Source organism: Ostrea edulis, chromosome 9, assembly GCF_947568905.1.
Source record: "Ostrea edulis chromosome 9, xbOstEdul1.1, whole genome shotgun sequence".
Taxonomy (NCBI): domain Eukaryota; kingdom Metazoa; phylum Mollusca; class Bivalvia; order Ostreida; family Ostreidae; genus Ostrea; species Ostrea edulis.
The window spans coordinates 6,087,092-6,204,632 of record NC_079172.1 but is presented as its reverse complement, the minus strand read 5'-3'; the positions used below and the strand labels follow the sequence as shown (position 1 = coordinate 6,204,632).

The 117,541-nt window shown below is 38.5% G+C and overlaps 1 protein-coding gene and 4 long non-coding RNA genes across 7 annotated transcripts; all 5 read right to left on the bottom strand.

Annotated features, from left to right (window-relative positions):
- Window positions 1-17,613: 17,613 nt before the first annotated feature.
- On the bottom strand, window positions 17,614-26,767 carry LOC125659667 (coiled-coil domain-containing protein 1-like). The gene is made up of 6 exons (XM_048891409.2): window positions 26,314-26,767; window positions 25,911-25,998; window positions 20,522-21,282; window positions 19,087-19,563; window positions 18,674-18,766; window positions 17,614-17,896 (listed from the first exon to the last, which is right to left on the bottom strand). The coding sequence occupies exons 1-6, from the start codon at window positions 26,363-26,365 to the stop codon at window positions 17,814-17,816; spliced, it is 1,554 nt and encodes a 517-aa protein (XP_048747366.2). The 5' UTR covers window positions 26,366-26,767; the 3' UTR covers window positions 17,614-17,813.
- Window positions 26,768-37,491: 10,724 nt separating this feature from the next.
- On the bottom strand, window positions 37,492-57,125 carry LOC125658376 (uncharacterized). Its single transcript, XR_008798382.1, has 6 exons — window positions 57,028-57,125; window positions 55,279-55,384; window positions 54,024-54,128; window positions 42,974-43,121; window positions 40,818-40,918; window positions 37,492-39,917 (listed from the first exon to the last, which is right to left on the bottom strand). It is a non-coding gene; the product is annotated as an uncharacterized LOC125658376 (long non-coding RNA).
- A 6,886-nt stretch (window positions 57,126-64,011) lies between these two features.
- On the bottom strand, window positions 64,012-77,975 carry LOC130050012 (uncharacterized). 2 transcript variants are annotated; one of them, XR_008798386.1, is made up of 6 exons: window positions 77,720-77,975; window positions 72,897-73,002; window positions 70,871-70,954; window positions 70,710-70,761; window positions 70,302-70,407; window positions 64,012-64,111 (listed from the first exon to the last, which is right to left on the bottom strand). It is a non-coding gene; the product is annotated as an uncharacterized LOC130050012 (long non-coding RNA). The 2 variants fall into 2 exon arrangements; XR_008798385.1 differs by lacking the exons at window positions 70,710-70,761; window positions 70,871-70,954.
- An 8,408-nt stretch (window positions 77,976-86,383) lies between these two features.
- LOC125648665 (uncharacterized) lies at window positions 86,384-96,047 on the bottom strand. Of its 2 annotated transcripts, none has more exons than XR_008798383.1 (5): window positions 95,476-96,047; window positions 94,638-94,743; window positions 91,328-91,457; window positions 90,063-90,168; window positions 86,384-86,483 (listed from the first exon to the last, which is right to left on the bottom strand). It is a non-coding gene; the product is annotated as an uncharacterized LOC125648665 (long non-coding RNA). The 2 variants fall into 2 exon arrangements; XR_008798384.1 differs by having other exon boundaries at window positions 91,352-91,457.
- A 1,140-nt stretch (window positions 96,048-97,187) lies between these two features.
- Window positions 97,188-115,237, bottom strand: LOC125658379 (uncharacterized). The gene is made up of 5 exons (XR_008798381.1): window positions 114,909-115,237; window positions 106,257-106,362; window positions 104,985-105,090; window positions 99,269-99,374; window positions 97,188-97,484 (listed from the first exon to the last, which is right to left on the bottom strand). It is a non-coding gene; the product is annotated as an uncharacterized LOC125658379 (long non-coding RNA).
- Window positions 115,238-117,541: the final 2,304 nt, after the last annotated feature.

Here is a 117,541-nt window from a genome sequence, read left to right as displayed (position 1 = left end):
TATAAGGCCATGACCAACTTCTCAAGCAGCAAGCGTCAGCTGGAGCACGTGGATCTCGTGTGTAAAGTAGGAAAATTTTAGTTGTCCTTTTCTGAATAGATAGATTAAACTATTTTAATCAAAATTGCTCAACACAAAAATAAAGATATTAATTTCTGGAATACAGAAAATATATTTTGTTCACCAAGATCAATGCTATGAAAAAGCTTTGTAGATGCGTACATCGATCACTTAAAGACAGTTTGGTTTTACTATAAAGTCACTAATTAATCACATTTAACATACAATTCTTTCTACGAATTAAATAGATAAAAGTATACAATCAGAATTAGCAATAATTGTTTGATTTTTTAGGGACCTGATCTTCAATTTTTCCACAAGTACCTAGAGGACTATCGATGATGTTACAATGGAATAAATGCTTGCTTAAATTGTACCGAAGTCATGTATGATCATTTACAACGGTTGGTACACTAGAATCTTTTAAATAGATGTACATTTAGGTAAATGCAATTTAGAGGGTTTTTGTGTTGTATTTTCACCAGGAAATAAATCTTTATGATAGTTTAGAGTCAAATTCTGGTCCACTTTATGCATTGTTTTCATTCATGCCTCTTTTGAAACTGGCCCCATTCTATTTCCAAATAAAGAGATTCTCTCGATGCTTTTAAAGTTCACCTCTTACGACAAGTAAGTGGTATTGAGGGCCTATTCTAATGCAGATTTCCACAAGACTGAGAAGTGGACATTACATTTATATATGAGATAATTAGATGAAATATATACAGGAACAAACACGACCAACACACTCTGACTGAGTCAAGATATCTTCTGAAAACTTGAGATTGCCATTAATGATTTTTCAAGGTGTAGGATTTTATGCTATGAAAGGTTTTTATGCTTACTCCTCCTAGGCACCTGATCCCACCTCTGGTGTGTCCAGGGGTCCGTGTTTGCCCAACTATCTATTTTGTATTGCTTGTAGGAGTTATGAGATTGATCACTGTTCGTTATCTTCACCTTGCATGATTGAGAATTCTAATACTTCAGCAGTATTAGAATATACGAGATTTTTTGTATTGTATGACATTAATCAAAATTTGAGAACTTTTTTCAATCATATAATGTATATTTGAGTACTTCATGAATCCATAACAATTCATTTTGAAATAACACATGACAGAGGGCGGGAACAACCTGGAGATTAAAAAAATCCTGTAACAGTATTTTGAACACATGATAAATGACTCATTTGAAATATCTTTTGAGAAACCTTATAAAATTTTGATATTATTTTGCCCATTCCATACATACCGGTACACGGTAAAATCCTACTTATCAAAAACAAAAACGTTTATCATCTTGACCTGTGATAAGAAAAACAACATGTTTCTTCTGAGTTTAACGCATCCGTGTGAACGAGGCATAAGTTTTGAGTGTTACAGCATGCTAAAATGAAATGCCATTCTCCATTTTACAATGTGATCATTCTCAAAGTTCTGAAATATTCCCTATAAGCTCAAAAGGAAATCAGTGCATGGATATGAGTTTCATGTTCCTCTATTCTCTTGAGAAAAAGAAATTTGCTCATTTACAAGGCATGATTAATGAATTCAAATTTTGGAAACTGCATTTTTAAACTTTATGCGCATGTTTCTGCTTTTGGATTGAATACACTATTATATGAATACTTTTCTCCTGCTTTACCATTATTGAATTATTATTACGAAACGAATAACCATTAATGATTCCTCATTTAGGTAATTACTATCTCTTTACTGTTTTAAGTTCACCTGAGCTATGCTTTTCGCAACCCACGCCACCGTCTTTCAGTACTACCAGTACTTTGATTATTATATTAGTAAGTACACATATATATGACACTGGAGGGTCTAACGGGTCAGTACATTGAATGTATCCCGTCCAACTTAAAATCAGAGCGAAAACACGGGACGGTGTTAGACAATGGCTGTTTCTTGGCTTCGTGTTTGACCCTCAATGTATAAATATTCAACGAAACGGAATACTTTCGATGGTACATATTTTATTGAGTATACGGGGGGGGGGGGGGGGGGGGGGGGGGGGGGGGGGGGGGTTAAATATTTTTGTAAACTAAAAAGTAAAAATCTAGGTCGAGTGTCTATGATTTGCGTAACACGTGTGAAAGTTTGCTCATGAACTGCCACTGTTGCTTGTAGTTTTATTCTGCTAATATCACATTCTATGCATCAAATCGATATTTTTTTTCATGTTCTATAAATGAAAGTAACACGCAACTATTGTGTCAATTGGGCTGTTGCAAAGGAAGGTGAGCACTTAGCACCATAAAAACGTAATAAAGCAAATCATTAAAGGAATGTCACTGTGTGCCCTTATTTCAAAACAAAGTTCTTTCCCCGCGACATCTACTCTCAATATGTCATACTTTTTATAATCTACAAAATTATCAAATGTGACAAGAAAGATAATCTACATACGACCTGCACCAGAGACTGATCTAAGACCAATCGGTGGAATTGGTCAAGTTAAATCTAGCAAAATCATATAGCTACAAACTGCCAATCCAGATTTACTATGCAAACGTCACACAAATGAAACTCGTGGCTGAACGAGAATGGTATTTGCATGAATCGATCAGCACAACCTGATAGTAATTTACGGCAGTTTCGACATGAATTACAGAGTAACAATCACACAAACCTGAAAAAAATACTGAAGATGAATACCACCCTTCAGCAACTGTGTCAGAGGATGACTGTATTAGAGAAAACCCAAGCATCACAAATAAAATAGCTACATATGTAAAAAGGGGGACTTCATACACTCCAGCCGAGAATACCAATGATGTCCGCTCAGAAAAGGCCAACACTGAGAAAAAGGTAATTGATAAATTTACCCAGCTCTCTATTTTGTATTGCTTATAGGAGTTACGAGATTGGTCACAGTTCGTTATCTTCACCTTTATAGGAGTTACGAGATTGGTCACAGTTCGTTATCTTCACCTTTATAGGAGTTACGAGATTGGTCACAGTTCGTTATCTTCACCTTTATAGGAGTTACGAGATTGGTCACAGTTCGTTATCTTCACCTTTATAGGAGTTACGAGATTGGTCTCAGTTCGTTATCTTCACCTTTATAGGAGTTACGAGATTGGTCACAGTTCGTTATCTTCACCTTTATAGGAGTTACGAGATTGGTCACAGTTCGTTATCTTCACCTTTATAGGAGTTACGAGATTGGTCACAGTTCGTTATCTTCACCTTTATAGGAGTTACGAGATTGATCACAGTTCGTTATCTTCACCTTTCATGCATGTCTCGGACTCCTTTGAGGAATAGAGGGGGAAGTAAACATCACTGTTCGTTATCTTCACCTTTATAAGAGTTATGTGTTTGATCACTGTTCGTTATCTTCACCTTTATAAGAGTTATGAGTTTGATCACTGTTCGTTATCTTCACCTTTATAGGAGTTATGAGATTGATCACTGTTCGTTATCTTCACCTTTCATGCAGGTTGTCTTAGACTCCTATAGAGGGAGAAGGAAAGTCACACTAAGATACGTCAGCCTTCATCTTCACTCATTTCAGATGAGGACCCAGAAGATACTCAGTGGAGCAGACAGTCTAGGAGTAGGTCCGACAAGAGGCCCATAAACCTACAGGGTGACAGAAGTTAAATTGATATGTAATATATGATATAATGAATTGATTCACATAAAAATTAGGTTTGGACACTTTTACCTACCAGTTTGGAAGATTTGTTGCCAGGAGAGCTTGATAATATTCTAAAAGAACATTTCTCTTGCTTGACTGCCTTGGTGATGTTACCCTCGAATTCGCGTTAACAAGTCTGGGGATTCCAGGGATCTCAAGAAAACAATTCATATAGCGTTTTAGTAAGAAAGAAATTCCAGTATCAGCCAGATGCCTTTTCACCAAGCAATGAGAGGAATTGTGGAAGAGGAAATAGTGACAATGAAGCAGCTACAAGAGTAATGGAAGAGAACCTGATAAACAGAAAGCCCTCACATATGTAAAGCAGAAAAAGACAATCACAAAGCATTGCATACCAAGACGAATTTGGCTCCAGTTTTTGGCACTCTAGTTTTCCTTTGAGCTCCTACAAGTTTATTGTTATTTCGATTTTCCAAAGTTTCGGCTTGAGCATCACTGAAGAGACATTATTTGTCGAAATGCGCATCTGGAGCATCAAAATTGGTACCGTGTAAGTTTTACATGGGAAGAGGCGTAATACTTGTGCACATCGCTAGGTTGCAGCGTCCAGACGAGAACAGTCGCCGGCTAAACCTCGAGTGCAAAGTGCTCCTAGCAGCCCAGAAGAGCAGATGAAATGCATGACTGTATTAAATGAGAAACTAGCATCACGTGACCTGCAGTCTGACAGGCAAGCCTGTCCAAACAAATACTCGAGGAGTCAATGGGATGTAAATACTATCTCCATATCCCAGGGCAAACTATAGCTCGCGTAACCAGAATGCAATAGGCAAGAGTGGGACTCTAGAAGTGAAAATGAATGAGCATGCAGTTCAAGCAACCATTGTCAAAGCAGCAATGATTAGGCGAACTCTAGTTACATAAATGCAGATGTTGTTCGAATGGAGTGAAAGCCCGCAAACTTGTCAAACTGTCCAAAGGAACCCGCCTTGGACAGTTCACTTTGCCAGATACAAAATGTAATGAAAACTTTGCGGACTTTCACTCCATTCGAACAAGAAAATGTCCTCACTGGTGACAAAAACCACCAGAACATCTAAAAGATTTGTATCAGAGATCAACAGGAGAACTGAAGCAAGCTATACTAAAGACCTCATTACTCAAGAAATCAAGATATCGCTATGAAGATAATTTGGATTTAGGTTGCTTTACGACAGTAACTAACAAGATAAACACACAGGGTCATGCACCAGTGAAACACAAAATGTGAATGACTTAAGTACTTAAAGCTGGCGGTGAATTAAAACATTCGGAGTTCCAACTGCAAAACCCAGGCACGCTATGGATGAAAAAAAAGAGTCACCGATAATGGTGGACAATGCTTTGCATTACAAATGGGATAATGAACAAGTGAAGATAACGAACAATGATCAATCTCATAAATCCTACAAAATTAAGAGAAGGAAAAACACGGACCCCTAGGCATAACAGAGGTGGGATCAGGTGCCTATGACATCCGCCGTCAGCCCAACGGTTTATCTTAATCTGGTAAACAGAGTAATCCCTAGTCAAAATAAGTATGTAAAGAATGGCTTAACAATTGGTATGGAACACGTCAGACAGCATTCGACCCAGTGCTTCTATTTGAAAATCAGAATTTGCAAAATGCTGACTTCAAACGATTCTTGAAACCCTGTAATGTTCACTTGTTTTGTCAGTAGCTTGTCTCGATTTTAAAATATTATCATATGCAGAACATGTCCTCGCTTATCGAATAAGTTGAGAGACACAAACACCATAGCAGGTGATAATGAATACACAGATATGTGGGAAGTTGACTATGGAGAAGCTGAAGTCATTTCGTTTGTCATAAAGTTGTGTTGTTAGTTTACCATCGACATCTAAATTCAATAAAATATCCAAATATAAAGCCGATATGGAAGGTGAAGATAACGAACAGTGATCAATCTCATACCTCCTATAAGTAATACAAACTATAGAGTTGAACAAACACGGACCCCTTGATATACCAGAGGTGGGATCAGGTGCCTAGGAGGAGTAAGTATCCCCTGTCGACTGGTCACACCCGCCGTGAGCCCTACTGTTTTTTTTAAAATTAAAATTATGAAGATCATTGATGTTAATATAATCAATCGCAGTCTTTGCTTAGCCTTACAACGAGTTGTATTAAAGACTTGTCATGATATCTAATCCTCTGGACCCAGTTGCACAACGGTTAGGTAACTTTAATTAACTGACAGTTAACTTCCCATCAATTCTTACATTCATATAGCATTTTAATTAACTTTTGTACAACTGGACGCTAAGGTCTACCGAAGACATGGAACTTAACACACTGTTTGTAATAAAGTAATTTCATGCAGTTCAAATGAGAAATTCTCCGTAAGAGTAAAAGTGGCAGAGATGTTGCACATATAAAGAAACAAAAAAGATTATCTTGATCAATATCAGAAATTGTCTTGATTCAAGACAGCATGATTTCGGCAACTGATCTTCATGCCCTTTCTTTCATTCAATCTGCGAATGCCCGGGTTGATGTTTTCATCTTTTATCAAACTTACAAAAATAACAAGAGGTACTGTGAGCAATGCTCACTAAGAATACCCCCCGCTTACCCTAATCTCCCAAAGGGCGTTGTTAATGGGCATAAATTACCTCTTTCCTGAGTTTAAAAATATAGTATGCCCTTGTAGAAGAAAATGGAAGATATAGTCCGAACACAAATCCATGGTATAAACCTATAATTTTGACCTTGAGGTCAAAGGTCAAGGTCATAAAGAGGTTATGAATGTACATGACACATAGTCTCATGGTGAAACACCCATGTCTTATGGTATGACTATATCAAAACCCTATAACCAATTTTGACCTTGAGGTCAAAGTTTAAGGTCATATAGAGGTAATGAAGGTACCTGACACATCGTCTCATGGTGATACACGATGTGTCAAATATGGTATGCCTATGTCAAAAAACAAAGAAATCATGGCCCTGACACGAATCCATTGTAAAAACGTTTAATTTTGACCTTGAGGTCAAGGTCAAATAGAGGTCATGAAGGTACCCGACACATTGTCTCATGGTGATCTACCTGTGTGCCAAATATGGTATGCATATGTCAAAGAACAAAGAAGTTATGGCCCTGACACGAATCTGGAAACAGACAGACGGACGGACAGACATACAGAGTGATTCCTATATACCCCCCCCCCCCAGAACTTCGTTCGGGGGGTATAAAAACATCCAGTTTTGGGCGGGAGAAAAAAATCTACGTCATGAGCTTTGTGTGGATTAACCGTGTTAGATTAACATTATTTTATGTTGCAATATAATTAATGACTACTTGTTGACAGCATTAGATTATGTCTGATTTTCATTTAAACGCGGAAAAATTAAATTAAAAGATTTGAGCATTGAGGAATGAAATGTATGTATCGAACTTAATAAATTTAGAGGTATTTTAGTGTTCAGGAAGTGTAAATTATGAATATTGAAACCTATAAACACTTGTGTTCGAATTAATTATGAAGAATCACTTTGAAAAAATTCAAATACATATTGATAAATATGGCATGTCAAACGTTGCAATATTTGATCTTTTCCATTTGTGTTGTATAATTTTCCATTTGTATTCTATATTTTCCATTTGCATTGTATAATTTTTCATTTGCATTGTATAATTTCCATTTGTATTGTATAATTTTCCATTTGTATTCTATATTTTCCATTTGTATTGTATAATTTTCCATTTGTATTCCATATTTTCCATTTGTATTATATATTTTTTTCGTTTTGCATTGTATAATTTCCATTTGCATTGCAAAATCTTTCATTTGTATTGCATCCGAGGGATTGTTTATTTTGATTTGTTACGAAGGATTTCATTAGTTTAGGTCCCACTTATATTTAGCCGTGACGTACCACAAATAGACTTACTATGCTACATGTACGCGCACAGTGGCGTAGCAGTGGGTTTTTTTTAACGTGTCAACGCCTGTCGCAACACGGGATGTCTGCTTTTAAGGTCACATTATCCGAAAGATCTGTGATTCTCACATTTAGATAGCAATGCGTATGGGAAAGTATTAACTGGTTTGATGCAGCCATGACACGAGTAGAACTCGAACATGCGACCTCACGGTTACGAACCAAAGGATATATCACTGAACTACCGCGATCGGTTCCATATAAGGACTTGTTGAACATACATGTAGCTAGCAATGTGGAATCTTGCGCCGGGAGACCCCCCCCCCCCCTTTTCCTTCACAAATATGATATTTTATATATAGATGTCAAAAAAGCATGCATGTGCGTTTTATTTTGTCAAAACGCACTTGTTCCAGGGAACCTACAGGGGCGGATCCAGGAATTGCAGTTACGGGGGCGCCACTTTATGAGGCAGGGGTCTGGGGGCGCCTTGAGGCGGCCCCCAGTGGGTCCAGGTGGCGAAGCCCCCGAAAGCTGGATTTTACAGATTTTATAGGGCTTGAAATATGTCATTTTTAATAAAGTAAAATTAGTAAAATGACGAAAATTTTAAGGGTTTCTGGAAAAATTAAGTTCTCTCAATAAAGTAATTCAAGAAATCAAAAGATTTTGTTTTTTATTTCTCCGGGAATGGAAGAAATTATTGCTTCTTTTATCTTTTAATACATTTTTCTAAACAAGATACCAAGATTTACCTTAAATTAAAAAATTGGGGGTGGGGGGCAGTCCCCAGACATCCAGCAGTTTACTGCATCCTTTCGTTCAGAATTATCTAGATCAGCCAGTGGTTAAATAGGAGACTAGTTTGAATATGCTGATCACATTAGACGCATAAAAGCGTTCAATTAATTGGGGAGGTGGGTGTACGCCGTTACACTTAGCAAATACGGTACATTCCTGCGAAACGTGGCTCCTGAACTTTACCTCTTCAACATCTCGCGCATTACCAAATTCGATAAACGATAACTCCATTGAATCCATTGAATAGTTGTAACAAGCCAAACTCGATGTTAACAATTGGCTGATTGGTGGGGACCCAAGGGCCGAATTAAGTCCCCCGAATCTACTGAATTCTGACTAAATAAAAATGTGCATGCTTTTCTGGAGAGTTCTATTTAAAAAAAAAAAAGATCAGGGGGTGGGGGATTCTCCATTACTAGAGCTAGCTACGTATTTTCAAAAATAACTAGTCCTACATGGACCTGATCGCGGTAGCTCAGTAATATATCGCTTGGTTTGTGGGCGAGAGGTCGTGAGTTCGAGAACCGTTACTGTCATTGCCGCATCAAACCTAAGACATAAACAAAGACAGTGATTGCTCCTTTGCCAAACACTCGGCATTTAAAAGTGAGAATCACGGGTCTTTCCGTAATGACCTTAAAAACAGATATTCCGTATCGCTGCACAGGCGTTGGCACGATAAAGAACCGTCATTGCTACGGCCCTGTGTGCTAAGCACGTCTACAGATGTGGTACATCAGTGACGTTAACTAATGAAATCCTTCGTAACAAATCAAAATAAACATTCCCTGGATACAATCCAAATGAAAAATTATACAATGCAAATGGAAAATATCGAATACAAATGGAAAATTATATAATACAAATGGAAAATATAGAATACAAATGAAATTATACAATGCAAATGAAAAATTATACAATGCAAATGAAAAATTATACAATGCAAATGGAAAATATAGAATACAAATGGAAAATTATACAATACAAATGGAAAAGATAAAATATTGCAACGTTTGACATGCCATAGATAAATAGGTGTAAAGTTTCCCATTTCAATGACGTATTTCAAATTAGTATAAGTCTGGTGTTTAGTGCACGTACTAGAAGACTGACATTTATTCTTTTTCTTAAAAGCAAAACACAAATACGAAAGTTTCCAATTTACCTCTACATAAATGTCGGTGATGAAACAACCAAAAAGGAAATGAATAATAATCAAAAGTATACCATTATAACGAGAAATAAACAGAACTAATATTATATATGTATACACACATATATTACCACAATTAGATGACAGATGAACAATTTTACGCTGTTTCTTTGGACTAATGAATATTTTAATCATAATTTGTGGGTATCAACTTTGAAATAAAATCTGAGGATAGTTACCAAAAATGACATTAAACCTTTACTAAATTTTCAGTAGATGATTAAAAAAGATGATGAATATGGCCTCAAATTAACATAAACTCAAGTAATTGAAAACATCTTTAATTATTTGAAGATATCATCAATTCATTTGATGCACGCAATAATTCAGTTAACGATCTATTCAAATAATTAACCAGATATCTTCAATTCTGATTTATTGGTGATAACAGTAATTATTCTGCTAAATTGATGCGCGCTATAGTTGAATTGTTGCTCTCTTCAAATGAATTGATGTTAACAACAATTGAATTGAAAAAAAAAGAAGACACCTTTGATTGAATTGTTGCCCTCTTTAAAAGATGAATTCCTCATCAAAAAAAAAAAAAAAAAAAAAAAAAAAAAAAAAAAAAAGAAAGAAAGAAAGAAAAAAAAGCATTGTCAATGATTAAAAAGATCTTCAATTGAGTTAAAGATATCATCAAATCTTTCATACCGAGTGCCAAATTAAATCTTGCGAGCAATGATTCCACCAAATTGATGCTCACATCAAATGAATTGATGAGAGCAATCACCGAATTATTGATATCTTCAAATAATCAAAGACATCCTCCATTATTTGAGATAATGCTAATTTGGCGCTCCATAGATACATACACCCCTGGTTATGATTTGAGACCGGTATTGTATCATAGAATCCCCCCCCCCCCCCCCCCCCCCGCATAGACTTTCCCTCCGGAAAAACGGGCCCTGGATAGACATTCCCTCCGGAAAGATGGGCCTGGCATAGAATTTCCTCCTAGGAAGAATTAACCCGGGCCCAATTTCCCCCTAGGAAAAACCGTCCCAGTATAGAATTTCCCCCGAAATGACAGTACCCCACCCCCCCCCCTCTTACATTTTAGCTATGTATCCGTTTCCAGTTCTATTACTTCATCGATGAAGGCTATGTCTCTGGACTTCTCTAAAGAGAACTACAACACCGGCAGCAGCAGCTACAGAGCCGCGTGTTGTTCATCACGCGAATCCATGTTGAGAACAAAACAGGTTGGGTATCATTTCAGCAATAAAATGATGTTTTTCCAAGATACGCTAAGTAAGTTAGCGGGTGATAATTTAGTGTAAATTATCCCTACGCAGACATTTCCACATTTATAGCATCATATTTTGCCTTCGATATATTTACCGATAGTAATGACAGCCATTTTCTCAAGTATGCGATGCAGCTGTGAACAATGTGCTTATGAATCTTGATAAATATAACAAGTCCATTTTTACAGACCATGTGGGAATTCTGACATCAATTAAAGTCGAATAACTTTCATCAGGTGACGCAGTGAACCTTGTTTTGTCAGCGTTCAACTCAAGATGGGTGTCCGCCGATTCACTATGAATTTTATTTTACTATTACGAATCTTTACCTCTCATCTCTCAACGGCTAATGAAAGACAACTTTATTTTAACTGGGATCTGATTTGAAATTTACAATTCTGAATTCTGGTGAAGAGCTACCTGCTCCTTCTAAATATCTACTTAGTATCAATATAGCATTAAAGAAGATGTTATTAATTAATAAACACTATATACCAAGTTTGGTCGCACTCTGGAGTGAGAACCTCTACCCCTGGGATCATGAAATGTACAATTTTGTTAGAGCCCCCCCCCCCCCCCCGCCCCCACTGCTCTACATGGCTATGCACTTTATTTTTCTTACAGATTTGCAGTTGTAGGGAAGAAGGGTTTTGAAAATTAGTCAATTTTTTGCAGGTTTCGCCAAACCCTGAGGCACCGGGGGTGCAGAAGTCCTGAAATTTACAATTCATGTCCCCCCTTGTCAAAACATGCTTCTTACGAAGTTTGAAAAGAATTGAAATGGAAGTTATCATGCAAGAAGTTAAGAATGTTCAATTGTTAACACACGACGGACGCCCTAGAAGAGTAACGGTGTAAGATCGGTAAAGTTGGCTACTAGTAACCAGCTACTAGTAACTGGCTACTTAAAAAGAGAAAAGTTGGCTACTAGTAGCCAGCTACTTGAACCAGGAAAAGTTAGCTACTAGTAGCCAGCTACTAAAAGTAAGAAAAGTTAGCTACTCGTAGCCAGCTACTACAAAATATAAAAGTTATAATTACTGATAACTCGCTACCAGATAAAGGTTAATGAGTTTGAAAATTATTATCTATCAGATTTATTTCTAAAGAGGACGAGGAGTCGTATGAAATTTCATACTCAATTATCCCCAATTACATAACGTTGCAATACAAAATACGAATACACTTTTTCAACTGAGTGTTTACTTTAAAAGTGATACGGATTGAATTCAGACCTTCAATCATTTGATATACCATCCATTTTGAGATATCTGCTACTTTTACAATTTGATTCGAGTTACCCTGAAATTTCAACATAAGTGTGAATACCGTAAGAAACTTTATGTTTGACTTTATGTTTGTATTAGATATCTGACGAATTTACGACTATACATATGGCAAGAAGTGATACATGCTGTTTTGGTACGCCACGAATTTTCAGATATCGCTCTTTAGGAAATCAGTTACTTATACATTTTGATTACCGGTAAAATGAAATTTCAAGATCCGTGTGAATACCATAAGGAACTCCGTATTTATATCATATATTTAACTAACTTACAACGATACGTATGGCGAGTAGTGATATTTGGGGTATCGTGATATGTCATCAATTTTCAGATATCACCCTTAAGGAAGTCAGCTACATATATCTTTTGATGGCAGGTAAACTGAAATTTCAAGTTTTTCGCAAATATCTTAAGGAACTCTGAGTTTATATTAGATAGCTGACTAATATACAACTATCCATGTGAAGTGGAATGGTATTAGGTATCTTGATATGCCATCAATTTTCAGATATCACCCTTAAGCAAGTCAGCTACTTATACCTTTTGATTCCAGGTAACCTGAAATTTCAAATTTTTCATAAATATCTTAAAAAGAACTCCTTGTTTGTATTAGATATCTGACTAATTTACAACTATCCATGTGAAGTGGAATGGTATTAGGTATCTTGATATGCCATCAATTTTCAGATATCTTGCTTAAGGAAGTCAGCTACTTATACCTTTTGATTCCAGGCAACCTGAAATTTCAAGTTTTTCATAAATATCTTAAAGAACTCTATGTTTGTATTAGATATCTGACTAATTTACAACTATCTACGTGAAGAAGTATGATATTAGGTATCTTGATATTCCAACAATTTTCAGATATCACCCTTTAGGAAGTCAGCTACTTATACCTTTTGATTGCACGTAACCTGAAATTTCAAGTTTTTCATAAAAATCTTAAAGAACTCTGTATTTGTATTAGATATCTGACTAATTTACAACTATCTACGTGGAGAAGTATGATATTGGGTATCTTGATATGCCAACAATTTTTGGATATCATACTTAACGAAGTCAGCTACTTATACCTTTTGATTCCAGGTAACCTGAAATATCAAGTTTTTCATAAATATCTTAAGGAACTCTGTGTTTGTATTAGATATCTGACTAATTTACAAATATCCACGTGAATAGGAATAGTAGGTATATTAATATGCCATCAATTTTCAGATATCAACCAAAAGGAAGTCAGCTACTTATACCTTTTGATTACGTGTAGCCTAAAATTTCAAGCTTTTCGCAAATATCTTAAGGAACTCTGTCTTTGTTTTATAAATCTCATTAATTTACCACCTTACATACGACAAGGAGTGAGATTAAGTATCTTAATATACCACCAATTTTCAGAGATCACGCTTAAGAAAGTCAGCTACTTATACCTTTTGATTCCAAGAAGCATAAAATTTAAAGGTTTTAGCAAATATTCTAAGGAAGTCTGTGTTTGTATTAGATATCGTATTAATATACCAGTAAACATATGACAAGGAGTTACATTAGGTATCTTGATATGCCATCAATTTTGAGATATCACGCTTAAGGAAGTCAGCTACTTATACCTTTTGATTGCAAGTAACCTAAATTTTCGTTTTTCGTTAATATCTTAAGAAACTCTGCGTTTGTATTCGATATCTGACTAAGTTCCAACTATCCACGTGAAGAGGAGTGATATTAGGGATCCTGATATGCCATGAATTTTCAGATATCACAATTTAGGAAGTCAGCTACTTATACCTTTTAATTCCTCGACACCTGAAATTTTAACTTTTTCATAAATATCTTAAGTAATTCTGCTTTTGTATTAGATATCTGACTAACTTACAACTATCCACATAAGGAAGAGTGATATTACGTATCTTGATATACAATTTATTTTCAGATATCACCCTTAAGGAAGTCAGCTACTTATACTTTTTGATTCTAAGTAACTTGAAATTTGAAGTTTTCCGTAAATATCTTGAGGAACTCTGCATTTGTATGAGATATCTGACTAACTTACAACCATCTACGTGAAGAGGAGTGATATTAAGTATCTTGATACCTATTATCATACCTCTTCACGTGGATAGTAGTTTAATAGTCAGATGTCTAACAGAAATACAGAGTTCCTTAAGCTATATACAAAACACATTAAATTTCAGGATGTCTGGAATAAAAAGCTATCAGTAGCTGACTTCGTCCAACATGATATCTGAAAATTGATTGCATATCAAGACACTTCATATAAAGCCCTGTAATATCGACAAAGATAAATTAGTCAGATATCTAACATATCTATCTGAAAATTGATGGCATATCAATATACCCAGTACCACTCCACTTCACATGGATAGTTGTAAACTAGTCAGATATCTAATACAAACACAGAGTTCTTTAAGATATTTATGAAAAACTTGAAATTTCAGCTTTCCAGGAACAAAAGGTATAAGTAGCTGACTTCCTTAAGCGTGATATCTGGAAACTTATGGCATGTCAAGATACCTAATATCACTCTTCTTCACTTTGGTAATTGTAAATTAGTCAGATATATAATACAAACAAGGAGCTCCTTAAAATATTGGTAGAAAACTTGAAATTTCCTGTTACTTGCAATCAAAAGGTATAAGTAGCTGACTTCCTTAAGGGTGATATCTGAAAATTGATGGCATATCAAGATACCTAATACCACTCCACGTCACATGGATAGTTGTAAATTAGTCAGATATCTAATACAAACAAGGGGATCTTTAAAATATTTATGAAAAACTTGAAATTTCAGGTTACCTGAAATCAAAAGGTATAACTAGCTGACTTCCTTAAGCGTGATATCTGGAAATTTATGGCATGTCAAGATACCTAATATCACTCTTCTTCACTTTGATAGTTGTAAATTAGTCAGATATCTAATACAAACAAGGAACTCCTTAAAATATTGGTAGAAAACTTGAAATTTCATGTTACCTGCAATCAAAAGGTATAACTAGCTGACTTCCTTAAGCGTGATATCTGGAAATTGATGTCATATCAAGATACCTTGTACCACTCCACTTCACATGTATAATTGTAAACTAGTCAGATATCTAATATAAACTCAGAGTTCTTTAAAATATTTATGAAAAACTTGAAATTTCAGGTTACCTGGAATCAAAAGGTATAAGTAGCTGACTTCCTTAAGGGTGACATCTGAAAATTGTTGGAATATCAAGATACATAATACCATTCCAGTTCACATGGATAGTTGTAAATTAGTCAGATATCTAATACAAATAAGGAGTTCTTTAAGATATTTGCAAAAAACTTGAAATTTCAGTTTACCTGCCATCAAAATGTACATGTAGCTGATTTCCTTAAGGGTGATATCTGAAAATTGATGGCATATCAAGATAGCTAATATCAGTCTTCTTCATGTGGATAGTTGTAAATTAGTCAGATATCTAGTACAAACTCAGAGTTCTTTAAGATATTTATGAAAAACTTGAAATTTCAGGTTAGCTGGAATCAAAAGGTATAAGTAGCTGACTTCCTTAAGGGTGATATCTGGAAATTTATGGCATGTCAAGATACCTAATATCACTCTTCATCACTTTGATAATTGTAAATTAGTCAGATATCTAATACAAACAAGGAGTTCTTTAAGATATTTATGAAAAACTTAAAATTTCAGGATACCAGAAACCAAAAGGTATAAGTAGCTGACTTCCTTAAGGGTGATATCTGGAAACTTATGGCATGTCAAGATACCTAATATCACTCTTCTTCACTTTGATAATTGTAAATTGGTCAGATATCTAATACAAACAAGGAGTTCTTGAAGATATTTCCAAAAAACTTGAAATTTCAGTTTACCTGCCATCAAAAGGTATATGTAGCTGACTTCCTTAAGGGTGATATCTGAAAATTGATGACATGTCACAATACCCAATATCACTACTCGCCATACGTATCGTTGTAAGTTAGTTAAATATATGATATAAATACGGAGTTCCTTATGGTATTCACACGGATCTTGAAATTTCATTTTACCGGTAATCAAAATGTATAAGTAACTGATTTCCTAAAGAGCGATATCTGAAAATTCGTGGCGTACCAAAACAGCATGTATCACTTCTTGCCATATGTATAGTCGTAAATTCGTCAGATATCTAATACAAACATAAAGTCAAACATAAAGTTTCTTACGGTATTCACACTTATGTTGAAATTTCAGGGTAACTCCAGGGCCGTAAATTAACCTTCAATTTGGAGGAGGCAGGAAATTAGGCGGGGGTCTGGGGGCCGCCCAGGCCCCCAGACGCTGAGCACATTTTGTGCACACTGAACACGTTTCGTGCAAAATCCTTGATTCTAGGGCCTTCTAAGATGTTACTTGATTAACTCATTCTAAAAGAAAGATTTGGAATGCTTTTTAAGGGAGGTATCATGTTCTTAGTTATTGGAAACAACATAAATTCTAATGAACTTTAAATTTTAATTTTTTTTGGCTCAAAAGTTGGAGGAGGCAGCTGCCTCCTCCGCCTCCATGTAATTTACGGTCCTGAACTCGAATCAAATTGTAAAAGTAGCAGATATCTCAAAATGGATGTATATCAAATGATCAATCCGTATCACTTTTAAAGTAAACACACAGTTGAAAAAGTTTATTCATATTTTGCATTGCAACGTTATGTAACTGGGGACAATTGAGCATGAAATATCATACGACTCCTCGTCCTCTTTAGAAATAAATCTGATAGATAATAATTTTCAAACTCATTAACCTTTATCTGGTATCGAGCTATCAGTAATTATAACTTTTATATTTTGTAGTAGCTGGCTACGAGTAGCTAACTTTTCTTACTTTTAGTAGCTGGCTACTAGTAGCTAACTTTTCCTGGTTCAAGTAGCTGGCTACTAGTAGCCAACTTTTCTCTTTTTAAGTAGCCAGTTACTAGTAGCTGGTTACTAGTAGCCAACTTTACCGATCTAACGGTGTAATATTGTATTGTTAATATCCAAAGAGTGCTTGCACCATGCAGGAATAAATTATGTATGCCGAGAGCAAAATTGCAGGACGATGTCTCAGTATATATGCATTTTGCATTCCTGAATTACTAAAAATATTTCATACCGAATTGTTATAATATTCAACAAACAAAACCTTACTTTATCTTTTATACATAAATTTTCTCCAGAATTCCTAAAACGCCATGTATGCATTGTATTTCTAGAATTACATGCAAAATGGATGATTTGTTGACTTTTTTTTGTGATCTGCAGAACATGGTTGAGACAATGAAGAACTATATCATATCTATTACCTGTATCTACCCGAGTGTAGCTTCACAAACAAAATCTGCGTGACATTTGTGTTTTTTCAAACATTCTAACTTTAAAGAAGGCTTCAGATTCTTCTCTTTTAGATTCAATATACACAGAAAAGGATGTATACAAACTTTTAATCAAATGTTTCATAACAAAATTATTAAAAAAATGCATTTGTCCAAATAGCACCAACCACATCAATAGACACTGTTAAACATAACTACACGAAACAACACTGAACGAATCCATCATACAAGAGTCACTCAATTTCTGCTACAATATGGCACAAGGAATGGAATGTCTACAGAAGAGAAGTTTTAAGAAAGAGTTGACATCACCAGAGCGACGCATGCAACCAGAAGGGTCGTCCAAGGTGTGATCAATGATCCGGAGTTGTCGTCTGCAAGAGAAAATTCACAGAATGGTAGAGTATCACACGGATTGATTTCCTAACAATCTAATAATACATGTAACGTGTGAATAAAAGTTAACTTCATTTCCTTCAAATCTTGAACACGTGTAATTGCCGAGCAGGCCTTTTTTTGTAAAGTCTATCAGCCTAATGTCACCTTCCCCTCTTTCAGTACTGCCATAACACCTTCAACACTTGTGCACCTATACTTGTGAACGGATGATGCAATGACTATTTTTACCTCATATCATCATATCAGATTTCAAATGTATGCAAAATTTCACCAATGACGAAAAAAGAGCAGGATGTTTACATATAGATTAATCATTACTGTTGTTTAAAAGATATGCACATGCATTTATGACCCTATGAAAACCATAATGCTACGTAAAAATGTGAATAATGAAGTATGTATGTGATGGAAACATTCACGCCATTAAAGAAACCAAAACTGATCATTCTCGAACCAAACATCTCACCGTCTCGTTAAGCTTCTTGTCTTATTTACTACGTATCCTGTCTTTAAAATAATGTACAATGCTTCAATATGTAAATCGGGAACATTTGATACAATAAAACTTCACGACTGACATGATTTAATAGGCATAAAATTAAATTATTACTAGCATTCTCATTAATCGTGCATCTGGAATTTGGTTTATTTGACCGAGAGATTAACATATTATGCCTTGTGCAAATTTTATCCATGAGACTGGCATTGTAACACCAATATATCTAATTGATAGTTTGGAGTAACATACTTACCACCCATTGAACTGTACTGATGTACGCCGTCCACTCCCATTCCGGGCCTCAGTCGGGCATTGCCTCCAACATTTGCGGTACCCGTTGAGGGATCTTTAAATGAAATTTATTTTAGAATTCTATGATATCTAACATCACATGGCAAAGTTTTTCTTTCAAAATCTTTGTATTATCAAGAAGTAGGAACGATTATGTATGGTATTTTGACCTGAAGAACAGGGATCTGTGGGTTACACTGCTTTACATATTTAAAATATTCATACTTGCATGTTTGAGGTAATGAACATATTCTTACGTAATTTTATGGTTTGCTGGTGCTATTTTTACCGTGTCACAACTCATAGACACTCCTCGTGTCGTATTCTCCTAAAACACCTTACACGTTTTGTTGTAAAATAACCAACATGCCTCACCCGAAAGAACTGTTAAATCCCCGAGTTCTTGTAAGTGTTCATGGCTATCCTCATGATGATGGTTGTCGTTATCTTCATCGCTACTCACATTGTCATTTTCATTGCTGTTTTCATTTTCTTGGCTATCATCATTCTCACCATGTCGATAGCTGTTATTTTCATCACTATCATCAATACCAATTTTAACCTGATGGTCATCATGCGAATCATTTTCATCACTGTCATTTTGGGACTGATTTTCTTCTGTTTCATCATGCGAGTCATCGTCAATTTCGTCACTATCGTTTTCGTTTGACTCGTCGTTTAGGGGATTGATCTCATTTTCATCTGAATTATCAAGATCAGTGTTATCACTGTTGTCATCGACAATTTCTTTTGAATCATCGGTTTCATTGTCTTCGTCATCCTTGGAATTATCGATACTCTCGTTGCTATCACCAGCACCTTCTAACTCAGTGTCCTTAGAATCATCATTCTCTGAAGAAGAAAAACATAACAAAAACATATCAACCCAACAATATTGATATAGCTTTTGTGATTGAAATAGTTTGAGATAAATCAATAGAAAATCTGTGATTCTATATGCGAGTTCGGTTTTTCCCCCTTGATTATGTAATTATGGTTGAATATCGGCTAGGGTGTTGGTCACTATTCTGTTATACTACACACTGCCCACCACGAATAGGTATACACTCTGACTCACCAAAAATAAGTTACTTGCGCATAAAAAATGGGTTACATCATAGATACAGATTTTTCAATTCGAAATACATAACTCTTAAATATAAAAAGATGACGTTAGGCTTTTAACTTTTTATATCCTTAGTTTTTAAAATCAAAATACTTGATTTTCTGAAATTTTGAATACGCTAAAGAGATATTATGCAAACTTTAACTTGAAACCATTTCAAATTATGTACTAATACATATTATGGTGTATTTGACTGTAGTTTTACAAGACCCTTTGATTTTTCACCTGAAATAAATCAATATCACAATTTAACAGATTATGCCAAAAATATTGAATGCCGATTATTGTTTCACATATATTGAAGTTGTACCCATTAATGATTATTTTACTGAGATAAATTGAAAGTTATACACAGTGAATTCATCTTTATTTCATTATATTGAATATACCGGTAGTTCATGCAAAAATGTGTAAAAAGTTTATATGTATACTTATTTATGGTGGGTAGTGTATATCTGCAGAATTGTATAATAACACCTTTTCTAACGTATTCTGAATACATGTCAAAAACTAATACCACATCACATTTTGCTACGAAATATTTCTTCCAAGAGCAATTCTTTCATATCAAGAACACTTCTAAAACTGACCTCTCTATACGTTATTATAGGTAGTTTGATATGAAAACATACTAGTATACCACTTATAAAAAACATAGGGGTTTCCATTCAGACTTCCACTGACCTTCGCGACTATCGTCATCCGCCCTACTGTCCTCTACATCTAACTCCGTCTCAATATTTCCATCATCTGCCGAAAGATGGTCGTTCAGGAAGTCTACAATATCATCTAAAACCTCCACACTGACACTTTCCAAGGTCGGAATAATGTCTGTCTCGGTACTGTGTCTGTCATCTCCTTCTTTCCTTTGTGTGTCGTCTGCTTCCTCACTCTGCGCGTCGTCAACATCTTCTACATTTGAATTATTCTCATCGTCTCTTTTCGTTTCCAATTTGTCGGCATACTGTTGAAGAATGGGTTGGGCGCTGTTTATTTTTGAAACGATAATATCACGCACGTTTTCCACGATATCGTCCATTCCGTCTGGGCCATCCATTGAACTATCAATGACTTCATCAACAGTATCTTTCACGTTTTCAACGATGTCCTCTGCTACATCGACCATTTTCTCGATAACAGTATTTTCAGGCGCGATGATGAGTCGGTTGACATTAGGTTGTGACAATGAGATAATGCCGTTCAGTTGGTTTCGGACCTCGTCGGCACCTCTCTGGACTTGTTCTGTAAGAGTGTCTTCGGCACTTCTCTGGACTTGTTCTGTAAGAGTGTCTTCACGACTGTCCTCCTCCTGGAATGGCAGTGTCAGTGCACACGAGCTGATGTACTGTGTCCATCTGGATTTGGCACCCAGTACTGCTGTTTTGTGTTGGGTTGGACACTCTCCAAGTTGTTCTGCGAGACATTCTATGTATTCTGTTAATGGCCTGAAAGTGAATATTGGAAAATAAAGTTTGTATTTCTAAATGCATTTTCCTCGTCTTTAGAAAAAAATATATTCCAAAAAAACGCGACGTTTTCTTGTTTCCTTTCCTATAGTGGGTGTAAAATAGTTACAAAAAGAAAGCTTATGTGTGTTTCACATGTATATTCTTAGAATGAATTAGAAAACAAATGGATGTGTACTTATATCAATTCATCTCTAATAATGCACTCTCTGTACATCTCTAATACTGCACTCTCTGTATATCTCTAATACTGCACTCTCTGTACATCTCTAATACTGCACTCTCTGTACATCTCTAATACTGCACTCTCTGTACATCTCTAATAATGCACTCTCTGTACATCTCTAATACTGCACTCTCTGTACATCTCTAATACTGCACTCTCTGTACATCTCTAATACTGTATATCTCTAATACTGCACTCTCTGTACATCTCTAATACTGCACTCTCTGTACATCTCTAATACTGCACTCTCTGTACATCTCTAATACTGCACTCTCTGTACATCTCTAATACTGTATATCTCTAATACTGTATATCTCTAATACTGCACTCTCTGTATATCTCTAATAATGCACTCTCTGTACATCTCTAATACTGCACTCTCTGTACATCTCTAATACTGCACTCTCTGTACATCTCTAATACTGCACTCTCTGTACATCTCTAATACTGCACTCTCTGTATATCTCTAATACTGCACTCTCTGTACATCTCTAATACTGCACTCTCTGTACATCTCTAATACTGCACTCTCTGTACATCTCTAATACTGCACTCTCTGTACATCTCTAATACTGCACTCTCTGTATATCTCTAATACTGCACTCTCTGTACATCTTTAATACTGTATATCTCTAATACTGTATATCTCTAATACTGCACTCTCTGTACATCTCTAATACTGCACTCTCTGTACATCTCTAATACTGCACTCTCTGTACATCTCTAATACTGCACTCTCTGTACATCTCTAATACTGCACTCTCTGTACATCTCTAATACTGCACTCTCTGTACATCTCTAATACTGCACTCTCTGTATATCTCTAATACTGCACTCTCTGTACATCTCTAATACTGCACTCTCTGTACATCTCTAATACTGCACTCTCTGTACATCTCTAATACTGTATATCTCTAATACTGTATATCTCTAATACTGCACTCTCTGTACATCTCTAATACTGCACTCTCTGTACATCTCTAATACTGCACTCTCTGTATATCTCTAATACTGCACTCTCTGTACATCTCTAATACTGCACTCTCTGTACATCTCTAATAATGCACTCTCTGTACATCTCTAATACTGCACTCTCTGTATATCTCTAATACTGCACTCTCTGTACATCTCTAATACTGCACTCTCTGTACATCTCTAATACTGCACTCTCTGTATATCTCTAATACTGCACTCTCTGTACATCTCTAATAATGCACTCTCTGTACATCTCTAATAATGCACTCTCTGTATATCTCTAATACTGCACTCTCTGTACATCTCTAATAATGCACTCTCTGTACATCTCTAATACTGCACTCTCTGTATATCTCTAATACTGCACTCTCTGTACATCTCTAATACTGCACTCTCTGTATATCTCTAATACTGCACTCTCTGTATATCTCTAATACTGCACTCTCTGTACATCTCTAATACTGCACTCTCTGTATATCTCTAATAATGCACTCTCTGTATATCTCTAATACTGCACTCTCTGTACATCTCTAATACTGCACTCTCTGTACATCTCTAATACTACACTCTCTGTATATCTTTGTCACTGTGTTAATACTTATGCTATACTGTTTTGTGTGTGTGTGACTGTTTTAATATTTATGCTGCACTGTTTTGTGTGTGGGTGACTGTTTTAATACTTATGCTGCACTGTTCTGTGTGTGTTTGTGTGTGAGTAACTGTTTTAATACTTATGCTGTACTGTTTTGTGTTTGGGTGACTGTTTTAATATTTATGCTGTACTGTTTTTTGTGTGTGTGTCTGTTTTAATATTTATGCTGTACTTTTTTTTTTGTGTGTGACTGTTTTAATACTTATGCTACACTTTTTTGTGTGTGTGTGTGACTGTTTTAATACTTATCCTGCACTGTTGTGTGTGTGTGTGTGTGTGACTGTTTTAATACTTATCCTGCACTGTTGTGTGTGTGTGTGTGTGTGACTGTTTTAATACTTATGCTGCACTGTTGTGTGTGTGTGTGACTGTTTTTAATACTTATGCTGCACTGTTGTGTGTGTGTGTGAGTGACTGTTTTAATACTTATGCTGTACTGTTTTGTGTGTGTGTGCGTGACTGTTTTAATACTTATGCTGCACTGTTTTGTGTGTGTGACTGTTTTAATACTTATGCTGCACTGTTTTGTGTGTGTGAGACTGTTTTAATACTTATGCTGCACTGTTTTGTGTGTGTGTGTGTGTGTGAGACTGTTTTAATACTTATGCTGTACTGTTCTTGTATCTGAGTGACTATACTTCAATGTTTCTGCTGCAATCTCTGTATGTGTGTGGCTGTTTTAATACCGATGTACTATTTCTGTGTTTATTTAAGTCATACAGGACACCTGAGGCTCTATACATCCGGATTACAGGTGAACTAGTCATTTCTATTATTTAATTAACTTTGTTAGTGGAGAGTTCATTGACTCTAAAAGCTATACCTATCGTTTACGGTAAATACTACTGTCATTGTTTTATCCACAGGGTGTTATTTACTGAAAAGGGTTGTATCAACTGTTTCTTACAACATTAAGATAACAACAATCCCGTGTGATAAATTATCGTTTTACTTCAGTGTCACTGACTCAACTTCACGAACTACCACTAGTTATGAAAAATGATGAATTTAATCTGTCAAATGTCATATAATTCACTGTATACCACTCCAATTTAAAGAATTTTAAAGGCAAATTACCGTAAAAATGAGACAACAGAACAGAACAATTGTAGACATGTGGAAGGTCATTACATGTATCGTGTAGCTGTAATTCGTTTGATACCGCTTATGGCCGTTACGCCGCAAAATGTCAATCTTTATTTTTTATCCTTACAAAGAGGACAGACACGATTATACAACAAGCAAGAATGGTCACGATTATTTGAAGGGGTAAACGCATTCCGTTTGACATCCAATCATCCAATGTAAATAATTATCCAGATAAATTAACGCATGACTGCACGGACAAGGAAGAAAGTCGCAATGACCTTCAAATCCAACCACTACTGCGAACAAGTTGAACTTGAAATTTATGTAAGCTGTCTCTTTAATGAACTCTTTTGAGGTATTTTTCAAATATTGCAAATATTGACAGCCAGTGGTTACGTGGGCATTCTACTCTTAAAGCCAAATGAGAGCTTGGTTTCAATCAAAATTCCAAATGAAAAAATTATAAATAATGCGATTTTTATTAATTTGTATCAAGGTTTTTTGTTTATTCCGGTAAGTCTAGCTATACAATGTAAATGAAGCATGAATTAATTGCAGAATATACAATTTGAGAATCTAAGGAAAGTAAAACCGCGCGGTTCTAAAAACACTTACAAAGAGTGTAACTCAATTTATTACAAGATTTAAAAATATAAACATGTTTATCAAGTAGCAATTGTCACCTTATTGTCGAGTTTGCATAAAATATATCGCGACATTTACATACGTTTTCATATCTACATTAAAATAACAGCCTGTTCAAAATTTACACCTGTGGACTGAATCGTCCAAGTAGATCCGTGAATTCTGTCTTACTAATCAATGATAATGCAAATTTATTTCTGATTCATTTCTAAAAACGACGATTTCTTTTCAGTTAATTAGCAGTCCAGCTAGGAATCACGCAGATGGTGATTCACTATTGAAAGGGCTACAAAAATGTTCAAAATGTATCATTAGTGTGGTGTTTGCGCATGCAAGATAACATTCTATAAACGTCCTAAGATATATGCACGTGTTTTCTTCTTTAATTATCATCATAATCACTACATCACCTTGTTGACTGTTTGACAATACCTTTAAAATGGCCACGGCACCGTCTTTTGGATTTATATGTTTGGAGTCGAAAGTTAATTATGTTTTGATGACATAAACCAAGCTCTTCAACATTTTGCGATAAGGAAACGCGTCGAATTAATTCAATATGCTGTGCATTTTTTGTCCCTGATGAGAATGGTATGGTGATACATTTACGTTATATAATCTTGATATTTTAATCTTATACAATAATTATATATAACCCCTCCCCCCAATTTAACCAAATTCACAGATTCTGTTTCATCCTAAACATTCCAATGCCACTGTGTTAGTGCTAATGAAATCTTTAACGCAATTCAAAAAATGCATTTTAATTATCTTTCATATTTCAGATTTTCATTAACCAATAAAAATGCAGTAATTTCGCATTCGCTTGTTTGTTTTTACTTCAAAATGATTTTTCTCACGACATATAATGTATGTTTTGCCGCAACACGATTTATACATTACATTCATTACATTTCATCACGATTCGCCTGTCCCTCTGGTAGATGTTGAATCGCGCCCACGGTAGTTCTTTTATGATGACTAGCAATGTAAAAGGTAGTTAACTGGTGTACCCCTCACCTGCAAGCGAATCTTGGCCCTCCTCGAGCGATGACGTCATCGACTTCATTGAAATCGTCCAGACAATCATTATCATCACACACAATTTCTGAAAAATGAAAAATTCAATAGTTTTTGAAATTTCATAAAATTACATGAACTAAAGTACAATAAAAAGTTTTTATCGCGAAGAAAATTGGTGTTAAATTACAGTTCAGTTCCGAAAACCACTAAAACTTCTTTTAAAAGACTGCACATATTCAACATTTTTTAGGTTTTTGCCCAGAAGACACTTTTACTGAGATTATCATACCGCTGTTGAATGTATATGTATCTGTTTCTTAATAATAAAACTTCCATAAACGCGGATATCTTAGAAAAGACTCCAACACGGACTAGAGGTTAAAACAGACGGATAACTCACCAGAGCTTGCTGCAGGTAAGCAGAGTAAACATAAGGCGATCACAATCCTCATTTTTTCTATGCGTTATTGTTTCAAATATTCCTATCTGCACTAAAAATGTATATAGTAATCCGATTTACACAACAGATCAGCACATTTGTAAACCGACACGCACCACCGGCTATGATGTTCTCGAGTGTGTGACGACCGAAGACAAAGTTCCATTCATATACCTCCCGTGTCCAGGTGTCGAATAATTATAGAATATGACAACATACAATTGCCACTGCGTTTAACAACTCGGTCCCATAATTTACCAAACACGCAAAGAAGAAAAGCAGGGCCGTAGGGTATGTTTCACGACACGTCTTTGTGCATTCGGACATTAATTTTACAAATTATTTAACCATTACTTCGTCATACTGAAGAGTTGAGAGCGTGATGCTGAGGACGTAGACCTCATTAAGAAAACATGTTTCTGTATGACGTCATTAACGTTAGTGACTTTGATATGACCAAAACAGATCACAAATTACACCTAAAATTACACGGAAATGCCAGAGGTTTGAAATGAATAAAAATAGAAATCTGTGTTCAGTATTTCTTAGCAAAAAAAAAAAAAATTGTTCATGATAAGGTGACATCCTTTTATTCGGTTAAGATGACCGTAACTGTGCGCGATATATTTTGTAACTATAGAAAAAAGGTGAGTCATTGATACATATACAATGCTATATTTAACTTCACAAATATATATTAATGTGCAGAATTACCACAGTACACTATATTGTGGTCTGTGATCGTGCAAAACGTTCACAAATCTGAAAGGGCATAAAACAGGGAGACTTACTTTTCCATTTTCCCTTTATTAGAGGGATATACTTTGATAAGGAAAGTGGATACAATTGGCACACATAGTTGTTTTGTAGCATCATAAGAAAACCCTCGTTATGTTTCCATAGGAAATTACATAGTAAAGTTCTTGTTCTTTTTTGGATGGAAACAATCCGCAGTCTATTTATTTAAAGAGTCAAATGAATTGGAATACATATTTGTATGACACTTTTTGCATATAATTTTCTGTCTCATTCGAGTATTTTTAAACTCATGTAGCGACATTAGCAGCTTTAGGTGAAGCGCCACAAATTTTGACCTATGCATAGTGCTTACGGCAGCAACAGTTGGAGTTCTTTTAATTTTAATGCAAGCAGTTCTCTCTTTAAAACCGATTATTCAAAGAACATACCCACCACTGCTTCATTTTCACAAGGATAATTACTAATTGACACAAGACATTTCAGGCAGAAAGATATTTGATTTTGATAATAAGTTTTATTTTTACGGGGACACTATCTATCATGGTTTGTACATGGCTCACATTCGTCCTAGTGACTCCCGTGGGGATTCGGGTTAGAATAGGTACTCAATACCCCCCTGCTTGTCGTAAGAGGCGACTAAATAGGGCGGTCCTTCGGATGAGACAGCAAAAACCAAGGTCCCGTGTCACAGCAGGTGTGGCGCGATAAAAGGATGATTTTTGCTTTTGCAGCCCTTCACCGACAATGGTGACGTTTCTACGAGTGAATTATTCCCGAGAGGGACATTAAACAACATTCAATCAATCAGTCTTCCTCGTGATATTGTCTATTCTAAATTTCAGGTCTGATACGGAATTAAAGTGCATACATCAGATATAGTTACATTGGTGCAAAAATATTCGAATCAAATGTGACGTACCAAAGAAAAACTTTGGACAGGTGACATGTGCATGTGTCTTTACGAAATCACCCAGTTCCATTTCTCTAGAAATAATGGTGATCTTACAGGTCCCCACCCTTCCCATCTGATCACGATATAATCGACACCACTGGATGACGAAAATGTCACGAGAAACAAGAGGTCCATGGGCCTTAATGGTCACCTGAGTATCACAAACAGAAACCTTACAGGTGTATAAGTGTTGAATGTTGATGGCGCATTCAGTGCAGATTTCATATCCGCAGAACGGAATAGCTTCAGATTGCGAACTACCATTACATATCATCTGGACATCAGCCACCATTGTGCCAGGTATGAGATGCTATTGTCTCTTTATCACGATGCTACCTTGATGCAAAGTAGGATTGGTTGGTAGGTTGTTTTATGTCCCGTCGAGAATTTTTCACTTATATTGAGACGTCACCAGCTGTAGCTGAAGTACCACAAACTTAGACCTATGCTTTGCGCTTACGGCTGTAACAGTGAGGGTTCTAAATTTAACGCGCCAACACCTGCCGTGATATGGGACCTCCATTTTTAAGGTAATGTCCGAAAAACCCGTGATTATGACTTCTAAACTTCCGAGCGTTTGGTGAAGGAGCAACCACTACCTGTGTTAACGTTCTAGGTTTGACGCGGTCATGATACAAGCTGGACTCGAACTCACAACCCCCCGGTTACGAAGCTGAGCTACCGTGACCAGTTACAAAATAATAGGATGGACAGAAGATACACGTGTCCGCAGACATGGCGATTTCTTTAAAAACATCTAAACTTGCTTTACTTAAGTCTACTGCTGTGAACTTGATGTGCTTTCTAAATGTAATGAATTTATAAGTATGAAGAAAGTCTCTTTGTTAGATGTTCGGTATCCAGGACTTTAGAAGAGAATTTCAAAAATGAAATATATTGCATATACTCACCGTGTGAACAGTTGAGCCCCATTATAGCATCAAAGTTTCTGGTCCTGGGGACACGAATGGTGGTGGCTTCTGTCCTCGTTATTACTGTGTGCCAAGTCGGATATCCAAGAGTCCAGGAGACGACTTAAACAGAAATTAAACATTTGAACCATTGAATAACGACATCGTTAAGGACTCCTGGTACACAGCAGTTAGATTGATGTGTACGCTTTAGCAGTCAAGAGGTATTATCAACCAGAGACTGACAGTGGTAGAGAATATGAGCTTGTTAGAATCTTTAACACCTATTTGATCAGTCTAAATTTTCAAAGATTTTCCCTTTCAAAAGCTAGCATGTATATCTTTATTTTGGCTGTATCAATTCATTATTACTTGAGTGACGTCATGCAGGGGTTTATCACAATAAAAAAAAAAAATCATTTTTGGTTAGTGCATCAGACTTGACACCCAGACACAATATCGGCGACACTACGATATCGACTATTTCAACTATACTGGGTTTTAGTTGGTTGTTTTACGTCCCGTCGAGAATTTTTCACTCATATTGTGACGTCACCAAATGTAAGTGAAGTACCACAAATTTAGACCTATACTTACCGCTCAGGGTTGTAACATTGAGGGTTCTTTAATGTGTCAACGCCTGTCGCAGCATGGGGCATGTTTTTTAAATTATACCCGAAAGACACTTGATTAGTTTGGCGAAAGAAAGATCACTTCCCTTTGTTTACGTCAGTCTTATCTTTAACGCGGCCATGACACGAGCAGGACTCGAACTTACGAAGCGAACAAATACTGTTAAAGAAAGACTTAAGGATTCAAACATGGTCGAGCGATATGCTCAATTCATCTATAGGTAAAATATACAGAACTGTTAAGATAGTAGACTTTGGATTTGAAAATACATGTATTTAGAAAAATTGTCATTTTTTTAAAATTAGAACTATTCTTGTTAGATTTCGCACCACAAATCACCGCCTTCCAGTAGAGACTAGCAAATGGATTAGTATTCCATTTAATAAAAGATTTTCTGTTTTGTGTAATGAATAAAAAATTGTAGACAAATTCCAGTATATATCAGAATGCAATGCTTTGTCAAATATTAGAAAAGAATACCTACACAGTAGGTACTACACAACACCTAATGTTATTAAATTTCATGAAATTATGTCAACCAGTAAGGCTAAAACACTTTAAAAAAACAACACCCAAAAATCTATGAGTTAGTTTGTCCTCCTTAAACATATTTTGTAAATACTTTTTCACTCCATGTATATTGTATTTTTGTACATACTCTGACCTTATTCTTATTCAAATGTATGTCTATCTAATGTACCTCTTGTAACATATATGTGGTTTGACCGAATAAATGAACTTGACCGCTCTAACACTGAGCTACCGCGACCGCATCGTGATGACACTCACATTTATATGATCTTCAAAGCAAGACAATTGCTGCGTGTAGCACGTCTTGAGATGTGTTTGTGGGATATTGGAGCCCAGAGAACCTTTTCACCAAAAAAAAAAAAAAAAAAAAAAACCCCATCACGATTAAGATAAAATGAAATAATCTAAAATACTGTAATTCTTCACTCGTATATTGAGTAAAATTAAGTATGTAAAACTTGCATTTTTACTCCGGGCATAGTTGCATTCAATTGAGTGGAAGGCACAGACGAAATTTTTATCTAAAGATTTTTGAGAAATTGGCCACAGGAGCCAGGATAAAAAAATTTAGCTCACTATTTTATTTTAGCGAACATGCAATGGAGGTTTCAAAATAATTTAATCACCAATGTCTCCTCGGTAAAATATCACGGTAATATTTTCAATCAACAGCTGACCATGGAAAAACAAGTCCTATCTGTTGTTTACCAGCCAATTGTCTCCGTTCAAACTACGCACGTTGAGGTGGGTATTTCCAGATTCAGTAAGTGTGGCTAGGGTGATGTATATATTTTATCATAACAGCGCCATCACCCTTGTACCATAATCCAAAACCAAGGGACCATGGATTTCACAATTTGCATAGAGGCTTCTCTTCTCCTTATTTAGACTCACAAAGAATTTCAAAGAATCTTTTTTATCCCCGTGCCACCAAAGAATGGAATATCTTGCCCAACTCAACTGATTCCTTCAAAACTCGGCTACAAAACCATTAGGCAAATCTCAGACTGTTCTTTTTAACTGTAGCTACTATTTCTTAATGTTAAACAAAAATTTAACTTGCGCACACCCTAACGTGGCAGAATAGTCAACCAGATGACGGAGGCCACTGACTGGTAGAAGTGGAAATAACACATGTTCACTATATCATCTCAGACTCTGCTTCTTCTCATTACTATGTGTTCAGAGTTTGATGTCCAAAAGTAAAGAGAATATTGTAAAAGAAACAACATAGTTTCAGTATATGAGCTATAAAACGTCTCACCAGCCTCAGAACCCCTGACCCAGGGATCAGGAATTTCACAATATCGGTATACTGGCTTCCGTCCTTATCACTACTGTGTAATCGATTTAGTTGTTTGATATCCTGGAAACAAGAATGCCATTTTAAAAGAAATGATATATTTCACTATATGAGTCATACAGCCCCACCCAGCAACAGAAACAATGACCCAAGGATGATGAATTACAATTTTGTAAAGACTTATCTTCTTAATACTACATGTATGTACTCAAATTTGTTGTTTTAGGTCCTGGATTTAAAGAGAAGATTTTCCAAGACTTAAAATGTACAAAACCCCTCAACAATTATAACATCTCTCTATTCAATTACAGGACAAACCATTACATCTCTATCCAATCACAGAACAAACCTTTACAACATCTCTATCCAATCACAGAACAAACCTTTACAACATCTCTATCCAATCACAGAACAAGTCATTACATCTCTATCCAATCACAAAACAAACCTTTACAACATTTCTATCCAATCACAGAACAAACCTTTACAACAACTCTATCCAATCACAGAACAAACCTTTACATCTCTATCCAATCACAGAACAAACCTTTACAACATCTCTATCCAATCACAGAACAAACCTTTACAACATTTCTATCCAATCACAGAACCTGTACAACATCTCTATCCAATCACAGAACAAACCTTTACAACATCTCTATCCAATCACAGAACAAACCTTTACAATATCTCTATCCAATCACAAAACAAGTCATTACATCTCTATCCAATCACAGAACAAACCTTTACAACATCTCTATCCAATCACAGAACAAACCTTTACAACATCTCTATCCAATCACAGAACAAGTCATTACATCTCTATCCAATCACAGAACAAACCTTTACAACATTTCTATCCAATCACAGAACAAACCTTTACAACAACTCTATCCAATCACAGAACAAACCTTTACATCTCTATCCAATCACAGAACAAACCTTTACAACATCTCTATCCAATCACAGAACAAACCTTTACAACATCTCTATAACAAACCTTTACAACATTTCTATCCAATCACAGAACCTGTACAACATCTCTATCCAATCACAGAACAAACCTTTACAACATCTCTATCCAATCACAGAACAAACCTTTACAATATCTCTATCCAATCACAAAACAAGTCATTACATCTCTATCAAATCACAGAACAAACCTTTACAACATCTCTATCCAATCACAGAACAAACCTTTACAACATCTCTATCCAATCACAGAACAAACCTTTACAACATCTCTATCCAATCACAGAACAAACCTTTACAACATCTCTATCCAATCACAGAACAAGTCATTACATCTCTATCCAATCACAGAACAAACCTTTACAACGTCTCTATCCAATCACAGAACAATTCAAATACATCTCTACCCAATCACAGAACAAACCTTTACAACATCTCTACCCAATCACAGAACAAACCTTTACAACATCTCTATCCAATCACAGAACAAACCTTTACAACATCTCTATCCAATCACAGAACCTGTACAACATCTCTATCCAATCACAGAACAAACCTTTACAACATCTCTATCCAATCACAGAACAAACCTTTACAATATCTCTATCCAATCACAAAACAAGTCATTACATCTCTATCCAATCACAGAACAAACCTTTACAACATCTCTATCCAATCACAGAACAAAGCTTTACAACATCTCTATCCAATCACAGAACAAGTCATTACATCTCTATCCAATCACAAAACAAACCTTTACAACATTTCTATCCAATCACAGAACAAACCTTTACAACAACTCTATCCAATCACAGAACAAACCTTTACATCTCTATCCAATCACAGAACAAACCTTTACAACATCTCTATCCAATCACAGAACAAACCTTTACAACATCTCTATAACAAACCTTTACAACATTTCTATCCAATCACAGAACCTTTACAACATCTCTATCCAATCACAGAACAAACCTTTACAACATCTCTATCCAATCACAGAACAAACCTTTACAATATCTCTATCCAATCACAAAACAAGTCATTACATCTCTATCCAATCACAGAACAAACCTTTACAACATCTCTATCCAATCACAGAACAAACCTTTACAACATCTCTATCCAATCACAGAACAAACCTTTACAACATCTCTATCCAATCACAGAACAAGTCATTACATCTCTATCCAATCACAGAACAAACCTTTACAACATCTCTATCCAATCACAGAACAATTCAAATACATCTCTACCCAATCACAGAACAAACCTTTACAACATCTCTACCCAATCACAGAACAAACCTTTACAACATCTCTATCCAATCACAGAACAAACCTTTACAACATCTCTACCCAATCACAGAACAAACCTTTACAACATCTCTATCCAATCACAGAACAAACCTTTACAACATCTCTATCCAATCACAGAACCTGTACAACATCTCTATCCAATCACAGAACAAACCTTTACAACATCTCTATCCAATCACAGAACAAGCATTTCTCATTATATACTGGTAGTGTGTGAATTACCTGTAGGAAATGTACAAACATTTCTCATTATATACTGGTAGTGTGTGAATTACCTGTAGGAAATGTACAAACATTTCTCATTATATACTGGTAGTGTGTGAATTACCTGTAGGAAATGTACAAACAGTTCTCATTATATACTGATAGTGTGTGAATTACCTGTAGGAAATGTACAAACAGTTTTCATTATATACTGGTAGTGTGTGAATTACCTGTAGGAAATGAAATCCAGAAGTTGTACATTCCTGCTTCGTTTTTGTTGTTTTCGGGAATCGGTCCGACATGCAACATGAAACCTTAATTTCGAAGTCATATCTGAATTAAAGGCATTGAAGAAGAATCAATGACATTTACTCAGCCTTAGGTGACAATCTAGAACGATTATGGGTAAGCTTTTTGTAAAGACTAAACTCAGATCCGGACTAATGGAGATTTTTTCTTTTGCTACCCTGAATTTGTGTCTTTGATCTTTTTGAGAGGAATAGTTTAATCCCCTCTTTGGGCCCCATCCCAGTACTTCTGGTCATCATGTGAACAAACATAAGTATACACTTCACAAGGATGCATGGATATTAATTTTACAGATTGTACCCTTGTGGTCCTTAAGACTGATCTAAAGAATGTTTCTACATATCCCCATGTAAAACTTTGAACCCTTATCATGGCTTCATCATAGACTATGGGGTCACGATTTGAACTCTCATGAATCTAGAATTTATGAGAAAGTTTTCACGCAAGTGTCAACTTTTCTGGTCGAGTGGTTCATGATCATTTTTTCTCTCAAAATAGCATTAATGTCATCATTTTCAAATTATTTCCACTTTGGAGGAAGTAAGACCCTTCATATAAATAGAATTGAATTCCCTTTCATCCAGGAATACTTTGTACCAAGTTCGTCTCTTCATTTTCTAGAATTTGTATTGTATCCATGTATTTCTTCTCTCAATGTTCAATACCAAAACTGAATGTGTCAGTAAGATAGGAATGTCCCTGCTGACATTCAAGTTTGAAATAGGATGTAGAAATAACGTATCATATTGGTGCTTTCGTTTTCTTAATTAGTTGTGAAGATAATTAAATAACATTAGTGTTTAAGGATATGGAAGTGGAACTTATAATGAAATATCCAGACACTAATTACTAGGACACACTAATGATGTTTGTTTGTTCATTAATTAATGCCTTTGGGGAAAAAAACGAGTATTGACAGCAGTATTTTTTGAAGTCCAAGGGCAATACCTCTGATGAAAGTAGGTCAATAAACAGGAATGTAAATTATCATTATAAAGGTACACACTAAAGATTTGCTCAATTTAAGTTAATATATGAAAGTACACTCTAAAAATCTGCTTATCATAAAAAAGAACATCAGATAAAAGAGGTCCATGGGCCACAATGTTCACCCAAGTCAGCTTGGCCCTGGTGTTCAACATAAAAGTTTTCCCCTCTTTAATCCCATGAAAATTTTGACCACCTATCAAGACCTCAATCTAGATCAAAACTTTACCAAACTTGCACCCACACAACGTGGGGATGTTTCAATATCAATATCACTCACATGGCCTTGCTCTTCTTGATAAGAAATTTTATAAACGATTTTTTCTTATATTCATGTATTATCTCCAATTTGATTCCCAATTTTAGCCCCATCTTAACTCGCACAATTTTGGAATGTTTGCACATTTTAAAATATGATTGTATATTCTCCAGTAAAACTCCTATTGTAGTCCCATCTACTACTGGGGGCCATAATTTGGACAAGCTTGAATCTTCACTATGTCAGGAATCTTTCAAATAAGCTTCATCTTTTCTGGCCTAGTGGTTCTTGAGATCTTAAATGACCCCACCCTACATTTGCCTCTTCTTGGCCATATCAAAATAAAGTACACCAAAGTACATTTTAATGATACTTTCATACCTAGCTGCAATAATGGAGCCCTATCCATGTTTTTAATATTCTGATAGGCAAAAAAAAATTTATTTTTTTTTAAAAATTGGAGGGCTACATTATTACAGCTATTTTATACCATATAAAATTGTACTCTTTGGAAAAAGGTCAGAAAAAGTGGGTGTTTTTTTGGGGGGTACTGGACCAGATTGCCCCCCCCCCCCCCAATCTGGTTGCCCTTTTTTGACTTTGTTTTTATCCAGTGTACTTTTCTGTACTTTTTAGTTTTTTTCAATTATGCTATCTCTGGGCTAAATTTTAATGTAGAATTTTTCCAGTGTACTAAAAATTAACTTTATTGGAACATGTATATTTTTGGACAAAATAAGTCAAATAAAGAGTATACTTTTTTGGTACTCAACTTGGACTTCGTTGTTTTACACTGTACTAAAAATAACTTTTTGTGGGACTTAAGATTTTTGTATCCAATTTGGACTCAGTCTTTTTTTTACTGTACTAAAACTGGCCTGTTATGACATTATTTTTGGTGAGGAATTTTTGCACTGCTAGTATTCAACCCACATTTTCTCCCATGAAACAGAAAAGTAAAGATTTTAACAGACATAATTTGACCAAAAGCAATTTTTGATGATATTTACAAAACTGAATAGCTTCCAGTCATTTTATCATATAACAAGAGCAACGCCAACGTGGCATAATACGCCCGTAGATTTTGCCCAAGGAAAACATATTTTAGTGGGATTCATATTTTAGTGAAGTTAGCACTGTCCTCTGTGAGCTAATTCATTATTGTGCTTGTAGAAATGGATATGAAGATAGCCTTAGAATGCGCTACTTCATAAATATGTTAATATACCACACACCTTTGCTTGAAACAGTTAGTGCTAAAGTATAAGTACAGTATACAGACCTTGACCTTTGACCTTGAAAAACATTAGGCATCTTGCTCTCATCATGATGATCAAATATACCAAGTTATAATATCCTGGAGCTTACGGTTCGGTTTGTATCCTGCCATCATGGTGATCAAATATACCAAGTTATAATATCCTGGAGCTTACGGTTCGGTTTGTATCCTGCCATCAGGGTGATCAAATATACCAAGTTACAATATCCAGGAGCTTACGGTTCAGTTTGTATCCTGCCCACAAGGTTTTCCTAATAAGTGATACTACGACCTTGACCTTGAAAAACAACAGGCACCTTCCTCTCATCATGATGATCAAATATACCAAGTTATAATATCCTGGAGCTTACAGTTTGGTTTGTATCCTGCCCACAACGTTTTCCTAAAAAGTGATACTACGACCTTGACCTTGAAAAACAATAAGCATCTTCCTCTCATCATGGTGATCAAATATACCAAGTTATAATATCCTGGAGCTTACGGTTCGGTTTTTATCATGCCCATAAGGTTTTCCTAATAAGTGATACTACGACCTTGACCTTTGACCTTGAAAAACATTAGGCATCTTCCTCTCATCATGGTGATCAAATGTACCGAGTTGTAAAGTCCTAGGGCTTATGGTTCAGTCTGTATCCTGCCCACAAGGTCCGGACGGACGACGCCATACCATAATACGTCCCGTCTTCGATGGGCGTATAAAAAGGAAAGGAAATTAGCTTCATTATTTGTAAACTTGTGTATTTTGAAGAATGCAACATTTTAACAAAGTGACAAATTCACATCAAAGATATCATCAGCAATTGATCTATAATTCTAAGTTAAGCTAAACTGAAAATTTACCAGCTCACTATCATATCTACTATACATGTACAGCATGATTAAACATGTTTTAAGGTGGCTCACTACACCCAGAAATAGTTTCTCAAATTAGTACAATTGATTTAACTATAAAAGATAAGATGATATACAATAAGTATATACGTATACCAAAAAGGCAAAAAAATATACAAATTAGGATAAAAACAAGATTTTCCACAAAATTATTTCAACACATATGCTTAAAAGACTCTGGGGGATTTGAACTCGAGATCTGCGGTTCACCAGCCCAATGCTTTAATGACCGAGCTACAATGATAGACAAACAAATCGACTGATACAAATAATTTCAGAAAACATTTAAATGGCCATCTTATGTCGTGGTGTCATACAGAGTATAAGCTTAAGTGTAGTGAGCTACCTTAAAGGGACTGGTTCATGTGTTTTAATAATTTTGTTCTTCATTTTTGATGTTAAAAATTAAAAATACGACTCATTTAATGTTGACAGCCAAAATATATACCTTCTGAATGCAAGAATAAAAGCAATCTTTTAGACTTAATTATGTGTTATGTAAACAAATATAATAAAACTTTCATTTCTTTTCAAAACTTCTTAAAAACAATAACATATAGCAATCTTTGTTTACAAAACAATAAACTCTCTAAAATGAGCTCCTGTGATAATGTGTAAACTTTAATTTTTTATGAAACCTTTAAACACATTAGACAGTAGAGTTCAATAAAAGCGAAAAAACATAATTTGTGTGTGAGCGTGCGTGTAAACGTGAATCAGTCCCTTTAATAGTCTCTAATATCTACATATATGTACTGTTATTGTAATCTATTCCTTCTCCTTGTTTCGAATGATAAAAAAAAACACACCAAAAAACCCAAAATTTGTCATTAGCTTGTGCGCAAACACAAATGTTGGTGATGTCCTTCACTTTTATAGCTCTTAACTGACCACAACTTGGTCTCCAAGCAACCATATGTCTGTCAGATGTGCTTCAAAGTATATTGTCACATTTCTCCATAACATTCAATAAGGCATAAAATGAGAACTTGTTCCACCGTGTTTTAATCGTAATGAAACACTGTATGGGTCCAAATCCGTTTCCATTAAAGTCAACAAGACTATTGTCCCGTCTGACAGTTGATTTGTATTCCACAGAATGAATAATTTGTTGGTGAGCAGAGTCTGTTAAAAAACATTGCCGAACACACATCTCCGCCCACCAAGAATATGGCATGTTGTTCCTCAGTGGATATAGGCCGGCTATGGTATGCACCAACCACAAATACCTTTTCAGTCGCCCTTTCTCGCATTGACTGTGGTTTCCTGTCCATCACTTTCTTCAAGAATTTGTGTTCTGCACTCCCATAATTTAAAGTTTGTGCCATCTTTGACAAGAATTGATGCACACACACTGCAAACGTAATTTGTTTATCTATGCTTTGAGTTCCATGAAACAGTTGTCGTAATTGATCGTTAAAGGCCTCAAAATAGAAACATGATGTGGACCAGAGGGGACCGAAATTGACAATTCTGTCGTCAGATGAAGAAGATAGACATTAGAGATTGAGTATCTTTCTCCATACAGGGCTAATATATTCAATACAAATTCTAAAAGCATCCACTCACTGCAGAATGTCCTGAAGAGTAATATTTTCCTGCAACAGAATGTACATGGCATACACCAGAAGTGAAATTTTTTGAAACTGGTCCTGCGGTAGAATTCCGATGAGGCATGGCAAGCTGTAGAACAGTAGAAAGTTCTCCAGCTCTGCAGCCTTACAGTGAGAAATCTCACTCAATGATCGTGGCAACCTTGGAATAAAACTGGGTGGTTTGATTGCTAGCAAGTACTGGTCCACATCTGTAACTCTTGACGCAATGCTAAACATTTCCTGTTTGTACAATTTATCAAACCACAACGTCCCTAACATCTTCACAACTCCTAGAAGAATGCAATGCATATAACCTATCGCAATCCTTCGTAATTTGTCAAAGAATGGCAAGTAGGAGAACCACGCAAGTCCCTTCACAACTTGAATTGCTTAACCTTTATTTTTCTCCCCTTCTTCACTATTCATCAAGTGGGAACTGTTGGTTCTTAGCTCATGGTGTCCATTCTCACGGTCCACGATGAAGGGGTACGAAAGAGTGTGACCTCTCACTCGTTTAGACAGATTTTCCTGGAGCATAACAATATGGGCATCCAGAGAAACCATTAAATTGCCCCATGTTCAGAAAAAAGGCATCTGGCTGGTGAGTCAAACACTCCCTTCAGATGAATCCCTCAGATCAGCTGACCATTTACACCGACTCCTAAAATGATAAGGAGTCACTTAAATATTGATGCTGCATACAGGGAAATATTCGCCCCTGTTTTGTTTTCGCCCCCTTTCACCCTTGTTGTCAATGGGCGAACTTAAGACTGGGAAAAATGGTTTCTTCTCTTATCTCTCTTTTAACACAACTGGGTCTGGGCGAATTTAAAACGGAATGAAATTGTCTTCAAGTGTAGAACGGCGAAAATAACATGGGGTGAAAATAATCCTGTATAAAGTATCATTTGCTAATTCCTGGGTACAACTAAACTTCATCAAAAGCCATCCTGTCGTAATTAGTATCCTATAACTGAAAATTATCTTCAATTCCATATCTTGTTGTGAAAAGCTTGTTAACATAGTCAAACCCAATTATTGGTTGATTATTACCAAATGAACTGAAATACATTTTAAAAGATAGACTTGTTAGACCACTTGTCATATGCACACAAGACAACTATAAATGTAAGCACTAGTGATGAAACGATTGTCGCCGACAATCGATTGTCGATCGTTTTTGGATTTTCGATTCCGATTATATTTTTCATAATTGATTGTCGCTTGTACACTAATTAATATCTAATCCAAGATTCATCTGACTGTTACTCCCGCTTTTATATCAAGACATGTGCGGGGGAAGAGTCAGAGTGGACTCCACATTGAAAAGTGGGAATTCAGTGACACCAGCTAGTGTGTATGCTGCACATATCCATAAAACTAAATAGAAATAACTCCAAAAATAATAAACATTATTAACTACATGTAAATACCGATTACATCGATCATTGATCGAAACAGTTCTTTCGATTATGACCGATTATCGATTATGAAATTTCCCCCATTTTTCAACACTAGTAAGCACACTGGTATGAAATAAACTAGAGATTAGCATGTATACCTGATCTGTAAATTTCAAGAAGACTTTCCGTGAAACAGTTTAAGGAATGTGCAGAAATCAGGTTTAGAATAGCTGAGCCACAACCTTTGCTTCTGGAAAACCTGGAAGAATAAAATGAAAATATAAAGTTAATATAAAATGATGAATAAAGTGGTAAAAATGATATAACAGCAAGTTTTACATTAAAAATAGGCCACCGCTAAACCGGTACATGATACACCCACATTATTGACCCAGAAATTTGAACAAGTAAGAAAGGATTATCCACAAAAACATTTCATTGAAGTTGCAATAACAATGTACTTTGCATTAAATAAATCTAAGTCCAAGGGCTGTAACTCCTTCAAAAGTAGTGGGACAGCATTCCCTTTGTAATATGCACATCTACACATTGCGATCTTCCTTTGCACTAAGTCTCATTGAAATCCCCAAAAGGGTTTAAGAAAAGTTGCTAAGACAAGGTACTTGCATAAAATAAATGCAAGTCCAAGGGCCCTAACTCCTTCAAATATAGTGGTGCACAATTTCCCTTGTAATATGCATATCTCCACATAGCAGATTTTTTTTGGTACCAAGTTTCATCAAAATCTCCCCAAAGGGTTTAGGAGGAGTTGTGAAGACAAAGTATTTTGCATAGAAAACATTAAGTCTAAGGGTCGCAACCCCCTTAACAAGAGGCCCACAGGCCTTATCGGTCACCTGAATACTAGTGAAAAAGTATCATTACTTAAATGGGCTATGAAATCTAGAAAAAATTTCCTGTTCTGGATATCTAAGCTAAATTCTAATGTTCAGCAACAGTGTAAAACAAGATGTGTTCTTAAAACTTCACTGCCTTCAAAAGTGCATACACTGATGAAAGGCTTTCAATAATAGGTGTATTAACATTAAAATATCAAAATATATGACTAATTTGGACTCGTCCTAAAGTCATAACCCTGGGTTGTGAAATTCACCATATTTTGTACATCCTATTCTGCTATTCCGAAGTATGCATTTAGATTTTATACAGTATCATCAAACTTACACATAAATACTATATACTAAGTTTGGCCCCACCCTGGGGTCAAAACCCTTACTCTGGGGAAAATCAAAGTTACAATTTTGATAAAAGACTACCTGCTCTATCCATTTAGTTTCAATTTAGTATCAAAAGCATTAAAGTACATCTGTAAATGTTGTTTAAGTGTTTTACATATAAACACTATATAACAAGTTTGGTCCCGCCCTGGGGTCAGAACCCCTACCCCGGGGATCATGAAATTTACACTTTTGGTAGAGGTCTTCCTGCTCTACATCACTATGCATTCAGTTTTTCTTATATGTGTGGTTCTTGAGAAGAAGATTTTTGAAAAGTGGTCATTTTTGGCCCTGCCCCAAGGGCTCCAGGAATCCTTAAATTTACAATTTATGTTCCCCTTGTTCCAAATGAATGTTTCATACCAAATTTGAAAAGAATTGGAATGATAGTTATCAAGAAGAAGTCAAAAATGTCTATTGCTCACACATTTAATAACTGACCATTATGGCCCCACCCTGATACCAAAACCCCTACCCCTGGAATAATCAAATTTACAATTTTGGTAAAGGACTACCTGTTCTTTCTAAATATCTATTTACTTTCAATTTAGTATCAATGGCATTAAAGAAGATGTTATTTAAGTATTTTACACATAAACACTATATAACAAGTTTGGCCCCATCCTGGGATCAGAACCCCATATTGTTAACGCACGACGGATGAAAACCAATGGACAATGGACAGCATTCCCCTAGCAATATGCACAGTTCTACATTGTGATCTTTCTTTGTACCAAGTTTCATCAAAATTCCCCCCAAGGGTTTATGAGTAGTTGCGAAGACAGTTAAAGGGACAGACGAACGACAGCAATATAGCATAATACGCCCACATTTTTATGCGGCCATATAAAATTTTTAATTTTCTAGCACACACACACACACACACACACATGGGCTGACAGACAAATAGATAATCAAAGCACTTTGTGCAAGTGCATGGCCAAAAATCACTTATCTAACATTTAATTTTACTTGCTCTATTTACCACAAAATTATGAAATAAAACAATAAAACATAGAGCATGTCATCCTTTTATGAATAAAAATTCACATTTTGAATGTTTCCGCCTTCAGTACCTTAACCAACCACAATTGCTGCCATGAAAAAAGTCATCATCGTCAAACTTCTCTTTCTAGAGTTGACCATCCATGATGTCTGTGATATCTCCATCTGGACTCTGATGTGCTTTTTCTTGTTCTGAAATTGCCTGAGCTAATGTTCCATCTTAAAAACAAGAAAAAAGTTCCATTACAACCTGTGAATTTATACATAAGCATGTTTCCAATTTAATGGCAGCACTATTGTTAGTATCAAACCAGTAATTATTGTCACTATCACTATAAATTACTGTACAGGAAAAGAAATCATTACAAATCACATGCTAAATTGATTCCAAATAATGGAGTCGGAAATGTTCTAAGTAACCTGTTTCTTTTACTGACACCAAAAAAAAACCCAACACCCTACATGACATTTTCAATTTCTTCCTTTCTCTCCAAACAAGATTACCCTCAAATCTACATGTTTTTCACATGTGTGTAAACAGCCTGAGTGCACCTCTACATGTTTTTCACATGTGTGTAAACAGCCTGTGTGCACTTCAGGGAGTTGCTAATTCAATTCATTCTCATTTTGCACAAAACAACATAGAGAAGATATACATACACACAATGTTAAACAAAGAATTCATGAAAGAGTGTACAGTTTATAATTTTTAACCTGAAAGAGTAACTCTCATGTGAATTATATTTATGAATTTGGAAAGATTACTCAAAACAGATAACTTTTTACATGAAAACAAGTTAAAGAATTTTATGATGTTTGGTCCGTCTGTGTATTTAGAAGGTAAATAAAATTGTCTACTATCCCTAAGAGCTGAACAAGTTATGATATAGTGAAACTCATCCCCAACCTCATTTTCACATAAAGTACAACTTCTCTGGTTTCTGGGCACACCACTCCACCTGCCTGTCTCAATAGGTAATCTGTGATTACTTGTTCTAAATTTTTTTAATGTAAGAATAATATTTCTTGGTACATTGGCTTCTATGCAACTTCTTGATGTCAATATACTATTTGTAATTAAAAAATCAGTATATGCACCCAGGGGTGCATGAGCCGAGTTGCATGGGATACATTGTAAAGCCAGGAATGACGTGGTATATTTATAATTGTGAAGAACTAATTTCAGTTTTAAACTTTTCGAGTTACTGTCCAGAAACCATATTTGTCTGAAGTTTTCAATCTATATTCGGTCACTGTGACCTTGACCTTTGTTCTCCAAAATCAATAGGGGCCTTGCTTTGCTGGTATCCAACAATATATCCAAGTTTCATTTGATTCAAATTAATTTTTTTTCGAGTTATCCTCCGGAAACCAAAATCCTTTTGGAATTTTAAATCTATTTTCGGTCACTGTTACCTTGACCTTTAACCTATTTTCTCCAAAGTCAATAGGGGTCTTCCTTACCTGGTACATAACAATATCTTCAAGTATCATTTGATTCGGATTTAAACTTTCTGAGTTATCATCTGGAAACCAAATATTTCTGAAATTTTCATTTTATATTCGGTCACTGTGACCTTAACCTTTGACCTTTTTTCTCCAAAATCAATAGGGGTCTTCCTTACCTGGTACCCAACAATATATCAAAGTTTCATTTGATTTGGATTTAAACTTTCAGAGTTATCATCCGGAAACCAAATTTTCCTGAAATTTTCATCCTATTTTCGGTCGCTGTGACCTTGACCTTTGACCATTTTTCTCCAAAATCAATAGAGGTCTTCCTTATCTGGTACCCAACAATATATCAAAGTTTCATTTGATTCAGATTTAAATTTTCTGAGTTATCATCCGGAAACCAAATTTTTCTGAAATTTTCATTCTATTTTCGGTCACTGTGACCTTGACCTTTGACCATTTTTCTCCAAAATCAATAGGGGTTTTCCTTACCTGGTACCCAACAATATATCAAAGTTTCATTTGATTAGATTGTAAACTTTTCGAGTTATCATCTGGAAACCAATTGTTGACGCCCAACCGCCCGCCAAACCAAACCAATAGCAGAGTTCAACTTCGTTGCAACTCGGCTAATTATAAAGTACACCTTTTTCCAATGTATTACATTCAGAAACCCATTTCTGTTGAAATTGATCATCCAGAGTATGTTTAATTACACTAATCAGCCATTTTTCATTTTCTACAGATTGTAAAACCCAGATATAATTTAAACCACATTCTTGTAAAATTTTCTGTATATAGCCTACTCCGTGCATTTACTTTCAATATTACAAGTCATTCTACTTCCGATCATGACAGACGTTAAACAAGAATACCGTAAACAGTACAATATACGTCTGTCGGACAGTGAAATTCAACCTGGAAGCATATTGTGCACTCCGAATTGATACAACACACATTCTGAATAGAAAAGCTATAAAGTGGGTCATGGTGTATTAAATTTTCACTGAGATTGAGGTTGTGACAAAATGTTGGTGCAATATCTATTTATGAAGATAAAAAGTCCAGGAAACCATTTGATCTACTTTTAACCCTAAAGTAGGTCATGGTGCACCAATTAAGTTGAAATGTTTGAAATGTGAACTGATTATGTATTTCTCTGAAAGGGTTGTGACTAAATTTCAGAGCAATACCTGTGACCATACCAAAAAAATCTGGAAAACTGTTTGACCAACTTCCACCCCTAAAGTACTGTAGGTTGTAGTGCGCCAATCCAGCTGAAAAGTTAACTGCACTTGTCTTCCTCCGAGAGGAAGCCTTTGACTAAATATCAGGACAATATCTGTACATGTATATCCGTAATGAAAAAAAGGCCGGAAAACTGTCTGACCTATTTTTAGTCCAAAAGTAGGTCAAGAATGGACCAATCCTGCTGAAATGCACACTGAACTCGTATTCCTCTGAGAGGAAGCCTTTGATTAAATATCAGGGCAATATCTGTATCCGTAATGAAAAAAAAAAAGCTCGGAAAACTGACTTATTTTTCCAAAAAGTAGGTCAAGGATGGACCAATCCTGGTGAAATGCACACTGAACTCGTATTCCTCTGAGAGGAAGCCTTTGACAAAATACCAGGGCAATATCTGTATCTGTAATGACGGGCGTATAAAATAAGAAAGTTAAGAGTGTAAATATAGGTGCTTGATCAAGTTCAACAACCTGTAAATGTTCAAAATGTCAAAAAAAATTAAAATTTGTTAAGAATCAAAATCCTTACACTATGCATCTCCAAGTTATTCACAAATACCCTAGACTCTAAACTGTGAGAGGACAGGGATTTATCTAGGTTGTTTTTACTACCGGTAAAGGGTACCTTTCCCCCTTGGCAACAAATGGATATTTCCCCTTCCACAGATAAAAAAATCCCCTTCATTTGTAAAACTTCACAAAATTGTATAAGAATTTTCAACAAAAATCATTTTTTTTATATTCTAAGTCATTTTATACAATTGTCAGACTTACAATATAAATAAAATGAGTAATCAATCACTTTATATGGCTGTTATAATCTGTGGATATTATATTCCATGGATGTCCATCCCCATGAAGCTCATGACTACATTCTCAAAAATTCCCCTTAAATATAAAATGGGTAGAACAACTAAATGCTGGATAAAACCCTGGAGGAGTTATAAGGACAAACCATGTCCTTCATTTAATATAAATAATATTTCCTCAAAATGGACTAAGTTTAACAACCTGTAAGTTTCTAAAAGAAAAATGAAGAAAATCAAAATCCTTGCCACATGCACATCTATAGCTCCCATACCCAAACAAATACTCTGTAAAATAAGAAGGTCCTCACTTGAAAACTGTCGAAGGAAAAATAAAAGACAAATCATGTACTCTCTATGTAATAATTCCTCAAAACTGACTAAGTTCAATAACCTGTAATTTTCTCAAAAATGAGAGAAAAACAAAATCCTTGCTACATGCACACCTTCAATACCCATATAAACACTCTGTAAAATAAAAAGGTTCTCATTTGAAAAGTGTGGGAGGAGTTCACTGAACAATTTATGTACTCTCTTTGTAATATTTTCTCAAAAAAGTTCACCAACTTGCAATTTTCTCAAAAATTGAAGAAAATAAAAATCTTGCCACATGCACATCTTTAATATCCTTACAAACACTCTTTAAAAACAAGATGTTCCTCACTTGAAAATTGTGGGAGGAGTTTGCCAGACAAATTAAGTACCCTCCATATAGCAATAATTTTCAAATAAAGGGGCAAAACTCCTGAAAGAGAGGTTGAAATGGATCAAAATTGCAAAATGATCTAGAGTGACCCATGAAGAAGCTACATAGCAAGTTTCAGATTAATATAGTGCCCTATCAACATTAGTTCTCTAAAGCGCTTTACAAATGTGAGAGAAAAGATAATATAAAATCAATGTGCACATACATGTGAATAAAATATTCATAGTCTCAGAATTAAAATGCATAATTATTATCATTAATATATAGCACCTAATGTATTGATATAATTACCCTAATAACATAAAAATAAATAAATTAAAACTACCGTTAGGGATAATTAAATACATAGAAAGGACACAGGTATAATAACAAACTACAGGGTTTTTTTTGGTTTCCGTTTTTTGTGAGAAAAAATGTAACAGCACTGTAAGAGCTGTAATGTAAGAGCACTAAGTATGTAAAAAAAAAAATCACAAAATAAAAGCTAATCTAAAAAGATGTGTTTTGAGGTCCGCTTTAAAACTAGACAGTGAAGTATATTGTCTAAGTTTAAAAGCCAGAGAGTTCCAGAGACTCCATGCGGCCTTATCCATATGTCGATACCCATATGTTTTCGTACGTGTCTGGGGTACCAGGAGAAGATGCAGAGATTCCGATCTTAGTTATCATGTGGGATTGCAATCTAATTAACACAAGAGGTACTGTGAGCAATGCTCACTAAGAATACCCCACGCTTACCCCAATCTCCCAAAGGGTGTTGTTAATAGGTATAAATTACCTCTTTCCTGAGTGTAAAAATATGGTATGCCTTTGTAGAAGAAAATGGGAGATATAGTCCGAACACAAATCCATGGTATAAACCTATAATTTTGACCTTGAGATCAAAGGTCAAGGTCATAAAGAGGTCATGAATGTACATGACACATATTCTCATGGTGAAACACCCATGTCTTATGGTATGACTATGTCAAAACCCTATAATCAGTTTCGACCTTGAGGTCAAAGTTCAAGGTCATTTAGAGGACATGAAGGTACTCGACACATCGTCTCATGGTGATACACTCATGTGTCAAATATGGTATGCCTATGTCAAAGAACAAAAAAGTTATGGCCCTGACACGAATCCATTGTAAAAACCTTTAATTTTGACCTTGAGGTCAAAGTCATATGGAGGTCATGAAGGTACATGACACATCGTCTCATGGTGATACACAAATGTACACATAAACACTATATACTAAGTTTGGCCACCACCCTGGGGTTAGAACTCCTACCTTGGGGATCAGGAAATTTACAATTTTGGTAGAAGCCTTTCTGCTGCAGAGCTACATCATTGTCCATTTAATTTTTTCTTAAACACATGCACTTCTAGAGAAGATTTTTGAAAATTTGTCAATTTTGGGCAGTTTTTTTCCTGCCCCTAAAGCCTCAGGGGTGCAGGAATCCTGAAATTTACAATTTATGTCCCCCTTGTTCCAAAGATGCTTCATACCAAATTTGAAAAAAAATTAGAATGGTAGTTATCAGGAAGTTAAAAATTTCTAATGTTCACACATTTAATAACTGACCATTTTGGCCGCACCCCGATACCATAACCCCCTACCCCTGGGATCATCAAATTTACAATTTTGGTAATGGACTAGTAACTGTTCTTTCTAAAATTTTATATCCATTTGGTATCAATACTAAAAAAGATGTTATTTAAGTGCTTTACAAATAAACACTATATAGTAAGACCCTGGGGTCAGAACCCCACCCTGTGAGTCATGAAATTTACAATTATGGCAAATGCTTCCTTGCTCATTATAACTATACTCACTTTGTCTGCTAGATGCCTAGGAGTAGAGAAGAAGGTTTTTATAGGAATAATTTATTTTCACTATATACACAACAATACATGACCACAACATTACACAAGAACCCTGCCCCATGGGTCAAGAAATTTACAATTTTGGTAGAAGCTTCCTTGCTCATCATTACTATATACATGTACTCACTTTATCTGTTAGATGCCCAAGAGTAAAGAATATTTTTAAATAAATAAATAAATTTTACAGTTTTTACCCTAAAATTAAGGCTCCTTAGTAGGGTGGGTGTCATGAAATTTACAATTTCTGGTCTCCTTCACCTACAGATGCTACATACCAAATTTGGTAGAGATTGGCCCAGTAGTTTCTGGGAAGAAGTTGTTAACGGACGACGATGGACACAGACCAATAGCAATACATGCAAGTAAGCTGAGTGACTGAGGTGACCTAAAAATCATACTACAGATATATAGTATCTTCACTTTCTACAAGGGTAAAAAAACCCAGGAAACTATCTAAAATACATTAAGGGCTTGGCACATAATATTTCGTATAGAAACAGTTAATAAAAAACATGAACAAAATTATCATTCCTGTATTTTTTGACTCGTTTCAATGAGTGTTGATAAATCGTCGTATCTATGACATGTCGTATCTATGACATGTCGTATCTATGTCATGTCGTATCTATGTCATGTCGTATCTATGTCATGTCGTATCTATGTCATGTCGTATCTATGTCATGTCGTATCTATGTCATGTCGTATCTATGTCATGTCGTATCTATGTCATGTCGTATCTATGTCATGTCGTATCTATGTCATGTCGTATCTATGTCATGTCGTATCTATGTCATGTCGTATCTATGACATGTCGTATCTATGACATGTCGTATCTATGACATGTCGTATCTATGACATGTCGTATCTATGTCATGTCGTATCTATGACATGTCGTATCTATGACATGTCGTATCTATGACATGTCGTATCTATGACATGTCGTATCTATGACATGTCGTATCTATGACATGTCGTATCTATGTCATGTCGTATCTATGTCATGTCGTATCTATGTCATGTCGTATCTATGTCATGTCGTATCTATGACATGTCGTATCGATGAATTTTTTGATGAGTTGTCATAAACCCTAGAGAGGTATAGCGCTTTTGCTGACGAAATGGCCGACTCAGAAATCTAAAAGGAAAACACCGGTTTCCAATAATGGACCAGTGTGTAATTCTTTAATATAATGTCAACATTTTTAATGGTTTGTTAGCCAAGATAAGTAACTGCTTCAGTTTAGCATTACTGACATCTATATGAGTCGTTCTTTATTCAATAAACAAAGTTTCTATGTGGAATGATGAACAGTACAATATTTTCATAGGTGCATTCATATCAAAACAACCAGTTCATTTGCCTCTGGTTGATAATTTGACTGTTTAGCTTTGCCTAAAATATCATATGACAGTTGCTACAGGAGTTTTTATATTTACTTTTGAGAAATCAAACTGTATAACAATTACTTTCCTCCCGTGACCTATTTTTACTTATTACATGCTGTGCGTTTGTGCCCCTTTTCTTGTAGTATTTGTTTAGCTTTTAATCAGCCACATTACGCTTTGAAAATCCACAATATAAATTTGTTTTCAAATTGATAACACTAATGGTACACACAGTCACACCTTGGTGAATTCACCTCTGTGTCATCCCACTAATTAACTCATCCTTGCATTGTCTTGCACTTATTAAGTCATTAACTAACTCTATTTCATTCTCCCTGTCATCACCCCTAATCGCTCTCTTGTCACTCTTCAAAAGATGACAGTACTCATAGATATATAAAGTACCCCTTCTTCAACCTTCAGCACACTTCATCCTTACCTACTGCAGTTCACGGAAGAACACTGCCACATCTCGCTACAAGTATTGTGCGGAGGTGGAAGTCAACTATTTCCAAAGACTACTTACCACAAGCCGTACATGCCCAGTTTCCTTCCCATCCTAACCCATTACTTACAATGTGCTGGTGTGCTTCACATCACTACCACTTGCCTGTAATGCTTTAGGAGATTCCTGATCAGCATACCAACAGATACATGGCTGTATATGTCTCCAAACCAAGTACTGTGCTAGAATCGTGGTTTCCCGGTACCTGCTAAGTACTCATCGGTCATAATCATAAGTATTCGCCGGTACTGACAAACCATGTCCTCCTTTGATGCTCCCTGTGCATCATTGACCACGGTAAGTACAACTCCTTTCCCTGCACATGTTATTTCAACAACCTTCACTTGCACTTTGTCACAAACTTCAAGTTGCGAGAGGACTCTCACTTTTATCGAACTATTTTCTTCAGGTCTGAACGCTCTACAACTCTTCTGTGGAGGTGGCACAATTTCTACAAAGACTACTACATGGTCACACCTCGGTGATTTCGCCTCTGTGTCATCACACTAATTAACTTACACAGGGATGGGCTTGCACTCATTAAGTCATTACCTAACTCTAGTTCCTTCTCCCTGTCATCGCCCCCTATCACTCTTCAAAAGATGACAGGACTCACAGATATATAATGTACCCCTTCTTCAACCTTCAGCACACTTCCTCCTTACCTACTGCAGTGCACGGGAGCACATTACCGCTTTCTTTATGCATCATTTCGCTACAAGTCATGTGAAAAGGTACATGAGCACTATTTCAACAAGGACTACCTATGACAAGCTGTACAGGCCAAAACTCTTCCCCATCCTCACCCGCTACTTGCTACGTGCTGGTGTGTTTCACGTAACTAGCACAGGCCTGTAACGGTTGAGGAGATTCCTGTTCAGCACACCTACAGATCCTATGCAGAAGAAGTCTCAAAATCTTGTATCCTACAGGACTGATGGTTTTGTGGTACCTAGTAAGAGCTCATGGGTCATAATCATAAGCACTTGCCCGTTCTACCCAATCATGTTCTACCTTGCCGCTCACAGTGCATCACCGACCCCGGTAAGTACCGACACATTTACTGTATTTTAACAACCTTCAGTTGCACTTTGTCACTAGTTTGGATTTGGGAGAGGAGTCTCCCTTCTATCAGACACAATTTTTCCTAGCTCTCATCTCTCTACAAATTTGGTGAGGACCTGGCACAATTTCCACGAAGACTACTTACCACAAGACGTACATGCCCAGTTTCCTTCCCATTCTAACCCATTACTTGCTATGTGCTGGTGTGCTTCACATCACTAGAGCTTGCCTGTAATGGTTTAGGAGATTCCTGATCAACACACCTACAGATACAAGGCAGAAGAAGTCTCCAAAACAAGTACTGTGCTAGAATCGTGGTTTCCTGGTACCTGCTAAGTACTCATGGGTCATAATCATCAGTATCAGCCGGAACTAGAAAACCATGTCCTCCTTTGACGCTCCCTGTGCATCACTGACCTTGGAAAGTACCACCCCTTTCCCTGTACATGTAGCAAGATTGGGCAGATTTGTGAAAAAATGCAACTGAAGGTTGATGAAATAACAAGTCTTGTGTGCGGTGGTGGAAGTGAACTATTTCCAAAGACTACTTACCACAAGCTGTACAGGCCAAGTTTCCTCCCCATCCTAACCCATTACTTACAATGTGCTGGTGTGCTTCACATCACTAGAGCTTGCCTGTAATGGTTTAGGAGATTCCTGCTCAGCACACCAACAGATACAAGACAGAAGAAGTCTCCAAAACAAGTACTGTGAGACACTTGTGGTTTCCTGGTACCTGCTACGTACTCCAGGGTTATAATCATAAGTATTAGCCGGAACTGGTAAACCATGTCCTCCTTTGACACTCCCTGTGCATCATTGACCTCGGTAAGTACCACCCCCTTCCCTGCACATGTCATTTCAACAACCTTCACCTGCATTTTATCATAGATTTAAAGTTGCGAGAGGACTCTCACTTCTATCGGACTATTTTCTTTAGGTCCTAACACTCTACAACTCTTCTGTGGAGGTGTCAAAATTTCTACAAAGACTACTTATCACAAGCCGTACATGCCAAACTTCTTCCCCATCCTAATCTGCTACTTCCTATGTTCTGGTGTGCGTCACATGACTAGAACGAGCCTGTAACAGTTTAGGAGATTCCTGTTCAGCACACCTACAGATACAAAGCTGTAGAAGTCTCCAAACCTAGTACTGTGTTAGACTCGTGGTTTCCTGGTACCTGCTAAGTACTCATGGGTCATAATCATCAGTATTAGCCGGAACTGGTAAACCATGTCCTCCTTTGACGCTCCCTGTGCATCATTGACCTCGGTAAGTACCACCCCTTTTTCTGCACATGTCATTTCAACAACGTTCCCCTGCACTTTGTCACAAACTTCAAGGACTCTCACTTCTATCGCATTATTTTCTTTAGGTCTCAACGCTCTACAGGTCTTGTGCTGAGGTGGCACAATGTCTACAAAGACTACTTATCACAAGCCATACATGCCAAAATTCTTCCCCATCCCGACTCGCTTCTTCCTATGTGATGGTGTGCACACATGACTTTATCGAGCCTGTAACAGTTGAGGAGATTCCTGTTCAGCACACCTACAGATCCATGACAGAAGTCTCATAACCTCATACCTTGTGGTTACCTTGACGGTAGGTTGCACAGTGATATCCAAGTTGGTCTGGAAAAGTTGGAGGTTATAGGCTCCTTCTGCTACCTCTGAGACATGCTGGTGGCTGTGACATTGCAACCACAATGCATGTGAAGACCACTTGGAAGAAGTTCACGGAGTTGCTGCCAGACCTGACATCATGCCACCTGTCATATACCGGGCATCACTGACCCCGATAAGTACCACCACTTTCATTGAACATGTCATTTCAAACAACCTTCATTTGCACTTTGTCACTAGTTTGGATTGGGGAGAGAAGTATCGCTTATATCAGTTTATCAACTGGGCATTGAAAAACAAGCACATATGCCTGCACTGAACAGCAAAGAATTGAAAAATGTACTTTCCTTTTTCAAATTAACAACACTTAATAACACACACCATCACATCCTGGTGAATTCACCTCTGGGTCACTACCCCTAATTAAGTCACACCGATCAGGAGTAATCTCACCTCCTTTCCAGAGGAGAATTCTTGGCTTCCTGGTGCTGCTCATTCCCCATGGAACAAAATCACAACCACTAGGCCCTGCTGCAAAACTCTATCCTCCTTGTAACACTGTAATACATAAGGAATCAGTTGAAAACATATGAACTCACAAAACACATCACAAATGTACACTTCCTCCTTACATACTACAGTACACAGGAGGAGCACATTGTCGCTTTCTTTATGCATCAACTCACGTGAAAAGGTACATGAGCACTATTTCAACAAGGACTACCTATGACAAGCTGTACAGGGCAAAACTCTTCCCCATCCTCACCCGCTACTTGGTGGTGTGCTTCACATAACTAGCACAGGCCTGTAATGGATGAGGAGATTCCTGTTCAGCACACCTACAGATCCTAGGCAGAAGAAGTTTCAAAATCTTGTAGCCTACAGGACTGGTGGTTTTGTGGTACCTGTTAAGAACTCATGGGTCATAATGACAAGCACTTGCCCGTTCTACCCAACCATGTTCTACCTTGCCACTCACAGTGCAGCACTGACCCCGGTAAGTACCGACACATTTACTGTATATGTCATTTTAACAACCTTCAGTTGCACTTTGTCACTAGTTTGGATTAGGGATAGGAGTTTCACTTCTTTCAGACACAATTTTTCCTAGCTCTCATCTCTCTACAAGTTTGTTGAGGAGCTGGCACAATTTCTACCAAGACTACTTACCATAAGAACTACATGCCCAAATTCTTCCCCATCCTAAGCCGCTACTTGCTATGTGCTGGTGTGCTTCACATTACTAGCACTAGCCTGTAACGGTTTAGGAGATTCCTGTTCAGGACACCTACAGATCCAAGGCAAATGAAGTTTCAAAACCTTGTACCTTACAGGACTCGTGGTTTCCAGCTACCTGCTTAGTGCTCATGGGTCATAATCATAAACACTGGCAGGTAGTTTACAACCATGTCCCACCTTCTCGCTCACCGTGCATCACTGACCCCGGTAAGTACCACCACGTTCAATGAACACGTCATTTCAAACAACCTTCATTTGCACTTTCTCAACAGTTTGGATTGGGGAGAGAAGTATCACTTATATCAGTTTTTCAATTCTGCATTCAAAAACAAGCACAAACCCCTGCAGTGAACAGCAAAGAATTGAACAATGTACAATTTAAATTAACAACACACACCATCACATCCTGGTGAATTCACCTCTGGGTCACTACCCCTAATTAATTCACACCCATCAGGAGTAATCTTACCTCCTTTCCAGAGGACAATTCTTGGCTTCCTGGTGCCGGTTCCTTCCTCATGGAACAAAATCATAACCACTAAGCCCTGCTGCAAAACTCTATCCTCCTGGTAACACTGTAATACATATGGAATCAGTTGAAAAGATATTAAGGTAGTTCACTACACTAAATCTTATACTCTTTATGACACTACATCACAAGATGGCCATTTAAATGTTTTGTGAAATTATTTATATCGATCCATTTGTTTGCCTATCATTGTAGCTCAGTGGTGAAAGCATTGGGCTGGTGAATCTTAGATCTCGTGTTCAAATCCGCCACAGTCTTTTGTTCATGTGTGTTGAAATAATTTTTAAAAAATCATGTTTTTATCCAAAATTTTCTGAAATGTTATTTCAGCCATTTGGCATCACCAATTATTATAATTATATCACCATATGTTTTATGATTAAATCAATAGGGACTCATCTTAGAAACTACTTCAGAGTGTAGTGAGCCACCTTAACTCACGAAACACATTACAAATGTGTGCACAAACAACAGCAATGTGCAAAGAATTTCTCAATATATTTTCTTTTTCAAATTAACAACACCTAATGGTACACATGGTCACACCTTGGTGATTTCACCTTTGTGTCATCCCCCTAATTAACTTACACAGGGATGGGCTCGCACTCATTAAGTCATTACAAAACTCCAGTTCCTTCTCCCTGTCATGGCCCCTAATCACTCTCTGGTCATCACTCTTCAAAAAGTGACAGTACTCACAGATATATAATGTACCGACCTTCTTCAACCTTCAGCACACTTCCTCCTTACCTACTGCAGTGCACGGGAGGAGTACATTGCCGCTTCCTTTATGCATCATTTTGCTACAAGTCATGTGCAGAGGCGCATGAGCACTATTTCAACAAGGACTACCTATGACAAGGTGTACAGGGCAAAACTCTTCCCCATCCTCACCCGCTACTTGCTACGTGCTGGTGTGCTTCACATAACTAGCACAGGCCTGTAACGGTTGAGGAGATTCCTGTTCAGCACACCTACAGATCCTAGGCAGAAGAAGTCTCCAAATCTTGTAGCCTACAGGACTGGTGATTTTGTGGTACCTGTTAAGAGTTCATGGGTCATAATGATAAGCACTTGCCCGCTCTACCCAACCATGTTCTACCTTGCCGCTCACAGTGCATCACTGACCCCGGTAAGTACCGACACATTTACTGTCATTTTAACAACCTTCAGTTGCACTTTGTCACTAGTTTGGATTTGGGAGAGGAGTCTCACTTCTTTCAGACACAATTTTTCCTAGCTCTCATCTCTCTACAAATTTGGTGAGGACCTGGCACAATTTCTACCACGACTACTTACCATAAGCCCTACATGCCCAAATTCTTCCCCATCCTAACCCGCTACTTGCTATGTGCTGGTGTGCTTCACATCACTAGCACTAGCCTGTAACGGTTTAGGAGATTCCTGTTCAGGACACCTACAGATCCAAGGCAGATGAAGTTTCAAAACCTTGTACCTTACAGGATTGGTGGTTTCCAGGTACCTGCTTAGTGCTCATGGGTCATAATCATAAAGACTGGCAGGTAGTTGAAAACCATGTCCTACCTTCTCGCTCACCGTGCATCACTGACCCCGATAAGAACCATCACTTTCATTGAACAAATTAACAACACACACCATCACATCCTGGTGAATTCACCTCTGGGTCACTACCCCTAATTCATTCACACTCATCAGGAGTAATCTCACCTCCTTTCCAGAGGACAATTCTTGGCTTCCTGGTGCCGGTTCCTTCCTCATGGCACAAAATCACAACCACTAAGTCCTGCTGCAAAACTCTATCCTCCTGGTAACACTGTAATACATATGGAATCAGTTCAAAACATATTAAAGTAGTTTACTACACTAAATCTTATACTCTTGATGACGCTACGTCACAAGATGGCAATTTAAAAGTTTTGTGAAATTACTTGTATCGATCGATTTGTTTGGCTATCATTGTAGCTCAGTGGTGAAAGCATTGGGCTGGTGAATCTTAGATCTCGTGTTCAAATCCGCCACAGTCTTTTGTTCATGCGTGTTGAAATAATTTTAAAAAAAAAATGTTTTTATTCAAGATTTGCTGAAATGTTATTTCAGCCATTTGGCATCACCAATTATTATAATTATATCACCATATGTTTTATGATTAAATCAATAGGGACTCATCTTAGAAACTACTTCAGAGTGTAGTGAGCCACCTTAACTCACGAAACACATTACAAATGTGTGCACAAACAACAGCAATGTGCAAAGAATTTCTCAATATATTTTCTTTTTCAAATTAACAACACCTAATGGTACACATGGTCACACCTTGGTGATTTCACCTCTGTGTCATCCCCCTAATTAACTTACACAGGGATGGGCTTGCACTCATTAAGTCATTACAAAACTCCAGTTCCTTCTCCCTGTCATGGCCCCTAATCACTCTCCGGTCATCACTCTTCAAAAAGTGACAGTACTCACAGATATATAATGTACCGACCTTCTTCAACCTTCAGCACACTTCCTCCTTACCTACTGCAGTGCACGGGAGGAGTACATTGCCGCTTCCTTTATGCATCATTTTGCTACAAGTCATGTGCAGAGGCGCATGAGCACTATTTCAACAAGGACTACCTATGACAAGGTGTACAGGGCAAAACTCTTCCCCATCCTCACCCGCTACTTGCTACGTGCTGGTGTGCTTCACATAACTAGCACAGGCCTGTAACGGTTGAGGAGATTCCTGTTCAGCACACCTACAGATCCTAGGCAGAAGAAGTCTCCAAATCTTGTAGCCTACAGGACTGGTGATTTTGTGGTACCTGTTAAGAGTTCATGGGTCATAATGATAAGCACTTGCCCGCTCTACCCAACCATGTTCTACCTTGCCGCTCACAGTGCATCACTGACCCCGGTAAGTACCGACACATTTACTGTCATTTTAACAACCTTCAGTTGCACTTTGTCACTAGTTTGGATTTGGGAGAGGAGTCTCACTTCTTTCAGACACAATTTTTCCTAGCTCTCATCTCTCTACAAATTTGGTGAGGACCTGGCACAATTTCTACCAAGACTACTTACCATAAGCCCTACATGCCCAAATTCTTCCCCATCCTAACCCGCTACTTGCTATGTGCTGGTGTGCTTCACATCACTAGCACTAGCCTGTAACGGTTTAGGAGATTCCTGTTCAGGACACCTACAGATCCAAGGCAGATGAAGTTTCAAAACCTTGTACCTTACAGGATTGGTGGTTTCCAGCTACCTGCTTAGTGCTCATGGGTCATAATCATAAAGACTGGCAGGTAGTTGAAAACCATGTCCTACCTTCTCGCTCACCGTGCATCACTGACCCCGATAAGAACCATCACTTTCATTGAACAAATTAACAACACACACCATCACATCCTGGTGAATTCACCTCTGGGTCACTACCCCTAATTCATTCACACTCATCAGGAGTAATCTCACCTCCTTTCCAGAGGACAATTCTTGGCTTCCTGGTGCCGGTTCCTTCCTCATGGCACAAAATCACAACCACTAAGTCCTGCTGCAAAACTCTATCCTCCTGGTAACACTGTAATACATATGGAATCAGTTCAAAACATATTAAAGTAGTTTACTACACTAAATCTTATACTCTTGATGACGCTACGTCACAAGATGGCAATTTAAAAGTTTTGTGAAATTACTTGTATCGATCCATTTGTTTGGCTATCATTGTAGCTCAGTGGTTAAAGCATTGGGCTGGTGAATCTTAGATCTCGTGTTCAAATCCGCCACAGTCTTTTGTTCATGCGTGTTGAAATAATTTTTAAAAAAAAATGTTTTTATTCAAAATTTGCTGAAATAGTATTTCAGCCATTTAGCATCAACAATTCTTATATATCATCATATCTTTTATGATTAAATCAATTGGGACTCATCTGAGAAACTATTTCAGGGTGTAGTCAGCCACCTTAATTCACAAAACACATTACAAATGTGTGCACAAACAACAGCAATGTGCAAAGAATTTCTCAATATATTTTCTTTTTCAAATTAACAACACCTAATGGTACACATGGTCACACCTTGGTGATTTCACCTCTGTGTCATCCCCCTAATTAACTTACACAGGGATGGGCTTGCACTCATTAAGTCATTACAAAACTCCAGTTCCTTCTCCCTGTCATCGCCCCTAATCACTCTCTGGTCATCACTCTTCAAAAAGTGACAGTACTCACAGATATATAATGTACCCCTTCTTCCACCTTCAGCACACTTCCTCCTTACCTACTGCAGTGCACGGGAGGAGTACATTGCCGCTTCCTTTATGCATCATTTTGCTACAAGTCATGTGCAGAGGCGCATGAGCACTATTTCAACAAGGACTACCTATGACAAGGTGTACAGGGCAAAACTCTTCCCCATCCTCACCCGCTACTTGCTACGTGCTGGTGTGCTTCACATAACTAGCACAGGCCTGTAACGGTTGAGGAGATTCCTGTTCAGCACACCTACAGATCCTAGGCAGAAGAAGTCTCCAAATCTTGTAGCCTACAGGACTGGTGATTTTGTGGTACCTGTTAAGAGTTCATGGGTCATAATGATAAGCACTTGCCCGCTCTACCCAACCATGTTCTACCTTGCCGCTCACAGTGCATCACTGACCCCGGTAAGTACCGACACATTTACTGTCATTTTAACAACCTTCAGTTGCACTTTGTCACTAGTTTGGATTTGGGAGAGGAGTCTCACTTCTTTCAGACACAATTTTTCCTAGCTCTCATCTCTCTACAAATTTGGTGAGGACCTGGCACAATTTCTACCAAGACTACTTACCATAAGCCCTACATGCCCAAATTCTTCCCCATCCTAACCCGCTACTTGCTATGTGCTGGTGTGCTTCACATCACTAGCACTAGCCTGTAACGGTTTAGGAGATTCCTGTTCAGGACACCTACAGATCCAAGGCAGATGAAGTTTCAAAACCTTGTACCTTACAGGATTGGTGGTTTCCAGGTACCTGCTTAGTGCTCATGGGTCATAATCATAAAGACTGGCAGGTAGTTGAAAACCATGTCCTACCTTCTCGCTCACCGTGCATCACTGACCCCGATAAGAACCATCACTTTCATTGAACAAATTAACAACACACACCATCACATCCTGGTGAATTCACCTCTGGGTCACTACCCCTAATTCATTCACACTCATCAGGAGTAATCTCACCTCCTTTCCAGAGGACAATTCTTGGCTTCCTGGTGCCGGTTCCTTCCTCATGGCACAAAATCACAACCACTAAGTCCTGCTGCAAAACTCTATCCTCCTGGTAACACTGTAATACATATGGAATCAGTTCAAAACATATTAAAGTAGTTTACTACACTAAATCTTATACTCTTGATGACGCTACGTCACAAGATGGCAATTTAAAAGTTTTGTGAAATTACTTGTATCGATCCATTTGTTTGGCTATCATTGTAGCTCAGTGGTTAAAGCATTGGGCTGGTGAATCTTAGATCTCGTGTTCAAATCCGCCACAGTCTTTTGTTCATGCGTGTTGAAATAATTTTTAAAAAAAAATGTTTTTATTCAAAATTTGCTGAAATAGTATTTCAGCCATTTAGCATCAACAATTCTTATATATCATCATATCTTTTATGATTAAATCAATTGGGACTCATCTGAGAAACTATTTCAGGGTGTAGTCAGCCACCTTAATTCACAAAACACATTACAAATGTGTGCACAAACAACAGCAATGTGCAAAGAATTTCTCAATATATTTTCTTTTTCAAATTAACAACACCTAATGGTACACATGGTCACACCTTGGTGATTTCACCTCTGTGTCATCCCCCTAATTAACTTACACAGGGATGGGCTTGCACTCATTAAGTCATTACAAAACTCCAGTTCCTTCTCCCTGTCATCGCCCCTAATCACTCTCTGGTCATCACTCTTCAAAAAGTGACAGTACTCACAGATATATAATGTACCCCTTCTTCCACCTTCAGCACACTTCCTCCTTACCTACTGCAGTGCACGGGAGGAGTACATTGCCGCTTCCTTTATGCATCATTTTGCTACAAGTCATGTGCAGAGGCGCATGAGCACTATTTCAACAAGGACTACCTATGACAAGGTGTACAGGGCAAAACTCTTCCCCATCCTCACCCGCTACTTGCTACGTGCTGGTGTGCTTCACATAACTAGCACAGGCCTGTAACGGTTGAGGAGATTCCTGTTCAGCACACCTACAGATCCTAGGCAGAAGAAGTCTCCAAATCTTGTAGCCTACAGGACTGGTGATTTTGTGGTACCTGTTAAGAGTTCATGGGTCATAATGATAAGCACTTGCCCGCTCTACCCAACCATGTTCTACCTTGCCGCTCACAGTGCATCACTGACCCCGGTAAGTACCGACACATTTACTGTCATTTTAACAACCTTCAGTTGCACTTTGTCACTAGTTTGGATTTGGGAGAGGAGTCTCACTTCTTTCAGACACAATTTTTCCTAGCTCTCATCTCTCTACAAATTTGGTGAGGACCTGGCACAATTTCTACCAAGACTACTTACCATAAGCCCTACATGCCCAAATTCTTCCCCATCCTAACCCGCTACTTGCTATGTGCTGGTGTGCTTCACATCACTAGCACTAGCCTGTAACGGTTTAGGAGATTCCTGTTCAGGACACCTACAGATCCAAGGCAGATGAAGTTTCAAAACCTTGTACCTTACAGGATTGGTGGTTTCCAGCTACCTGCTTAGTGCTCATGGGTCATAATCATAAAGACTGGCAGGTAGTTGAAAACCATGTCCTACCTTCTCGCTCACCGTGCATCACTGACCCCGATAAGAACCATCACTTTCATTGAACAAATTAACAACACACACCATCACATCCTGGTGAATTCACCTCTGGGTCACTACCCCTAATTCATTCACACTCATCAGGAGTAATCTCACCTCCTTTCCAGAGGACAATTCTTGGCTTCCTGGTGCCGGTTCCTTCCTCATGGCACAAAATCACAACCACTAAGTCCTGCTGCAAAACTCTATCCTCCTGGTAACACTGTAATACATATGGAATCAGTTCAAAACATATTAAAGTAGTTTACTACACTAAATCTTATACTCTTGATGACGCTACGTCACAAGATGGCAATTTAAAAGTTTTGTGAAATTACTTGTATCGATCGATTTGTTTGGCTATCATTGTAGCTCAGTGGTTAAAGCATTGGGCTGGTGAATCTTAGATCTCGTGTTCAAATCCGCCACAGTCTTTTGTTCATGCGTGTTGAAATAATTTTTAAAAAAAAATGTTTTTATTCAAAATTTGCTGAAATAGTATTTCAGCCATTTAGCATCAACAATTCTTATATATCATCATATCTTTTATGATTAAATCAATTGGGACTCATCTGAGAAACTATTTCAGGGTGTAGTCAGCCACCTTAATTCACAAAACACATTACAAATGTGTGCACAAACAACAGCAATGTGCAAAGAATTTCTCAATATATTTTCTTTTTCAAATTAACAACACCTAATGGTACACATGGTCACACCTTGGTGATTTCACCTCTGTGTCATCCCCCTAATTAACTTACACAGGGATGGGCTTGCACTCATTAAGTCATTACAAAACTCCAGTTCCTTCTCCCTGTCATCGCCCCTAATCACTCTCTGGTCATCACTCTTCAAAAAGTGACAGTACTCACAGATATATAATGTACCCCTTCTTCCACCTTCAGCACACTTCCTCCTTACCTACTGCAGTGCACGGGAGGAGTACATTGCCGCTTCCTTTATGCATCATTTTGCTACAAGTCATGTGCAGAGGCGCATGAGCACTATTTCAACAAGGACTACCTATGACAAGGTGTACAGGGCAAAACTCTTCCCCATCCTCACCCGCTACTTGCTACGTGCTGGTGTGCTTCACATAACTAGCACAGGCCTGTAACGGTTGAGGAGATTCCTGTTCAGCACACCTACAGATCCTAGGCAGAAGAAGTCTCCAAATCTTGTAGCCTACAGGACTGGTGATTTTGTGGTACCTGTTAAGAGTTCATGGGTCATAATGATAAGCACTTGCCCGCTCTACCCAACCATGTTCTACCTTGCCGCTCACAGTGCATCACTGACCCCGGTAAGTACCGACACATTTACTGTCATTTTAACAACCTTCAGTTGCACTTTGTCACTAGTTTGGATTTGGGAGAGGAGTCTCACTTCTTTCAGACACAATTTTTCCTAGCTCTCATCTCTCTACAAATTTGGTGAGGACATGGCACAATTTCTACCAAGACTACTTACCATAAGCCCTACATGCCCAAATTCTTCCTCACCCTAACCCGCTACTTGCTATGTGCTGGTGTGCTTCACATCACTAGCACTAGCCTGTAACGGTTTAGGAGATTCCTGTTCAGGACACCTACAGATCCAAGGCAGATGAAGTTTCAAAACCTTGTACCTTACAGGATTGGTGGTTTCCAGCTACCTGCTTAGTGCTCATGGGTCATAATCATAAAGACTGGCAGGTAGTTGAAAACCATGTCCTACCTTCTCGCTCACCGTGCATCACTGACCCCGATAAGAACCATCACTTTCATTGAACAAATTAACAACACACACCATCAGATCCTGGTGAATTCACCTCTGGGTCACTACCCCTAATTCATTCACACTCATCAGGAGTAATCTCACCTCCTTTCCAGAGGACAATTCTTGGCTTCCTGGTGCCGGTTCCTTCCTCATGGCACAAAATCATAACCACTAAGTCCTGCTGCAAAACTCTATCCTCCTGGTAACACTGTAATACATATGGAATCAGTTCAAAACATATTAAAGTAGTTTACTACACTAAATCTTATACTCTTGATGACGCTACGTCACAAGATGGCAATTTAAAAGTTTTGTGAAATTACTTGTATCGATCCATTTGTTTGTCTATCATTGTAGCTCAGTGGTTAAAGCATTGGGCTGGTGAATCTTAGATCTCGTGTTCAAATCCGCCACAGTCTTTTTTGTTCATGCGTGTTGAAATAATTTAAAAAAAAACACGTTTTTATTCAAAATTTGCTGAAATAGTATTTCAGCCATTTAGCATCAACAATTCTTATATATCATCATATCTTTTATGATTAAATCAATTGGGACTCATCTGAGAAACTATTTCAGGGTGTAGTCAGCCACCTTAATTCACAAAACACATTACAAATGTGTGCACAAACAACAGCAATGTGCAAAGAATTTCTCAATATATTTTCTTTTTCAAATTAACAACACCTAATGGTACACATGGTCACACCTTGGTGATTTCACCTCTGTGTCATCCCCCTAATTAACTTACACAGGGATGGGCTTGCACTCATTAAGTCATTACAAAACTCCAGTTCCTTCTCCCTGTCATCGCCCCTAATCACTCTCTGGTCATCACTCTTCAAAAAGTGACAGTACTCACAGATATATAATGTACCGACCTTCTTCCACCTTCAGCACACTTCCTCCTTACCTACTGCAGTGCACGGGAGGAGTACATTGCCGCTTCCTTTATGCATCATTTTGCTACAAGTCTTGTGCAGAGGCGCATGAGCACTATTTCAACAAGGACTACCTATGACAAGCTGTACAGGGCAAAACTCTTCCCCATCCTCACCCGCTACTTGCTACGTGCTGGTGTGCTTCACATAACTAGCACAGGCCTGTAACGGTTGAGGAGATTCTTGTTCAGCACACCTACAGATCCTAGGCAGAAGAAGTCTCCAAATCTTGTAGCCTACAGGACTGGTGATTTTGTGGTACCTGTTAAGAGTTCATGGGTCATAATGATAAGCACTTGCCCGCTCTACCCAACCATGTTCTACCTTGCCGCTCACAGTGCATCACTGACCCCGGTAAGTACCGACACATTTACTGTCATTTTAACAACCTTCAGTTGCACTTTGTCACTAGTTTGGATTTGGGAGAGGAGTCTCACTTCTTTCAGACACAATTTTTCCTAGCTCTCATCTCTCTACAAATTTGGTGAGGACATGGCACAATTTCTACCAAGACTACTTACCATAAGCCCTACATGCCCAAATTCTTCCCCATCCTAACCCGCTACTTGCTATGTGCTGGTGTGCTTCACATCACTAGCACTAGCCTGTAACGGTTTAGGAGATTCCTGTTCAGGACACCTACAGATCCAAGGCAGATGAAGTTTCAAAACCTTGTACCTTACAGGATTGGTGGTTTCCAGGTACCTGCTTAGTGCTCATGGGTCATAATCATAAAGACTGGCAGGTAGTTGAAAACCATGTCCTACCTTCTCGCTCACCGTGCATCACTGACCCCGATAAGAACCATCACTTTCATTGAACAAATTAACAACACACACCATCAGATCCTGGTGAATTCACCTCTGGGTCACTACCCCTAATTCATTCACACTCATCAGGAGTAATCTCACCTCCTTTCCAGAGGACAATTCTTGGCTTCCTGGTGCCGGTTCCTTCCTCATGGCACAAAATCATAACCACTAAGTCCTGCTGCAAAACTCTATCCTCCTGATAACACTGTAATACATATGGAATCAGTTCAAAACATATTAAAGTAGTTTACTACACTAAATCTTATACTCTTGATGACGCTACGTCACAAGATGGCAATTTAAAAGTTTTGTGAAATTATTTGTATCGATCCATTTGTTTGGCTATCATTGTAGCTCAGTGGTGAAAGCATTGGGCTGGTGAATCTTAGATCTCGTGTTCAAATCCGCCACAGTCTTTTTTGTTCATGCGTGTTGAAATAATTTTTAAAAAAAAATGTTTTTATTCAAAATTTGCTGAAATAGTATTTCAGCCATTTAGCATCAACAATTCTTATATATCATCATATCTTTTATGATTAAATCAATTGGGACTCATCTGAGAAACTATTTCAGGGTGTAGTCAGCCACCTTAATTCACAAAACACATTACAAATGTGTGCACAAACAACAGCAATGTGCAAAGAATTTCTCAATATATTTTCTTTTTCAAATTAACAACACCTAATGGTACACATGGTCACACCTTGGTGATTTCACCTCTGTGTCATCCCACTATTTAACTTACACAGGGATGGGCTTGCACTCATTAAGTCATTACCTAACTCTAGTTCCTTCTCCCTGTCATCACCCCTATCACTCTCTGGTCATCACACTTTCACAGATGACAGTATTCACTGATATATAAAGTACCCCTTCTTCAACCTTCATCACACTTCCTCCTTACCTTCTGCAATGAACGAAAGAACACTGCCACCATTCTCCTACTTTCCATATGTCTCATCTCTCTAGAGGTATTGTGTGGAGGTGGAAGTCAACTATTTCCAAAGACTACTTACCACAAGCTGTACAGGCCGAGTTTCTTCCCCTTCCTAACCCATTACTTGCCATGTGCTGGTTTGTTTTACATCACTAGCTGTTGCCTGTAATGGTTTAGGAGATTCCTGTTCAGCAGACCAACAGATACAAGGCAGAAGAAGTCTCAAAACCTGTGATAGAATCGTGGTTTCCTGGTACCTGCTAAGTACTCATGGGTCATAATCATCAGTATCAGCCGGTACTGGCAAACCATGTCCTCCTTTGACATTCCCTGTTCATCATTGACCTCGAAAAGTACCATCCCCTTCCCTGCACATCTCATTTCAACAATCTTCACTTGCACTTTGTCACAGACTTAAAGTTGCGAGAGGACTCTCACTTCTATCAGATTATTTTCTTTAGGTCTCAACGCTCTACAGGTCTTGTGCGGAGGTGGCACAATTTCTACAAAGACTACTTATCACAAGACGTACATGACAAACTTCTTGCCCATCCTAATCTGTTACCTCCTATGTTCTGGTGCGTGTTACATGACTAGATGGAGCCTGTAACAGTTTAGGAGATTCCTGTTCAGCATACCAACAGATACAAAGCTGTAGAAGTCTCCAAACCTAGAACTGTGATAGACTCGTGGTGTTCCGGTACCTGCTAAGTACTCATGTGTCATAATCATCAGTATCAGCCGGAACTGGTAAACCATGTCCACCTTTGACACTACTTACCACAAGCCGTATATACCAAATATCCTCTCCATCTCAAACCATTACTTGTTATGTGCTGGTGTGCTTCACATCACTAGCACTGGCCTGTAATGCTTTAGGAGATTTCTGATCAGCATACCAACAGATACAAGGCAGAAAAAGTCTCCAAACCAACTACTATTTGCCTCATCTCGCTAAAGTGTTTTGCAGAGGTGAAGTGAACCATTTCCAAAGAATACTTAATCACAAGTTAAACATGCCAAAACTCTTCCCCATCCTCACCCGCTACTTGCTACGTGCTGGTGTGCTTCACATAACTAGCACAGGCCTGTAACGGTTGAGGAGATTCCTGTTCAGCACACCTACAGATCCTAGGCAGAAGAAGTCTCCAAATCTTGTAGCCTACAGGACTGGTGGTTTTGTGGTACCTGTCACATGACTAGATCGAGCCTGTAAGAGTTTAGGAGATCAATGTTTATCACACCTACAGATCCAAGACAGAAGTCTCATAACCTCATACTGTGCTCAACTCGTGTTTACCTTGACGGCAGGCTGCAGAGTGATATCCAAGTTCGTCTGGACAACTTGGAGGTTGTAGGCTCTTTCTGTTACCTCAGAGACAAGCCATCCTCAGCTGGTGGCTGTGACCTTGCAACCACTATGCATGTGAAGATCACTTGGAAGAAGTTCAGGGAGCTGCTGCCAGTCCTAACATCATGCCACCTGTCATATACAGGGACTTACACAGGGATGGACTTGCACTCATTAAGTCATTACCTAACTCTAGTTCCTTCTCCCTGTCATCACCCCTATCACTCTCTGGTCATCACACTTCAAAAAATGACAGTACTCACAGATATATAATGTACCCCTTCTTCAACCTTCAGCACACTTCCCCTTTACCTACTGCAGTGCACGGGAGGAGAACATTGCCGCTTTCTTAATGCATCATTTTGCTACGAGAACTATTTCATCAAGGACTACCTATGACAAGCTGTACAGGGCAAACCTCTTTCCCATCCTCACCCGCTACTTGCTACGTGCTGGTGTGCTTCACATAACTAGCACAGGCCTGTAACGGTTGAGGAGATTCCTGTTCAGCACACCTACTGATCCTAGGCAGAAGAAGTCTCCAAATCTTGTAGCCTACAGGACTGGTGGTTTTGTGGTACCTGTTAAGAGCTCATGGGTCATAATCATAAGCACTTGCCTGTTCTACAGAACCATGTTCTACCTTGTCGCTCACAGTGTATTACTGACCCTGGTAAGTACCGACACATTTACTGTATATATATATGTCATTTTAACAACTTTCAGTTGCACTTTGTCACTAGTTTGGATTTGGGAGAGGAGTCTCCCTTCTTTAAGACACAATTTTTCCTAGCTCTCATCTGTCTACAAATCTTGTGAGGACCTGACACAATTTCCAAGACTTCTTACCACAAGCCGTACATACCCCAATTCTTCCCCATCCTAACCTGATACTTGCCATGTGCAGAAGAAGTTTCCAAACCTTGTAAGCTACAGGACTCTTGGTTTTCAAGTACATGCAAAGAGCTGATGGGTCATAATCATAAGCACTTCCCTGTACTGGGCAACCATGTCCTCCCTTATCGCTCACTGTGTATCACTGACTCTGATAAATACTACCACTTTCATTGAACATGTCATTTCAAACCACCTTCATTTGCACTTTGTCACTAGTTTGGATTGGGAAAAATTAGACAATATAATCTATCAGTTGAATGTCAACTTCATTTGTTCGATAAAGTTGTTGCACCTGTACTTTTGTATGGTTGTGAGATTTGGGGGTTCGAAAATCTTGACATTATTGAGCGAATGCACTTAAAATTTTTAAAATATATTTTCAACTCAAAAAGTAGTACTCCAAATTATATGGCCTATGGAGAAACTGGCCGCTTTCCTTTATATGCAACAGTGTATACAAGAATGATTTCTTACTGGGGAAGGTTATTTTTAAATCCAAATAGTAAGATCGTGTGTAGTTTGTATAAGTATGTACATGATCTATTCTGTAGAGAAAGTTATAAGAATTCTGGGTTATCTTGTATTAAAAATATTTTTGATCTTTGTGGACACTCCAATATATGGAATGAACAAGCATTTTTTAATACAAACTGGTTAAAAATTACTGTTGAACGACGTCTTAAAGATCAGTATATACAGAAATGGCAAAGTGATATACGGGAGACATCTAAGGGTGAAACGTATGGCATTTTCAAAAGTGAATTTGGGTTTGAAAAATACTTAAATACTTTACCTAAAAAACTTCGAACAATATTTATTAAATTTAGAACTTCAAATCACCAACTCCCAGTAGAGACTGGAAGATGGTGTGGCACTCCTACAGACGAAAGAACTTGCCATATCTGTAATACGGGTCAGATAGCTGACGAATACCATTTTATCCTTGAATGTAAGTTTTTTGAATGTTATAGAAGAAAGTATCTGTGTAGAAAATATTGTCACAAACCTAACTTTTTCAAATTTTCAGAGTTAATGTCAACTTCAAACTCTAATGTACTTATCAAATTGTGTAGTTTTATATCTAAAATATATGACCAATTCTGTCCTCCTGAACTCATTTTATGTATATACAATAACTCCCTACTTTTTTCACGTGTACCTTGGATATAATATATTCTATTTGTAAATATTGTATACATTGTACCATGTACCATAATATGGTGTGAGTGAATAAAGTAAACTAAAACTGAAACTGATTGGGGAGAGAAGCATTGCTTATATCAGTTTTTCAACTGGGCATTCAAAAACAAGCACATACGCCTGCACTGAACAGCAAAGAATTGAGCAATGTACTTTTCTTTTTCAAATTAACAACACTTAACAACACACACCATCACATCCTGGTGAATTCACCTCTGGGTCACTACCCCTAATTAATTCACACCCATCAGGAGTAATCTCACCTCCTTTCCAGAGGAGAATTTTTGGCTTCCTGGTGTCTGCTCATTCCTCATGGCACCAAATCTTAACCACTAACCCCTGCTGGAAAACTCTATCATTCTGGTAACACTGTAATACATATGGAATTAGTTGAAAACATATTAACTCACAAAACACATCACAAATGTGTGAACAAATAACAGCAATGTGCATCAAATAATTTCTCATTATATTTTTCTTTTACCAATTAACAACACTTAATGCTACACATGGTCACACTTTGGTGATTTCACCTCTGTGTCATCCCACTATTTAACTTACACAGGGATGGGCTTGCACTCATTAAGTCATTACAAAACTCTAGTTCCTTCTCCCTGTCATCACCCCTATCACTCTCTGGTCATCAATCTTCAAAAAGTGACAGTACTCACAGATATATAATGTACCCCTTCTTCATCCTTCAGCACACTTCCTCCTCACCTACTGCAATAAACGAAAGAACACTGTCACCAGTCTCCTACTTTCCATATGCCTCATCTCTCTACAGGTATTGTGTGGAGGTGGAAGTGAACTATTTCCAAAGACTACTTACCACAAGCTGTACATGTCCAGCTTCCTCTCCATGCTAACCCATTACTTGCTATGTGCTGGTGTGCTTCATATCACTACCACTTGCCTGTAATGGTTTAGGAGATTCCTGGTCAGCATACCAACAGATACAAGGCAGAAGAAGTCTCCAAAACAAGTACTGTGCTAGACTCGTGGTAGCTTAGGTCTTAACACTCTACAACTTTTCTGCGGAGTTGTCAAAATTTCTACCAAGACTACTTATCACAAGCCGTACATGCCAAACTTCTTCCCCATCCTAATCCGTTACGTCCTATGCTCTGGTGTGAGCACATGACTACAACGAGCCTGTAACAGTTTAGGACATTCCTGTTCAGTACACCTACAGATACAAAGCTGTAGAGGTCTCCAAACCTAGTACTGTGCTAGACTCGTGGTTTCCCAGTACCTGCTAAGTACTCATGTGTCATAATCATCAGTATCAGCCGGAACTGGTAAACCATCTCAACCTTTGACGTTCCCCGTAAATCAATGACCCCGGTAAGTACAACCCCTTTCCATGCATATGTTATTTCATCAACCTTCAGTTGCACTTTTTCACAAATATGCCTAATCTTGCTACAAGTCTTGTGCAGAGGTGGAAGTGAACAACTTTTAAAGAACACTTACTACCAGCTGTACATGCCAAGTTTCCTTCCCATCCTAACCCATTACTTACTATGTGCTGGTGTGCTTCACATCACTAGAGCTTGCCTGTAACAGTTTAGGAGATTCCTGATCAGCATACCAACAGATACAAGGCAGAAGTCTCCAAAATAAGTATTGTGCAAGACTCGTGGTTTCCCGGTACCTGCTAAGTACTCATCAGTCATAATCATCAGTATAAGCCGGAACTGGTAAACCATGTCAACCTTTGATGTTCCCTGTGCATCATTGACCCCAGTAAGTACAACCCCTTCTTCTCCACATGTCATTTGAACAATCTTCACTCTCACTTCGTCACAGACTTAAAGTTGCGAGAGGACTCTCATTTCTATCGGACTATTTTTTTTTAGGTCTTAATGGTCTTCAAGTTTTGTCCAGAGGTGGCATAATTTCTACGAAGACTACTTATCACAAGCCGTACATGCCAAACTTCTTCCCTATCCTAATCTGTTACGTCCTATGTTCTGGTGAGCGTCACATGACTAGAACGAGTCTGTAACAGTTTAGGAGATTCCTGTTCAGCACACCTACAGATACAAAGCTGTAGAAGTCTCCAAACCTAGTACTGTGCTAGACTCGTGGTTTCCCGGTACCTGCTAAGTACTCATGGGTCATGATCATCAGTATCAGCCAAAACTGGTAAACCATGTCCACCTTTGACCCTCCCTGTGCATCACTGACCTCGGTAAGTACCACTCCTTTTCCTGCATATGTCATTTCATCAACCTTCAGTTGCACTTTTTCACAAATATGCCTAATCTTGCTACAAGCCTTGTGCGGAGGTGGAAGTGAACTATTTCCAAAGACTACTTGTCACACGTCGTTCATGCCCAAATTCTTCTCCATTCTCACCGCTTCTTGCTATGTGCTGGTGTGCTTCACATAACTAGCACAGGCCTGTAACACTTTAGGGTATTCCTGTTCAGCACATCTACACATCCAAGGCAGAAGAAATTTCAAAACCTTGTATCTTGCAGGACTCATGGTTTCCAGCTACCTGCTTGGTGCTCATGGGTCATAATCATAAACACTGGTAGGTAGTTTACAACCATGTCCTACCTTCTCGCTCACCGTGCATCACTGACCCCGATATGTACCACCACTTTCAATAAACAACCTTCATTTGCACCTTTTCACTAGTTTGGATTGGGGAGAGAAGTATTACTTATATCACAGTTTTTCAACTCAGCATTCAAAACCAAGCACATACGCCCACACCGAACAGCAAAGAATTGAACAATGTTCTTTTCTTTTTCAAATTAACAACATTTAATAGTACACACCCTCACATCCTGGTGAATTCACCTCTAATTAACTCGCACACGTCAGAAGTAATAGTATCTCACCTCCTTTCCAGAGGAGAATTCTTGGTTTCCTGGTGCCGGTTCCTTCCTCATGGAACAAAACCATAACCACTAAGCCCTGCTGCAAAACTCTATCCTCCTGGTAAAACTGTAATACATATGGAATCAGTTGAAAAGATATTAATGTAGCTCACTACACTAAACCTTATGCTCTTTATGACACTACGTCACAAGATGGCGAATTAAATGTTTTGTGAAATTATTTGTATCGATCGATTTGTTTGTCTATCATTGTAGCTCAGTGGCTAAAGCATTGGGCTGGTGAACCTTAGATCTCATGTTCAAATCCGCCAGAGTCTTTTGTTCATATGTGTTGAAATAATTTTTAAAAATTCATGTTTTTAACCAAAATTTGCATATTTTCAGCCATTTGGCATCAACAATTATTATATATCATCATATCTTTTATGATTAAATCAATTGGGACTCATCTGAGAAACTATTTCAGGGTGTAGTGAGCCACCTTAACTCACAAAACACATTATAAATGTGTGCACAAACAACAGCAATGTGCAAAGAATTTCTCAATATACTTTCTTTTTCAAATTAACAACACCTAATGGTACACATGGTCACACCTTGGTGAATTCACCTCTGTGTCATCCCACTAATTAACTTACACAGGGATGGGCTTCCACTCATTAAGTCATTACAAAACTCTAGTTCCTTCTCCCTGTCATCGCCCCTAATCACTCTCTGGCCATCACTCTTCAAAAAATGACAGTACTCAGCTTCAGTTTATTTCTTTGTGCCATCTTGCACATCAGATATACAATTTTATACATAATGAAATATCAGGTGAACAACATACACATAATCAGAGCTATATATCAGCATACACATACATATAAGTATAACAGATAATATTTGTAATATAGGTGGTTGCGTGAGAGTTGTATGGAAATAAAAATAGAAGGAAAAAAAAATTGTGTTAAATGAGAAAAAGAAATGGGGTGTAATTACAATTATGAATTATCCTTTCTTATTTTCTCTGCTAGGAATAAAATTTTTCCTAAGTTTCGCAATTCTTTAACATTTTGTACACTTAATAATTGAATTAATTTGAAAATGCTTGGACGTCTAAAATAATACTTTTTGATATATAAATTGCGTATTTCTTGGTATTTTGGACATTTCAAGATAAAGTGAAACTCATCCTCTACGTCTTTTAAATCACACAATGTACATATTCTATTGTTCCTAAGTTCATTTTTGTATCGACCTGATTCTATATTAAGATTGTGAGAGAATAGTCTGAATCTAGTTATAGTTTTTCTATGTATTTCACCCATTGATTTAAATAAATAATACTGTAATCCAAAATTGCCTGCTATATATTGATAGTATTCCCCTCGTGATGACTTTCTAATTGCAGAAAACATTTTTTGCATATGTAAATCAAAAAATCTTTGCTCTAATATTTTTTGCGTAGGTTTATCAATAATACTTTCATTAAAAATGTATCCAAGACCTAAGCGATTTAATTCAGTTCGTATGTCATTAACCCAAAGATCATTTAAATTTTTTCTGTCTTCTAAACACGCTCGCAAAATACAATTCTCTGAATTCCTTAATTTTATCCAATATTTAAGGATTCTTGATTTTCTAATGATATGCAGGGGAAATCTTCCCAATTCATAATTCACTAAGCTATTGCACGTACTTTTCTTTACCCCTAAAACGTTTTTACAGAATAATGTGTGTAATTTTTCAACATCTTTGGCTTCATGAAAACCCCACACTTCACATCCGTAATTTAAAACACTGTTTACATATGCATCAAAAACAGAACACTTACTTTTAATGTTAAATTGGTATTTCCTTAGTTTACTGTTAATTGCAAAAAACGCTTTCCTCCCTTGATCTGCTACATGTTTTTGTGTAATGTTAAACTTTCCCTTATAATTAGATAACATTCCTAGATAATTAAATTTATCAACCGTCTCAAGTTCCCTCCCATTGTAGAAGAATGTTTCATTACCTCTTATTTTACCTCCGTTTCTGAAGATCATTATTTTAGTTTTATCGACATTTAAAGTTAATTTCCATTCATTGTTATAAATGTGTGAAGTGTCGAGCATACGTTGTAGGGACTCAGGACTCAGCAAACAGAACCATATCATCAACATACATTAATAAAAACAAGTTTAACAAATTCAATTCAACAAATGAACAGTGCTCTCTAATAAAATGCATTTCACAATCATTCACATATAAACTGTACAATATAGGTGACAATACCTCACCCTGGAAAAGCCCGATCCTATTTTCAAAGTATTCCGATAGCAAACCATTGTGCTTTACACAGGATTTTACATTTGTATATAAAGACTGTATAATTTTCAACAATTTTCCATCAATACCTTGTCTTATCAGCTTGCACCATAGTCTAGATCTATCTATTAAATCAAAAGCTTTACGATAATCTATGAAACAACAATATAGTCTTCCTCCACGTTTTTTCAAAGTTTTATTTATTAGTGTTTGAAGAGCAAAAATAGCATCGATTGTTGAATTCCCTGCCCTGAAACCAAATTGTGCATCTGTTATAATATTGTACTTTTTATCCTAATTCAGAAGTCGTTTATTTAAAACTGATGTAAAAAGTTTCCCAAGACAACTTACTATAGTGATTCCCCTGTAATTATTTGTGTCATCTTGGTCCCCTTTTTTATAAACTGGAACTATACAACCTTTAGACCAAGATTCAGGAAAGTAACCCGACATAAAAATAGAATTAAACAATTTTAGTAGAAATGGTATAATAACGTCTTTACAATCCTTAAAAAAATCATTTAATAAACAATCTTCACCACAGCTTGTATTTCGTTTCAAATTTCCTATGGCTTTAATTATTTCGTTCTCCGTTATAGCAATATCCAATTCTTCATAGTACGTATACCCATCTGAATCTATAGTAACATTTGTGACATTGTCATCATTAGCTTTACCCAATTCTTTAAAATGATCAACAAACTGGTTCAGTGAAATGCTATTGGTTGTTTCAGTTTTACGTTTACTAATAAAAGTATTTGTGAAATTGTTTGGGATTTTGTTTTCTCAATAAGTCAATCATGTCCCCCTCATGCCGTTTGTATTGTCTCTTAAGCCGAAGTTCTATTTTTTTTATACTCTTTCTTCTTCCTGATTAAGACTGAATGGTTATCTACTGTTTTATTTATGTTAAATTCATGTAATGCACTTTTATATTCTCTATATTTAATTTTACAAGTTTCACTGAACCAAGGTTTGTCTTCATTTTCCATAACTTTGTTTTTATGCATACTTTTTAATTCATCACGTTTGGATTTAAAACTATGTACATGAACATCACAATATGGCAAAACAATATCATTTAAAACATCACAAAATAAATGAACACATGAATCAGCCTCCTCTTGACTAAAAATATTCGAAGGAACAATATTCTCAAGCTTATCTCTATTTTGCGTGATTTTATTAACAACACTCTCAACACTCTGTACGCCATCTCACTGATTTAGCTGCACATCTCCCACTTTCCGGAATAGAGTTTTTAACATTATCATAATCGAATGCAATATCAAAAGAAATAGGTGTATGGTCTGAGAAAGTATGAAAATTGCATGAATTAAATCTTATAAGATCATGAAAATATTTTCCTTCGATTAAAACATAATATATCCAACTAGTTCCTTGAGAACCATAAAAAGTATAATTTCCATCTAAGTCATGTGTGTGTCTGCCATTTACTATTCTAAAACCTGTAGCTTTACACATTGATGATAATTTCCTACCAAAAGTATTAATTTGCGTATCCATATTTTTTCGTTCACAGATATATAATGTACCGACCTTCTTCAACCTTCAGCACACTTCCTCCTTACCTACTGAAGTGCACGGGAGGAGTACATTGCCGCTTCCTTTATGCATCATTTTGCTACAAGTCATGTGCAGAGGCGCATGAGCACTATTTCAACAAGGACTACCTATGACAAGGTGTACAGGGCAAAACTCTTCCCCATCCTCACCCGCTACTTGCTACGTGCTGGTGTGCTTCACATAACTAGCACAGGCCTGTAACGGTTGAGGAGATTCCTGTTCAGCACACCTACAGATCCTAGGCAGAAGAAGTCTCCAAATCTTGTAGCCTACAGGACTGGTGATTTTGTGGTACCTGTTAAGAGTTCATGGGTCATAATGATAAGCACTTGCCCGCTCTACCCAACCATGTTCTACCTTGCCGCTCACAGTGCATCACTGACCCCGGTAAGTACCGACACATTTACTGTCATTTTAACAACCTTCAGTTGCACTTTGTCACTAGTTTGGATTTGGGAGAGGAGTCTCACTTCTTTCAGACACAATTTTTCCTAGCTCTCATCTCTCTACAAATTTGGTGAGGACATGGCACAATTTCTACCAAGACTACTTACCATAAGAACTACATGCCCAAATTCTTCCCCATCCTAACCCGCTACTTGCTATGTGCTGGTGTGCTTCACATCACTAGCACTAGCCTGTAACGGTTTAGGAGATTCCTGTTCAGGACACCTACAGATCCAAGGCAGATGAAGTTTCAAAACCTTGTACCTTACAGGATTGGTGGTTTCCAGGTACCTGCTTAGTGCTCATGGGTCATAATCATAAAGACTGGCAGGTAGTTGAAAACCATGTCCTACCTTCTCGCTCACCGTGCATCACTGACCCCGATAAGAACCATCACTTTCATTGAACAAATTAACAACAAACACCATCAGATCCTGGTGAATTCACCTCTGGGTCACTACCCCTAATTCATTCACACTCATCAGGAGTAATCTCACCTCCTTTCCAGAGGACAATTCTTGGCTTCCTGGTGCCGGTTCCTTCCTCATGGCACAAAATCATAACCACTAAGTCCTGCTGCAAAACTCTATCCTCCTGGTAACACTGTAATACATATGGAATCAGTTCAAAACATATTAAAGTAGTTTACTACACTAAATCTTATACTCTTGATGACGCTACGTCACAAGATGGCAATTTAAAAGTTTTGTGAAATTACTTGTATCGATCGATTTGTTTGGCTATCATTGTAGCTCAGTGGTGAAAGCATTGGGCTGGTGAATCTTAGATCTCGTGTTCAAATCCGCCACAGTCTTTTGTTCATGCGTGTTGAAATAATTTTTAAAAAAAAAATGTTTTTATTCAAAATTTAGCATCAACAATTCTTATATATCATCATATCTTTTATGATTAAATCAATTGGGACTCATCTGAGAAACTATTTCAGGGTGTAGTCAGCCACCTTAATTCACAAAACACATTACAAATGTGTGCACAAACAACAGCAATGTGCAAAGAATTTCTCAATATATTTTCTTTTTCAAATTAACAACACCTAATGGTACACATGGTCACACCTTGGTGATTTCACCTCTGTGTCATCCCCCTAATTAACTTACACAGGGATGGGCTTGCACTCATTAAGTCATTACAAAACTCCAGTTCCTTCTCCCTGTCATCGCCCCTAATCACTCTCCGGTCATCACTCTTCAAAAAGTGACAGTACTCACAGATATATAATGTACCGACCTTCTTCCACCTTCAGCACACTTCCTCCTTACCTACTGCAGTGCACGGGAGGAGTACATTGCCGCTTCCTTTATGCATCATTTTGCTACAAGTCATGTGCAGAGGCGCATGAGCACTATTTCAACAAGGACTACCTATGACAAGGTGTACAGGGCAAAACTCTTCCCCATCCTCACCCGCTACTTGCTACGTGCTGGTGTGCTTCACATAACTAGCACAGGCCTGTAACGGTTGAGGAGATTCCTGTTCAGCACACCTACAGATCCTAGGCAGAAGAAGTCTCCAAATCTTGTAGCCTACAGGACTGGTGATTTTGTGGTACCTGTTAAGAGTTCATGGGTCATAATGATAAGCACTTGCCCGCTCTACCCAACCATGTTCTACCTTGCCGCTCACAGTGCATCACTGACCCCGGTAAGTACCGACACATTTACTGTCATTTTAACAACCTTCAGTTGCACTTTGTCACTAGTTTGGATTTGGGAGAGGAGTCTCACTTCTTTCAGACACAATTTTTCCTAGCTCTCATCTCTCTACAAATTTGGTGAGGACATGGCACAATTTCTACCAAGACTACTTACCATAAGAACTACATGCCCAAATTCTTCCCCATCCTAACCCGCTACTTGCTATGTGCTGGTGTGCTTCACATCACTAGCACTAGCCTGTAACGGTTTAGGAGATTCCTGTTCAGGACACCTACAGATCCAAGGCAGATGAAGTTTCAAAACCTTGTACCTTACAGGATTGGTGGTTTCCAGGTACCTGCTTAGTGCTCATGGGTCATAATCATAAAGACTGGCAGGTAGTTGAAAACCATGTCCTACCTTCTCGCTCACCGTGCATCACTGACCCCGATAAGAACCATCACTTTCATTGAACAAATTAACAACACACACCATCAGATCCTGGTGAATTCACCTCTGGGTCACTACCCCTAATTCATTCACACTCATCAGGAGTAATCTCACCTCCTTTCCAGAGGACAATTCTTGGCTTCCTGGTGCCGGTTCCTTCCTCATGGCACAAAATCATAACCACTAAGTCCTGCTGCAAAACTCTATCCTCCTGGTAACACTGTAATACATATGGAATCGGTTCAAAACATATTAAAGTAGTTTACTACACTAAATCTTATACTCTTGATGACGCTACGTCACAAGATGGCAATTTAAAAGTTTTGTGAAATTACTTGTATCGATCGATTTGTTTGGCTATCATTGTAGCTCAGTGGTGAAAGCATTGGGCTGGTGAATCTTAGATCTCGTGTTCAAATCCGCCACAGTCTTTTGTTCATGCGTGTTGAAATAATTTTTAAAAAAAAAATGTTTTTATTCAAAATTTAGCATCAACAATTCTTATATATCATCATATCTTTTATGATTAAATCAATTGGGACTCATCTGAGAAACTATTTCAGGGTGTAGTCAGCCACCTTAATTCACAAAACACATTACAAATGTGTGCACAAACAACAGCAATGTGCAAAGAATTTCTCAATATATTTTCTTTTTCAAATTAACAACACCTAATGGTACACATGGTCACACCTTGGTGATTTCACCTCTGTGTCATCCCCCTAATTAACTTACACAGGGATGGGCTTGCACTCATTAAGTCATTACAAAACTCCAGTTCCTTCTCCCTGTCATCGCCCCTAATCACTCTCCGGTCATCACTCTTCAAAAAGTGACAGTACTCACAGATATATAATGTACCGACCTTCTTCCACCTTCAGCACACTTCCTCCTTACCTACTGCAGTGCACGGGAGGAGTACATTGCCGCTTCCTTTATGCATCATTTTGCTACAAGTCATGTGCAGAGGCGCATGAGCACTATTTCAACAAGGACTACCTATGACAAGGTGTACAGGGCAAAACTCTTCCCCATCCTCACCCGCTACTTGCTACGTGCTGGTGTGCTTCACATAACTAGCACAGGCCTGTAACGGTTGAGGAGATTCCTGTTCAGCACACCTACAGATCCTAGGCACAAGAAGTCTCCAAATCTTGTAGCCTACAGGACTGGTGATTTTGTGGTACCTGTTAAGAGTTCATGGGTCATAATGATAAGCACTTGCCCGCTCTACCCAACCATGTTCTACCTTGCCGCTCACAGTGCATCACTGACCCCGGTAAGTACCGACACATTTACTGTCATTTTAACAACCTTCAGTTGCACTTTGTCACTAGTTTGGATTTGGGAGAGGAGTCTCACTTCTTTCAGACACAATTTTTCCTAGCTCTCATCTCTCTACAAATTTGGTGAGGACATGGCACAATTTCTACCAAGACTACTTACCATAAGAACTACATGCCCAAATTCTTCCCCATCCTAACCCGCTACTTGCTATGTGCTGGTGTGCTTCACATCACTAGCACTAGCCTGTAACGGTTTAGGAGATTCCTGTTCAGGACACCTACAGATCCAAGGCAGATGAAGTTTCAAAACCTTGTACCTTACAGGATTGGTGGTTTCCAGGTACCTGCTTAGTGCTCATGGGTCATAATCATAAAGACTGGCAGGTAGTTGAAAACCATGTCCTACCTTCTCGCTCACCGTGCATCACTGACCCCGATAAGAACCATCACTTTCATTGAACAAATTAACAACACACACCATCAGATCCTGGTGAATTCACCTCTGGGTCACTACCCCTAATTCATTCACACTCATCAGGAGTAATCTCACCTCCTTTCCAGAGGACAATTCTTGGCTTCCTGGTGCCGGTTCCTTCCTCATGGCACAAAATCATAACCACTAAGTCCTGCTGCAAAACTCTATCCTCCTGGTAACACTGTAATACATATGGAATCGGTTCAAAACATATTAAAGTAGTTTACTACACTAAATCTTATACTCTTGATGACGCTACGTCACAAGATGGCAATTTAAAAGTTTTGTGAAATTACTTGTATCGATCGATTTGTTTGGCTATCATTGTAGCTCAGTGGTGAAAGCATTGGGCTGGTGAATCTTAGATCTCGTGTTCAAATCCGCCACAGTCTTTTGTTCATGCGTGTTGAAATAATTTAAAAAAAAAAAAGTTTTTATTCAAAATTTGCTGAAATAGTATTTCAGCCATTTAGCATCAACAATTCTTATATATCATCATATCTTTTATGATTAAATCAATTGGGACTCATCTGAGAAACTATTTCAGGGTGTAGTCAGCCACCTTAATTCACAAAACACATTACAAATGTGTGCACAAACAACAGCAATGTGCAAAGAATTTCTCAATATATTTTCTTTTTCAAATTAACAACACCTAATGGTACACATGGTCACACCTTGGTGATTTCACCTCTGTGTCATCCCCCTAATTAACTTGCACAGGGATGGGCTTGCACTCATTAAGTCATTACAAAACTCCAGTTCCTTCTCCCTGTCATCGCCCCTAATCACTCTCCGGTCATCACTCTTCAAAAAGTGACAGTACTCACAGATATATAATGTACCGACCTTCTTCCACCTTCAGCACACTTCCTCCTTACCTACTGCAGTGCACGGGAGGAGTACATTGCCGCTTCCTTTATGCATCATTTTGCTACAAGTCATGTGCAGAGGCGCATGAGCACTATTTCAACAAGGACTACCTATGACAAGGTGTACAGGGCAAAACTCTTCCCCATCCTCACCCGCTACTTGCTACGTGCTGGTGTGCTTCACATAACTAGCACAGGCCTGTAACGGTTGAGGAGATTCCTGTTCAGGACACCTACAGATCCTAGGCAGAAGAAGTCTCCAAATCTTGTACCCTACACGACTGGTGATTTTGTGGTACCTGTTAAGAGTTCATGGGTCATAATGATAAGCACTTGCCCGCTCTACCCAACCATGTTCTACCTTGCCGCTCACAGTGCATCACTGACCCCGGTAAGTACCGACACATTTACTGTCATTTTAACAACCTTCAGTTGCACTTTGTCACTAGTTTGGATTTGGGAGAGGAGTCTCACTTCTTTCAGACACAATTTTTCCTAGCTCTCATCTCTCTACAAATTTGGTGAGGACATGGCACAATTTCTACCAAGACTACTTACCATAAGAACTACATGCCCAAATTCTTCCCCATCCTAACCCGCTACTTGCTATGTGCTGGTGTGCTTCACATCACTAGCACTAGCCTGTAACGGTTTAGGAGATTCCTGTTCAGGACACCTACAGATCCAAGGCAGATGAAGTTTCAAAACCTTGTACCTTACAGGATTGGTGGTTTCCAGGTACCTGCTTAGTGCTCATGGGTCATAATCATAAAGACTGGCAGGTAGTTGAAAACCATGTCCTACCTTCTCGCTCACCGTGCATCACTGACCCCGATAAGAACCATCACTTTCATTGAACAAATTAACAACACACACCATCAGATCCTGGTGAATTCACCTCTGGGTCACTACCCCTAATTCATTCACACTCATCAGGAGTAATCTCACCTCCTTTCCAGAGGACAATTCTTGGCTTCCTGGTGCCGGTTCCTTCCTCATGGCACAAAATCATAACCACTAAGTCCTGCTGCAAAACTCTATCCTCCTGGTAACACTGTAATACATATGGAATCAGTTCAAAACATATTAAAGTAGTTTACTACACTAAATCTTATACTCTTGATGACGCTACGTCACAAGATGGCATTTTAAAAGTTTTGTGAAATTACTTGTATCGATCGATTTGTTTGGCTATCATTGTAGCTCAGTGGTGAAAGCATTGGGCTGGTGAATCTTAGATCTCGTGTTCAAATCCGCCACAGTCTTTTTTGTTCATGCGTGTTGAAATAATTTTTAAAAAAAAATGTTTTTATTCAAAATTTGCTGAAATAGTATTTCAGCCATTTAGCATCAACAATTCTTATATATCATCATATCTTTTATGATTAAATCAATTGGGACTCATCTGAGAAACTATTTCAGGGTGTAGTCAGCCACCTTAATTCACAAAACACATTACAAATGTGTGCACAAACAACAGCAATGTGCAAAGAATTTCTCAATATATTTTCTTTTTCAAATTAACAACACCTAATGGTACACATGGTCACACCTTGGTGATTTCACCTCTGTGTCATCCCCCTAATTAACTTACACAGGGATGGGCTTGCACTCATTAAGTCATTACAAAACTCCAGTTCCTTCTCCCTGTCATCGCCCCTAATCACTCTCCGGTCATCACTCTTCAAAAAGTGACAGTACTCACAGATATATAATGTACCGACCTTCTTCCACCTTCAGCACACTTCCTCCTTACCTACTGCAGTGCACGGGAGGAGTACATTGCCGCTTCCTTTATGCATCATTTTGCTACAAGTCATGTGCAGAGGCGCATGAGCACTATTTCAACAAGGACTACCTATGACAAGGTGTACAGGGCAAAACTCTTCCCCATCCTCACCCGCTACTTGCTACGTGCTGGTGTGCTTCACATAACTAGCACAGGCCTGTAACGGTTGAGGAGATTCCTGTTCAGGACACCTACAGATCCTAGGCAGAAGAAGTCTCCAAATCTTGTACCCTACAGGACTGGTGATTTTGTGGTACCTGTTAAGAGTTCATGGGTCATAATGATAAGCACTTGCCCGCTCTACCCAACCATGTTCTACCTTGCCGCTCACAGTGCATCACTGACCCCGGTAAGTACCGACACATTTACTGTCATTTTAACAACCTTCAGTTGCACTTTGTCACTAGTTTGGATTTGGGAGAGGAGTCTCACTTCTTTCAGACACAATTTTTCCTAGCTCTCATCTCTCTACAAATTTGGTGAGGACATGGCACAATTTCTACCACGACTACTTACCATAAGCCCTACATGCCCAAATTCTTCCCCATCCTAACCCGCTACTTGCTATGTGCTGGTGTGCTTCACATCACTAGCACTAGCCTGTAACGGTTTAGGAGATTCCTGTTCAGGACACCTACAGATCCAAGGCAGATGAAGTTTCAAAACCTTGTACCTTACAGGATTGGTGGTTTCCAGGTACCTGCTTAGTGCTCATGGGTCATAATCATAAAGACTGGCAGGTAGTTGAAAACCATGTCCTACCTTCTCGCTCACCGTGCATCACTGACCCCGATAAGAACCATCACTTTCATTGAACAAATTAACAACACACACCATCAGATCCTGGTGAATTCACCTCTGGGTCACTACCCCTAATTCATTCACACTCATCAGGAGTAATCTCACCTCCTTTCCAGAGGACAATTCTTGGCTTCCTGGTGCCGGTTCCTTCCTCATGGCACAAAATCATAACCACTAAGTCCTGCTGCAAAACTCTATCCTCCTGGTAACACTGTAATACATATGGAATCAGTTCAAAACATATTAAAGTAGTTTACTACACTAAATCTTATACTCTTGATGACGCTACGTCACAAGATGGCAATTTAAAAGTTTTGTGAAATTACTTGTATCGATCGATTTGTTTGGCTATCATTGTAGCTCAGTGGTGAAAGCATTGGGCTGGTGAATCTTAGATCTCGTGTTCAAATCCGCCACAGTCTTTTGTTCATGCGTGTTGAAATAATTTTTAAAAAAAAAATGTTTTTATTCAAAATTTAGCATCAACAATTCTTATATATCATCATATCTTTTATGATTAAATCAATTGGGACTCATCTGAGAAACTATTTCAGGGTGTAGTCAGCCACCTTAATTCACAAAACACATTACAAATGTGTGCACAAACAACAGCAATGTGCAAAGAATTTCTCAATATATTTTCTTTTTCAAATTAACAACACCTAATGGTACACATGGTCACACCTTGGTGATTTCACCTCTGTGTCATCCCCCTAATTAACTTACACAGGGATGGGCTTGCACTCATTAAGTCATTACAAAACTCCAGTTCCTTCTCCCTGTCATCGCCCCTAATCACTCTCCGGTCGTCACTCTTCAAAAAGTGACAGTACTCACAGATATATAATGTACCGACCTTCTTCCACCTTCAGCACACTTCCTCCTTACCTACTGCAGTGCACGGGAGGAGTACATTGCCGCTTCCTTTATGCATCATTTTGCTACAAGTCATGTGCAGAGGCGCATGAGCACTATTTCAACAAGGACTACCTATGACAAGGTGTACAGGGCAAAACTCTTCCCCATCCTCACCCGCTACTTGCTACGTGCTGGTGTGCTTCACATAACTAGCACAGGCCTGTAACGGTTGAGGAGATTCCTGTTCAGCACACCTACAGATCCTAGGCAGAAGAAGTCTCCAAATCTTGTAGCCTACAGGACTGGTGATTTTGTGGTACCTGTTAAGAGTTCATGGGTCATAATGATAAGCACTTGCCCGCTCTACCCAACCATGTTCTACCTTGCCGCTCACAGTGCATCACTGACCCCGGTAAGTACCGACACATTTACTGTCATTTTAACAACCTTCAGTTGCACTTTGTCACTAGTTTGGATTTGGGAGAGGAGTCTCACTTCTTTCAGACACAATTTTTCCTAGCTCTCATCTCTCTACAAATTTGGTGAGGACATGGCACAATTTCTACCAAGACTACTTACCATAAGAACTACATGCCCAAATTCTTCCCCATCCTAACCCGCTACTTGCTATGTGCTGGTGTGCTTCACATCACTAGCACTAGCCTGTAACGGTTTAGGAGATTCCTGTTCAGGACACCTACAGATCCAAGGCAGATGAAGTTTCAAAACCTTGTACCTTACAGGATTGGTGGTTTCCAGGTACCTGCTTAGTGCTCATGGGTCATAATCATAAAGACTGGCAGGTAGTTGAAAACCATGTCCTACCTTCTCGCTCACCGTGCATCACTGACCCCGATAAGAACCATCACTTTCATTGAACAAATTAACAACACACACCATCAGATCCTGGTGAATTCACCTCTGGGTCACTACCCCTAATTCATTCACACTCATCAGGAGTAATCTCACCTCCTTTCCAGAGGACAATTCTTGGCTTCCTGGTGCCGGTTCCTTCCTCATGGCACAAAATCATAACCACTAAGTCCTGCTGCAAAACTCTATCCTCCTGGTAACACTGTAATACATATGGAATCAGTTCAAAACATATTAAAGTAGTTTACTACACTAAATCTTATACTCTTGATGACGCTACGTCACAAGATGGCATTTTAAAAGTTTTGTGAAATTATTTGTATCGATCGATTTGTTTGGCTATCATTGTAGCTCAGTGGTGAAAGCATTGGGCTGGTGAATCTTAGATCTCGTGTTCAAATCCGCCACAGTCTTTTGTTCATGCGTGTTGAAATAATTTTTAAAAAAAAATGTTTTTATTCAAAATTTGCTGAAATAGTATTTCAGCCATTTAGCATCAACAATTCTTATATATCATCATATCTTTTATGATTAAATCAATTGGGACTCATCTGAGAAACTATTTCAGGGTGTAGTCAGCCACCTTAATTCACAAAACACATTACAAATGTGTGCACAAACAACAGCAATGTGCAAAGAATTTCTCAATATATTTTCTTTTTCAAATTAACAACACCTAATGGTACACATGGTCACACCTTGGTGATTTCACCTCTGTGTCATCCCCCTAATTAACTTACACAGGGATGGGCTTGCACTCATTAAGTCATTACAAAACTCCAGTTCCTTCTCCCTGTCATCGCCCCTAATCACTCTCCGGTCATCACTCTTCAAAAAGTGACAGTACTCACAGATATATAATGTACCGACCTTCTTCAACCTTCAGCACACTTCCTCCTTACCTACTGCAATGAACGGAATAAAACTACCACCATTCTCCTACTTTCCATATGACACATCTCGTTACAAGTCTTGTGCGGAGGTGGAAGTCAACTATTTCCAAAGACTACTTACCACAAGCCGTATATGCCCAGTTTCCTCTCCATCCTAACCCATTACTTACAATGTGCTGGTGTGCTTCACATCACTAGAGCTTGCCTGTAATGCTTTAGGAGATTTCTGATCAGTATACCAACAGATACAAGGCAGAAGAAGTCTCCAAAACAAGTACTGTGCTAGAATCGTGGTTTCCTGGTACCTGCTAAGTACCCATGGGTCATAATCATAAGTATTCCCCGGTACTGGCAAACCATGTCCTCCCTTGACGCTCCTTGCAACATGGTAAGTACCACCCCTTTTTCTGCACATGTCATTTCATAAACCTTCACCTGCACTTTGTCACAAACTTCAAGTTGCGAGAGGACTCTCACTTCTATTGGAGTATTTTCTTTAGGTTTTAACACTCTACAACTCTTCTGCGGAGGTGGCACAATGTCTACAAAGACTACTCAACACAAGCTATACATGCCAAACTTCTTCCCCATCCTAATCTGTTACCTCCTATGCTCTGGTGTCCGCCCATGACTAGAACGAGCCTGTAACAGTTTAGGAGATTCCTGTTCAGCACACCTAGAGATACAAAGCTGTAGAAGTCGCCACAACAAGTACTGTGCTAGACTCGTGGTTTCCCGGTACCTGCTAAGTACTCATGTGTCATAATCATCAGTATCAGCCGGAACTGGTAAACCATGTCAACCTTTGACGTTCCCAGTTGTTGAATGACCCCGGTAAGTACCACCCCTTTCCATGCATATGTTATTTCATCAACCTTCAGTTGCACCTTTTCACAAATATGCCTTATCTTGCTACATGTCTTGTGCGGAAGTGGAAGTCAACTATTTCCAAAGACTACTTACCACAAGCTGTACAGGCCCAGTTTCCTCCCCATCCTAACCCATTACTTGCTATGTGCTGGTGTGCTTCAAATCACTAGCTGTCGTCTGTAATGCTTTAAGAGATTCCTGTTCAGCATATCAACAGATACAAGGCAGAAGAAGTCTCCAAAGCTAGTACTGTGCTAGAATCGTGGTTTCCTGGTACCTGCTAAGTACTCATGGGTCATGATCAAAAGTATTCGTCAGTACTGGCAAACCATGTCCTCCTTTCACGATCTCTGTGCATCATTGACCTCGGTAAGTACCACCCCTTTTTCTGCACAAGCTATTTCAACAATCTTCACTTGCACTTAGTCACAGATTTAAAATTGCGAGAGGACTCTCACTTCTATCGGACTATTTTCTTTAGGTCTTAATGGTCTTCAAGTCTTGTCCAGAGGTGGCACAATTTCTACAAAGACTACTTATCACAAGCCGTACATGCCAAACTTCTTCCCCATCCTAATCTGTTACTTCCTATGTTCTGGTGTGAGCACATCACTAGAACGAGCCAGTAACAGTTTAGGAGATTCCTGTTCGGTACACCAACAGATACAAAGCTGCAGAAGTCTCCAAACCAAGTACTGTGCTAGACTCGTGGTTTCCCGGTACCTGCTAAGTACTCATGGGTCATAATCATCAGTATCAGCCGGAACTGGTAAACCATGTCAACCTTTGACGTTCCCCGTGCATCATCAACCCCGGAAAGTACCACCCCTTTCCATGCATATGTTATTTCATCAACATTCAGTTGCACCTTTTCACAAATATGCCTTATCTTGCTAGAAGTCTTGTGCGGAGGTGGAAGTCAACTATTTCCAAAGACTACTTACCACAAGCCGTATATTCCAAATTTCCTCTCCATCCTAAACCATTACTTGCTATGTGCTGATGTGCTTCACATCACTAGCACTTGCCTGTAATGGTTTAGGAAATTCCTGATAAGCATACCAACAGATACAAGGCTGTAGAAGTCTCCAAACCAAGTTGTGGTTTCCTGGTACCTGATAAGTACTCATGGGTCATAATCATCAGTATCAGCCGGAACTGGTAAACCACTTCCTCCTTTGACGCTCCCTGTGCATCATTGACCAAGGTAAGTACAAACCCTTTTCCTGCATATGTCATTTCAACAATCTTCACTTGCACTTTGTCACAGACTTCAAGTTGCGAGAGGACTCTCACTTCTATCGAACTATTTTCTTTACGTCTCAACGCTCTAAAAGTCTTGTGCGGAGGTGGCACAATGTCTACAAAGACTACTTATCACACGTCGTTCATGCCAAAATTCTTCCCCATCCTAACTCGCTACTTCCTATGTGCTGGTATGCACACATCACTATATCGAGCCTGTAACAGTTTAGGAGATTCCTGTTCAGCACACCTACAGATCCAAGACAGAATCTCATAACCTCATACCGTGCACGACTCGTGGTTACCTTGACAGTAGGCAGCAGAGTGATATCTTGTAGGCTCCTTCTGCTACCTCGGAGACATGCTTTCCTCAGCTGGTGGCTGTGACCTTGAAACCACTATGCATGTGAAGACCACTTGGAAGAAGTTCAGGAAGCTGCTGCCAATCCTGACATCATGCCACCTGTCATATACCGGGCATCACTGACCCCCGATAAGTACCACCACTTTCATTGAACATGTCATTTCAAAGAACCTTCATTTCCACTTTGTCACTAGTTTGGATTGGGGAGAGAAGTATTGCATCTCTCAGTTTTTCAACTGGGCATTCAAAAACAAGCACATACTGTACTGAATAGCAAAGAATTGAACAATGTACTTTTCTTTTTCAAATTAACAACACTTAATAGTACACACCCTCACATCCTGGTGAATTCACCTCTGGATCACTACCTCTATTTAATTCACACCCTTCAGGAGTAATAGTATCTCACCTCCTTTCCAGAGGAGAATTCTTGGCTTCCTGGTACCTGCTCATTCTCCATGGAACAAAATCACAACCACTAGGCCCTGCTGCAAAACTCTATCCTCCTGGTAACACTGTAATACATAAGGAATCAGTTGAAAACATATGAACTCACAAAACATATCACAAATGCACACTTCCTCCTTACCTACTACAGTACACGGGATGAGCACATTGTCGCTTTCTTTATGCATCATTTCACTACAAGTCATGTGCAGAAGCGTACAAGAACTATTTCAACAAGGACTACCTATGACAAGCTGTACAGGGCAAAACTCTTCCCCATCCTCACCCGCTACTTGCTACGTGCTGGTGTGCTTCACATAACTAGCACAGGCCTGTAACGGTTGAGGAGATTCCTGTTCAGCACACCTACAGATCCTAGGCAGAAGAAGTCTCCAAATCTTGTAGCCTACAGGACTGATGATTTTGTGGTACCTGTTAAGAGTTCATGGGACATAATGGTAAGCACTTGCCCGCTCTACCCAACCATGTTCTACCTTGCCGCTCACAGTGCAGCACTCACCCCGGTAAGTACCGACACATTTACTGTATATGTCATTTTAACAACCTTCAGTTGCACTTTGTCACTAGTTTGGATTTGGGAGAGGAGTCTCACTTCTATCAGATACAATTTTTCCTAGCTCTCATCTCTCTACAAATTTGGTGAGGACCTGGCACAATTTCTAGCAAGACTACTTACCACAAGCCGTACATGCCAAAATTCTTCTCCATCCTCACCGCTTCTTCCTATGTGCTGGTGTGCTTCACATAACTAGTACTAGCCTGTAACGCTTTAGGGTATTCCTGTTCAGCACATCTACACATCCAAGGCGAAATTCAAAATCTTGTATCTTAAGGACTCATGGTTTCCAGCTACCTGCTCAGTGCTCATGGGTCATAATCATAAACACTGGCAGGTAGTTTACAACCATGTCCTACCTTCTCGCTCACCGTGCATCACTGACCCCGAGAAGTACCAACACTTTCAATGAACACGTCATCTCAAACAACCTTCATTTGCACCTTTTCACTAGTTTGGATTGGGGAGAGAAGCATCACTAATATCACAGTTTTTCAACTCAGCATTCAAAACCAAGCACATACGCCTGCACTGAACAGCAAAGAATTGAACAATGTTCTTTTCTTTTTCAAATTAACAACATTTAATAGTACACACCCTCACATCCTGGTGAATTCACCTCTGGGTCACTACCCCTAATTAATTGATACCTGTCAGGAGTAATAGTATTTCACCTCCTTTACAGAGGAGAATTCTTGGCTTCCTGGTGCCTGTTCCTTCCTCATGGCACAAAATCATAACCACTAAGCCCTGCTGCAAAACTCTATCCTCCTGGTAACACTGTAATACATATGGAATCAGTTCAAAACATATTAAGGTAACTGACTATACTAAATCTTATACTCTTTATGACACTACGTCACAAGATGGCGATTTAAATGTTTTGTGAAATTATTTGTATCGATCGATTTGTTTGTCTATCATTGTAGCTCAGTGGTTAAAGCATTGGGCTGGTGAACCTTAGATCTTGTGTTCAAATCCGCCAGAGTCTTTTGTTCATGTGTGTTGAAATTATTTTTAAAAAATCATGTTTTTATCCAAAATTTGCATATTTTCAGCCATTCAGCATCAACAATTATTATATACCATCATATCTTTTATGATTAAATCAATTGGGACTCATCTGAGAAACTATTTCAGAGTGTAGTGAGCCACCTCAACTCACAAAACACATTACAAATGTGTGCACAAACAACAGCAATGTGCAAAGAATTTCTCAATATACCTTCTTTTTCAAATTAACAACACCTAAAGGTACACATGGTCACACCTTGGTGATTTCACCTCTGTGTCATCCAACTAATTAACTTACACAGGGAGGGCCTTGCACTCATTAAGTCATCACAAAACTCGAGTTCATTCTAACTGTCATCGTCCCTAATCACTCTCTGGTCATCACTCTTCAAATCATGACACTACTCAAAGATATATAATGTACCCCTTCTTCAACCTTCAGCGCACTTCCTCCTTACTTACTGCAGTGAACGGAATAAAACTACCACCAATCTCCTACTTTCCATATGCCACATCTCGCTACAAGTCTTGTGCTGAGGTGGAAGGGAACTATTTCCAAAGACTACTTACCACAAGCCGTATATGCCCAGTTTCCTCCCCATCCTAACCCATTACTTACAATGTGCTGGTGTGCTTTAGATCACTACCACTTGCCTGTAATGCTTTAGGAGATTTCTGTTCAGCATACCAACAGATACAAGGCAGAAGAAGTCTCCAAAACAAGTACTGTGCTAGAATCGTGGTTTCCTGGTACCTGCTAAGTACCCATGGGTCATAATCATAAGTATTCCCCGGTACTGGCAAACCATGTCCTCCCTTGACGCTCCTTGCAACATGGTAAGTACCACCCCTTTTTCTGCACATGTCATTTCATAAACCTTCACCTGCACTTTGTCACAAACTTCAAGTTGCGAGAGGACTCTCACTTCTATTGGAGTATTTTCTTTAGGTTTTAACACTCTACAACTCTTCTGCGGAGGTGGCACAATGTCTACAAAGACTACTCAACACAAGCTATACATGCCAAACTTCTTCCCCATCCTAATCTGTTACCTTCTATGTTCTGGTGCGTGTTACATGAGTAGAACGAGCCTGTAACAGTTTAGGAGATTCCTGTTCAGCACACCAACAGATAAAAAGCTGTAGAAGTCTCCAAACCAAGTACTGTGCTAGACTCGTGGTTTCCTGGTACCTGCTAAGTACTAATCGGTCATAATCATCAGTATCAGCCGGAACTAGCAAACCATGTCCTCCTTTGACGCTCCCTGTGCATCATTGACACAGTTAAGTACAACCCCTTTTTCTGCACATGTGCTTTCAACAATCTTCACTTGCACTTTGTCACAGACTTCAAGTTGCGAGAGGACTCTCATTTGTATCGGACTATTTTCTTAAGGTTTTAATTCTCTTCAAGTCTTTTCCAGAGGTGGCACAATTTCTACCAAGACTACTTATCACAAGCCGTACATGCCAAACTTCTTCCCCATCCTAATCTGTTACTTCCTATGTTCTGGTGCGTGTTACATGACTAGATGGAGCCTGTAACAGTTTAGGAGATTCCTGTCCAGCATACCAACAGATACAAAGCTGTAGAAGTCTCCAAAACCAAGTACTGTGCTAGACTCGTGGTTTCCCGGTACCTGCTAAGTACTCATGTGTCAAAATCATCAGTATCAGCCGGAACTGGTAAACCATGTCCACCTTTGACGTTCCCCGTGCATCATTGACCCCGGTAAGTACCACCCCTTTCCATGCATATGTTATTTCATCAACCTTCATTTGCACTTTTTCACAAATATGCCTTATCTTGCTACAAGTCTTGTGCGGAGGTGGAAGTGAATTATTTCCAAAGACTACTTACCACAAGCCGTACAGGCCCAGTTTCCTCCCCTTCCTAACCCATTACTTGCCATGTGCTGGTTTGCTTCACATCACTAGCTGTTGCCTGTAATGGTTTAGGAGATTCCTGCTCAGCACACCAACAGATACAAGACAGAAGAAGTCTCCAAACCAAGTATTGTGCTACACTTGTGGTTTCCTGGTACCTGCTACGTACTAGAGGGTTCTAATCAATTTGCAAGTACTGGCATACCATGTCCTCCTTTGACACTCCCTGTGCATCATTGACCAAGGTAAGTACCACCACCTTCCCTGCACATGTCATTTCAACAATCTTCACTTGCACTTTCTCACAAACTTCAAGTTGCGAGAGGACTCTCACTTCTATCGGACTATTTTCTTTACGTCTCAACGCTCTAAAAGTCTTGTGCGGAGGTGGCACAATGTCTACAAAGACTACTTATCACACGTTGTTCACGCCAAAATTCTTCCCCATCCTAACTCGCTACTTCCTATGTGCTGGTGTCCACACATGACTATATCGAGCCTGTAACAGTTGAGGAGATTCCTGTTCAGCACACCTACAGATCCAAGACAGAATCTCATAACCTCATACCGTGCACGACTAGTGGTTACCTTGACGGTAGGCCGCAGAGTGATATCTTGTAGGCTCCTTCTGCTACCTCGGAGACATTCTTTCCTCAGCTGGTGGCTGTGACCTTGCAACAACGATGCATGTCAAGACCACTTGGAAGAATTTCAGGGAGCTACTGCCAATCCTGACATCATGCCACCTGTCATATACCGGGCATCACTGACTCCCGATAAGTACCACCACTTTCAATGAACATGTCATTTCAAACAACCTTCATTTGCACTTTGTCACTAGTTTGGATTGGGGAGAGAAGTATCACTTCTATCAGTTTTTCAACTGGGCATTCAAAAACAAGCACATACGCCTGCACTGAACAGCAAAGAATTGAACAATGTACTTTTCTTTTTCAAATTAACAACACTTAATAACACACATCATCACATCCTGGTGAATTCACCTCTGGGTCACTACCCCTAATTAATTCACATGCATCAGGAGTAATAGTATCTCACCTCCTTTCTAGAGGAGAATTTTTGGCTTCCTGGTGCCTGCTCATTCCCCATGGAACAAAATCACAACCACTAGGCCCTGCTGCAAAACTCTATTCTCCTGGTAACACTGTAATACATAAGGAATCAGTTGAAAACACATCAACTCACAAAACACATCACAAATGCACACTTCCTCCTTATCTACTACTGTACACGGGAGGAGCACATTGTCGCTTTATCTATGCATCATTTCGCTACAAGTCATGTGCAGAGGTGCATCAGCACTATTTCAACAAGGACTACCTATGACAAGTTGTACAAGGCAAAACTCTTCCCTATTCTCACCGCTTCTTGCTATGTGCTGGTGTGCTTCACATAACTAGAAAAGGCCTTTAACGCTTTAGGGTATTCCTGTTCAGCACATCTACAGATCCAAGGCTGAAGAATTTTCAAAACCTTGTATCTTACAGGAGTCATGGTTTCCAGCTACCTGCTTAGTGCTGATGGGTCATAATCATAAACACTGGCAGGTAGTTTACAACCATGTCCTACCTTCTCGCTCACCGTGCATCACTGACCCTGAGAAGTACCAACACTTTCAATCAACACATCATCTCAAACAACCTTCATTTGCATCTTTTCACTAGTTTGGATTGGGGAGAGAAGTATCACTTATATCACAGTTTTTCAACTCAGCATTCAAAACCAAGCACATACGCCTGCACTGAACAGCAAAGAATTAAACAATGTTCTTTTCTTTTTCAAATTAACAACATTTAATAGTACACATCCTGGTGAATTCACCTCTGGGTCACTACCCCTAATTAATTGATACCTGTCAGGAGTAATAGTATTTCACCTCCTTTACAGAGGAGAATTCTTGGCTTCCTGGTGCCTCTTCCTTCCTCATGGAACAAAATCATAACCACTAAGCCCTGCAGCAAAACTCTATCCTCCTGGTAACACTGTAATACATATGGAATCAGTTGAAAAGATATTAAGGTAGCTCACAACACTAAACCTTATGCTCTTTATGACACTACATCACAAGATGGCGAATTAAATGTTTTGTGAAATTATTTCTATCGATTGATTTGTTTGTCTATCATTGTAGCTCAGTGGTTAAAGCATTGGGCTGGTGAACCTTAGATCTCTTGTTCAAATCCGCCAGAGTCTTTTGTTCATGTGTGTTGAAATTATTTTTTAAAAATCATGTTTTTATCAAAAAATTTACATATTTTCAGCAGTTTGACATAAATAATTATTATATATCATCATATCTTTTATGATTAAATCAATTCGTACTGATCTGAAAAGCTATTTCAGGGTGTAGTGATCCACCTTAACTCACAAAACACATTACAAATGTGTGCACAGATAACAGCAATGTGCAACAAAGAATTTCTCAATGTACTTTTCTTTTCCCAATTAACAACACCTAATGGTACACATCTTGGTGATTTAGCCTCTGTGTCATCCCACTAATTAACTTACACAGGGATGGGCTTGCACTTGTTAAGTCATTACAAAACTCTAGTTCATTCTCCTTCATCACCCCTATCACTCTCTGGTCATCACTCTTCAAAAAGTGACAGTACTCACAGATATATAAAGTACCCCTTCTTCATCCTTCAGCACACTTCCTCCTTACCTACTGCAATGAACGAAAGAACTCTGCCACCAGTCTCCTACTTTACATATGCCTCATCTCTCTACAGGTATTGTGTGGAGGTGGAAGTCAACTATTTCCAAAGACTACTTACCACAAGCTGTACATGCCAAGTTTCCTTCCCATCCTAACCCATTACTTGCTATGTGCTGGTGTGCTTCATATCACTACCACTTGCCTGTAATGGTTTAGGAGATTCCTGATCAGCATACCAAAAGATACAAGGCAGAAGAAGTTTCCAAACCTAGTACTGTGCTAAAATCGTGGTTTCCTGGTACCTGCTAAGTACTCATGGGTTGTAATCATAAGTATTCGCCGGTACTGGCAAACCATGTCCTCCTTTGATGCTCCATGTACATCATTGACCCAGGTAAGTACCACCCCTTTTTCTGCACAAGTCATTTCATAAACTGTCACCTGCACTTTGTCACAAACTTCAAGTTGCAAGAGGACTCTCACTTCTATTGGAGTATTTTCTTTAGGTCTTAATGCTCTACAACTCTTCTGCGGAGGTGGCACAATTTCTACCAAGACTACTTATCATAAGCCCTACATGCCCAAATTCTTCCCCATCCTAACCCCCTACTTGCTATGTGCTGGTGTGCTTCACATCACTAGCACTAGCCTGTAACGCTTTAGGAGATTCATGTTCAGGACACCTACAGATCCAAGGCAGATAAAGTTTCAAAACCTTGTACCTTACAGGACTCGTGGTTTCCAGGTACCTGCTTAGTGCTCATGGGTCATAATCATAAACACTGGCAGGTAGTTGACAACCATGTCCTACCTTCTCGCTCACCGTGCATCATTGACCCCGATAAGTACCACCACTTTCATTGAACACGTCATTTCAAACAACCTTCAATTCCACCTTTTCACTAGTTTGGATTGGGGAGGGAAGTATCACTTATATCACAGTTTTTCAACTCGGTATTCAGAAACAAACATATACGCCTGCACTCAACAGCAAAGAATTGAACAATGTACTTTCCTTTTCCAAATTAACAACACTTAATAACACACACCATCACATCCTGGTGAATTCACCTCTGGGTCACTACCCCTAATTAATTCACACCCATCAGGAGTAATCTCAACTCCTTTCCAGAGGAGAATTCTTGGCTTCCTGGTGCCTGTTCCTCATGGAACAAAATCATAACCACTAAGTCCTGCTGCAAAACTCTATCCTCCTGGTAACACTGTAATACATATGGAATCAGTTGAAAAGATATTAATATAGTTCACTACACTAAATCTTATACTCTTTATGACACTACGTCACAAGATGGCGATTTATATGTTTTGTGAAATTATTTGTATCGATCGATTTGTTTGTCTATCATTGTAGCTCAGTGGTTAAAGCATTGGGCTGGTGAACCTTAGATCTTGTGTTCAAATCCGCCAGAGTCTTTTGTTCATGTGTGTTGAAATTATTTTTTAAAAATCATGTTTTTATCCAAAATTTGCATATTTTCAGCCATTCGGCATCAACAATTATTATATACCATCACATCTTTTATGATTAAATCAATTGGGACTCATCTGAGAAACTATTTCAGGGTATAGTGAGCCACCTTAATTCACAAAACACATAACAAATGTATGCACAAACAACAGCAATGTGCAAAGAATTTCTTAATATACCTTCTTTTTCAAATTAACAACACCTAATGGTACACATGGTCACACCTTGGTGATTTCACCTCTGTGTCATCCCACTAATTAACTTACACAGGGATGGGCTTGCACTCATTAAGTCATTACCTAAGTCTAGTTCATTCTCCCTGTCATCACCCCTAACCACTCTCTGGTCATCACTCTTCAAATCATGACACTACTCAAAGATATATAATGTACCCTTTCTTCCACCTTCAGCACACTTCCTCCTTACCTACTGCAGTGCACGGGAGCACATTGCCCCTTCCTTTATGCATCATTTCGCTACAAGTCATGTGCAGAGGCGCATGAGCACTATTTCAACAAGGACTACCTATGACAAGCTGTACAGGGCAAAACTCTTCCCCATCCTCACCCGCTACTTGCTACGTGCTGGTGTGCTTCACATAACTAGCACAGGCCTGTAACGGTTGAGGAGATTCCTGTTCAGCACACCTACAGATCCTAGGCAGCAGAAGTCTCTAAATCTTGTAGCTTACAGGACTGGTGGTTTTGTGGTACCTGTTAAGAGTTCATGGGTCATAATGATAAGCACTTGCCCGCTCTACCCAACCATGTTCTACCTTGCCGCTCACAGTGCATCACTGACCCCGGTAAGTACCGACACATTTACTGTATATGTCATTTTAACAACCTTCAGTTGCACTTTGTCACTAGTTTGGATTTGGGAGAGGAGTCTCCCTTCTTTCAGACACAATTTTTCCTAGCTCTCATCTTTCTACAAATTTGGTGAGGACCTGGCACAATTTCTACCAAGACTACTTACCATAAGCCCTACATGCCCAAATTCTTCCCCATCCTAACCCGCTACTTTCTATGTGCTGGTGTGCTTCACATCACTAGCACTAGCCTGTAACGGTTTAGGAGATTCCTGTTCAGGACACCTACAGATCCAAGGCAGATGAAATTTCAAAACCTTGTACCTTACAGGACTTGTGGTTTCCAGCTACCTGCTTAGTGCTGATGGGTCATAATCATAAACACTGGCAGGTAGTTGACAACCATGTCCTACCTTCTCGCTCACCGTGCATCACTAACCCCGATAAGTACCACCACTTTCGATCAACATGTCATTTCAAACAACCTTCATTTGCACTTTGTCACTAGTTTGGATTGGGGAGAGAAGTATCACTTATATCAGTTTTTCAACTCGGCATTCAAAAACAAGCATATACCCCTGCAGTGAACAGCAAAGAATTGAACAATGTACTTTTCTTTTTCAAATTAAAAACACTTAACAACACACACCATCACATCTTGGTGAATTCACCCCTAATTAATTCACACCCATCAGGAGTAATCTCACCTCCTTTCCAGAGGAGAATTCTTGGCTTCCTGGTGCCTGTTCCTTCCCCATGGAACAAAATCATAACCACTAAGCCCTTCTGCAAAACTCTATCCTCCTGGTAACACTGTAATACATATGGAATCAGTTGAAAACATATTAAGGTAGCTGACTACACTAAATCTTATACTCTTGATGACACTACATCACAAGATGGTGATTTAAATGTTTTGTGAAATTATTTGTATCGATCGATTTGTTTGTCTATCATTGTAGCTCAGTGGTTAAAGCATTGGGCTGGTGAACCTTAGATCTCGTGTTCAAATCCGCCAGAGTCTTTTGTTCATGTGTGCTGAAATAATTTTTCAAAAAATCAGGTTTTTATCCAAAATTTTCTGAAATGTTATTTCAGCCATTTGGCATCAACAATTATTATATATCATCATATCTTTTATGATTAAATCAATTGGGACTCATCTGAGAAACTATTTCAGAGTGTAGTGAGGTACCTTAACTCACAAAACACATTACAAATGTGTGCACAAATAACAGCAATGTGCAAAGAATTTCTCAATATACCTTCTTTTTCAAATTAACAACACCTAATGGAACACATGGTCACACCTTGGTGATTTCACCTCCGTGTCATTCCACTAATTAATTTACACAGGGATGGGCTTGCACTCATTAAGTCATTACAAAACTCCTTCTCCCTGTCATCGCCCCTAATCACTCTCTGGTCATCACTCTTCAAAAAGTGACAGTACTCAAAGATATATAATGTACCGACCTTCTTCAAAGTTCAGCACACTTCCTCCTTACCTACTGCAGTGCACGGGAGCACATTGCCGCTTCCTTTATGCATCATTTCGCTACAAGTCATGTGCAGAGGCGCATGAGAACTATTTCAACAAGGACTACCTATGACAAGCTGTACAGGGCAAAACTCTGCCCCATCCTCACCCGCTACTTGCTACGTGCTGGTGTGCTTCACATAACTAGCACAGGCCTGTAACGGTTGAGGAGATTCCTGTTCAGCACACCTACAGATCCTAGGCAGAAGAAGTCTCCAAATCTTGTACCCTACAGGACTGGTGGTTTTGTGGTACCTGTTAAGAGTTCATGGGTCATAATGATAAGCACTTGCCTGTTCTACTACTTACAACAAGCAGTAGCACCTGGCACAATTTCCAAGACTTCTTACCACAAGCTGTACATGCCCCAATTCTTCACCATCCCAAACTGATACTTGCCATGTGCTGGTGTGTTTCACATAACCAGCACAGGTCTGTTACGGTTCAGGAGATTCCTATTCAGCACACCTACAGATCCAAGGCAGATGAAGTTTCAAAACCTTGTACCCTACAGGACTCTTGGTTTTCAGGTACATGTAAAGAGCTGATGGGTCATAATCATAAGCACTTCCTTGTACTGGGAACCACGTCCTCCCTTATCGCTCACCGTGCATCATGTACCACCACTTTCATTGAACATGTCATATAATTAACTTAGACAGGGATGGGCTTCCACTCATTAAGTCATTACCTAACTCTAGTTCATTCTCCCTGTCATCGCCCCTAATCACTCTCTGGTCATCACTTTTCCACAGATGACAGTACTCACAGATATATAATGTACCCCTTCTTCAACCTTCAGCACACTTCCTTCTTACCTACTCTAATGAACGAAAAAACACTGCCACCATTCTCCTACTTTCTATATGCCTCATCTCTCTACAGGTATTGTGTGGAGGTGGAAGTCAACTATTTCCAAAGAGTACTTATCTCAAGCCATACATGCCAAGTTTCTTCCCCATCCTAACCCATTACTTGCTATGTGGTGGTGTGCTTCACATCACTACCACTTGCCTGTAATGTTTTAGGAGATTCCTGATCAGCACACCAACAGATACATGGCTGTATATGTCTCCAAACCAAGTACTGTGCTAGAATCGTGGTTTCCTGGTACCTGCTAAGTACTCATCGGTCATAATCATCAATATTAACCGGAACTGGCAAACCATGTCTTCTTTTGACACTCCCTGTGCATCATTGACCTCCGAAAGTACCACCCCTAACCCTGCACATGTTATTTCATCAACCTTCAGTTGCATTTATTCACAAATATGACTAATCTCGCTACAAGTATTGTGCAGACGTGGAAATGAACTATTTCCAAAGACTACTTACCACAAGGCATACATACCAAGTTTCCTCCCCATCCTAACCCATTACTTGCCATGTGCTGGTTTGCTTTATGTCACTAGCTGTTGCCTGTAATGGTTTAGGAGATTCCTGATCAGCACACCAACAGATACAAGGTAGAAGAAGTTTCCAAACCTAGTACTGTGCTAGAATCATGGTTTCCTGCTCCCTGCTAAGTACTCCTGGGTCATAATCATAAGTATTCGCCAGTACTGGCAAACCATGTCCTCCTTTGACACTCCCTGTTCATCACTGACCTCGAAAAGTACCATCCCTTTCCCTGCACATGCCACTTCATAAACCTTCACTTACACTTTGTCACAAATTTAAAGTTGCGAGAGGACTCTCATTTCTATCTGACTATTTTCTTTATGTCTTCTGTGGAGGTGGCACATTTCTACAAAGACTACTTATCACAAGTCGTACATGCCAAACTTCTTCCCCATTCTAACCTGATACTTCTTATGCTCTGGTGTGCACACATGACTAGACGAACCTTTAAACATTTTAGGAGATTCCTATTCAGCACACCTACAGATCCAAGACAGAAGTCCCAAAACCTCATACTGGGCTGGACTGGTGGTTACCTTGTACTCGCTAAGTGCTCATGGGTCATACTCATCAGCACTAGCACATACTGGATAACCATGTTCTCATTTGTCAATCACCGTGCATCATTGAACATGGTAAGTACCAACACTTTTACTACATATGTCACTTCAAACAACCTTCACTTGCACTTTGTCACTAGTTTCGATTTGAGAAAAAAGTCTTGCCTTTCAGTTTTTCAAATCAAGTTGCAAAAAAATAAAATAAAAATAAAAAATCAGCGGATGCACTGTGCAGCAAAGAATCTCACAACACACTTTTCATTTTCAAGTTAATGACACTCTTGTTACACACAGTCACACCTTGGTGAATTGACCTCTGTGGCATCTCACTAATTAATTTACACAGGGATGGGCTTGCAATTGTTAAGTCATTACCGAACTCTAGTTCATTCTCCCTGTCATCGCCACCCGTCACTCTCTTGTCATCACTCTTCAAATCATGACAGTACTCAAAGATATATGACGTACCCCTTCTTCAACCTTCAGCACACTTCCTCCTTACTTACTGCAGTGAACAGAATAACACTACCACCATTCTCCTACTTTCCATATGCCACATCTCGCTACAAGTCTTGTGCGGAGGTGGAAGTGAACTATTTCCAAAGACTACTTCCTACAAGCCGTATATGCCCAGTTTCCTCCCCATCCTAACCCATTACTTACAATGTGCTGGTTGTTTCACATCACTACCACTTGCCTGTAATGCTTTAGGAGATTCCTGATCAGCATACCAACAGTTACATCACTGTAGAAGTCTCCAAACCAAGTACTGTGCTAGAATCGTGGTTTCCTGGTACCTGCTAAGTACTCATGGGTCATAATCATAAGTATTCGCCGGTACTGGCAAACCATGTCCTCCCTTGTTGACGCTCATTGCACCACGGTAAGTACCACCCCTTTTTCTGCACAAGTCATTTCATAAACCTTCACTTGCACTTTGTCACAAACTTCAAGTTGCGAGAGGACTCTCACTTCTATCGGACTATTTTCTTAAGGTTTAAAAACTCTACAACTCTTCTGCGGAGGTGGCACACTGTTTACAAAGACTACTCATAACAAGCTATACATGCCAAACTTCTTGCCCATCCTAATCTGTTACTTCCTATGTTCTGGTGCGTGTTACATGACTAGAACGAGGCTGTAACAGTTTAGAAGTCTCCAAACCAAGTACTGTGCTAGACTCGTGGTTTCCCGGTATCTGCTAAGTACTCATGTGTCATAGTCATCAGTATCAGCCGGAACTGGTAAACCATGTCCACCTTTGACGTTCCCCGTGGTTCAATGACCCCAGTAAGTACAACCCCTTTCCATGCATACGTCATTTCATCAACCTTCAGTTGCACCTTTTCACAAATATGTCTTATCTTCCTACAAGTCTTGTGCGAGGTGGAAGTGAACTTTTTCCAAAGACTACTTACACAAGCTGTACAGGCCCAGTTTCCTCCCCTTCCTAATTCATTACTTGCCATGTGCTGGTTTGCTTCACATCACTAGCTGTTGCCTGTAATGCTTTAGGAGATTCCTGCTCAGCACACCAACAGATACAAGACAGAAGAAGTCTCCAAACCAAGTATTGTGCTACACTTCTGGTTTCCTGGTACCTGCTAAGTATTAATCGGTTATAATCATCAGTATCAGCCGGAACTAGCAAACCATGTCCTCCTTTGACGCTCCCTGTGGATCATTGACCCAGGTAAGTACAACCCCTTTTTCTGCACATGTCATTTCAACAATCTTCACTTGCACTTTGTCACAGACTTAAAGTTGCTCGAGGACTCTCATTTCTATCGGACTATTTTTTTTAGGTCTTAATGGTCTTCAAGTTTTGTCCGGAGGTGGCACAATTTCTACCAAGACTACTTATCACAAGCCGTACATGCCAAACTTCTTCCCCATCCTAATCTGCTACTTCCTATGTTCTGGTGTGCGTCACATGACTAGAACGAGTCTGTAACAGTTTAGGAGATTCCTGTTCAGCACACCAACAGATACAAGACAGAAGAAGTCTCCAAACCAAGTATTGTGCTACACTTGTGGTTTCCTGGTACCTGCTATGTACTAGAAGGTTATAATCATAAGTATTCGCCGGTACTGGCAAACCATGTCCTCCTTTGACCACCACCTTCCCTTCACGTGTCATTTGAACAATCTTCACTTGCACTTTGTCAAGAACTTCAAGTTCCGAGAGGACTCTCACTTCTATCGAACTATTTTCTTTACGTCTCAACGCTCTAAAAGTTTTGTGCGGAGGTGGCACAATGTCTACAAAGACTACTTATCACACGTCGTTCATGCCAAAATTCTTCCCCATCCTAACTCGCTACTTCCTATGTGCTGGTGTCCACACATGACTATATCGAGCCTGTAACAGTTGAGGAGATTCCTGTTCAGCACACCTACAGATCCAAGACAGAATCTCATAACCTCATACCGTGCACGACTAGTGGTTACCTTGACGGTAGGCCGCAGAGTGATATCTTGTAGGCTCCTTCTGCTACCTCGGAGACATGCTTTCCTCAGCTGGTGGCTGTGACCTTGCAACCACTATGCATGTGAAGACCACTTGGAAGAAGTTCAGGGAGCTACTGCCAATCCTGACATCATGCCACCTGTCATATACCGGGCATCACTGACTCCCGATAAGTACCACCACTTTCATTGAACATGTCATTTCAAACAACCTTCATTTGCACTTCGTCACTAGTTTGGATTAGGGAGAGAAGTATCGCTTCTATCAGTTTTTCAACTGGGCATTCAAAAACAAGCACATACGCCTGCACTGAACAGCAAAGAATTGAACAATGTACTTTTCGTTTTCAAATTAACAACACTTAATAATACACACCCTCACATCCTGGTGAATTCACCTCTGGGTCACTACCTCTATTTAATTCACACCCTTCAGAAGTAATAGTATCTCACCTCCTTTCCAGAGGAGAATTGTTGGCTTCCTGGTGCCTGCTCATTCCCCATGGAACAAAATCACAACCACTAGGCCCTGCTGCAAAACTCTAAACTCCTGGTAACACTGTAATACATAAGGAATCAGTTGAAAACATATGAACTCACAAAACACATCACAAATGCACACTTCCTTCTTACCTACTACAGTACACGGGAGGAGCACATTGTCGCTTTCTTTATGCATCATTTCGCTACAAGTCATGTGTAGAGGCGCATGAGCCCTATTTCAACAAGGACTACCTATGACAAGCTGTACAGGGCAAAACTCTTCCCCATCCTCACCCGCTACTTGCTACGTGCTGGTGTGCTTCACATAACTAGCACAGGCCTGTAACGGTTGAGGAGATTCCTGTTCAGCACATCTACAGATCCTAGGCAGAAAAAGTCTCAAAATCTTGTAGCCTACAGGACTGGTGGTTTTATGGTACCTGTTAAGAGCTCATGGGTCATAATCATAAGCACTTGTCTGCTCTACAGAACCATGTTCTACCTTGCCGCTCACAGTGCATCACTGACCCCGGTAAGTACCGACACATTTACTGTATATGTCATTTTAACAACCTTCAGTTGCACTTTGTCACTAGTTTGGATTTGGGAGAGGATTCTCCCTTCTTTAAGACACAATTTTTCCTAGCTCTCATCTTTCTACAAATTTGGTGAGGACCTGGCACAATTTCTACCAAGACTACTTACCATAAGCCCTACATGCCCAAATTCTTCCCCATCCTAACCCGCTACTTGCTATGTGCTGGTGTGCTTCACATCACTAGCACTAGCCTGTAACGGTTTAGGAGATTCCTGTTCAGGACACCTACAGATTTCAAAACCTTGTACCTTACAGGATTGGTGGTTTACAGGTACCTGCTTAGTGCTCATGGGTCATAATCATAAACACTGGCAGGTAGTTAACAACCATGTCCTACCTTCTCGCTCACCGTGCATCACTGACCCTGTAAGTACCACGACTTTCAATGAACACGTCATCTCAAACAACCTTCATTTGCACTTTGTCACTAGTTTGGATTGGGGAGAGAAGTATCGCTTCTATCAGTTTTTCAACTGGGCATTCAAAACCAAGCACATACGCCCGCACTGAACAGCAACAAATTGAGCAATGTAATTTTCTTTTTCAAATTAACAACACTTAATAACACACACCATCACATCCTGGTGAATTCACCTCTGGGTCACTACCCCTAATTAATTCACACCCATCAGGAGTAATCTCACCTCCTTTCCAGAGGAGAATTCTTGGCTTCCTGGTGCCTCTTCCTTCCTCATGGAACAAAATCATAACCACTAAGCCCTGCTGCAAAACTCCATCCTCCTGGTAACACTGTAATACATATGGAATCAGTTGAAAACATATTAAGGTAGCTCACAACACTAATCCTTATGCTCTTTATGACACTACGTCACAAGATGGCGAATAAAATGTTTTGTGAAATTATTTGTATCGATCGATTTGTTTGTCTATCATTGTAGCTCAGTGGTTAAAGCATTGGGCTGGTGAACCTTAGATCTCTTGTTCAAATCCGCCAGAGTCTTTTCTTCATGTGTGTTGAAATAATTTTTTAAAAATCATGTTTTTATCCAAAATTTCCTGAAATGTTATTTCAGCCATTTGGCACCAACAATTATTATAATTATATCACCATATGTTTTATGATTAAATCAATAGGGACTCATCTGAGAAACTATTTCAGAGTGTAGTGAGCCACCTTAACTCATAAAACACATCACAAATGTGTGAACAAACAACAGCAATGTGCAAAGAATTGTTAAATATACTTTCGTTTTCAAATTAACAACACCTAATGGTACACATGGTCACACCTTGCTGATTTCACCTCTGTGTCATCCCACTAATTAACTTACACAGGGATGGGCTTGCACTCATTAAGTCATTACAAAACTCTAGTTCATTCTCCCTGTCATCGCCCCTAATCACTCTCTGGTCATCACTCTTCAAAAAATGACAGTACTCACAGATATATAATGTACCCCTTCTTCAACCTTCAGCACACTTCCTCCTTACCTACTGCAATGAACGAAAGAACACTACCACCATTCTCCTACTTTCCATATACCTCATCTCTCTACAGGTATTGTGCGGAGGTGGAAGTCAACTATTTCCAAAGACTACTTACCACAAGCTGTACAGGCCCAGTTTCCTCCCCATCCTAACCCATTACTTGCTATGTGCTGGTGTGCTTCACATCACTAGAGCTTGCCTGTAATGGTTTAGGAGATTTCTGATTAGCATACCAACAGATCCAAGGCTGTAGAAGTCTCCAAACCAAATTCTGTGCCAAGAATCGTGGTTTCCTGGTACCTGCTAAGTACTCATGCGTTATAATCATAAGTATTCGCCGGTACTGGCAAACCATGTCCTTCTTTGACACTCCCTGTGCATCATTGACCACGGTAAGTACCACCCCTTTCCCTGCACATGTCATTTCAACAATCTTCACTTGCACTTTGTCACAGACTTAAAGTTGCTCGAGGACTCTCACTTCTATCGGATTATTTTCTTTAGGTCTCAACACTCTACAGGTCTTGTGCGGAGGTGTCAAAATTTCTGCAAAGACTACTTATCATAAGTCGTACATGACAAACTTCTTCCCCATCCTAATCTGTTACTTCCTATGTTCTGGTGTGCGTCACATGACTAGAACGAGCCTGTAACAGTTTAGGAGATTCCTGTTCAGCACACCAACAGATACAAAGCTGTAGAAGTCTCCAAACCTAGTACTGTGCTAGACTCGTGGTTTCCCGGTACCTGCTAAGTACTCATGTGTCATAGTCATCAGTATCAGCCGGAACTGGTAAACCATGTCCACCTTTGAACCTACTTACCACAAGTCGTATATGCCAAATATCCTCTCCATCTTAAACCATTACTTGTTATGTGCTGGTGTGCTTCACATCACTAGAGCTTGCCTGTAATGGTTTAGGAAATTCCTGATCAGCATACCCACAGATACAAGGCAGAAGTCTCCAAACCAAATACTATTTGCCTCATCTCGCTAAAGTCTTTTGCAGAGGTGAAGTGAACCATTTCCAAAGACTACTTAATCACAAGCCAAACATGCCAAAACTCTTCCCCATCCTCACCTGCTACTTCCTATATGCTGGTGTGTTTCACATAACTAGCACAGGCCTGTAACAGTTGAGCAAATTCCTGTTTAGCACACCTACAGATGCAATGCAGAAGAACTTTCAAAACCTTGTATCTTACAGTACTCGTGGTTTCGAGGTACCTGCTTAGTGCTCATGGATCATAATCATAAACACTGGCACATACTGGGCAACCATGTCCTACCTTATCGCTCACCGTGCATCACTGACCCCGGTAAGTACCAACACATTTACTGTATGTCATTTCAACAAACTTCATTTGCACTTAGTCACTAGTTTGGATTTGGGAGAGGAGTCTCGCTTTGATCAGACACATTTTTTCCTAGCTCTAATCTCTCTAAAAATCTTGTGAGGAGGTGGCACAATTTCCAGAAATACTACTTATCACAAGCCGTATATGCCAAAATTCCTCCCCAACCTAACCTGCTACTTGCTATGTGCTGGTGAACTTCACATAACTAGCACAGGCCTGTAATGGCCTAGGAGATTCCTGTTCAGCACACCTACAGATCCAAGCCAGAAGAAAATTCAAAACCTTGTATCTTACAGGATTCGTGGTTTCCAGCTACCTGCTTAGTGCTCATGGGTCATAATCATAAGCACTTGCCCGTACTGTCCAACCAAGTCCTTCCTTGTCGCTCATCGCGCATCCCTAACCCCAGTAAGTACTACCACTTTTATTGAACATGTCATTTCATACAACCTTCACTTGCACTTTGTCACTAGTTTGGACTTGGGAGAGGAGTCTGGCTTCTATCACAGTTTTTTCACGGATGTATTATGAGATATGATGTAAGAGGAAATAGTTTATTGGTTATCTATTTTGGATTTGTATTGCTTCAACCAATGAGATTCGGTGTATCAGAATACATAGGAATTAAAAATGAAAGTACAAAAAATAAGTAAGTCGTACTCAATTCATTCTCGAGAAGAAAAAAACGTAAGTTATAATCGATAATGAATGCGCACTTTGGCGCATGGATTAGATAATTTAATGCGCCAATTTTTACCTGAATGGGACTAGGGCGCAGGGCCTTCCCAATCACTGAATAAAGTAAATTTGAAAAATTTCAACTTCAAAATATTGTTGTACATATCCTCCACTTTTCATCTACATAAAATTTCTATGGTGTAGGATACCTCCTTAAAGCACTCGGAATTGGTTTTTTCCCCCTATTTTTCAGTGTGAAACATTTTTCCCAATTTCAAGCAAGTGTCGCTATTTTTCCCAATTGGAAAGGCCCATGCCCTTGAAATCAAGACCTTAAAAAGCAAGAGGCCTACAGGCCTTATCGGTCACCTGAATACTAGTGAAAAAGTATCACTACTTCCATGGGCTATGAAATCTAGAAAAACAAGATATGTTTGTGAAACACAAATGCCCCCAATAATGGCCAATTCTAAAAATGGCCAAGGTCACAAGGGCAAATATCTTGGTACCAGTAGAAAGATCTTGTCAAAAGAAATGCTCATGTATAATATGAAAGCTCTAATATTTACCATTTAGAAGTTATGACCAATGTAAAAAAAATTAAAAGTAAGTTAAATGTCAAGGTCAAAAGGTTTAATACCAACGGAAAGGTCTTGTCACAAGGAATACTCATGTGAAATATCAAAGCTCTATCACTTATTGTTCAAAAGTTATTAGCAAGGTTAAAGTTTTCAAAAAGTAGGTCAAACTCCAAGGTCAAGGTCACAGGGTAAAAAATGTTGGTACCCATGGAAAGGTCTTGTCACAAGGAATACTCAATGTGAAATATCAAAGCTCTATCGCTTATTGTTCAAAAGTTAATAGCAAGGTTAAAGTTTTCAAAAAGTAGGTCATACTCCAAGGTCAAGGTCACATGGTCAAAAATATTGGTACCCACGGAAAGGTCTTGTCACATGGAACACTCATGTGAAATATCAAACCTCTATCATTTACTGTTCAAAAGTTATTAGCAAGGTTAAAGTTTTCAAAAAGTAGGTCAAACTCCAAGGTCAAGGTCACGGGGTCAAAAATGTTGGTACCCACGGAAAGGTATTGTCACAAGGAATACTCATGTGAAATATCAAAGCTCTATCACTTATTGTTCAAAAGTTAATAGCAAGGTTAAAGTTTTCAAAAAGTAGATCATACTCCAAGGTCAAGGTCACATGGTCAAAAATATTGGTACCCACGGAAAGGTATTGTCACATGGAACACTCATGTGAAATAACAAAGCTCTATCACCTATTGTTCAAAAGTTATTAGCAAGGTTAAAGTTTTGAAAAAGTAGGTCTAACTCCAAGGTCAAGGTCACGGGGTCAAAAATGTTGGTACCCACGGAAAGATCTTGTCACAAGAAATACTCATGTGAAATATCAAAGCTCTATCACTTACTGTTCAACAGTTATTAGCAAGGTTAAAGTTTCAGACAGAATGACAGAATTGCAGATTTATAGAATGACAGACAGGACAAAAACACTATATACCAAGTTTGGCCCTGTCCTGGGGTCAGAATCCCTACCCCGGGGATCATGAAATTCACAATTTTGGTAGAGGCTTTCCTGCTCTACATCACTATGCATTTAGTTTATCTTACACCTGTGTGGTTCTTGAGAAGAAGATTTTTGAAAATTGGTCAATTTTGGGCAGTTTTTGCCCCGTCCCTAAGGCCCCAACGGTGCAGAAATCCTGAAATTTACAATTTATGTCCCCCTCCCTTCTTCCAAGATGCAAATTTGAAAAGAACTGGAATGAAAGTTATCAAGAAGAAGTTAAAAATGTATATTCACACATTTAATAAGTGACCATTTTGGTGCCATCCTGATACCAAAACCCCTACCCCTGGGATCATCAAATTTATAATTTTGGTACAGGACTACCTGTTCTTTCTAAATATCTATTTAGTTTCAATTTAGTATCAATAGCACTAAAGAAGATGTTATTTTTAAGTGTTTTACACAAACACTATATACCAAGTTTGGGCCCTTCCTGGGGTCAGAATCCCTACACCGGGGATCATAAAATTTACAATTTTGGTAGACGCTTTCCTGCTTTACATCACTATGCCTTCAGTTTTTCTTACACATGTGCGGATGTAGAGAAGAAGATTTTTGAAAATTGGTCAATTTTGGGCAGTTTCTGCCCCGCTCCTATGTCCCCAGGGGTGACGGAGTCCTGAAATTTACAATTTATGTCCCCCTTGTCCTGACTGTTAATATGTTGTTAAATTATAGCATGTTTGGTTTGACTATGCGTTTCCTCCCAGCACTTTTCATGTAAAAGGATTTTTATTTCTTTCTGAGTATATCAATAAACTTTAGCTGGTAACCCACATGCACCCAAACTTTTGTTTACAAGAAGGGCTTCTTGACAGAGGGTGGATCCAGGAATTATAGTTAAAGGGGGCACAAGTTTATTATGAGGTAGGGGGTCTGGGGGCCACCTTGAGGCCCCCAGTGGGACCAGCAAAGACCCTGGAAGCTCCTGGATTTTACAGATTTTATATAGCATGAAATATGTCTCCTAAGTAGTCATTTTCACTATTTTCTATCATTTTTAATAAAGTGAAGTTTATAAAATGACGCAAATTTTAAGACTTTTTGGGAAAATGTAATGTCTCCCAATAAAATTAATTCAATAAATTAAAAGATTTTGTCATTCATTTCTCCAAGAGTGAAAGAAATTATTGCTTCATTTATCATTTACATTTTTCTAAACAAGAGACCACGATTTACCTTAAATTTGAATATTTTAGGGGAGGGGGGGTTCGAAAACTGGCTGCGCCCCCACCCCTAAATCCGCCACTGCTTGACGCTTTCCAAAAATAAGAATGTTTCATGATAATCAACTGACGTCACAAGAAATTACTGTGAAGGAGGAAATAAGTATGGTAGCTCTGTCACAGTCAACATGTGGGTAGTATCGTTTCAGTGTTTAACCATAACAATTATATCACATGTCAAATGCATCACACATTGATATAGCTAACACATACCGGTAAGGTATACACAAACAATCCTGTTCTAATGAGACTAATACACCCACCCCCTGCTAATCCAGCTCTCAGATACCAAAAAATTAAAAGACTACATCAGTGTGCTAAGTGAATCATCTTCTGTTTTTTAGGATTCAAAGTTCTGACTCAAGCACAAAACAGAACTTTTTCTCAAAGTGACTTTGAATTTGAGCAAATTACTTCAGTGGGTCATTACCTACCAAAGATTAATCAGCCTTTCTGCAGTGAGTACAATGTTCTTTTGTCCCAAACAATGGCCTTGACATGAAATTGTTTCTCCTGCAACCTTGCCCTTGATCAAATGGCCTTGTTCTAGAACAAAACACTTTCAGATCATAAGCAATCTGTTTGTGAAAAATGCACACCTAAGTTTCTTTGTTGCATAGTTACAGATATCGTCGGAAACCCATGGCCGGTCGCTCTACAATGAGTTACAGAACATATTTGATGTTTCTTTAGTACTTACAAAGTTATGACCCAGTCATGAAATAAAAGTTTTTCCAGTAAATTAGATCTACAAAGAATACACAGCAAAACTTGCTTAGTACAAACACAGATACAGCAAATTTTTACAAATACAGGGTAGTTACTCTGAATCCCAAACAACAGTATACACATTCATATTCCAAAACAATCTACTTCTATGATGGCTGTTCAAAACAGTCTTTGATAACAATTGTGTGAAATAACATTTTTAAATAGACCATGATAATGATTACTTTACAAAAATCAGAAGCAATGCACAATACTTCAAATGTGTGAACGGCTTACTTTGTACAAACTGCACGACCCTGAAAAGGGATTTTTAGGGTCTGTAGTGGGCCGAAATAAGGCCCCATTCCCAATGCTAAAAAGCAGGTATTTTTCTCAATTTTTGCTTTCAAATTCCCCAACAATGAAAACAAATCAAACAGACTAGCCTAATTGTTCATAAATCTTTTTCACAGGTCCACAGATTACAATTTTTGCTTCAAAATTGTGAAGTAAACCTAATTTTCTGACCTCTGCTTATTTGAATGAGGTAAACTTTGACCAGAATGACAGTCAGAAGGAGTCCAATTATAGCTTAATGCACTCTGGATTGGTTTTCTCCCTCCTTCTTTGTATGAAATTTTTTTCCCAAATTCAAGCAAATGTCGCTATTTTTCCCAACACGCAATTTACAAGTTGCCCAATAGTTCTTTCCCTTTGTGGAACTCTTACGCACAGTGAGATGCAAAACTTACTATCGTCCACACGCGGTGGGTACAAATGCTTATCACTGCTTTCATATATTACCTAAAGGCTGACTATCAGACATCATGCAACCAACCAATCTGCAGGGACACAATATTAGTAAGTTTATTAGTATTTGATAATAAATTAGCTCAAAGAAAAATCGCTTATCACCATTTTTCTTTAAAATATCACTCGTCCAGAGGAGGAAATAAAAAATAATTTCATATTTAATTTAATGGCCTAATTCAAACAAATATTATTCTTGATATGGTCAGTTTAATGTAATGTAATGATATAAACAAAATCTATATTTTCGTTACTTTTATCTGTATTTACATAGCTAGTTTATAGTAAAGGTATACTAGGGGCGGATCCAGGAATTGTGGTTATGGGGGGCGCCACTTTATGAGGCAGTGGGTGCAAGGCGAAGCCCTGGTGGGGGTCCAGTAAGCTCCTGGATTTTACAGATTTTATGGCGCTTGAAATATTTCTCCTATTAAGTCATTTGTACTATTTTCTATCATTTTAATAAGGTGAAAAGTAATAAAATTACCCAAATTTTAAGGGTTTTTTGGAAAAAATTAAGTTCTCCCAATAAAGTAATTCAAGAAATCAAAGGATTTTGTCATTTATTTCTCCGGGAGTGGAAGAAATTATTGCTTCTTTTATCGTTTAGTACATTTTCTGAAACAAGATACCGCGATTTACCTTAAATTTGAAAATTTTAGGGGGGGGGGGCGCACCAGCTGCACCCCCCTCTAAATCCGCCACTGTATACATCTTGTACCCACCCAATCGTTCAACAGAACACTGAAGGTACCTCCATCACAGAAGAGCTGATATCTCGGAAGTTGCGTATTGGAAAGGCCCAGGCCCTTGAAATCAAGACCTTATAAAAACCCTGCAGTGGAGTCCAACATCATGACAGATTGGCGTTATTATTCCCTAGTGTTACTCCATCAGCTATTTTCCAATCAACATAGAATTTTAATACTTTGGACAACTGATGTACTTTTTGGGTATTTCCAGAGATATATTTCTGGCGTTGTTTTTGTGATATCTACTTTAATCATTAAATAACCCATGGCCATACTAAGTACTGACATCAGCCCCTACCAGCGCCCCAATTAATTGACGACTGTATTTAATATTCGAGGAAATGTACATTTAATGTTTGACCTTGAACTATGACCCGATACATCGGTACCAATTCAACTTACCAGTGTCGGATTAATTCAATGTTTTGTTCATACAACATGTACATGTAGGTTTTTATCAGGGATGAAATAGTAGTCTTTGCACAAAATACGTTTGGGGGGATATATATCGATTGATTGATTAGAATCTATACATTGTTCAACGTTCCTCTCGAGAATTTTTCTCTCTATGGAGACGTCACCACTGCCGGCCCAGTGAAGGATTGCAAAATTTAGGCCTATGCTTGGCGTTTAGGGCCTTTGAGCAGGGGTGGATTTTTATCGTGCATTTGGACATAACAACACGCCAATATAACATTCATATCTGTATGTTAAATACTTACATAAAGGACTTCAAAATACTACTTTCTGTCGACTGTTTGAAGGCCGAGATATCGAATACCCGCGAATGCAGGAATGCGGTAAATTAAGAACTGCAGAAGCAGCAGACTCTGCTGACCACTACACAAAATACTCATATAATTTACAGGTTTTATACATACATTTATTGATATGTTCCGTTTGTGATTAATGAGCTTGAAATATCAAAATTAATGAAGTATTTTCCTCCAAAATCAACGACTGAGGCCCGTCGACTGCCTCTACTACTACGTCCTACTTTTACCGCATTCCCATCTGTCGAGAGACCCACACGCCTCAGGCCTATTGATCACCCTAATCTCGGCTGAGATCGGTGAAGGCGTCAGTCCAAATATTCAGCCAAGAAGAATCTCAGCCGAGATTACGATCACCTGAGTACTAGTTAAAAGTATCACTAGGCTCAGGGGCTAAAAATCTAGAAGGGGGGGGGGGGGGTCCTAAATTCTATCATTCAGCAAGTGTAAGCAAGATGTGTTCTTAAAGGACTTGTCCCGTAATTTTAAAACTTTCATAATTTTATGAAAAATATTCTTTATACTATAGTTGAAAAGGATACTAAATACAATAAAAATTGTTGTGAGCATATTTACAGAGATATTGCGAGTTGAAATTCAAATACAGCAATATGCATATTTCGATCGGAGATTTACGCGCCATATTACTGTGACGTCATATGCGACAATTGGAATGAGAAAGCACGTAGTAAGCCGGTGGCGATTTAGGTGATAATCCTATTATTTTATCTATAAAACCGCTTTAACAGCATTATCTGTGTATTTACTCATCAATTAATGGACTATGGTGTATTGTGCGGCATGCGGTTGCACCAATATTTTAGTTCCTCAAAGGATGCAACTCGGAGGATGGCATGGATCATACACAAGTTTGATGCTACAGATATTAGAGGGTTGTGTTCAGAACACTTTTCAAAACTTCAGCTAGACCGAGATCCTGAGAATTAGAAGGCGACTGGCTTTGCAGGGGCAAAGATTCGACTTAAAAGTGATGCATGCCAGGCCTAGATGTACATGTACCTCTTCGTCTGTTCAAAGTCCCGGAGTTACGGGATAATTGTGGTTTTCTATTGATACCAATGTGCTGGAATTTTTATTGTCATAGATAAAAATATTTTTCAATGTTACAATGTTTGTTTTCAAATCGCTCGTGTCAAGTTCAAACTGCGTGTTGATGATTCTAAATAAGAGGCGATTTTGTGAAAATGCCCAGCTTTCAATGCATGCCTGATGTTGTTTGTAATCTGAGCGACGAGAAAACACAGGAATCGGTAATTTTATCTGTAATAATAGTTGTAATGGTCTATACCATACCACACATAATAAAAACATAGGAAACGGTAATTTTGTTTGTAATAATGATTTACTTGGCCTAGAGATCGGCTGTTGTGTATATTTTTATGATATACACAGGAAACTTCTCAGGTTATCAAAAATTATGCTTAGTGTCTTGATTTGTGCAAAAAAAATAAATTAAAATTTCTACCTACATGCATACCGCATTTCTATTTCCCGTAAACCTTCAAACTTGGTCATATTTATGTATTGCAGCTAACAGGTTTAGCCCATTTCTAAACCTGTGCTTTTTAAAACTTCTAATTAAACTGTTATATATCGTATATAAATAATTTCCTAAATATAATATTACCCGGTGTTTCCGGGCACTTCCTGGTGTCCTGGAAGTTCGCGGTGTCGTGGGTGTAGGAGGTAAAATATCCATGTTTCGAGAGAATGAATAAATCCAAGTAGATTTGTGTACATGTACAACCAAATTAAGAATGATCAAGATACCCCTCAATATGGGCCGTCTGTAGGGTTTCTGTGGACGTAGTGTTTGTGTAACGATGGTATCCCAAACAGAAGCTGACACGAAGTCTACACCCCACCCCCCTCTCTCTCTCTCTCTCTTTAGGGTTTCTGTGGACGTAATGTTTGTGTAATGATGGTATCCCAAACAGTAGCTGACACATAGCTAGTCTACCCCCCCCCCCCTTTCTCTCTCCCTTACTCTCAATCATTGACTAAATGAGTAATTATTGTCGTAAGATGCAACACTATTGCCATACCATATTATTTCATCTATCTTTATTATTGCTACAGTTTTACACATTTCTCTTTCTCTTTATAAATATAAAAGCGTGATAAATTATAAATAGCTCAATAACTCTCTCTCTCTCTTTATAAATATAAAGCCATGATAAATTATAAATAGAAATATCTCAATAACTCTCTCTCTCTCTCTCTCTCTCTCTCTCTCTTTATAAATATAAAGCCGTGATAAATTATAATTAGAAATATCTCTTCTTTTTTTTTTTTTTTTACTACTGTAACAGTTCTCAATAACTTATTTGTGCTTTTTTACTATTGTTTGATTTCTGATTGCGTAATTTATAATACACGTGGTATCCCAAGTCAATGCTATAAAAAGGGGCTTTCCTCGAGATCTAAAGACTGCCGGTCATCATTAGCCGTGATTGTTATCAAAACATCTTTCGCAGGTAGCTGTAGACCACGGTTTTGATAACAATAACAGCCAGTACCTACAGGTATTCTTTAGATTTTGAGGAAGCCCTGTGTTCTAG

What these genes read in the sequence shown, in the direction of transcription:
- LOC125659667 (XM_048891409.2), bottom strand. Translation starts at nt 26,365, where the DNA reads ATGAGGATTGTGATCGCCTTATGTTTACTCTGCTTACCTGCAGCAAGC. An exon ending in GGGCCAAGATTCGCTTGCAG is followed by an intron (nt 21,283 to 25,910) that starts GTGAGGGGTACA and finishes ATTCACTTTCAG; the next exon opens with GCCATTAACAGAATACATAG. An exon ending in TCAGTACAGTTCAATGGGTG is followed by an intron (nt 17,897 to 18,673) that starts GTAAGTATGTTA and finishes TTTCTCTTGCAG; the next exon opens with ACGACAACTCCGGATCATTG.